At 53.3% G+C, this 141891-nt stretch overlaps 4 protein-coding genes and 2 non-coding genes across 11 annotated transcripts; 2 read left to right on the top strand and 4 right to left on the bottom strand.

The window, feature by feature from the left end:
- The first annotated feature begins 33054 nt into the window (after positions 1–33054).
- On the top strand, positions 33055–55864 carry IDH3B (isocitrate dehydrogenase (NAD(+)) 3 non-catalytic subunit beta). Of its 4 annotated transcripts, none has more exons than XR_010785790.1 (13): positions 33055–33190; positions 35189–35275; positions 35391–35489; positions 36521–36641; positions 37938–37998; positions 38120–38252; positions 38662–38795; positions 39024–39126; positions 42113–42259; positions 42334–42428; positions 42517–42577; positions 52999–54085; positions 54207–55864. XR_010785790.1 is itself a non-coding variant. In XM_066572831.1 (12 exons), exons 1-12 carry the CDS (start codon positions 33155–33157, stop codon positions 53074–53076), a joined length of 1155 nt encoding a protein of 384 aa, XP_066428928.1. In that variant the 5' UTR covers positions 33055–33154; the 3' UTR covers positions 53077–55864. The 4 variants fall into 4 exon arrangements, 2 of the variants coding, with proteins under 2 accessions (XP_066428928.1, XP_066428927.1); XR_010785789.1 differs by having other exon boundaries at positions 52999–54125; XM_066572831.1 differs by having other exon boundaries at positions 52999–55864.
- Positions 55865–58227: 2363 nt separating this feature from the next.
- Positions 58228–62954, bottom strand: NOP56 (NOP56 ribonucleoprotein). Its single transcript, XM_066572829.1, has 11 exons — positions 62846–62954; positions 62478–62682; positions 62141–62299; positions 61226–61424; positions 60700–60887; positions 60475–60626; positions 60201–60301; positions 59841–59989; positions 59380–59501; positions 58721–58858; positions 58228–58637 (listed from the first exon to the last, which is right to left on the bottom strand). Exons 1-11 carry the CDS (start codon positions 62846–62848, stop codon positions 58455–58457), a joined length of 1599 nt encoding a protein of 532 aa, XP_066428926.1. The 5' UTR covers positions 62849–62954; the 3' UTR covers positions 58228–58454.
- On the bottom strand, positions 59274–59340 carry LOC136574199 (small nucleolar RNA SNORD57). Its single transcript, XR_010786288.1, has one exon. It is a non-coding gene; the product is annotated as a small nucleolar RNA SNORD57 (small nucleolar RNA).
- On the bottom strand, positions 60968–61098 carry LOC136573697 (small nucleolar RNA SNORA51). The gene has a single exon (XR_010785919.1). It is a non-coding gene; the product is annotated as a small nucleolar RNA SNORA51 (small nucleolar RNA).
- Positions 62955–75071: 12117 nt separating the features above from the next.
- LOC136572331 (uncharacterized) lies at positions 75072–106922 on the top strand. Of its 3 annotated transcripts, none has more exons than XM_066572826.1 (4): positions 75072–75179; positions 80851–81013; positions 102494–102660; positions 102734–106922. In XM_066572826.1, the coding sequence occupies exons 2-4, from the start codon at positions 80863–80865 to the stop codon at positions 104063–104065; spliced, it is 1650 nt and encodes a 549-aa protein (XP_066428923.1). In that variant the 5' UTR covers positions 75072–75179; positions 80851–80862; the 3' UTR covers positions 104066–106922. The 3 variants fall into 3 exon arrangements, with proteins under 3 accessions (XP_066428923.1, XP_066428924.1, XP_066428922.1); XM_066572827.1 differs by lacking the exon at positions 75072–75179 and adding an exon at positions 77818–78025; XM_066572825.1 differs by lacking the exon at positions 75072–75179 and adding an exon at positions 78058–79118.
- On the bottom strand, positions 104565–139517 carry LOC136572332 (retinol dehydrogenase 12-like). Its single transcript, XM_066572828.1, has 6 exons — positions 139330–139517; positions 134911–135150; positions 123080–123169; positions 109328–109519; positions 108963–109072; positions 104565–104759 (listed from the first exon to the last, which is right to left on the bottom strand). Exons 1-6 carry the CDS (start codon positions 139484–139486, stop codon positions 104565–104567), a joined length of 984 nt encoding a protein of 327 aa, XP_066428925.1. The 5' UTR covers positions 139487–139517.
- Positions 139518–141891: the final 2374 nt, after the last annotated feature.

Here is a 141891-nt window from a genome sequence, read left to right as displayed (position 1 = left end):
CGTTCCACCAGGCCCGCGGCCTGTGGATAGTAGGGCATATGATATGGCATGTGAACCATTGTCTGTCTGGATCTGCAGGGGAGTCCCATAATACTGGGTAATAATTTCCAGAGTACGTAAAGTACTCCATTGTGTTGCTGTTTTACACGGGAATCCCACCATCAGACCTGAGAATGTATCTACTGCTGTACAAATATACTTACATCCTCTGCTCTCAGGGAGGGGCCCCACAAAACCCATCAGCCAAATCTGCGCTGGCAACTGGCCTCTCCCTATGTGTCCCATTACTGTATGAGGCACTTCTCGTTTTTGAACATGTTGACATACTGGACATTGCGCGATTACTTGTTTGATCATGTCCACCGTCAATGGGATACCTCTTTCTTGTGCCCACCTGTAAGTGGCCTTCTCTCCCAAGTGTCCCCTTTTTTGGTGAGCCCAAACAGCTGTACCTTGAAGCCATGCTTCCTTTTCCTTGTCAGGTTCTTGTACGGCAACAGAGGTCGATGCTGCCGCATCTGCTTGAGAATTAAATAAACGTTCCAATGAGTCAAGAGGGACATGAGCATCAACATGAAACACAGTACTTTTGGTACTTCTAATGAATTCCTCTATATCTTGCCAAAGCTCCTTCCCCCCCACAATTCCTTACTATGAATGTTCCAATCGTTCTTCTTCCATCCCATGATCCAAGTGGCCAAACCATTGGCAACTGACCATGAGTCTGTATACAAATGACACTCTTGCCCTTGTTCCTGCTTCAGAGCTAAGAATACCGCACAAAGTTCTGCATATTGACTACTCTTACCCTCCCCCTCCATGACCAACGACTTGTCTAATTTTGGATTAAAGGCTACACTTTTCCATCTACGCCTTCCACTGATATACTTGGCCGAACCATCCGTGAACCAAGCATGCTCTTTTTGGGAGTCTGTCAACTCAGAGTAAGGTATTCCCCACTTTACTGGGGATTCCTCCATTTGTGCTACTGGTGTAACCTGACCATCTGGAGGGATATCAGCTATCTTTTCATGCAGGGCAGCTATCCCCCCTTCACCTTTTTTCGCTCTTTCTGAGATGTACCATTTCCACTTAATGATACTCTGCTCCTGGGCATGTCCTATCCGGTTGGACTTTGGATTAGATAATACCCAGCTCTTGATGGGTATTTGCGGCCTTAGAAGGACTATGTGTCCTGTTGTCAATGTATCCACCAGGGCCCAATAACATGCCAACAGCTGTCGCTCCAGGTGAGTGTATTTTTCTCCTGCATCTGGTAATTTTCGATTCCAGAAGCCCAGTGGCACTCTTTTGCCCCCTTGCTTCTGCCACAATGACCAGTTTGCATACATATGCTGAACTGATACATGAAGTTCTATCTCACCATCTTGTAAAGGCCATAAATCTACAGCCTGTTGTATGGCTTCTTTTACTGCCTCAAATGCAACCTGTTGCTCCTCTCCCCACGTGAACTCGTACTTCTTGCGAGTCACCTTGTAAAGAGGAGCAAGAAGCTGCCCCAGATGCAGAATGTGTTGTCTCCAGAATCCAAACAATCCTATGTAGGATTGTGTTTCCTTCTTGCTTTTCGGGGTGGGAAAATTTAAGATTTTCTGCCTTGCCTTAGGGAGAATCTCCCTATGGCCCTCATTCCATTGAATTCCTAAGAATTTCACCGTCTGAGAGGGGCCTTGCACCTTGCTATCATTTATTTCCCATCCTTTTTCTCGCAGATGATGTAACAATCCGTCCAATTGTTTCTTTACAGATTGTTCATCCGGTCCCTGAATCATTATATCATCGATATAATGTGAAAACTGCATTTCTGATGGTAAATCAAACTCATCCAAATGTTCTGCCACCGTCCGGTGACAGATGGTTGGACTATGTATCCAACCTTGTGGCAATCGAGTGAACGTATATTGACGTCCTTGCCACGTAAAGGCAAACTGATCTTGTGCCTTTTCTTCTATTGGAATTGTGAAGAAGGCTTGTGCGATATCAATCACAGCGTACCATTGTCCACTGTGACTTTGGATCTGCTCCACAATTGTAATGGTGTCTGGGACAGCTGCCGTCAAGGGAGGTGTTTGTTTATTCAACTCCCTGTAATCGACAGTCATCCTCCAAGACCCATCACTCTTCTTCACAGGCCATACCGGATTGTTCCATGCTGTGGTTGCAGGCCTCACAACCCCAGCATCGACCACATCCTTAATGGTTTCTCCTATTTCCTTGTAACCTCCAGGAATTCTGTATTGCTTCATAGCAACCAGTTTTCCTGCAGGAGGGATATGTACGGGTGGCATTTTGACCTTTCCCACCGTAACTGGACAAGCTTTTATCCCTATTTTCCTTACGCCAAAGGCAAACTTACCATCCTCCAGGTGTAGTGTCAATCCTTTCAGAATATCTATGCCAATGATATATTCCAGAATAGGTACTACTAACACCGTGTATTTACGTAAGGGCAAATTGCCCAATTTCAAAGTTACCTGTGTCTGTACTCCTTCGGTAACTTTTCCTCCCAATCCTGAAATATTAACTTTTGGACCTTTAAACTTTTTGGGATTTCCATAAATCCGAGTAGCCTCCGCCCCTGTATCTACTAAAGCTGGGACCCTTTGGACATTACCCCCTTTCCAATGTATGGCTAGCGGGACGTAGGGTCTGTCATCCCGCCTAACCCAGACAGGGGCTTGGCTTGCTACCTATGCGGAATCAGAATCTGATTCCTCCAGGAGCGGAGCAGATGGCTTCAAATGGTCCTGCACTTGGCTAGCTACCATTGCAGCCATCTCCTCCCATGGATAGATCTTTTGAAAGTCCTCCCATTCTAATTTCTTAGGTTCTGAATTAGTGACCTGCTTCTCTTTCTTTTTAGAAGTTTTTGGGGCCACTGAATCTGCTCTTTTATCCACCTTTTTGTTGGCTAATACCTTCTGTTTATAAAGACGCCACAAATCACCTGTATCTTTTCCATCAATGGCGTCCTTGGAGACTCCAGCTTCAGGAGAGCCTGAAACATATCTCTACGAGATACCCTTGGCACTCCTGAATCACCAGTCCCCTGGGAACTAGGATTCCTAGACCTATCACGATCTGTTCGTTTTTCCTCTCTATCCCAGTTTCCCATATCTTGCAATTCCCGCATTCTAGCCACGACCGCAGACATTGGCTCATTAGTCATGGATAGAAGTAGGGTCATCATCACGGCTTTATAAGCCGGAGGTGCAGTCTTAATTAAACGATTTCTAATTCCTGCTGTCAGCCGAGTCTCCAAATAATCTTCCATATGCTCGATGATAATTAATGAGACCCTCATAGCTTCCTCCTTCAACCTTTCAATGTCATCCCTGATAGTGTACCAAGGTTTGTCATTGATTGGAATGTCTGCCTCTGTCGGGAACTTATTAAGAAACCCATTGGTTACTATATTAAACAGGGAAATACTACTTTCTCCTTGATGATTAGGAAAGTATTCTCTAAAATTTCTACTGATTACTGGATCTCTAGTTAGAGTAACAAATCTTATTGCATCTTTTGGATCCAACATTACCCCAGTCGCCCCGTGCTCAAATAGACGGACCAACCATGGTATGTCAGATTCCCCAGGCTTTTGCCTAAATCTACTCAGTATATCATCAACTTCTGACTGAGAAAAATCCTCTAGGGTAAGCCTGGTGTGCCTATGTGGCACCAATTCTTCTTGCACCAACAGTCTCCCATCGGCATCGTACATATAGTTTCCCTGATCGTCATACCTGGGCAACCTTTGCCCATCATGACCTAGGATAGGTTGGGTATCGGGTCCATATTCAGTAGTTTCCTTCCTTCTGCTAATGGGCTGGGCACGTTTTAAAGCGGGTGGATCAATTATTGGATTGGGTGGGTCTTCCCAATCCCCCTTATGCCAGTCCTCCTCCCCCGAAGAAGATGAGGAATCCCATAAGTCTCCATCCCACTTATCTGGGTCCCAGTTCACAGAAGCAGAAGCTATAGCTTTCGATACCTTTCGCTTATCAACTTTACCTTTACGTTTCTTATATTTATTCTGAGCAACTTTTACAACAGCCTTCTCTGCAATATTCTGATAATGTTCTATTTTTTCCTTTATCAGCCTTTGGTTACATTCCAACACCACTCTCTTTCCTTCAGATTCTACTAACTTTTGTTCCGCCTGATTAAGTTTTCTTATTAGTTGGGACTTCTTTTTATGGATATTCCTATAGGCTGAGGCCAATACCCAATTTCTCCTACCCAACTGAACTGCATCACCTGCCTTGGCAGGGGTCTCCTCGAGTACCTTAACAACATCGAGGGGCTCTGAATCTTTTAGCTTACTATCCCATGATTCTGCAAGCCCACTATGCATCAACTCCTGAGCTAATATATCATAGGGACCCTCGGACCAGCCGGGGATGTCTATTTTCTGTTCAGATTTAACCTTTTTGGTTCTTTTTGTAAACATATTGTTGTCTTATTGGCAAAGTGCCAATTGGTGAAAAATTTTTTGCACAAAGGTCCCCCTCACCGCGAGAAACCACCCTGCAAATTGGCACCAATTTCCCAAGTCCTGTCTCAAAGTTACAGAACTCCGAAAGTTTTGGCAACGTGCCAATTTGGTGAAATTTTGCACAGAGGTCCCCCTTACGGCGAGGCACCACCCTGCAAACTGGCACCAATTTCCCAAGTCCTGCTTCAAAGTTACAGAACTTATAAAATTTTGGCAGTATGCCAATGGGTTCAACAGGGACTACTTACTGCGACTATCAATGTGTATTTACTATTGTTACTCTATCACCTATCAAAGCAAAGTTATAACCATTTGAACCCCTTGGCAATGGGCCAAAAATCTAATATGGTGACAGCAGCCCCCCGTGCACTGAGAAGCACTGTCACAATACCAAATTATACAGTAATATAACCTTACCAAAGACAACAATATATATATATATCCTGCCAGACTACGCCAATTTATGTCTTACCTGCTCATTATTTAGCTATTCAATTACCTCATTAGCGTACGAGCTAAGCACAGTCTTAGGTAAAACAAATATAAAACACGAGTTTATTCACTCTTTAGTATATGAATGTAAGTGAAACAGTTAATTAACATATAGGCATTGAGATCACATGGGTAACAAAGATAAGCATCAATACATCACCGGATATTGTAGCATCACTCCGCAATCGGGGGATCTCCAGGTACGATTGTCAAGAGGATCCGGGAGAATGCTGACAGATGTCAGCCACAACACGAGTCCCAAAATCCTTCTGAAGATCACCCTTATTTATACTACTGTTTGGTTATGTAACATATTCGCTTCTGCGCAGTATGATAAAACACGTCATTCTTAGGTAAATAAAGCGGTGCACGTGTTTTGGCAATATATATATACTGCATAGTTTCTCTATGAAGATATCCATATCTGGACAATATTACTGTGAAACATCCCGTAACTATGAGTCACTGTAACTGGTCTTTTACTAGACCATATATATCCAGAGCTTCTGTAGAATACCTCAAGCAAGTTAAAAATAGTATGAAAGCACTCAGCAAGTAGTTATTTGATTACCTTCTACCTACACCTTTATTGATTACCTTCTACCTACACCTTTTGACACAATCTCTCAATCAATCATGTCTCAAACGTATCACACCCCCCCCCCCCCCCCAGGTATTTCCACACACACCCTCGGCGCTCTCCTTAAGGACACCCCTCTTGACCTCCTTCAGACCTTTCATATTTTTCACTGATGCAAGAACTCAGCTCCAAGGTTCATTCCATTCTTGAGGGCATCAAAAGTGGCCATAGATTTATACTCCCAAATACTTCAGTATGATAACTCCCATCTGCTCTATGCCGTGTCCCTGACCACAAAAAGGTTTTGCCACAGGTAATTCTGTCTTTTCCTCTCTATTTGTGTGGTGATGCGATCTCATCCGCGCTCTCAGTTTTGGTCCAATTTCTCCAACATAAAGCCCCCCAACAGGACATTTACTGCACCGGATCAGGTACACAACATCAGACATGGAACATGTGACTGTCCCCGGGATCTTACAGTCCTGCTGTGTGTTGGGGATCTGTATGCTGTCTGCGGTCCGTACATGTCAGCAGGTCTTACAGCTCCTTACATTACAGGGATCTTATAGTCCTGCTGTGTGTTGGGGTTATGTATCCTGTCGGTGGTCTGTATATGTCAGCAGGTCTTACAGCTCCTTACATTACAGGGATCTTATAGTCCTGCTGTGTGTTGGGGTTATGTATCCTGTCGGCGGTCCGTACATGTCAGCAGCTCTTACAGCTCCTTACATTACAGGTATCTTATAGTCCTGCTGTGTGTTGGGGTTATGTATCCTGTCGGTGGTCTGTATATGTCAGCAGGTCTTACAGCTCCTTACATTACAGGGATCTTATAGTCCTGCTGTGTGTTGGGGTTATGTATCCTGTCGGCGGTCCGTACATGTCAGCAGGTCTTACAGCTCCTTACATTACAGGGATCTTATAGTCCTGCTGTGTGTTGGGGTTATGTATCCTGTCCGCGGTCCGTACATGTCAGCAGGTCTTACAGCTCCTTACATTACAGGAATCTTATAGTCCTGCTGTGTGTTGGGGTTATGTATCCTGTCCGTGGTCCGTACATGTCAGCAGGTCTTACAGCGCCTTACATTACAGGGATCTTATTGTCCTGCTGTGTGTTGGGGTTATGTATCCTGTCCGTGGTCCGTACATGTCAGCAGGTCTTACAGCTCCTTACATTACAGGGATCTTATAGTCCTGCTGTGTGTTGGGGTTATGTATCCTGTCGGTGGTCTGTATATGTCAGCAGGTCTTACAGCTCCTTACATTACAGGGATCTTATAGTCCTGCTGTGTGTTGGGGTTATGTATCCTGTCGGCGGTCCGTACATGTCAGCAGCTCTTACAGCTCCTTACATTACAGGTATCTTATAGTCCTGCTGTGTGTTGGGGTTATGTATCCTGTCGGTGGTCTGTATATGTCAGCAGGTCTTACAGCTCCTTACATTACAGGGATCTTATAGTCCTGCTGTGTGTTGGGGTTATGTATCCTGTCGGCGGTCCGTACATGTCAGCAGGTCTTACAGCTCCTTACATTACAGGGATCTTATAGTCCTGCTGTGTGTTGGGGTTATGTATCCTGTCCGCGGTCCGTACATGTCAGCAGGTCTTACAGCTCCTTACATTACAGGAATCTTATAGTCCTGCTGTGTGTTGGGGTTATGTATCCTGTCCGTGGTCCGTACATGTCAGCAGGTCTTACAGCGCCTTACATTACAGGGATCTTATTGTCCTGCTGTGTGTTGTGGATCCGTATCCTGTCCGCGGTCCGTACATGTCAGCAGGTCTTACAGCTCCTTACATTACAGGGATCTTATAGTCCTGCTGTGTGTTGGGGATCTGTATCCTGTCTGCGGTCCGTACATGTCAGCAGGTCTTACAGCTCCTTACATTACAGGGATCTTATAGCCCTGCTGTGTGTTGGGGATCTGTATCCTGTCTGCGGTCCGTACATGTCAGCAGGTCCTACAGCTCCTTACATTACAGGGATGTTATAGTCCTGCTGTGTGTTGGGGTTATGTATCCTGTCCGCGGTCCGTATATGTCAGCAGGTCTTACAGCTCCTTACATTACAGGGATCTTATAGTCCTGCTGTGTGTTGGGGTTATGTATCCTGTCGGTGGTCCATACTTGTCAGCAGGTCTTACAGCTCCTTACATTACAGGGATCTTATAGTCCTGCTGTGTGTTGGGGATCCGTATCCTGTCTGCGGTCCGTACATGTCAGCAGGTCTTACAGCTCCTTACATTACAGGGATCTTATAGTCCTGCTGTGTGGTGGGGTTATGTATCCTGTCGGCGGTCCGTACATGTCAGCAGGTCTTACAGCTCCTTACTAGAGATGAGCGAACGTGCTCAGCCACGCCCCTTTTTCGCCCAAATACCGCAATTTTCGAGTACTTCCGTACTCGGGCGAAAAAATTCGGGGGCCGCCGTGGCGGCACGGGGGGTTGCAGCGGGGAGTGGGGGGGAGAGGGCTCCCCCCTGTTCCCTGCTGCTACCCCCCACGCCGCCACGCCTCTCCCCGCCCCCCGGGGCACCCGAGTACTTTTCACCCGAGTAGTTAAGTACTCGGAAATCGCGGTATTCGGGCGAAAAAGGGGCGTGGCCGAGCACGTTCGCTCATCTCTACTCCTTACATTACAGGGATAAGTTCCTTTCTGTATGTCAAGGACAATGCACTCCTGATTATAAAGTTCCTCAAACTTGGAGGTTGTCTGTAACACAGAAGGGGAGGGTCTGGGAATATGATGGTCAGATGGTCATCCTTGTGTTGGTATGGTGGAGTCACTTTGCAGTTTTCCTTAGTACCTCCAGCTGTGGATTGTAGGTTACTACTAGAGGTACATGACCGTTTCCTTCCTTCTCCGTGTATTGAAGTAGCTGATTTCAGGGTCTCCTGGTGATTTTTTTTAATGGGGTCCTGGTGGCTGTGGTGATTTCTGGAGGTCCTGGTAGCTCTAGTGATTCCTGGGTCTCCTGGTGGCTCTGGTGATTCCTGGGTCTCCTGGTGGCTCTGGTGATTCCTGGGTATCCGGTTGGCTCTGGTGATTCCTGGGTCTCCAGGTGGCTCTGGTGATTCCTGGGTCTCCTGGGGGCTCTGCTGATTCCTGGGTCTCCTGGTGGCTCTGGTGATTCCTGGGTCTCCTGGTGGCTCTGGTGATTCCTGGGTCTCCTGGTGGATCTGGTGATTCCTGGGTCTCCTGGTGGATCTGGTGATTCCTGGGTCTCCTGGTGGCTCTGGTGATTCCTGGGTCTCCTGGTGGCTCTGGTGATTCATGGGTCTCCTGGTGGCTCTGGTGATTCCTGGGTCTCCTGGTGGATCTGGTGATTCCTGGGTCTCCTGGTGGCTCTGGTGATTTCTGGGTATCCTGGTGGCTCTGGTGATTCCTGGGTATCCAGTTGGCTCTGGTGATTCCTGGGTCTCCAGGTGGCTCTGGTGATTCCTGGGTCTCCTGGTGGCTCTGGTGATTCCTGGGTCTCCAGGTGGCTCTGGTGATTCCTGGGTCTCCAGGTGGCTCTGGTGATTCCTGGGTCTCCTGGTGGCTCTGGTGATTCCTGGGTCTCCTGGGGGATCTGGTGATTCCTGGGTCTCCTGGTGGCTCTGGTGATTCCTGGGTCTCCTGGTGGGTCTGGCGATTCCTGGGTCTCCTGGTGGCTCTGGTGATTTGGTCATCGAATGAGGGGAGATGGTCACCCTGATTTATAAATGTCCTTTTAAGATTGTATAGATGTTCCTCTGTCTGCTGGGTTGGAGCAGATCCGGTTGTATCTGATGGCCTGGCTGTAGACGATGAACTTTCTCATGTGTTTTAGGACGGGAACTGTCCCATCTGAGGTGTCGGCCGATCAGCTGGTTTCCGGTATAGGGATGCCTGTACTGAGTTGATATTTTTATGGTGGTGTCCAAAAGTTGATTTGGGTATACGAGTAGCTTAATGTCAGGTTTATGGTGGGGGAATGCACTGAATCTCTCACGGAGTCTAGACTATAGGAATTACTGTCAATATTCAAACTATGTGCAGACACTGCATGATTATATTCGATGTTCCGATGTCTGTTAGCAGCTTAGTATAAATATAGTGACATACCAAATATGTGTTTTTTAATTGAGGAAAGTATTTTTTTTATTTATAGATTTTAATTTTTTTAACTGTTAAAAAAAACTTTATTAAATCTTTTTTACATTTTTATTTAGACCCCACATGGGACTTGAATTTGTAATCATTGATCACTTGTACGCTATACTGCAGTACTTGAGCACTGCAGTATGTAGCCTCAAGTAGGGCTTACAAGACATCTATGTGTGTCAGCCCTACAGTGTCCTGAGCCCACTCCATACACACTTCTGGACCGCAGCCCCGAAATGTGCTACGCCTGAACTTAGACTTCCGTAGAGTTCAGTGCTCGGCTCCCCGCGGATATCTGCAAGTTTATCAGTGTAATTACCAGCTGTACCGAGTTCTCTGGAGCAGTTCCTAAAGCGATAGCAAAGGTCCTCTCCTATGATTATTGTGACCGTGCAGCATGTGGCGGGGGAGTTCATCAGTAGGTGGCAGGTAAGATGGAAGGATTCAGGTTCCATTCCTGTATCAAGTCATTGTGACTTTCTATTTATGTGGTGTCTGCCTGTATAATTATATATCTAGGTAATTGACTCCCGGGTGCATTCCAGTAGTCTCCATAGGGGGGGGGGGGGGGCAGTGTGACAGCTGTGACTGCAGCTCTGCTCTGCCATCTGTAGCTCTGCTCTGCCATCTACTTACACATCAGAGATCATGACACACTGTAGTAGACATGATCATTAGTTAGTATAAAATGTCTATTGATTTGTATAAACCAAATGTATTATGCTACTGTAATGACTTAACTCTGTGGAGGTTAATGGCCACACAATCTCATCATAGTAGTTGCTGGACAATGGCATGGTGAAAGATGTGTGGTATAATGTTAGCTGAATACATAAGTTGCACAAGCAGCCTCTGAGAGTTAAAAGTCCTAGTATTACATGTATACCTGTATTCAATACTGGGTGTTTTTCCAGCCCTTTCCCATCCCCCACACAGAAACTTCTCCAACAAAGAGATACTTTCAGCTTTGACCGCATGTTAAGACAAAGGCTCCTATGTAGACTGGACTTCAGAGAGAGGTGAGGGGAGGGGGAGGCGGGGAATTCTATATAACCCAGCGAATAAGAATACATATATGTTACTGATGTAATCTGTTAAACGCTCATAAAGGGAAGGTATTATGTGTTTCAATAAATGAGGCTGTCTGGGCGTTTCTGTTCAGAGCCATTTTGGACATGAGACTGATACCTTACGTCTAATTTGGCCAGTGTGCGCATACTGTTTTTTTACACAATTAGTAGGCTACAGAATACCCTAAAGCCTGCTGGAGAAAACCATATTTCAGCTCAACACGATAAATCCGATGAAATATTCCCAGTGTCAAAAAGTATCCGAAGTGATTAGATCATTGTGTGTAGTTAGAAGAGGGGTCAGTAGTAGTGATGTCACTGTGTGTAAGTGGAGCAGGGGTCAGTTTGGGTGACATCACTGTGTGCATCAGAAGCTGTGAAGAGTGAAGAATCCCTAGGATTGCTGGGTTTAGCCAAGTCTAGCTGTTTGGAGGACATTGCCAGACCAAGGATTGGGGCTCCATGAAGATAATTTGCTTATCCTGATGCATTCTGGGATGAGTGATGAGTTTTACACTTAGTGACATCTAATAGGTTATATACCATCTTGAGATTTCTTGACTTTTAGAAGGGACATCAACTGACAACATGGAAGGGGGAGGAGCCATCTGGTGAGCTGCAATGTATGCTATATGTTTACAGACTGACCGGAGGAAAAGCTAAACCTCACCTGCCAGAAATGTAAGCTTGAGTCTCTACTGGAGGAAAAGGTGCAAAGTCTTCAGGAGAGAATGGCTACATTGTAACGCATTAATCCCTTAAGGACATGGCCGATTTTGGGCATAAGAACGCAACAATTTGGGGGGGGATTTACATCTCTACTTCTTTAAATTTTTCCATTGACAAGGCCGGATGAAGGCTCGTTTTTTGCGAGGCAAACTGTAGTTTTTATAACTTTTATTGTGGGGTACATGCAGCTTTATTGATCACTTTTTTGGGAGGCAAAATGAAAAAATAAGTACTTTTTTTTTACACTATTTTTATCTTTTTTTTAACATTCTTTATATCCTTGAATGCGACCTGAACAATAGCACCCATGATAAAACATGGCAGGACTTCTGTTCTGCAATGCCTTATCACTTGTAATAGTGGTCATAGGCAATGGCAAAGCAGGATGCCTGCATCTAGCGTCCTGTTGCCATGGAGACCCGTCGGTCCTCCGCAATAACATCGTGGGGATCTGACGACGTCACAGAGGGAGCACGCTAAAAAGGAAAGAGGTACAGCAAAAAATGACTCTACCCACAAAGAGCAGAGGAGAAAGAGGTACAACAAGAAATGACTCTACCCACAAAGAGCAGAGGAGAAAGAGGTACAACAAGAAATGACTCCGCCCACAAACAGAGGAGAAAGAGGTACAGCAAGAAATGACTCTACCCACAAACAACAGAGGAGAAAGAGGTACAGCGAGAAATGACTCTACCCACAAAGAGCAGAGGAGAAAGAGGTACAACAAGAAATGACTCCGCCCACAAACAGAGGAGAAAGAGGTACAACAAGAAATGACTCTACCCACAAAGAGCAGAGGAGAAAGAGGTCCAGCAAGAAATGACTCTACCCACAAAGAGCAGAGGAGAAAGAGGTACAGCAAGAAATGACTCTACCCACAAAGAACAGAGGAGAAAGAGGTACAGCAAGAAATGACTCTACCCACAAAGAACAGAGGAGAAAGAGGTACAGCAAGAAATGACTCTACCCACAAAGAACAGAGCAGAGGAGAAAGAGGTACAGCAAGAAATGACTCTACCTACAAAGAGCAGAGGAGAAAGAGGTACAGCAAGAAAAGACTACCCACAAAGAACAGAGGAGAAAGAGGTGCAGCAAGAAATGACTCTACCCACAAAGAACAGAGGAGAAAGAGGTACAGCAAGAAATGACTCTACCCACAAAGAACAGAGGGGAGGAGAAAGAGGTACAGCGAGAAATGACTCTACCCACAAAGAACAGAGGAGAAAGAGGTACAGCAAGAAATGACTCTACCCACAAAGAACAGAGGAGAGGAGAAAGAGGTACAGCAAGAAATGACTCTACCAACAAAGAGCAGAGGAGAAAGAGGTACAGCAAGAAATGACTCTACCCACAAAGAACAGAGGAGAAAGAGGTACAGCAAGAAATGACTCTACCCACAAAGAACAGAGGAGAAAGAGGTACAGCAAGAAATGACTCTACCCACAAAGAGCAGAGGAGAAAGAGGTACAGCAAGAAATGACTCTACCCACAAAGAGCAGAGGAGAAAGAGGTCCAGCAAGAAATGACTCTACCCACAAAGAGCAGAGGAGAAAGAGGTACAGCAAGAAATGACTCTACCCACAAAGAGGAGAGGAGAAAAAGGTACAGCAAGAAATGACTCTACCCACAAAGAGCAGAGGAGAAAGAGGTACAGCAAGAAATGACTCTACCCACAAAGAACAGAGGAGAAAGAGGTACAACAAGAAATGACTCTACCCACAAAGAACAGAGCAGAGGAGAAAGAGATGCAGCAAGAAATGACTCTACCCACAAAGAACAGAGGAGAAAGAGGTACAGCAAGAAATGACTCTACCCACAAAGAGCAGAGGAGAAAGAGGTACAGCAAGAAATGACTCTACCCACAAAGACCAGAGGAGAAAGAGGTACAGCAAGAAATGACTCTACCCACAAAGAGCAGAGGAGAAAGAGGTACAGCAAGAAAGGACTATACCCACAGAGAACAGAGCAGAGGAGAAAGAGGTACAGCAAGAAATGACTCTACCCACAAAGAGCAGAGGAGAAAGAGGTACAGCAAGAAAGGACTATACCCACAGAGAGCAGAGGAGAAAGAGGTACAGCAAGAAATGACTCTACCCACAAAGAGCAGAGCAGAGGAGAAAGAGATGCAGCAAGAAATGACTCTACCCACAAAGAACAGAGGAGAAAGAGGTACAGCAAGAAATGACTCTACCCACAAAGAACAGAGCAGAGGAGAAAGAGGTGCAGCAAGAAATGACTCTACCCACAAAGAACAGAGGAGAAAGAGGTACAGCAAGAAATGACTCTACCCACAAAGAACAGAGCAGAGGAGAAAGAGGTACAGCAAGAAATGACTCTACCCACAAAGAACAGAGGAGAAAGAGGTACAGCAAGAAATGACTCTACCCACAAAGAACAGAGGAGAAAGAGGTGCAGCAAGAAATGACTCTACCCACAAAGAGCAGAGGAGAAAGAGGTACAGCAAGAAATGACTCTACCCACAAAGAACAGAGGAGAAAGAGGTGCAGCAAGAAATGACTCTACCCACAAAGAACAGAGGAGAAAGAGGTACAGCAAGAAATGACTCTACCCACAAAGAACAGAGGAGAAAGAGGTACAGCAAGAAATGACTCTACCCACAAAGAGCAGAGGAGAAAGAGGTCCAGCAAGAAATGACTCTACCCACAAAGAGCAGAGGAGAAAGAGGTACAGCAAGAAATGACTCTACCCACAAAGAGCAGAGGAGAAAGAGGTACAGCAAGAAATGACTCTACCCACAAAGAGCAGAGGAGAAAGAGGTACAGCAAGAAATGACTCTACCCACAAAGAACAGAGGAGAAAGAGGGACAACAAGAAATGACTCTACCCACAAAGAACAGAGCAGAGGAGAAAGAGGTCCAGCAAGAAATGACTCTACCCACAAAGAGCAGAGGAGAAAGAGGTACAGCAAGAAATGACTCTACCCACAAAGAGCAGAGGAGAAAGAGGGACAACAAGAAATGACTCTACCCACAAAGAACAGAGCAGAGGAGAAAGAGGTCCAGCAAGAAATGACTCTACCCACAAAGAGCAGAGGAGAAAGAGGTCCAGCAAGAAATGATTCTACCCACAAAGAACAGAGGAGAAAGAGGTACAGCAAGAAATGACTCTACCCACAAAGGGCAGAGGAGAAAGAAGTACAGCAAGAAATGACTCTACCCACAAAGAACAGAGCAGAGGAGAAAGAGGTACAACAAGAAATGACTCTACCCACAAAGAACAGAGGAGAAAGAGGTACAGCAAGAAATGACTCTACCCACAAAGAACAGAGGAGAAAGAGGTACAGCAAGAAATGACTCTACCCACAAAGAGCAGAGGAGAAAGAGGTACAGCAAGAAATGACTCTACCCACAAAGAACAGCGCAGAGGAGACAGAGGTACAGCAAGAAATGACTCTACCCACAAAGAGCAGAGCAGAGGAGAAAGAGGTACAGCAAGAAATGACTCTACCTACAAAGAGCAGAGGAGAAGGAGGTACAGCAAGAAATGACTCCACCCACAAAGAGCAGAGGAGCAAGAGGTACAGCAAGAAATGACTCTACCCACAAAGAACAGAGGAGAAAGAGGTACAGCAAGAAATGACTCTACCCACAAAGAACAGAGGAGAAAGAGGTACAGCAAGAAATGACTCTACCCACAAAGAGCAGAGGAGAAAGAGGTCCAGCAAGAAATGACTCTACCCACAAAGAGCAGAGCAGAGGAGAAAGAGGTACAGCAAGAAATGACTCTACCCACAAAGAGCAGAGCAGAGGAGAAAGAGGTACAGCAAGAAATGACTCTACCCACAAAGAACAGAGCAGAGGAGAAAGAGGTACAGCAAGAAATGACTCTACCCACAGAGAACAGAGCAGAGGAGTAAGAGGTACAGCAAGAAATGACTCTACCCACAAAGAACAGAGCAGAGGAGAAAGAGGTACAGCAAGAAATGACTCTACCCACAAAGAACAGAGCAGAGGAGAAAGAGGTACAGCAAGAAATGACTGTACCCACAAAGAGCAGAGGAGAAAGAGGTACAGCAAGAAATGACTGTACCCACAAAGAATAGAGGAGAAAGAGGTACAGCAAGAAATGACTCTACCCACAAAGAGCAGAGGAGAAAGAGGTACAGCAAGAAATGACTCTACCCACAAAGAGCAGAGGAGTAAGAGGTACAACAAGAAATGACTCTACCCACAAAGAATAGAGGAGAAAGAGGTACAGCAAGAAATGACTCTACCCACAAAGAGCAGAGGAGAAAGAGGTACAGCAAGAAATGACTCTACCCACAAAGAGCAGAGGAGTAAGAGGTACAACAAGAAATGACTCTACCCACAAAGAATAGAGGAGAAAGAGGTACAGCAAGAAATGACTCTACCCACAAAGAGCAGAGGAGAAAGAGGTACAGCAAGAAATGACTCTACCCACAAAGAACAGAGGAGAAAGAGGTACAGCAAGAAATGACTCTACCCACAAAGAGCAGAGGAGAAAGAGGTCCAGCAAGAAATGACTCTACCCACAAAGAACAGAGGAGAAAGAGGTACAGCAAGAAATGACTCTACCCACAAAGAGCAGAGGAGAAGGAGGTCGAGCAAGAAATGACTCTACCCACAAAGAGCAGAGCAGATGAGAAAGAGGTACAACAAGAAATGACTCTACCCACAAAGAGCAGAGGAGAAAGAGGTCCAGCAAGAAATGACTCTACCCACAAAGAGCAGAGGAGAAAGAGGTCCAGCAAGAAATGACTCTACCCACAAAGAACAGAGGAGAAAGAGGTACAGCAAGAAATGACTCTACCCACAAAGAGCAGAGGAGAAGGAGGTCGAGCAAGAAATGACTCTACCCACAAAGAGCAGAGCAGAGGAGAAAGAGGTACAGCAAGAAATGACTCTACCCACAAAGAGCAGAGGAGAAGGAGGTACAGCAAGAAATGACTCTACCTACAAAGAGAGGAGAAAGAGGTACAGCAAGAAATGACTCTATACACAAAGAGCAGAGGAGAAAGAGGTACAGCCAGAAATGACTCTACCCACAAAGAGCAGAGGAGAAAGAGGTACAGCAAGAAAGGACTATACCCACAGAGAACAGAGCAGAGGAGAAAGAGGTACAGCAAGAAATGACTCTACCCACAAAGAGCAGAGGAGAAAGAGGTACAGCAAGAAAGGACTATACCCACAAAGAACAGAGGAGAAAGAGGTACAGCAAGAAATGACTCTACCCACAAAGAACAGAGCAGAGGAGAAAGCGGTACAGCAAGAAATGACTCTACCCACAAAGAACAGAGGAGAAAGAGGTACAGCAAGAAATGACTCTACCCACAAAGAACAGAGGAGAAAGAGGTGCAGCAAGAAATGACTCTACCCACAAAGAGCAGAGGAGAAAGAGGTACAGCAAGAAATGACACTACCCACAAAGAACAGAGGAGAAAGAGGTGCAGCAAGAAATGACTCTACCCACAAAGAACAGAGGAGAAAGAGGTACAGCAAGAAATGACTCTACCCACAAAGAACAGAGGAGAAAGAGGTACAGCAAGAAATGACTCTACCCACAAAGAGCAGAGGAGAAAGAGGTCCAGCAAGAAATGACTCTACCCACAAAGAGCAGAGGAGAAAGAGGTACAGCAAGAAATGACTCTACCCACAAAGAGCAGAGGAGAAAGAGGTACAGCAAGAAATGACTCTACCCACAAAGAACAGAGCAGAGGAGAAAGAGGTCCAGCAAGAAATGACTCTACCCACAAAGAGCAGAGGAGAAAGAGGTACAGCAAGAAATGACTCTACCCACAAAGAGCAGAGGAGAAAGAGGGACAACAAGAAATGACTCTACCCACAAAGAACAGAGCAGAGGAGAAAGAGGTCCAGCAAGAAATGACTCTACCCACAAAGAGCAGAGGAGAAAGAGGTCCAGCAAGAAATGATTCTACCCACAAAGAACAGAGGAGAAAGAGGTACAGCAAGAAATGACTCTACCCACAAAGGGCAGAGGAGAAAGAAGTACAGCAAGAAATGACTCTACCCACAAAGAACAGAGCAGAGGAGAAAGAGGTACAACAAGAAATGACTCTACCCACAAAGAACAGAGGAGAAAGAGGTACAGCAAGAAATGACTCTACCCACAAAGAACAGAGGAGAAAGAGGTACAGCAAGAAATGACTCTACCCACAAAGAGCAGAGGAGAAAGAGGTACAGCAAGAAATGACTCTACCCACAAAGAACAGCGCAGAGGAGACAGAGGTACAGCAAGAAATGACTCTACCCACAAAGAGCAGAGCAGAGGAGAAAGAGGTACAGCAAGAAATGACTCTACCTACAAAGAGCAGAGGAGAAGGAGGTACAGCAAGAAATGACTCCACCCACAAAGAGCAGAGGAGCAAGAGGTACAGCAAGAAATGACTGTACCCACAAAGAGCAGAGGAGAAAGAGGTCCAGCAAGAAATGACTCTACCCACAAAGAGCAGAGCAGAGGAGAAAGAGGTACAGCAAGAAATGACTCTACCCACAAAGAACAGAGCAGAGGAGAAAGAGGTACAGCAAGAAATGACTCTACCCACAGAGAACAGAGCAGAGGAGTAAGAGGTACAGCAAGAAATGACTCTACCCACAAAGAGCAGAGGAGAAAGAGGAACAGCAAGAAATGACTCTACCCACAAAGAACAGAGCAGAGGAGAAAGAGGTACAGCAAGAAATGACTCTACCCACAAAGAGCAGAGCAGAGGAGAAAGAGGTACAGCAAGAAATGACTGTACCCACAAAGAGCAGAGGAGAAAGAGGTACAGCAAGAAATGACTCTACCCACAAAGAGCAGAGGAGAAAGAGGTACAGCAAGAAATGACTCTACCCACAAAGAGAAGAGGAGAAAGAGGCACAGCAAGAAATTACTCTACCCACAAACAGAGGAGAAAGAGGTACAGCAAGAAATGACTCTGCCCACAAAGAACAGAGGATAAAGACGTACAGCAAGAAATGACTCTACCCACAAAGAGCAGAGGAGAAAGAGGTACAACAAGAAATGACTCTACCCACAAAGAATAGAGGAGAAAGAGGTACAGCAAGAAATGACTCTACCCACAAAGAGCAGAGGAGAAAGAGGTACAGCAAGAAATGACTCTACCCACAAAGAGCAGAGGAGTAAGAGGTACAACAAGAAATGACTCTACCCACAAAGAATAGAGGAGAAAGAGGTACAGCAAGAAATGACTCTACCCACAAAGAGCAGAGGAGAAAGAGGTACAGCAAGAAATGACTCTACCCACAAAGAACAGAGGAGAAAGAGGTACAGCAAGAAATGACTCTACCCACAAAGAGCAGAGGAGAAAGAGGTCCAGCAAGAAATGACTCTACCCACAAAGAACAGAGGAGAAAGAGGTACAGCAAGAAATGACTCTACCCACAAAGAGCAGAGGAGAAGGAGGTCAAGCAAGAAATGACTCTACCCACAAAGAGCAGAGCAGATGAGAAAGAGGTACAACAAGAAATGACTCTACCCACAAAGAGCAGAGCAGAGGAGAAAGAGGTACAGCAAGAAATGACTCTACCCACAAAGAGCAGAGGAGAAGGAGGTACAGCAAGAAATGACTCTACCTACAAAGAGAGGAGAAAGAGGTACAGCAAGAAATGACTCTATACACAAAGAGCAGAGGAGAAAGAGGTACAGCCAGAAATGCCTCTACCCACAAAGAGCAGAGGAGAAAGAGGTACAGCAAGAAATGACTCTACCCACAAAGAACAGAGGAGAAAGAGGTACAACAAGAAATGACTCTACCCACAAAGAGCAGAGGAGAAAGAGGTACAGCAAAAAATGACTCTACCCACAAAGAACAGAGGAGAAAGAGGTACAACAAGAAATGACTCTACCCACAAAGGGCAGAGGAGAAAGAGGTACAGCAAGAAATGACTACCCACAAAGAGCAGAGGAGAAAGAGGTACAGCAAGAAATGACTACCCACAAAGACCAGAGCAGAGGAGAAAGAGGTACAGCAAGAAATGACTCTATACACAAAGAGCAGAGGAGAAAGAGGTACAGCCAGAAATGACTCTACCCACAAAGAGCAGAGGAGAAAGAGGTACAGCAAGAAATGACTCTACCCACAAAGAGCAAAGGAGAAAGAGGTACAGCAAGAAATGACTCTACCCACAAAGAGCAGAGGATAAAGAGGTACAGCAAGAAATGACTCTACCCACAAACAGAGGAGAAAGAGGTCCAGGAAGAAATGACTCTACCCACAAAGAACAGAGGAGAAAGAGGTACAGCAAGAAATGACTCTACCCACAAAGAGCAGAGGAGAAAGAGGTACAGCCAGAAATGACTCTACCCACAAAGAACAGAGGAGAAAGAGGTAACCCCCCACCCCCACCTCTTCTTCCCCCTGTAATCCCCCCTCTTCTTCCCCCTGTAATCCCCCCTTCTCCCCCCTGTAACCTCCCCCCACCTCTTCTTCCCCCTCTAATCCCCTCCCTCTTCTTCCCCCTCTAATCCCCTCCCTCTTCTTCTCCCTCTAATCCCGCCCTTCTTCTTCCCGCTCTAATCCCCCCCTCTTCTTCCCCCTCTAATCCCCCCCACCTCTTCTTCCCCTCTAATCCCCCCCACCTCTTCTTCCCCCTGTAATCCCTCCCACCTCTTCTTCCCCGTAATCCTCACCACCTCTTCTTCCCCCTGTAATCCCCCTACCACCTCTTCCTCCCCCAGTAATCCCCCCCCCCACTTCTTCAACTGTAATCCCCCACCTCTTTTTCCCCCTGTAATCCCCCCCACTTCTTCCCCCTGTAATCCCCCCCACTTCTTCCCCCTGTAATCCCCCCCTCTTCTTCCCCCTGTAATCCCCCCCACCTCTTCTTCCTCCTGTAATCCCCCCCTCTTCTTCCCCCTGTAATCCCCCCTCTTCTTCCCCCTGTAATCCCCCCCACCTCTTCTTCCTCCTGTAATCCCTCCCATCTCTTCTTCCCCCTGTAATCCCCCCCACCTCTTCTTCCCCCTGTAACCTCCCCCCACACCTTTTCTTCCCCCTGTAATCCCCCCCACTCCTCTTCTTCCCCCTGTAATCCCCCCTCACATCTCTACTTCCCCTGTAATCCCCCCTCTTCTTCCCCTTGTAACCTCCCCCTACCTCTTCTTCCGTCTGTAATCCCTCCCCCATCTCTTCTTCGCCCTGTAATCCCCCCACCTCTTCTTCCCCCTGTAATCCCCCCACCCTCTTCTTCCCCCTGTAATCCCCCCACCCACTTCTTCCCCCTGTAATCCCCCCAACCTCTTCTTCCCCCTGTAATCCCCCCAACCTCTTCTTCCCCCTGTAATCCCCCCCACCTCTTCTTCCCCCTGTAATCCCCCCCTCTTCCCCCTGTAATCCCCCCACCTCTTCTTCCCCCTGTAATCCCCCCCTCTTCTTCCCCCTCTAATCCCCACCACCTCTTCTTCCCCCTGTAATCCCTCCCACCTCTTCTTCCCCTGTAATCCTCGCCACCTCTTCTTCCCCCTGTAATCCCCCCACCATCTCTTCTTCCCCCTGTAATCCTCCCTCACCTCTTCTTCCCCCTGTAATCCCCCCACCACCTCTTCTTCCCCCTGTAATCCCCCCCACTTCTTCCCCCTGTAATCCCCCCCACTTCTTCCCCCTGTAATCCCCCCCACCTCTTCTTCCCCCTGTAATCCCCCCACCTCTTCTTCCCCCTGTAATCCCCCCCCCACTTCTTCCCCCTGTAATCCCCCCCACTTCTTCCCCCTGTAATCCCCCCACCATCTCTTCTTCCCCCTGTAATCCCCCCTCACCTCTTCTTCCCCCTGTAATCCCCCCACCACCTCTTCTTCCCCCTGTAATCCCCCCCCTCTTCTTCCCCCTGTAATCCCCCCACCTCTTCTTCCCCCTCTAATCCCCCCTCCTCTTCTTCCCCCTCTAATCCCCCCCCCCTCTTCTTCCCCCTCTAATCCCCCCTCCTCTTCTTCCCCCTCTAATCCCCCCTCCTCTTCTTCCCCCTCTAATCACCCCCTCCTCTTCTTCCCCCTCTAATCCCCCCTCCATCTTCTTCCCCCTCTAATCCCCCCACCTCTTCTTCCCCCTCTATTCCCGCCTCCTCTTCCCCCTCTAATCCCCCCTCCTCTTCCCTCTCTAAAGCCCCCTCCTCTTTCCCCACTAATCACCCCCTCCTCTTCCTCCCCCTCTAATCCCTCCCCCTGTAATCCCCCCTCCTCTTCTTCCCCCTGTAACACCGCCCTCTTCTTCCCCCTCTAACCCCCCTCTCTTCTTCCCCCTCTAATCCCCCTTCCTCTTCTTCCCCCTCTAATCCCCCCCTCTTCTTCCCCCTCTAATCCCCCTTCCTCTTCTTTCCCTCTAATCCCCCCTCCTCTTCTTTCCCCCTCTAACCCCCCTCTCTTCTTCCCCCTCTAATCCCCCTTCCTCTTCTTTCTTTCTAATCCCCCCTCCTCTTCTTTCCCCCTCTAACCCCCCTCTCTTCTTCCCCCTCTAACCCCCCTCTCTTCTTCCCCCTCTAATCCCCCCTCTCTTCTTCCCCCTCTAATCCCCACTCCTCTTCTTCCCCCTCTAATCCCCCCCCTCTTCTCCCCCCTCCTCTCCCCCTTCCTCTTCCCCCTCTAATCACCCCCCTCCTCTTCTTCCCCCTCTAATCACCCCCCTCCTCTTCTTCCCCCTCTAATCACCCCCTCCTCTTCTCCCCCCTCTATTCTCCCCTCCTCTTCACCCCCCTCTAATCCTCCCTCCTCTTCTCCCCCCTCTAATCCTCCCTCCTCTTCTCCCCCCTCTAATCCCCCCTCCTCTTCTTCCCCTCTAATCACCCCCCTCCTCTTCTTCCCCATCTAATCACCCCCTCCTCTTCTTCCCCATCTAATCACCCCCTCCTCTTCTTCCCCATCTAATCACCCCCTCCTCTTCTTCCCATCTAATCACCCCCTCCTCTTCTTCCCCCTCTAATCACCCCCTCCTCTTCTTCCCCCTCTAATCACCCCCTCCTCTTCCCCCTCTAATCACCCCCTCCTCTTCCCCCCTCTAATCACCCCCTCCTCTTCCCCCTCTAGTTCCCCCTCCTCTTCCCCCTCTAATCCCCCCCCTCCTCTTCCCCCTCTAATCCCCCCTCCTCTTCTTCCCCCTCTAATCCCCCCCTCCTCTTCTTCCCCCTCTAATCCCCCCTCCTCTTCTTCCCCCTCTAATCCCCCCTCCTCTTCCCCCTCCTCTTCTTCCCCCTCTAATCCCCCCTCTTCTTCCCCCTCTAATCCCCCCACCTCTTCTTCCCCCTCTAATCCCCCCCACCTCTTCTTCCCCCTCTAATCCCCCCACCTCTTCTTCCCCCTCTAATCCCCCCACCTCTTCTCCCTCTAATCCCCCCACCTCTTCTTCCCCCTCTAATCCCCCCACCTCTTCTTCCCCCTCTAATCCCCCCCTCCTCTTCTTCCCCCTCTAATCCCCCTCTAATCCCCCCTCCTCTTCTTCCCCCTCTAATCCCCCTCCTCTTCTCCCCCCTCCTCTCCCCCTTCCTCTTCCCCCTCTAATCCCCCCATCCACTTCTTCCCCCTCTAATCCCCCCATCCACTTCTTCCCCCTGTAATCCCCCCTCCTCTTCTCCCCCCTCTAATCCCCCCTCTAATCACCCCCCTCCTCTTCTTCCCCCTCTAATCACTCCCCTCCTCTTCTTCCCCCTCTAATCACTCCCCTCCTCTTCTTCCCCCTCTAATCACTCCCCTCCTCTTCTTCCCCCTCTAATCACTCCCCTCCTCTTCTTCCCCCTCTAATCACTCCCCTCCTCTTCTTCCCCCTCTAATCACCCCCCTCCTCTTCTCCCCCCTCTAATCCCCCCTCCTCTTCTCCCCGCTCTAATCCCCCCTCCTCTTCTTCCCCTCTAATCACCCCCCTCCTCTCCTTCCCCATCTAATCACCCCCCTCCTCTTCTTCCCCATCTAATCACCCCCTCCTCTTCTTCCCCATCTAATCACCCTCTCCTCTTCTTCCCCCTCTAATCACCCCCTCCTCTTCCCACTAATCACCCCCCTCCTTTTCCCCCCTCCAATCACCCCCCTCCTCTTCCCCCTCTAATCCCCCCCTCCTCTTCTTCCCCCTCTAATCCCCCCACCTCTTCCCCCTCTAAACCCCCCTCCTCTTCTTCCCCCTCTAATCCCCCCCTCCTCTTTCCCCTCTAATCCCCCCCACCTCTTCTTCCCCCTCTAACCCCCCCACCTCTTCTTCCCCCTCTAACCCCCCCACCTCTTCTTCCCCCTCTAACCCCCCCCACCTCTTCTTCCCCCTCTAATCCCCGCTCCTCTTCTTCCCCCTCTAATCCCCCACCTCTTCTTCCCCCTCTAATCCCCCACCTCTTCTTCCCCCTCTAACCCCCCACCTCTTCCCCCTCTAATCCCCCCACCTCTTCTTCCCCCTCTAATCCCCCCACCTATTCTTCCCCCTCTAATCCCCCCACCTCTTCTTCCCCCTCTAATCCCTCCACCTCTTCTTCCCCCTCTAATCCCCCACCTCCTCTTCTTCCCCCTCTAATCCCCCCACCTCCTCTTCTTCCCCCTCTAATCCCCCCCACCTCCTCTTCTTCCCCCTCTAATCCCCCCACCTCCTCTTCTTCCCCCTCTAATCCCCCCACGTCCTCTTCTTCCCCCTCTAATCCCCCCACCTCCTCTTCTTCCCCCTCTAATCCTCCCACCTCCTCTTCTTCCCCCTCTAATCCCCCCACCTCTTCTTCCCTCTCTAATCCCCCCTCCTCCTCTTCCCCCTCTAATCCCCCCTCTTCTTCCCCCTGTAATCCCCCCTTCTCCCCCCTGTAACCTCCCCCCACCTCTTCTTCCCCCTCTAATCCCCTCCCTCTTCTTCCCCCTCTAATCCCCTCCCTCTTCTTCTCCCTCTAATCCCGCCCTTCTTCTTCCCGCTCTAATCCCCCCTCTTCTTCCCCCTCTAATCCCCCCACCTCTTCTTCCCCTCTAATCCCCCCCACCTCTTCTTCCCCCTGTAATCCCTCCCACCTCTTCTTCCCCGTAATCCTCACCACCTCTTCTTCCCCCTGTAATCCCCCTACCACCTCTTCCTCCCCCAGTAATCCCCCCCCCACTTCTTCCCCCTGTAATCCCCCACCTCTTCTTCCCCCTGTAATCCCCCCCACTTCTTCCCCCTGCAATCCCCCCCACTTCTTCCCCCTGTAATCCCCCCCCTCTTCTTCCCCCTGTAATCCCCCCCACCTCTTCTTCCTCCTGTAATCCCCCCCCTCTTCTCCCCCCTGTAATCCCCCCCTCTTCTTCCCCCTGTAATCCCCCCCTCTTCTTCCCCCTGTAATCCCCCCCACCTCTTCTTCCCCCTGTAACCTCCCCCCACACCTTTTCTTCCCCCAGTAATACCCCCCACTCCTCTTTTTCCCCCTGTAATCCCCCCTCACATCTCTTCTTCCCCTGTAATCCCCCCTCTTCTTCCCCTTGTAACCTCCCCCTACCTCTTCTTCCGTCTGTAATCCGTCCCCCATCTCTTCTTCGCCCTGTAATCCCCCCACCTCTTCTTCCCCCTGTAATCCCCCCACCCTCTTCTTCCCCCTGTAATCCCCCCACCCACTTCTTCCCCCTGTAATCCCCCCAACCTCTTCTTCCCCCTGTAATCCCCCCAACCTCATCTTCCCCCTGTAATCCCCCCCACCTCTTCTTCCCCCTGTAATCCCCCCCTCTTCCCCCTGTAATCCCCCCACCTCTTCTTCCCCCTGTAATCCCCCCCTCTTCTTCCCCCTCTAATCCCCACCACCTCTTCTTCCCCCTGTAATCCCTCCCACCTCTTCTTCCCCTGTAATCCTCGCCACCTCTTCTTCCCCCTGTAATCCCCCCACCATCTCTTCTTCCCCCTGTAATCCCCCCTCACCTCTTCTTCCCCCTGTAATCCCCCCACCACCTCTTCTTCCCCCTGTAATCCCCCCCCACTTCTTCCCCCTGTAATCCCCCCCACTTCTTCCCCCTGTAATCCCCCCCACCTCTTCTTCCCCCTGTAATCCCCCCTCCTCTTCTTCCCCCTGTAATCCCCTCTTCTTCCCCCTCTAATCCCCCCTCTTCTTCCCCCTGTAATCCCCCCACCTCTTCTTCCCCCTCTAATCCCCCCTCCTCTTCTTCCCCCTCTAATCCCCCCCCCTCTTCCCCTCTAATCCCCCTCTATCCCTCTTCTTCCCCCTCTAATCCCCCCTCCTCTTCTTCCCCCTCTAATCACCCCCTTCCTCTTCTTCCCCCCTCTAATCTCCCCCTCCTCTTCTTCCCCCTCTAATCCCCCCTCCTCTTCCCCCTCTAATCCCCCTCCTCTTCCTCTCTAAGCCCCTCCTCTTTCCCCACTAATCACCCCCTCCTCTTCCTCCCCTCTAATCCCTCCCCCTGTATCCCCCCTCCTCTTCTTCCCCTGTAACACCGCCTCTTCTTCCCCCTCTAACCCTCCTCTCTTCCCCCTCTAATCCCCTTCCTCTTCTTCCCCTTTAATCCCCCCCTCTTCTTCCCCTCTAATCCCCCTTCCTCTTCTTTCCCTCTAATCCCCCTCCTCTTCTTCCCCCTCTATCCCCCTCTTCTTCCCCTCTAAAATCCCCTCCTCTTCTTCCCCTCTAATCCCCCTTCCTCTTCTTTCCTCTAATCCCCCTCCTCTTCTTTCCCCCTCTAACCCCCCTCTCTTCTTCCCCCTCTAATCCCCCCTCTCTTCTTCCCCCTCTAATCCCCCCTCTCTTCTTCCCCCTCTAATCCCCCCTCCTCTTCTTCCCCCTCTAATCCCCCCTCCTCTTCTCCCCCCTCCTCTCCCCCTTCCTCTTCCCCCTCTAATCACCCCCCTCCTCTTCTTCCCCCTCTAATCACCCCCCTCCTCTTCTTCCCCCTCTAATCACCCCCCTCCTCTTCTCCCCCCTCTAATCCTCCCTCCTCTTCTCCCCCCTCTAATCCTCCCTCCTCTTCTCCCCCCTCTAATCCCCCCTCCTCTTCTTCCCCTCTAATCACCCCCTCCTCTTCTTCCCCATCTAATCACCCCCTCCTCTTCTTCCCCATCTAATCACCCCCTCCTCTTCTTCCCCATCTAATCACCCCCTCCTCTTCTTCCCCATCTAATCACCCCCTCCTCTTCTTCCCCCTCTAATCACCCCTCCTCTTCCCCCTCTAATCACCCCCTCCTCTTCCCCCCTCTAATCACCCCCTCCTCTTCCCCCTCTAGTTCCCCCTCCTCTTCCCCCTCTAATCCCCCCCCTCCTCTTCACCCTCTAATCCCCCCTCCTCTTCTTCCCCCTCTAATCCCCCCCTCCTCTTCTTCCCCCTCTAATCCCCCCTCCTCTTCTTCCCCCTCTAATCCCCCCTCCTCTTCTTCCCCCTCTAATCCCCCCTCTTCTTCCCCCTCTAATCCCCCCACCTCTTCTTCCCCCTCTAATCCCCCCCACCTCTTCTTCCCCCTCTAATCCCCCCACCTCTTCTTCCCCCTCTAATCCCCCCACCTCTTCTTCCCCCTCTAATCCCCCCCTCCTCTTCTTCCCCCTCTAATCCCCCTCTAATCCCCCCTCCTCTTCTTCACCCTCTAATCCCCCTCCTCTTCTCCCCCCTCCTCTCCCCCTTCCTCTTCCCCCTCTAATCCCCCCATCCACTTCTTCCCCCTCTAATCCCCCAATCCACTTCTTCCCCCTCTAATACCCCCTCCTCTTCTCCCCCCTCTAATCCCCCCTCTTCTTCTCCCCCCTCTAATCACCCCCCTCCTCTTCTTCCCCCTCTAATCACTCCCCTCCTCTTCTTCCCCCTCTAATCACTCCCCTCCTCTTCTTCCCCCTCTAATCACTCCCCTCCTCTTCTTCCCCCTCTAATCACTCCCCTCCTCTTCTTCCCCCTCTAATCACCCCCCTCCTCTTCTCCCCCCTCTAATCCCCCCTCCTCTTCTCCCCGCTCTAATCCCCCCTCCTCTTCTTCCTCTCTAATCACCCCCCTCCTCTTCTTCCCCATCTAATCACCCCCCTCCTCTTCTTCCCCATCTAATCACCCCCTCCTCTTCTTCCCCATCTAATCACCCTCTCCTCTTCTTCCCCCTCTAATCACCCCCTCCTCTTCCCACTAATCACCCCCCTCCTCTTCCCCCCTCCAATCACCCCCCTCCTCTTCCCCCTCTAATCCCCCCCTCCTCTTCTTCCCCCTCTAATCCCCCCACCTCTTCCCCCTCTAAACCCCCCTCCTCTTCTTCCCCCTCTAATCCCCCCCTCCTCTTTCCCCTCTAATCCCCCCCACCTCTTCTTCCCCCTCTAACCCCCCCACCTCTTCTTCCCCCTCTAACCCCCCCACCTCTTCTTCCCCCTCTAACCCCCCCCCCACCTCTTCTTCCCCCTCTAATGCCCGCTCCTCTTCTTCCCCCTCTAATCCCCCACCTCTTCTTCCCCCTCTAATCCCCCACCTCTTCTTCCCCCTCAAACCCCCCCACCTCTTCCCCCTCTAATCCCCCCACCTCTTCTTCCCCCTCTAATCCCCCCACCTCTTCTTCCCCCTCTAATCCCCCCACCTCTTCTTCCCCCTCTAATCCCCCCTCCTCTTCTTCCCCCTCTAATCGCCCCACCTCCTCTTCTTCCCCCTCTAATCCCCCCACCTCCTCTTCTTCCCCCTCTAATCCCCCCACCTCCTCTTCTTCCCCCTCTAATCCCCCCCACCTCCTCTTCTTCCCCCTCTAATCCCCCCACCTCCTCTTCTTCCCCCTCTAATCCCCCCACCTCCTCTTCTTCCCCCTCTAATCCCCCCACCTCCTCTTCTTCCCCCTCTAATCCCCCCACCTCCTCTTCTTCCCCCTCTAATCCCCCCACCTCCTCTTCTTCCCCCTCTAATCCCCCCACCTCCTCTTCTTCACCCTCTAATCCCCCCACCTCCTCTTCTTCCCCCTCTAATCCCCCCTCCTCTTCTTCCCCCTCTAATCCCCCCCTCCTCTTCTTCCCCCTCTAATCCCCCCACCTCCTCTTCTTCCCCCTCTAGTCCCCCCACCTCCTCTTCTTCCCCCTCTAACCCCCCACCTCTTCTTCCCCCTCTAACCCCCCCCCACCTCTTCTTCCCCCTCTAATCCCCCCACCTCCTCTTCTTCCCCCTCTAATCCCCCCCACCTCCTCTTCTTCCCCCTCTAATCCCCCCACCTTCTCTTCTTCCCCCTCAAATCCCCCCACCTCCTCTTCTTCCCCCTCTAATCCCCCACCTCCTCTTCTTCACCCTCTAATCCCCCCTCCTCTTCTTCCCCCTCTTATCCCCCCTCCTCTTCCCCCTCCTCTTCTTCCCCCTCTAATCCCCCCTCTTCTTCCCCCTCTAATCCCCCCACCTCTTCTTCCCCCTCTAATCCCCCCCACCTCTTCTTCCCCCTCTAATCCCCCCCACCTCTTCTTCCCCCTCTAATCCCCCACCTCTTCTTCCCCCTCTAATCCCCCCATCCTCTTCTTCCCCCTCTAATCCCCCTCTAATCCCCCCTCCTCTTCTTCCCCCTCTAATCCCCCTCCTCTTCTCCCCCCTCCTCTCCCCCTTCCTCTTCCCCCTCTAATCCCCCCATCCACTTCTTCCCCCTCTAATCCCCCAATCCACTTCTTCCCCCTCTAATCCCCCCTCCTCTTCTCCCCCCTCTAATCCCCCCTCTTCTTCTCCCCCCTCTAATCACCCTCCTCCTCTTCTTCCCCCTCTAATCACTCCCCTCCTCTTCTTCCCCCTCTAATCACTCTCCTCCTCTTCTTCCCCCTCTAATCCCCCCCACCTCTTCTTCCCTCTCTAATCCCCCCCACCTCTTCTTCCCCCTCTAATCACTCCCCTCCTCTTCTTCCCCCTCTAATCACCCCCCTCCTCTTCTCCCCCCTCTAATCCCCCCTCCTCTTCTCCCCGCTCTAATCCCCCCTCCTCTTCTTCCCCTCTAATCACCCCCCTCCTCTTCTTCCCCCTCTAATCACCCCCTCCTCTTCCCACTAATCACCCCCCTCCTCTTCCCCCCTCCAATCACCCCCCTCCTCTTCCCCCTCTAATCCCCCCCTCCTCTTCTTCCCCCTCTAATCCCCCCACCTCTTCCCCCTCTAAACCCCCCTCCTCTTCTTCCCCCTCTAATCCCCCCCTCCTCTTTCCCCTCTAATCCCCCCCACCTTTTCTTCCCCCTCTAACCCCCCCACCTCTTCTTCCCCCTCTAACCCCCCCACCTCTTCCTCCCCCTCTAATCCCCGCTCCTCTTCTTCCCCCTCTAATCCCCCACCTCTTCTTCCCCCTCTAATCCCCCACCTCTTCTTCCCCCTCTAACCCCCCACCTCTTCCCCCTCTAATCCCCCCACCTCTTCTTCCCCCTCTAATCCCCCCACCTCTTCTTCCCCCTCTAATCCCCCCACCTCTTCTTCCCCCTCTAATCCCCCCACCTCCTCTGCTTCCCCCTCTAATCCCCCCACCTCCTCTTCTTCCCCCTCTAATCCCCCCCACCTCCTTTTCTTCCCCCTCTAATCCCCCCCACCTCCTCTTCTTCCCCCTCTAATCCCCCCCACCTCCTCTTCTTCCCCCTCTAATCCCCCCACCTCCTCTTCTTCCCCCTCTAATCCCCCCACCTCCTCTTCTTCCCCCTCTAATCCCCCCACCTCCTCTTCTTCCCCCTCTAATCCCCCCACCTCCTCTTCTTCCCCCTCTAATCCCCCCACCTCCTCTTCTTCCCCCTCTAATCCTCCCACCTCCTCTTCTTCCCCCTCTAATCCCCCCACCTCTTCTTCCCTCTCTAATCCCCCCTCCTCCTCTTCCCCCTCTAATCCCTCTCCTCCTCTTCCCCCTCTAATCCCCCCCACCTCTTCTTCCCTCTCTAATCCCCCCCACCTCTTCTTCCCCCTCTAATCCCCCCTCCTCTTCTTCCCTCTCTAATCCCCCCTCCTCCTCTTCCCCCTCTAATCCCCCCACCTCTTCTTCCCTCTCTAATCCCCCTCCTCCTCTTCCCCCTCTAATCCCCCCTCCTCTTCTTCCCTCTCTAATCCCCCCTCCTCCTCTTCCCCCTCTAATCCCCCCACCTCTTCTTCCCTCTCTAATCCCCCCTCCTCCTCTTCCCCCTCTAATCCCCCCCTCCTCTTCTTCCCTCTCTAATCCCCCCCCTCCTCTTCTTCCCTCTCTAATCCCCCCCTCCTATTCCCTCTCTAATCCCCCCCTCCTCTTCTTCCCTCTCTAATCCCCCCTCCTCTTCTTCCCTCTCTAATCCCCCCCTCCTCTTCCCTCTCTAATCCCCCCACCTCTTCTTCCCTCTCTAATCCCCCCACCTCTTCTTCCCCCTCTAATCCCCCCCTCCTCTTCTTCCCTCTCTAATCCCCCCTCCTCTTCTTCCCTCTCTAATCCCCCCTCCTCCTCTTCCCCCTCTAATCCCCCCTCCTCCTCTAATCCCCCCTCTTCCCCCTCTAATCCCCCCCACCTCTTCTTCCCCCTCTAATCCCCCACCTCTTCTTCCCCCTCTAATCCCCCACCTCTTCTTCCCCCTCTAACCCCCCACCTCTTCCCCCTCTAACCCCCCACCTCTTCCCCCTCTAATCCCCCCACCTCTTCTTCCCCCTCTAATCCCACCTCTTCTTCCCCCTCTAATCCCCCCACCTCTTCTTCCCCCTCTAATCCCCCCACCTCTTCTTCCCCCTCTAATCCCCCCACCTCCTCTTCTTCCCCCTCTAATCCCCCCACCTCCTCTTCTTCCCCCTCTAATCCCCCCCACCTCCTCTTCTTCCCCCTCTAATCCCCCCACCTCCTCTTCTTCCCCCTCTAATCCCCCCACCTCCTCTTCTTCCCCCTCTAATCCCCCACCTCCTCTTCTTCCCCCTCTAATCCCCCACCTCCTCTTCTTCCCCCTCTAATCCTCCCACCTCCTCTTCTTCCCCCTCTAATCCCCCCACCTCTTCTTCCCTCTCTAATCCCCCCTCCTCCTCTTCCCCCTCTAATCCCCCCTCCTCCTCTTCCCCCTCTAATCCCCCCCACTTCTTCCCTCTCTAATCCCCCCCACCTCTTCTTCCCCCTCTAATCCCCCCTCCTCTTCTTCCCTCTCTAATCCCCCCTCCTCCTCTTCCCCCTCTAATCCCCCCACCTCTTCTTCCCTCTCTAATCCCCCCTCCTCCTCTTCCCCCTCTAATCCCCCCTCCTCTTCTTCCCTCTCTAATCCCCCCTCCTCCTCTTCCCCCTCTAATCCCCCCACCTCTTCTTCCCTCTCTAATCCCCCCTCCTCCTCTTCCCCCTCTAATCCCCCCTCCTCTTCTTCCCTCTCTAATCCCCCCTCCTCTTCTTCCCTCTCTAATCCCCCCTCCTCTTCTTCCCTCTCTAATCCCCCCTCCTCTTCTTCCCTCTCTAATCCCCCCTCCTCTTCTTCCCTCTCTAATCCCCCCTCCTCTTCCCTCTCTAATCCCCCCCTCCTCTTCCCTCTCTAATCCCCCCACCTCTTCTTCCCTCTCTAATCCCCCCTCCTCTTCCCTCTCTAATCCCCCCCTACTCTTCCCTCTCTACTCCCCCCTCCTCTTCTTCCCTCTCTAATCCCCCCCTCCTCTTCTTCCCTCTCTAATCCCCCCTCCTCCTCTTCCCTCTCTAATCCCCCCTCCTCCTTTTCCCCCTCTAATCCCCCCTCCTCCTCTAATCCCCCCTCTTCCCCCTCTAATCCCCCCACCTCTTCTTCCCTCTCTAATCCCCCCCACCTCTTCTTCCTCCTCTAATCCCCCCCCCTCTTCTTCCCCCTCTAATCCCTCCCTCCTCTTCTTCCCTCTCTAATCCCCCCCCCTCTTCTTCCCTCTCTAATCCCCCCCCCTCTTCTTCCCCCTCTAATCCCCCCCTCCTATTCTTCCCTCTCTAATCCCCCCCCTCCTCTTCTTCCCTCTCTAATCCCCCCTCCTCTTCTTCCCTCTCTAATCCCCCCCCCTCCTTCTCCCAATGTAATATGGCGGGCCCCCGGACCCGTCCGTCACGCCCGCCCCCATCGCCTCTATCGCTCCGCAGGTTCTTGTTTTCAGATGGAACAATTACGGCTCCAAAAATCGTTTATCTTAAATGTGACGGACGGGAAGCGCGGGGGTGTGCCTCATCACCACCGGCCATACAACAGGGGCCCGAGTGCGGAGGAGCTGTGGACGGCGACAACCACAGCCGCGGATGAGGTCACCGGCCCGCACGGACAAAGGAGAAGCAGGAGACTCTGTCCAAAGGGGCCGCAAGAAAACGGCCTCCTCATCGCCAGAACCCCCCGGCCCCACCCCCACGCTGCTCGGTTACGTGTGTCGTGTGTGACGGGTCGCTAGAGGGCGCACTTATTTCCCGCGCGTACCGCATATTTGCACTTTCTGCTTAGGTTAAGCAGCGCTGCTGATTAGAGCCACCTGATTGGCTCTTCGGCACCACGTGACTACACAGCGTGCACGCGCATTGCCTTCAGCAGCCGTGCACTACATACTACTCTTAAGCAGCACGGGGTTAGTGTTTAGGGTTAGGTTTAGGGTTAGTGTTTGGGGTTAGGGTTAGGTAACCCTAACCCCGTGCTGCTTAAGTGTAGTGTGTAGTGCACGGCTGCTGAAGGCAATGCGCGTGCACGCTGTGTAGTCACGTGGTGCCGAAGAGCCAATCAGGTGGCTCTAATCAGCAGCGCTGCTTAACCTAAGCAGAAAGTGCAAATATGCCGCCGGTACTCGGATCAGGTTGTCATGTGACGGGAAGTGACGTCACGACCTCTTCCGGGTCGCAGCAGAGGGCGTCATGGCGGCGCTGCAGCACCTCGTACGCGCGGGGCAGGTGAGCTACGCACACCGCTGAGGCCCGCAGGGGGCGCCGCGTCTCGTACCGCTCAGTGTGACCCGCCCCTGGATGCCTCAGGGCCCATCTACACCCTAAGATAATGGCTCTAAAGGTTATGGGCGATTGTTTAGCATCACCCGCTGGGGAGCACGGATGGCGTCTGCAGCTTCAGCTGCGTGTAAATGAGCCTCCGGAGCTGCGTGCTGGCCTGAACCCTGCCCTCAGCCTCTGTTGTTCTGGAATATGATTTCTCCAGCAGGCTTCAGGGTATTCTGCAGCTTTCCTAATTGTGTGGAAGCAGTATGCGCACACTGACCAAGTCAAACATAAGGTATGAATCTCATGTTAAAAATGGCTCTCCTGGCAGAGACGTCCAGACAGGCCTTTTTATTGAAAAGGATAACACCTGCCCTTTATGGGCGTTTAACAGATTACATCACTAACATATATATATTCTTATTCGCTAGATTATACAGAGTCTCCCGCCTCCCTACCCTCCCGTCCTCACGTCTGCCATAGTATGGACTTTGTATTCTTTAGCATGCAGACAGCCTTAAAGGGGTTGTCCCGCGGCAGCAAGTGGGTCTATACACTTCTGTATGGCCATATTAATGCACTTTGTAATATACATTGTGCATTAATTATGAGCCATACAGAAGTTATAAAAAGTTTTTTACTTACCTGCTCCGTTGCTGGCGTCCTCGTCTCCATGGTGCCGACTAATTTTTGGCCTCCGATGGCCAAATTAGCCGCGCTTGCGCAGTCCGGGTCTTCAGCAGTCTTCTATGGAGCCGCTCGTGCCAGAGAGCGGCTCCGTGTAGCTCCGCCCCGTCACGTGCCGATTCCAGCCAATCAGGAGGCTGGAATCGGCAGTGGACCGCACAGAAGAGCTGCGGTCCACGAAGGCAGAGGATCCCGGCGGCCATCTTCAGCAGGTGAGTATGAAGACGCCGGACCGCCAGGATTCAGGTAAGCGCTGTGCGGGTGGTTTTTTTAACCCCTGCATCGGGGTTGTCTCGCGCCGAACGGGGGGGGGGTTTAAAAAAAAAAAAACCCGTTTCGGCGCGGGACATCTCCTTTAAGGAATTCTGTGTAGTTGACAAATGATTTGTCAACTAGCTTGTGTTTGAAGAGTGGAAGGGGGCTAGGTAAACACACAGTATATACACATAACACTGTAGCCCTTAACTTCTTAGAAACTGGTTGAGCAACTTCGATGTATTTAGCGCAAATACCATGATTAGATTGTGTGTGTCCTTTGAACTCCTCAGAGCTGAAAGTCATTACAATAGCAAAATACATTTGGGTTATATACAAATAGCGATAGACATTTTATACTAAATAATTATCATGTCTATCACACTGTGTGTGTGATTACAATGTAATCAGCAGCGCCGTCCGATGAGTGTTAGGGGGGCTTATATCCCCCCACCCGGACGAACAGCGCGGTGTTACCCGCAGGGGTCAGCTGTCGGCGGGTTAACTCATTATGAGCAATAGTCATTGCATTTAACAGGGGCCTCACTGTGACTGGGGGCCAACGGGGGGCGCCTCACCTCCTCTGTGCCGGCAGGTCCGTAGCGGGTGACGCCATGTAACGGGGTGGAGGGGGGCGGTGACGCCGTGTAACGGGGTGGAGGGGGGCGGTGACGCCGTGTAACGGGGTGGAGGGGGGCGGTGACGCCGTGTAACGGGGTGGAGGGGGGCGGTGACGCCGTGTAACGGGGTGGAGGGGGGCGGTGACGCCGTGTAACGGGGTGGAGGGGGGCGGTGACGCCGTGTAACGGGGTGGAGGGGGGCGGTGACGCCGTGTAACGGGGTGGAGGGGGGCGGTGACGCCGTGTAACGGGGTGGAGGGGGGCGGTGACGCCGTGTAACGGGGTGGAGGGGGGCGGTGACGCCGTGTAACGGGGTGGAGGGGGGCGGTGACGCCGTGTAACGGGGTGGAGGGGGGCGGTGACGCCGTGTAACGATATAACTGACGTCTCCTCTCAGGTACACAGATGTCTCCCCCAATGGGGCGCTCCACTCATCAGATCTGTGACGTCGGCGCCCCCTGTGCTCCGGGCCCTGCACAGCCAGGTGAGGATGAGCCGTGTCCAATCACTGCTGCACCACCTGGCCAGGAGGTGGCGGCATCTACATAATGATGACACTGGAGGCGGGGCCTGTAATCACATGACACTATCCTTTATAGGCGGAGCCTGTGAAGCCAGAGGGGGCCTTCCATGTCACTATGATCCCAGGAGATGGGGTGGGACCGGAACTGATGCACTCCGTGAAGGAAGTGTTCAAGGTGAGCCGACCCTCCCCCTCTGTCCGCAGCCGCACTGTCACCTCCGCCTCCCCCCTTCTCCACCGCCGCATCTCTCTGCAGCTGCGCCGCTGCCTCCAACTCTCTCTCCGTGCCTACGCGCAGCCCCCCTCTTTCCCTCTCTCCGCGCCGCCCCCTCTTTCCCTGCCGTCCACCTCTTTCCCTCTGTCCACCTCTTTCCCTCTGTCCGCGCCGCCCCCCTCTTTCCCTGCCGCCCCCCTCTTTCCCTCTGTCCGCGCCGCCCCACTCTTTCCCTGCCACCCCCTTCTTTCCCTCTCTCCGCGCCGCCGCCTCCCCCTCTTTCCCTCTCTCCGCGCCGCCGCCTCCCCCTCTTTCCCTCTCTCCGCGCCGCCGCCTCCCCCTCTTTCCCTCTCTCCGCGCCGCCGCCTCCCCCTCTTTCCCTCTCTCCGCGCCGCCGCCTCCCCCTCTTTCCCTCTCTCCGCGCCGCCGCCTCCCCCTCTTTCCCTCTCTCCGCGCCGCCGCCTCGCCCTCTTTCCCTCTCTCCGCGCCGCCGCCTCCCCCTCTTTCCCTCTCTCCGCGCCGCCGCCTCCCCCTCTTTCCCTCTCTCCGCGCCGCCGCCTCCCCCTATTTCCCTCTCTCTCTCTCCGCGCCGCCGCCTCCCCCTATTTCCCTCTCTCTCTCTCCGCGCCGCCGCCTCCCCCTATTTCCCTCTCTCTCTCTCCGCGCCGCCGCCTCCCCCTATTTCCCTCTCTCTCTCTCCGCGCCGCCGCCTCCCCCTATTTCCCTCTCTCTCTCCGCGCCGCCGCCTCCCCCTCTTTCCCTCTCTCTCCGCGCCGCCGCCTCCCCCTCTTTCCCTCTCTCTCCGCGCCGCCGCCTCCCCCTCCAACTCTCTCTCTCCGCGCCGCCGCCTCCCCCTCTTTCCCTCTCTCTCTCCGCGCCGCCGCCTCCCCCTCCAACTCTCTCTCTCTCTGCGCCGCCGCCGCCTCCCCCTCTTTCTCTCTCTCTCCGCGCCGCCGCCTCCCCCAGGGTTTACGCTCTTGATGTTATTTCAGGCAGCCGATGTTCCGGTGGAGTTTGACGAGTATCACCTGAGCGAGGTGCAGAACATGGCGTCTGCGGAGAAGCTGGATGAGGTTCTCGCCTCCATGCAGGCAAATAAAGTTGCCATCAAAGGTAATTAGAGCATCTGCCAAGGATTATTCACGACGGGTGCATGCGGCTGGCGCCGGAGGGGGGTGCAGGTGATGCCAGCTATCTATGGCTTGTTTTGGCACACCCCTGTGTGTTTTCTAGGGGGGCATCGGGACATCTATAATTTCTTCTTCTCTGTAGCAGCACTCCTGTGGCCGGCGCGGGGCTGGGTGCGCGGGCGGGCTGGACTGGCGCCGTGCGCTGTATATGTCGCCTACTGCTCCCCCCTCAGGCCCTCCTCCGTCTACGTGTGGTGTTGGCGCTGGCGCCCTCCTCCGTCTACGTGTGGTGTTGGCGCTGGCGCCCCCCTCCGTCTACGTGTGGTGTTGGCGCTGGCGCCCCCCTCCGTCTACGTGTGGTGTTGGCGCTGGCGCCCCCCTCCGGCTACGTGTGGTGTTGGCGCTGGCGGCCCCCTCCGGCTACGTGTGGTGTTGGCGCTGGCGGCCCCCTCCGGCTACGTGTGGTGTTGGCGCTGGCGCCCCCCTCCGGCTACGTGTGGTGTTGGCGCTGGCGCCCCCCTCCGGCTACGTGTGGTGTTGGCGCTGGCGCCCCCCTCCGGCTACGTGTGGTGTTGGCGCTGGCGCCCCCCTCCGGCTACGTGTGGTGTTGGCGCTGGCGCCCCCCTCCGGCTACGTGTGGTGTTGGCGCTGGCGCCCCCCTCCGGCTACGTGTGGTGTTGGCGCTGGCTCCGCCCCCGGGCCCCCCTCCGGCTACGTGTGGTGTTGGCGCTGGCGCCCCCCTCGGGCCCTCCTCCGGCTACGTGTGGTGTTGGCGCTGGCTCCGCCCCCGGGCCCTCCTCCGGCTACGTCTGGTGTTGGCGCTGGCTCCGCCCCCGGGCCCTCCTCCGGCTACGTCTGGTGTTGGCGCTGGCTCCGCCCCCGGGCCCTCCTCCGGCTACGTCTGGTGTTGGCGCTGGCTCCGCCCCCGGGCCCTCCTCCGGCTACGTCTGGTGTTGGCGCTGGCTTCCCCCTCGGGCCCTCCTCCGGCTACGTCTGGTGTTGGCGCTGGCTCCGCCCCCGGGCCCTCCTCCGGCTACGTCTGGTGTTGGCGCTGGCTCCGCCCCCGGGCCCTCCTCCGGCTACGTCTGGTGTTGGCGCTGGCTCCGCCCCCGGGCCCTCCTCCGGCTACGTCTGGTGTTGGCGCTGGCTTCCCCCTCGGGCCCTCCTCCGGCTACGTCTGGTGTTGGCGCTGGCTCCGCCCTCTTGTTCTGACATCAGTAATATCTACAGTATGACCTCCTTTTCTTGTTCCCTCATGCCTGTGTTTTGCCCCCTGCAGGGAAGATCCACACCCCTATGGAGTATAAGGGCGAGCTGGCATCCTATGAGATGAGGCTGAGGTATGTCCGCCTGTTCCCCAAACCTCTGGTCTCTGGTCGGAGCTGTCGTCCATCCTTCCCTCCCCTGCTATGTGGGGGGGGTCATTGCCCGTATAATCGCTCGGCATCTGTTCCACCACAGGAGAAAGCTGGATCTGTTTGCCAACGTGGTCCACGTGAACAGTCTGCCCGGATACAAGACCCGGCACAACAACCTGGACCTGGTGATCATCCGGGAGCAGACGGAGGGCGAGTACAGCTCACTGGAGCACGAGGTAAGTCCTGTGGGGGCGGCGGGCCCAGGGGCGATGTGATCGCTGGAGTACGAGGTAAGTCCTGTGGGGGCGGTGGGCCCAGGGGCGATGTGATCCTTGGAGCACGAGGTAAGTACTATGGGGCGGTGGGCACAGAGCTGATGTGATCGCTGGAGTACGAGGTAAGTCCTGTGGGGGCGGTGGGCCAAGGGGTGATGTGATCCCTGTCACTCCCTGGAGCACATGGTAAGTCCTGTGGGGGCGGCGGGCACAGAGCTGATGTGATCCCTGTCACTCCCTGGAGCACATGGTAAGTCCTGTGGGGGCGGCGGGCCCAGGGGCGATGTGATCGCTGGAGTACGAGGTAAGTCCTGTGGGGGCGGCGGGCCCAGGGGCGATGTGATCATGTGATCCTTGTCCTCCTCTGCAGAGCGTCAGCGGCGTCATCGAGTGTCTGAAGATCATCACCCGTGAGAAGTCCAACAGAATCGCCAAGTTTGCCTTTGACTATGCGACAAAGAAGGGCCGCTCCAAGGTGACCGCCGTCCACAAGGCGAATATCATGTAAGTGGTGCCGAAGGGCCTATAAACACCAGCCGTCCGCCCCTGTACATAGAGGGGAGCCGTGTAGGGACTAGGCACGAGCAGTCGATCGCTGGATGTCGCCTGCATAGTAGGGTATAGACCTGAGTAGGTGATTCCTGTCTGCACAGCAGACCTAAGCAGTTAATGTATGCACACACTCAGGTGACTCTCACAGGTTTAACCCTTGCCTTGTCCTGTGCCATGCAGGAAGTTGGGGGACGGCCTGTTCCTACAATGCTGTAAGGAGGTGGCAGAATTATATCCCAGAATCCAGTTTGAGACGATGATCATCGACAACTGCTGCATGCAGGTGAGGGTGTAACCGAGTGATTCCCGCGGACCACCTGCATGCAGGTGAGGGTGTAACCGAGTGATTCCCGCGGACCACCTGCATGCACTCCGCCATACAGTGGGAGGGGCTGCCTGTATCTGTAGTAAGACGGGATGGGGATGATGGTCTCGCTGGTGGCAGTGTGAGTCGTTCACATTACAGTGAAATAATGGGGTGATGGTGACGGGCCGCCCTCTGCTCCCCCGGCGGGGCCACGGGCCGCCCTCTGCTCCCCCGGCGGGGCCACGGGCCGCCCTCTGCTCCCCCGGCGGGGCCACGGGCCGCCCTCTGCTCCCCCGGAGGCGCCACGGGCCGCCCTCTGCTCCCCCGGAGGCGCCACGGGCCGCCCTCTGCTCCCCCGGCGGCGCCACGGGCCGCCCTCTGCTCCCCCGGCGGCGCCACGGGCCGCCCTCTGCTCCCCCGGCGGCGCCACGGGCCGCCCTCTGCTCCCCCGGCGGCGCCACGGGCCGCCCTCTGCTCCCCCGGCGGCGCCACGGGCCGCCCTCTGCTCCCCCGGCGGCGCCACGGGCCGCCCTCTGCTCCCCCGGCGGCGCCACGGGCCGCCCTCTGCTCCCCCGGCGGCGCCACGGGCCGCCCTCTGCTCCCCCGGCGGCGCCACGGGCCGCCCTCTGCTCCCCCGGCGGCGCCACGGGCCGCCCTCTGCTCCCCCGGCGGCGCCACGGGCCGCCCTCTGCTCCCCCGGCGGCGCCACGGGCCGCCCTCTGCTCCCCCGGCGGCGCCACGGGCCGCCCTCTGCTCCCCCGGCGGCGCCACGGGCCGCCCTCTGCTCCCCCGGCGGCGCCACGGGCCGCCCTCTGCTCCCCCGGCGGCGCCACGGGCCGCCCTCTGCTCCCCCGGCGGCGCCACGGGCCGCCCTCTGCTCCCCCGGCGGCGCCACGGGCCGCCCTCTGCTCCCCCGGCGGCGCCACGGGCCGCCCTCTGCTCCCCCGGCGGCGCCACGGGCCGCCCTCTGCTCCCCCGGCGGCGCCACGGGCCGCCCTCTGCTCCCCCGGCGGCGCCACGGGCCGCCCTCTGCTCCCCCGGCGGCGCCACGGCGTGCCCCAATAAAAGTCCAATAAGACGGGAAAACAGTTGAACTCGCACTTGCCTAGCTCAGGAACTTGTGGCTTCAACATCCACTTGATGGAGGCACAAAACTTTACAATGCAGTCCAATGTCGGCTCTAGAGGGCGCTGGTGAGGTCCTTGCCACCCTGCTGCTCCATGCTGCCTGTTGTAGGTTTTCGCGCTGCGTCCCTGGAGTCTGCAGCTTCCACTATACCCCACTTCTCAAGGACTCGACCCAGGACTGGCTGTGAGGCTGCTGACTTGTTGGCACGACGCTTTCCAGCTAACTCCAGGAACTCTTGTGACTTTTGCTCCTCCCACTTGACTGTAACTGACATGTTGAATCACTGGGCTGTCCTCCGCTCAAGCCACCACCTTCAGGGCCAGACGGTAATAAAGTGCGCCTCGCACTGAGCCTCGCACTGACGGCTTCTTTTGGGCCAGTTTTGGGGGATTTTCATCCCCTGTATCTTTCTGTCCGCAGGGCCACATGAGGCTCGTTTTGGGGCCCCTTTATCTTGGTGCGTTGGTGGTTTGTACCATACACTGTAATGTGTGTGCATTTTCTTTAGGGTTGTGGACACAGCGATACGGAACGTGTTTGTTTACAGTCTGCAGCAGAGGGGTTTTGTTGTTCCTCTTTTTATTGTCTCTGGACGGGACTCGAACCTGCGATGTAATAGCAATCATAGGCCGTGGCAGACCCGGATGCCCATGTCTGGCTTATGGTGCTTATGGCAACACATCGGCCCTCCACATTTACGCGGGGTTCTGCCTCTGTCCACGGGTGAGTTTAAACTGCGTTCCCCGCTGCAATAATCCGCTTACGGGGAACGCAGTGAAAGCTCTATAGTGTCGCTATGGAGAGCGCAGCCGCCCTGTCCACGGGCGGAGAGTCACTGCGATTCTCCACTCTCGGGCGGCAAATCGCAGCATGCTCCGCGGTCACCTCATCTGTCAGGCTGTCCAGCGGAGATCTGTCTGCCGGCTCCTGGGCGGTGGCTCCCGCGGCGGAGATCCACCACCGGATACCGCATGGCCCGTGGACAGGCGGCCTTACATGCACAGTCAACATTGATCGTGGCCTGTAAGAGGTTATCGGTGTACTCGGCGATCCCTGCTGTTGCAGCAGGAGTCCGGCCGTCAGTCACAGCGGCTCCCACTTCTTATAGCATTGGCTTTGCTTCTGAGCCCCTGCCATCCATAGGACGTAAACTTACATCCACTTGCGGGGACTGCTTCCCTACCAGGATGTGAGTTTCTGTCCTGTGGGGGGAGGGGGTTAAAGGCATGCAGCACAGTCCCCCAGTAAGGTCAGTATTATGGAGTCACTACGTATCCTAGGAGCTGTTTGTCACCCAATGGAGGGAGGAGATATAACTCAGTAAAAAATTCCTCCTGCGCTCTTAATCGGGGTTTTTTGCAAACCAAACCCCGATTAAGAGCGCAGGAGGAATTTTTTACTGAGTTATATCTGTTTCTTTCCCCATTTGTGTGGTACAACACCCACTGGGGTTTTTTCTACTGCTGCATCTCCTCTTATGAGGATTTTTGGGGACCTTGCATTAAGAAGAACATCTATAGTTCTACAGGTGACCGGGGATCATTGGTGCAAGCGGGTTTTTCTCCCTGAGGTGGGAATCCCGCTTTGCACCAGGTGAGTAAAAATCCCCTTATTTCTCTATTTCGGATCCCTGTATGGTGGCGCGGATCTACACTTTGAGAATGGAGGGAGGAGTTGATTTCTGGTCACCCTGGACTGGGAGGGGCTTACTTGCTATGTTTTAGCTGTTAGTATCATTTAAGGGGAGGAGCTCACCCATGGAGTGGGCGGAGCTGCTTCTTGCCCGTGTTATCATGTCACTCCCCATTCTGACCGCCATGTCTTTCTCCCACAGCTGGTACAGAACCCTTACCAGTTTGATGTGTTGGTGATGCCAAACTTGTATGGTAACATCATTGACAACCTGGCGGCGGGGCTGGTCGGTGGAGCGGGCGTGGTGCCCGGGGAGAGTTACAGCGCGGAGTACGCCGTGTTTGAGACAGTAAGTGAGAGTGTGGCGAGATCCTGGCATCATGAGATGTCTGTTACAGCGCTGACCATGTCGCTTCCTCGCAGGGCGCCCGGCATCCCTTTGCTCAGGCTGTAGGCAGAAACATTGCCAACCCAACCGCCATGCTGCTGACCGCCACCAACATGTTGCGCCACCTCAAGTAAGTGATCACTGGTCCTGTGACGATGTGGGAACGGCATTGGCCCTGGTGGGCCGGGCAGCTCCTTGTTATGCCTCTTCTCTTCCAGCCTCGAGTATCACTCCAGCCTGATCTCTGACGCTGTGAAGAAGGTGATCAAGCAGGGCAAGGTGAGAAAACTGTAAGACGCAGCCCTACCTTCATATAACCCACTGCACCGACCCGCAGCCCAGCTCCCATAATGCAGTGCATTCCAGGTAGGGAGATCCCTGGACGCACACTGAACCAGCAGGGGGCGCCTGCAAAACTGTAGACTTGGCTGTGGTTGGAGTAGAAGCCAGGATGTAACGCTGGGGCTGGTGGGGGAGCTGCACTCATATAACACAAGCTACTAACCCAGGAGACTCCATTACCCATAATCCCTTGCTGGTGCTGCATAACCGTCTTCTCGTGTCTCTGTATAACCGCTCACTAGCCAGTGTTCATGCCTCTCCTCCTGTCCCTGCCGAAGCTGCATGCTCTGCTCTCACCGCTGTTTTCAGTGACGGCAGCCGTGGCTCAGACTATTATTTTCATCGGACTGGCTCGTCCTCATCGCTGTGTCCCTACTTTCATTATGACGCTTTTTCTAGCGGTTGGAGTTCTGCACTCGGGGTCAGGCAGCTGCTGTACAGGCACCTATAATAATGTAAATGAGCACGGCGAGCGTTACTAATGCCTCGTCTGAGGCCTGCGGTGGGTGTTACTGTTATACCACAATGGGGTTATTATATATCGCAGCGGTTGGGCATCCTAAGGCCTGTCCTGTGCGTCGTCCTATCGGCCCGGGTAAGGTAGGTGTGAACCGCGGCCACAGTGACAGTCGTATTCCTATATGATAGCCCAGCGGGGGATGGGATTGGACCCACCAGTCACGTGACTGTGTCCTTGCCATATCCCGGCCCGGCGGTGCATGTAGGCTCACTGTATAAGTGCGCAGTGTCCTCGCTCCCCGCCCGCTCTCTGCTTCGCTTCCGTCCTTCATGAGGTTTTGTTTTTCATTTGCTGTTTCTTCTTTCTTTGCCGCCGCCTCGTCTTCTAGGTCCGAACCCGAGACATGGGAGGCTACTCCACCACCACCGACTTCATCAAGGCCATCATTGACCACTTGCATGCTCGCTATGCGTACTAGCCCCGGCCGTGTCCTCCGCCGGCCGTCCGTCGCACTCCATGCTGGGGGGTCCATACAATGTGCCTATTTTTCTACCCAGATGAATGAAGAGGGTGTTGATTGGATGACGCCGTCGGTCCGCTCCGTCCTCCAGTATTACACGGACAGCGGGTCTTCGTACTCCGCACTGTACAGTCCGCCATCTTCTGCTGTGGCGCAATTACCGCAATTTGCAGAGTTGTGTGTTTTCTGCACTGATGTGCCAAAAGTCCTGGGATAGCGATGTAACTTGGCTACGAGGTGGCGTTACCTCGGCCGGCTCGGTGTTGTCCTGCGAGTGAGGTTGAACAGCGTACTTATGGCGAAGCGCGTGAGTTATGGGAGTGGGAACGAGCCCTGCGGGGGGCGTCAGACGGACCGGGCATTGATTGTTCCTTGCTCCAGTGCCATGTACTGGGACTGCCATAGAAGGCATTGTCCTCTGTGGACAGCGCAGTGACCGCCCGGGCCTTACCGATCTCACCGGCGGCGTTGGCCTAGAACTGTCCATGCGAACAGACGAGCGGCCAACAGAACTCACATGCAGTGCAGGCAGCCGCAGACGTCTCTCCCGCGGGTCCGCGCCGCGCTCTTCAGCTTCAGTAAGACCCACGCTGTCCGGAACTGGTTGGAGGAGCATTCTGGAAGGTTCCTATGATGGGTGCGGCCGGCTCGATCCAGCGGTATGAGACGTGGTGGAACCGTTCACCCCCGAACTACAGCCGCAGATACCGCAGGAGCATCCAGGCGGCTTCCATCCACTTCAATGCCACGCGAGTAGCTGCACTCCACCTGATCAGAGGGGTCCTACATGATAGTGGCTCCTCTCCCATGATTTTTGGCACGTGCGTGTACATAGACCTATGCAGTCCGTGTTCTGTAGTATGTGGCTGGCGTGTTCTGTAGTATGTGGCCGGCGTGTTCTGCCTGTCCTCATGACTCATAAAGTTGCACAGACTTCTACAACCATGTGTTGACCATGTATTCGCACCCGCTGCTGTTACACTGAGTTGATCTTGAGATGTTTCTAGAACTTTGTTGTTGCTCACCTCTCGTACATTCATCGGGCCCCAGGCTGTTGTGATGTTCGGGGCCACCAGGCCTCCTCTTACTGCTGGAAATCTGAGAAGAGCCTCATCAGGAGATTATGGCGCCCCAGAAGCTGCCAGCACAGGGCATAGATGGCAGATCCTGGGGTCCGAGTGCTGGGACTCATGCTCACTGCTCCCACGTCCTTCATGAGAATGGAGCAACGATGTGCGTGTGTGACCACTGCTCCACGTCTAGATCTGCTCAGCCATCCCCCTCACCCCGGTGATGTGACTGGAGCAGTGTGATGTGCGTGCGTGGCCACTGCTCCACGTCTAGATCTGCTCAGCCATCCCCCTCACCCCGGTGATGTGACTGGAGCAGTGTGATGTGTGTGCGTGATCCCTTCTCCACAGTTAGATCTGCTCGCCTGTCCCGCTCCATACTGGAGCAGTGATGTGCATGCCTGACCACTGCTCCACTTCTAGAAGTTCTCGCCTGTCCCCCTCATCCCCCTGAAGTGAGGGGAGCAATGTGATATGTGTGCGTGGCCACTGCTCCACGTTTAGATTTGCTCGCCTGTCCCCCGTCATCCCGTTGCTGAGTGGAGCAGTGATGGGCGTATGTGTCCACTGCTCCATGTCTAGATCTGCTAGACCGTCCCCCTCCATCCCGGTGATGTGAGTGGAGCAGTAATGTGCGTACGTGACCACTGCTCCATGTCTAAAAGTGCTCGCCTGTCCCCATCATCCCGCTGAAGTGAGGGGAGCAGTGTGATGTGCATACGTGGCCACTGCTCCACATTTAGAGCTGCTCGCCTGTCCCCCTCCATCCCGGTGACGTGAGTGGAGCAGTGATGTGCATGCGTGGCCACTGCTCCACGTGTAGATCTGCTCAGCTGTCCCCCTCCATCATGGTTCAGTGAGTGGAGCAGTGATGTATGTACGTGACCACTGCTCCATGTCTAGATCTGCTCGGCTGTCCCCCTCCATCCCGGTGACGTGAACAGAGCAGTGATGTGCATGCATAGCCACTGCTCCACATCTAGATCTGCTCACCTGTCCACCTCCATCCCGGTGCTGTGAGTGGAGCAGTGATGTGCGTACGTGGCCACTGCTCCACGTCTAGATCTGCTCACCTGTCCTCCTCCATCCTGGTTCAGTGAGTGGAGCAGTGATGTGCGTACGTAGCCACTGCTCCACATCTAGATCTGCTCACCTGTCTCCCTACATCCCGCTGAAGTGAGTGGAGCAGTTGTGATTCGGATCTTAGGATCACTGAGGGTCCCGGTGGTCAGACCTCCAGCCATCTGACATCCCTTGTCCTGGGGGTGGTACATACATGTCATCACTGGACGGACCCCCATTCAGTAGAGCAGCTCCTCAGCCCTTGGAATGTGCCAGACGACTCCAAGACCACCAACCGAAGAGTCTGATCACACTGGGCATGGAAGCCAAATATCAGTTTCATGGCTGGAGGAATTCAGGCACCGCTGATCACCGGGCCATACCAGACCGATGGTGGCAGCAGCTGCAGGAACTGGAAGAAGACGTCATGGGGCCGAGAAGGGATGGAGAGTAAAGTGCTGAAAGCCGTGGGGAAGGGGGGGGCGGGGGGTGAGATACGGCAGCAGAACATGAAGAACACGGCCAAGACCAGCTGTAAGTGGCATCTGTGCCAGCCCAGTAGGTCCGGACCCACTCAGACTCCAGCATCACTGCTGCTCATCCAGCCTGAGGGAAACGGTGGGGAGGGGCGGTCAAACACAGGACAACGGGGTAGTGTCACAGCAGAGCTGCAATCCTCCGGAAGGGGGGAGGGGGGTGTCGGCACTGATGTAGATGGGAGGTTTCAATGTGCGAAGACTGAATACAGCTCTGGAGTATAATACAGGATAAGTAATGTATGAACACAGTGACTCCACCAGCAGAATAGTGAGTGCAGCTCTGGAGTATAATACAGGATGTAACTCAGGATCAGTACAGGATAAGTAATGTATGTACACAGTGACTCCACCAGCAGAATAGTGAGTGCAGCGCTGGAGTATAATACAGGATGTAACTCAGGAGCAGTACAGGATAAGTAATGTATGTACACAGTGACTCCACCAGCAGAATAGTGAGTGCAGCTCTGCAGTATAATACAGGATGTAACTCAGGGTCAGTACAGGATAAGTAATGTATGTACACAGTGACTCCACCAGCAGAATAGTGAGTGCAGCTCTGGAGTATAATACAGGATGTAACTCAGGGTCAGTACAGGATAAGTAATGTATGTACACAGTGACTCCACCAGCAGAATAGTGAGTGCAGCTCTGGAGTATAATACAGGATGTAACTCAGGAGCAGTACAGGATAAGTAATGTATGCACAAAGTGACTCCCCCAGCAGAATAGTGAGTGCAGCTCTGGAGTATAATACAGGATGTAACTCAGGGTCAGTACAGGATAAGTAATGTATGTACACAGTGACTCCACCAGCAGAATAGTGAGTGCAGCTCTGGAGTATAATACAGGATGTAACTCAGGGTCAGTACAGGATAAGTAATGTATGTACACAGTGACTCCACCAGCAGAATAGGGAGTGCAGCTCTGGAGTATAATACAGGATGTAACTCAGGATCAGTACAGGATAGGTAATGTATGTACACAGTGACTCCGCCAGCAGAATAGTGAGTGCAGCTCTGGAGTATAATACAGGATGTAACTCAGGAGCAGTACAGGATAAGTAATGTATGTATACAGTGACTCCACCAGCAGAATAGAGAGTACAGCTCTGGAGGATAATACAGGATATAACTCAGGATCAGTACAGGATAAGTAATGTATGTACATAGTGACTCCACCAGCAGAATAGTGAGTGCAGCTCTGCAGTATAATACAAGATGTAACTCAGGATCAGTACAGGATAAGTAATGTATGTACACAGTGACTCCACCAGCAGAATAGTGAGTGCAGCTCTGGAGTATAATACAGGATGTAACTCAGGGTCAGTACAGGATAAGTAATGTATGTACACAGTGACTCCGCCAGCAGAATAGTGAGTGCAGCTCTGCAGTATAATACATGATATAACTCAGGGTCAGTACAGGATCAGTAATGTATGTACACAGTGACTCCACCAGCAGAATAGTGAGTGCAGCTCTGGAGTATAATACAGGATGTAACTCAGGGTCAGTACAGGATAAGTAATGTATGTACACAGTGACTCCAGCAGAATAGTGAGTGCAGCTCTGGAGTATAATACAGGATGTAACTCAGGATCAGTACAGGATAGGTAATGTATGTACACAGTGACTCCGCCAGCAGAATAGTGAGTGCAGCTCTGGAGTATAATACAGGATGTAACTCAGGAGCAGTACAGGATAAGTAATGTATGTATACAGTGACTCCACCAGCAGAATAGAGAGTGCAGCTCTGGAGGATAATACAGGATATAACTCAGGATCAGTACAGGATAAGTAATGTATGTACATAGTGACTCCACCAGCAGAATAGTGAGTGCAGCTCTGCAGTATAATACAAGATGTAACTCAGGATCAGTACAGGATAAGTAATGTATGTACACAGTGACTCCACCAGCAGAATAGTGAGTGCAGCTCTGGAGTATAATACAGGATGTAACTCAGGATCAGTACAGGATGAGAAATGTATGTACACAGTGACTCCACCAGCAGAATAGTGAGTGCAGCTCTGGAGTATAATGCAGGATGTAACTCAGGAGCAGTACAGGATAAGTAATGTATGTACACAGTGACTCCACCAGCAGAATAGTGAGTGCAGCTCTGGAGTATAATACAGGATGTAACTCAGGAGCAGTACAGGATAAGTAATGTATGTACACAGTGACTCCACCAGCAGAATGGTGAGTGCAGCTCTGGAGTATAATACAGGATGTAACTCAGGATCAGTACAGGATAAGTAATGTATGTACACAGTGACTCCACCAGCAGAATGGTGAGTGCAGCTCTGGAGTATAATACAGGATGTAACTCAGGATCAGTACAGGATAAGAAATGTATGTACACAGTGACTCCACCAGCAGAATAGTGAGTGCAGCTCTGGGGTATAATACAGGATGTAACTCAGGATCAGTACAGGATAAGTAATGTATGTACACAGTGACTCCACCAGCAGAATAGTGAGTGCAGCTCTGGGGTATAATACATGATGTAACTCAGCATCAGTACAGGATAAGTAATGTATGTACACAGTGACTCCAGCAGAATAGTGAGTGCAGCTCTGCAGTATAATACAGGATAAGTAATGTATGTACACAGTGACTCCACCAGCAGAATAGTGAGTGCAGCTCTGGGGTATAATACATGATGTAACTCAGCATCAGTACAGGATAAGTAATGTATGTACACAGTGACTCCAGCAGAATAGTGAGTGCAGCTCTGCAGTATAATACAGGATAAGTAATGTATGTACACAGTGACTCCAGCAGAATAGTGAGTGTAGCTCTGCAGTATAATACAGGATAAGTAATGTATGTACACAGTGACTCCACCAGCAGAATAGTGAGTGCAGCCCTGAAGTATAATATAGGATAAGTAATGTATGTACACAGTGACTCCACCAGCAGAATAGTGAGTGCAGCTCTTAAGTATAATACAGGATGTAACTCAGGATCAGTACAGGATAAGTAATGTATGTACACAGTGACTCCACCAGCAGAATGGTGAGTGCAGCTCTGGAGTATAATACAGGATGTAACTCAGGATCAGTACTGGATAAGTAATGTATGTACATAGTGACTCCACCAGCGGAATAGTGAGTGCAGCTCTGGAGTATAATACAGGATATAACTCAGGATCAGTACAGGATAAGTAATGTATGTACACAGTGACTCCAGCAGCAGAATAGTGGGTGCAGCTCTGGGGTATAATACAGGATGTAACTCAGGAGCAGTACAGGATAAGTAATGTATGTACACAGTGACTCCACCAGCAGAATAGTGAGTGCAGCTCTGCAGTATAATACAGGATGTAACTCAGGAGCAGTACAGGATAAGTAATGTGTGTACACAGTGACTCCACCAGCAGAATAGTGAGTGCAGCTCTGGAGTATAATACAGGATGTAACTCAGTAGCAGTACAGGATAAGTAATGTATGTACACAGTGACTCCACCAGCAGAATAGTGAGTGCAGCTCTGGAGTATAATACAGGATGTAACTCAGGAGCAGTACAGGATAAGTAATGTATGTACACAGTGACTCCACCAGCAGAATGGTGAGTGCAGCTCTGGAGTATAATACAGGATGTAACTCAGGATCAGTACAGGATAAGAAATGTATGTACACAGTGACTCCACCAGCAGAATAGTGAGTGCAGCTCTGGGGTATAATACAGGATGTAACTCAGGATCAGTACAGGATAAGTAATGTATGTACACAGTGACTCCACCAGCAGAATAGTGAGTGCAGCTCTGGGGTATAATACATGATGTAACTCAGCATCAGTACAGGATAAGTAATGTATGTACACAGTGACTCCAGCAGAATAGTGAGTGCAGCTCTGCAGTATAATACAGGATAAGTAATGTATGTACACAGTGACTCCACCAGCAGAATAGTGAGTGCAGCTCTGGGGTATAATACATGATGTAACTCAGCATCAGTACAGGATAAGTAATGTATGTACACAGTGACTCCAGCAGAATAGTGAGTGCAGCTCTGCAGTATAATACAGGATAAGTAATGTATGTACACAGTGACTCCAGCAGAATAGTGAGTGTAGCTCTGCAGTATAATACAGGATAAGTAATGTATGTACACAGTGACTCCACCAGCAGAATAGTGAGTGCAGCTCTGGAGTATAATACAGGATGTAACTCAGGAGCAGTACAGGATAAGTAATGTATGTATACAGTGACTCCACCAGCAGAATAGTGAGTGCAGCTCTGCAGTATAATACAAGATGTAACTCAGGAGCAGTACAGGATAAGTAATGTATGTACACAGTGACTCCACCAGCAGAATAGTGAGTGCAGCTCTGCAGTATAATACAGGATGTAACTCAGGATCAGTATAGTATAAGTAATGTATGTATACAGTGACTCTACCAGCAGAATAGTGAGTGCAGCTCTGGAGTATAATGCAGGATGTAACTCAGGATCAGTACAGGATAAGTAATGTATGTACACAGTGACTCCACCAGCAGAATAGTGAGTGCAGCCCTGAAGTATAATATAGGATAAGTAATGTATGTACACAGTGACTCCACCAGCAGAATAGTGAGTGCAGCTCTTAAGTATAATACAGGATGTAACTCAGGAGCAGTACAGGATAAGTAATGTATGTACACAGTGACTCCACCAGCAGAATAGTGAGTGTAGCTCTGGGGTATAATACAGGATGTAACTCAGGATCAGTACAGGATAAGTAATGTATGTACACAGTGACTCCACCAGCAGAATGGTGAGTGCAGCTCTGGAGTATAATACAGGATGTAACTCAGGATCAGTACTGGATAAGTAATGTATGTACATAGTGACTCCACCAGCGGAATAGTGAGTGCAGCTCTGGAGTATAATACAGGATATAACTCAGGATCAGTACAGGATAAGTAATGTATGTACACAGTGACTCCAGCAGCAGAATAGTGGGTGCAGCTCTGGGGTATAATACAGGATGTAACTCAGGAGCAGTACAGGATAAGTAATGTATGTACACAGTGACTCCACCAGCAGAATAGTGAGTGCAGCTCTGCAGTATAATACAGGATGTAACTCAGGAGCAGTACAGGATAAGTAATGTGTGTACACAGTGACTCCACCAGCAGAATAGTGAGTGCAGCTCTGGAGTATAATACAGGATGTAACTCAGTAGCAGTACAGGATAAGTAATGTATGTACACAGTGACTCCACCAGCAGAATAGTGAGTGCAGCTCTGGAGTATAATACAGGATGTAACTCAGGAGCAGTACAGGATAAGTAATGTATGTACACAGTGACTCCAGCAGCAGAATAGTGGGTGCAGCTCTGGAGTATAATACAGGATGTAACTCAGGAGCAGTACAGGATAAGTAATGTATGTACACAGTGACTTCCCCAGCAGAATAGTGAGTGCAGCTCTGGAGTATAATACAGGATGTAACTCAGTAGCAGTACAGGATAAGTAATGTATGTACACAGTGACTCCACCAGCAGAATAGTGAGTGCAGCTCTGGAGTATAATACAGGATGTAACTCAGGAGCAGTACAGGATAAGTAATGTATGTACACAGTGACTCCAGCAGCAGAATAGTGGGTGCAGCTCTGGGGTATAATACAGGATGTAACTCAGGAGCAGTACAGGATAAGTAATGTATGTACACAGTGACTCCAGCAGCAGAATAGAGAGTGCAGCTCTGAAGTATAATACTGGATAAGTGATAGTTGTTTAGCCCATGCGGGCAGCACTGTTTTCCTTGTACGCACTGGCACGCCTGACATATAGAATTGATGAAATCCTACATTTAAAACATTTTTACATCCGACGCTTCAGTTTGACAACCTCAGTGGATTGAAGTGCCCTTTCTAGTGTACTGCAAACTCGATAGCCCAGGTGGTGGCGCTCCAGGCACCGCTGATCTGTGGTGTAATCCCCACACAATGCCCTCTACTGGTCCAAAGGAGAATTCACGTAGAGCGGGAAGGCCAACTGGATCTGAGATTAATACAAAACCAGCAGTGACTGCAGAACAGGGTGACCAGCTACTCCTCTTTCCATAGGCTGCATGGACTGATGCCTTTAAGATTGGAGGAGGACATATCCATGTAGGGTCAGAATAACAGTTGAGCATGTGAGCTGACACTCTAGATCTGCAGTTCCGGGCAATAGGCAATGATTTTAGGACTTCCTATGGAGAGAACATGATGATAAGGACATCCCCTGTGTAATACAGAGGAAAGCCTGGCCTGTTGGAAGAAGCACTTACTGATATAGGGCCCAGCCATGTCCAGCATTTGATATTGGGTTTTGTGGCCTTTGGGGATCACAATCTAAATTCACCTATTAGCATATTTTTGGTGTGGGGGAACTACAAAAAACACTGGGGTAACCTGCTGTCCTTGGTTGGAATTGGACCCAGGACCACAATGCTGCACAGCAAGTGTTAACCTCTGAGCCACAGTGTTGATTGTGTATGGCATCACTAGTCCCCTCCAGACAACCTCTATGATGTCACTAGTCTCCCTCAAACAACCCGTGATGTCACTAGTCCCCTCTAAACAAGCCCTCTAGACCGCTCCAGATATTCGTGACAGCTGCCTATCTTGGCTCAGACAACACAGTAGAGCTGTAACCCTCCTCCATCTTCACTCGGAGTCAGTATGAGGACATTCTAGGATATATGATGCTCCTCTGTGATGATGTTTATTGCTTGCAGGTGCGCACAACAGACATGGGAGGATACGCCACATCTCTGGACTACACACAGGCCGTGATCGCCAACCTGAACTCATAGCGTCACCCTGATGGATTGCTACGACTTCCTGCGCCGTATTCTGCTGCTGTGTGTTATGTATCACATACACATCATTGATGATCACTGCTCCCCGCTTCTCAATTGCTGTTATGGTGTGCATGTCCTTCAAATTAATTTACGTGAACTGCTATGGGCACGGGATATCAAAAATATTGAATGTAATGCAATGTAATTCTGTAGAGGTACCGCTATGGGCACGGGATACACGTAGAATGCACTGAAGTACCGTCATGGGCACGGGATACACATAAAATGCACTGAAGTACCGCTATGCGCACGGGATACACATAGAATGCACTGAAGGTACCGCTATGGGCACGGGATACACGTAGAATGCACTGAAGCACCGCTATGGGCACGGGATACACATAGAATGCACTGAAGGTACCGCTATGGGCACGGGATACACGTAGAATGCACTGAAGCACCGCTATGGGCACGGGATACACATAGAATGCACTGCAGGTACCGCTATGGGCACGGGATACACGTAGAATGCACTGAAGCACCGCTATGGGCACGGGATACACGTAGAATGCACTGAAGCACCGCTATGGGCACGGGATACACATAGAATGCACTGAAGGTACCGCTATGGGCACGGGATACACGTAGAATGCACTGAAGTACCGCTATGGGCACGGGATACACATGGAATGCACTGAAGGTACCGCTATGGGCACGGGATACATGTAGAATGCACTGAAGGTACTTCTATGGGCACGGGATACACATAAAATGCACTGAAGTACCGCTATGGGCACGGGATACACATAGAATGCACTGAAGTACCGCCATGGGCACGGGATACACATGGAATGCACTGAAGTACCGCTATGGGCACGGGATACACGTAGAATGCACTGAAGTACCACTATGGGCACGGGATACACGTAGAATGCACTGAAGTACCGCTATGGGCATGGGATACACGTAGAATGCACTGAAGTACCGCTATGGGCACGGGATACACGTAGAATGCACTGAAGTACCACTATGGGCACGGGATACACGTAGAATGCACTGAAGTACCGCTATGGGCATGGGATACACGTAGAATGCACTGAAGTACTGCCATGGGCACAGGATACACGTAGAATGCACTGAAGGTATCGCCATGGGCACAAGCTACCTGCAATATTTAAAGTATTTTTCCTGTGGCTTAAAGGGAGCCTGTCATTGATTCTGAGGTAACGAGGCCGCCTGCACCTGTACAACACGGCCGCCTGCACCTGTACAACACGGCCGCCTGCATCCTGTACAACACGGCAGTATCGCTCACTCTCAAACTTATTTTCTTAAAAATAGTAATTCATACTGGAAAAATCAATTTTAAACCTTTCCCATAACATCGCCACTCACTGCCCGCGTGACGTGGATGATGTACCAGACATCAGCCATAGGGCTATTGAATTCCTGCATGCACTTGGAGATTGCGGTCCGGCATATGCGCAGTTCATTAGGCCCTTTTGTGGGCAGATTCAATGTTCTATTATAGCCCCTCATGCCAACAGTGAGTGTTGGCATTATGGATACTGCCGTGTGGTACAGGTGTAGGCGGCACCATCACCTCAGAATTGATGACAGCCACCTATACTTCCTGGTTGCTGCCGATCACTGGGGATAAAAGGTCACTGCTCTGGTTAATGATTGGCTGCAGCAGTCACATGTCCTGATCAACAGCAGCCAGGAAGTATAAGTGGCTGTGAAGCAATTTTAAGATGTAGGAAAACCCCTCTACGGGCGGACTCATGCGGGCAGATTTGTATTGCAGATTGTGTGATCACCATTTGCGGGATATCTGGGATAAAACACGGGCTTTGACAGGCGTGCATTTTCGTTCACACTCGCAGATATGCGTCATGTATTCCGTAAGTGGAAGACAAATCGTTGCATGCTCTATTTAGTAGATTCTGCGCCAACAGCCCCCCCTGAAGTCAACAGATGCAAAGTGTTAACATTGCGTATTAGCGGGGGAAATATTCGCAACTTTAAAGGAAAATATAGAAAATGACAGGTGGAGGGGGCAGATCTGCGTGGGCGATACGCTGTGCATAGTGTACATCCGCGCAGAAAACCGTATCTGCGATCATTTGCCATTACTTTCCATAAATGCTTGCTGGTCTTGCATGTCTTTCCGCTGCGGAAATCTACATGCAAAATATGGCCCGTTCCTGTGAGCCTGGCCTAAGGAACAGCTGTGGGCACTGGATATGTAGAATGCATTGGAGGTACCGTAATGGGCATGGACTGCAGGCGGTATATTTAAGGAACAGCAATGGGCACAGGCTGCGTAGAATACATTGGAGGTACCGTAATGGGCACGCACTGCAGGCAGTATATTTTAGGAACAGCTATGGGCACAGGCTGTTTAGACTGCACTGGAGGTACTGTAATGGGCACGGACTGCAGGCGGTATATTTAAGGAACGGCTATGGGCACAGGCTGTGTAGAATATATTGGAGGTACCGCAATGGGCACGCACTGCAGGCAGTATATTTTAGGAACAGCTATGGGTACTGGATATGTAGAATGCATTGGAGGTACCGTAATGGGCACGGACTGCAGGCGGTATATTTTAGGAACAGCTATGGGCACTGGATATGTAGAATGCATTGGAGGTACCGTAATGGGCACGCACTGCAGGCAGTATATTTAAGGAACAGCTATGCGCACAGGCTGTGTAGACGGCACTGCGAGTGCAGAATTTCATAAGGTTTATCTGATGTGTAGTTCTCTCTGCTTGAATAAAGTGTTGTGTGTCAGATGTGAATGTGCAGTAGATATGGGGGCCTCCATCACTGTCCCTGCAGCAGGAGCTGTGGGGCTCACTCTGAAGTATTTCCTTCCTCTCACCAAAGACACTGCTGTTGTCCCCCCCGCAAATTATTTAAAGGAGAAATCAACTCTTTTGACAGGAAGTTCCTGGATGGGACTTTAGTTTCCTGTTGCATTGTTTTTAAATCTGCAGCCCTGATTCTTAATAATGTGGCCACTTTGCTCCAGCTCCCTGCTGATCCTTGGATTGCATCTGGCAGAGCAGAGCAGCTCCATCCAAGTGACAAGCAGACAGTGCGCATCGTCCAGCGGTCATGAAGCGTGTTTGGAGCGGGCTCAAGCACATAGCCGCTGGCTATGGCGCAGAGTAGCAGCAGTTTGACAGCTCTGATCACGGGCGTTAACTGTTTAGATGCCACGGTCAAAGGAAAGCAGGCGTCTAAACAGTCAGCAGGAGAGGGCCCCTTCCCATGCCCCGTTGTCACCCCTCACAGCACAGTTAGGCAACCACAGAACTCTGTACCCTGCAATACCAATGTATTATATAGTGTAAGTGATCGAATAACTGCAAAATCACAGAAAAAAGATACAGAAAAAAATGCCAGAAAGCGGCCCTGTGCTTACCGACACAAGAGGGCACTATAAACACCACATCGTTCACAATGCAGGCAGCCAAACAGCCTGAGGGGTGGGGCAGGCAAAGGAAGGGGCGGGGCAGGCACAGGAAGAGGCCTGAGGGGCGGGGCAGAGGTAGTAAGTCCTCATCAGTAAGAGGCTGGGCAGTGCGGTGGCATTTGGAGGATGGCACCTGGAGAAGGTGGAGAGAAATAATCCTCTGATCATGCGGGACAAGCAGAGCTGTCTTCCCCAGCAGTTCAGACCCACTGAGGGCATGCAGCGCAGCATGCCACCAACTATAGTGGCGCTTGGACTAAGGAAAGCCTTTGGCTGCCCCAGCAGGACGGCACCTCTCTGATCCTTATCCAGACTGCTTCTGGGGCCGAGAACATTGTGCTGGGGAGGAAAGGGTTAGCAGAGCGCCAGCCGGATAGTGCCAGGATGCTGGACTAGAGCCGAGGATAGACGAGTACCGGCTCTGTATCCCCTCAGACCCCCAGTATAACCAACGCAGTCATCCCGGGGCCCCACAAGGCCTGATGGAGTCACCCGGCGCTGCACCGCTGGCCCAATAGCAACAGCTCACTTATTCACATAGGAGACCCGTTTCAGCCTGCGCTGCGGGTTCCTTCACTGGCGGATGATAGAGATCACACGGATACAGCCAGCTTACTGCACAACTGACCCCTGTATGATGTACACAATGGAGATGCCCAACTGTAAGCCCTTTATGACCACTGCAGAATAGGTCAGCACTAGTTGCCCGCTGGGGCCGTGTGCCCATGCAGAGATTTATACAGGAAGCAGACAACTCTGTTCAAGTTTCCATTTGTTTCACTTGGAACTTGGTCTGCAATACCAAGCCTGGCCACTGCAGAGAACAGCGCTGTTTGCTACCTGCAGACATCAGCTCAGTGCATGAGCATACAGCTGATCCGCAGGGGTCCCTGGTGACACATCCATAATAATCTATTGATGCCCGAGATCAGACCAGTGGTAGTTTACAGCCACTCTAAGGCTGCCTGCACACATGGGCTCCCCGGGCTCCTCAGCAGAGTCCAGCCCTCTGCCCAGCTGGCATCCGCACATCCCTGTCATTTTCCCTTTGCATCTGTACTGCGGCGCGCCCCCAGCCACACACAGGACTTGGCTTTATTTAAAGGTCTTCTCCCTGTGCCGTCGCTAGGCGATGACACGGAAACCACAACCTGCCTGCAATGTGGAAGCCGTCCGTGTGGGCCGTGCCTGAAGATACAACATCTGAGATCAGTCCTCCGCGCACGGAGACCACAGATGGATTCCGCTCGTGTGCAGGAAGAGCAGATCCCCAGAATAGAAGGTAGTTGCTGCGGATCCGCAGAGCAGGAGCCCGGGCGCTGGCTGGAGGGCGCCCTCATGTGGCCGAGAGGTTAAACCATGACTGCAGAGTCAAGCAGGTCAGCTCTGCACTGAGCAAGGCAGCCGATGGGTACAGCGGGCACCATCTCCCATGTCACTCCCTACAATCTAGGACGATGCATTGAAGAGCGAGGAAGCTCCTTTATAGCAGCCCCCACCTCCCATCCCCCTGCCCCCTTCAGCAGCCAACACCTCCCGTTACCCCGACCGGAGGATGCTGGTCAGACTCGAAGCCTGCACTGCAGCAGTGATTCCTAAGTGACGACCCCCTCCCACCAATGGTTAACAGCGCTCCAGTTGCTGCGCCGAGGGCGGGGCTTTATGACTGAGAACGGCTCAGATTTTATATAAACTTTAATGTGGTTCCTCTGAACGGACATGACGGCCCGACCGCGAGCCGCCGACAATCATACTGTACAGAAAACAAAAAAAAGTGCAAAGGCACAACGCTCCGCCCCTAGCAATCCAGCCAGAGGCCACGCCCCACAGCTGGAGGGAACACCTCCCTCCCTCCACAGCCAGAGGCCACACCCCCCTCAGTCCACAGCCATAGGCCACGCCCCTCAGCTTTCATCCTCTTCCTGCTGAACTTTGGCTTTCTTCCTCTTGCGCTCCGAGGTCGGCGCCTCCTGGGGGGCGGAGTGTCTCTTCTTCTTCTTGGCCGCCGCAGGCTCCTCCTCTATCCCGTTCTCAGAGGCGTCGCCCTCAGACTTTCGTTTCTTTTTCTTCTTGCTTGATGCCTCACCCTGGAAGACAGGAAGTGTAAGCGCTACCCTCAGGAGTACCAGTCCCCCCCCCCCCCCCCAGCCCTTCATCAGGCCGGACATACCTCTTCCTCTTGGGGTGCAGCCTCCTCATTTTCCCCCTCAGCAGCCGCCAGAGCCTCCAGCCGCCGCTTCTCCCGTTTCTTCCTCTTACGCTCTTTCTTATCGAGTTTCCTCTTGATCTCAGACACCACTTCAGAGGCCTGGAAGAAACCAGCGTGGTGAGCCCCACCATACCACCCCTCATGTAGCCCCTCCCCCACCATACCACCCCTCATGTAGCCCCTCCCCCACCATACCACCCCTCATGTAGCCCCTCCCCCACCATACCACCCCTCATGTAGCCCCTCCCCCACCATACCACCCCTCATGTAGCCCCTCCCCCACCATACCACCCCTCATGTAGCCCCTCCCCCACCATACCACCCCTCATGTAGCCCCTCCCCCACCATACCACCCCTCATGTAGCCCCTCCCCCACCATACCACCCCTCATGTAGCCCCTCCCCCACCATACCACCCCTCATGTAGCCCCTCCCCCACCATACCACCCCTCATGTAGCCCCTCCCCCACCATACCACCCCTCATGTAGCCCCTCCCCCACAGATGGCACCAGTCGGATCAGGCTCATTAAATCAGTTTCTGCCTCCAGCAGTTGTCAGGTCAAGAAGCCTCATCATCTCCGGCCATCTGGGCCCCTCGTGGGGTGTCCGAATATACTGACCTCCAGCTGCGCCTCCTTCATCACCTCCAGGTTTTTGCGTGGAGCCTCACCGGTCTCGTAGAAGGTCAGCCGCTCCTCCACCTGCTCCCGCAGCTTATCTCCAAACACCGCCGTTGGGATTTCTGAAACAAGACAGGGCACTTCAACGCAGGAAGCCAAGACATCCTGAGCACTCGCTACAGCTTATACTCTAGTCACATCCAGAGCTGCACCAACAACCCTCAGCCGCGCTCTAATCCTGCACCCAAGTCAGATGTAGGGTAACACTAGAGACAGAGCATCCCAAGCCAACACTGCAGCATTATATGTGCAGCTTTAGATGTGACTGGAGGACACGACTTGAACTTTGCTCAGAGAGGAGTTGTCAACATACACTGTGGTGATATCCTGTTGACGAAAAATGTAAAACATCACTGCAAAGGCGAGTGGCATCCTGCCCGGCGGGGGGCGCGGGGTCTCACCTGAGAAGCAGTCTATTCGGGAGGCGATGGTGCACTTGTTGGCCAGGTAGCGGGAGATGCGCCCCTTGTTTTTAGCAGCCGCTCGCCCGATGAACGTGGAGTGGAAGATGAGGCCGTACTTGGGAGTGTTTCCTCTCGTCTTCAGCGCCCTAGAATAGGAGTACTGGGACTTGGTAACTGAGGGAGAACTACAACTCCCAGCATCACTGTAGTCTAGGAGTGCCACCCCCACCCCTTAGAGCTGACCTGAGGAATACACGGGGGTTGCTCAGACTCTGGGCTGGCAGTCGTCACTCACTGCTGCGTGTCAGATGCCAACACCCAGGCACTGCCATCACCACAACCGCCCCGCAGCTGTACCTGAAGAGGGCCTTCTCTGCGCCCAGGATCTGCACGGTAGACGCCGGGTACTTGGCCAGGTTCGTCAGGCTTCCTGCGTGGGAGATCAGACGGGCACCGACCTGAGGAGGAGAAGATGGGCGTGAGTGGGCGAGGGCCGGAGGAGAAGAGAGGGGTGAGCAGGAGAGGGCACGGATCAGCAGTGTAGAGTGTCAGCAGCAGTCTCAGTGGATTGACAGATTTCACCAACATCATGTCCGTGGTGAGGGCGGCACCAACCTTGAGGGACACTTACCACTTCTCCGATGAGGGCCGACAAGCTGGGGGCCACCTGGTTCATCTTGGATCGCAGATACTCCTGCAGGCCCTTGCGATACTCAGACAGGGAGATGACACGGCTGGAGAAGCTCTCGATGTTAATCAGGTCGATGGGGGAGATGTCCATGCCTGGAGAGAGTCACCCCGTTACTGCCCCCTGTTGAAAGCTCCCACACCCCCTCCCCCACAACGTGGCACCTACCCATGGAGGAGCGTGAGGCCTCCAGGATGGCCTGAGCCTTAGCGCTGTCCATGACGATCTCCTCCAAGGCCTCCAGCGCCTCCTCGCTCAGCTCCTTGCGGTTGCCGATAAACTTAGCGGTGCGGCAGTAGGTGTAGTTGTCGGACACAATCTTGATGAGCTCCGGGAAGTGATAGCCGTACCATTCCCTAGACAGCAAGCAGAGTTATGGCATCAGTACAGGCACTAGACAACGCTCCCCGCAGCTCCGACTGACTAGAGTTGCCGTGTCTGTACCCCCGATAACATGACAGCTCCGCACACAGCGGCCCTGTGGTGTAGACGGAGAAGATGCTCTTCCTCCTATTTCTATACAGACAGTGGGAGGTCAGCACTGCCTGTGGTAAGCACCAGGAGGTACCCGCACCCACCCAACAGGCACCAGGAGGTACCCGCACCCACCCACCAAGCACCAGGAGGTACCCGCACCCACCCACCAAGCACCAGGAGGTACCCGCACCCACCCAGCACCTGCCCTCATCCTTACCTGACCCTCATGGAAAAGGTGTTGATGTCCTTGTCCAGCTGGTCCAGCAGACTGATGGACTGGATGATCATGTTGTCCACACGGTTGACATTGAACTTGACCTTGGCCCTGGAGTAGCTGTGCCCGAGGCCGAGCTGAGCCTTGGAGGCCGACTGGGCAGTCAGACCCTTCACCAGGGAGTGGAAGTGCAGACGGATCCCTACAGCAAAAGATTAGAGACATGCTGGGTCATACCACCTCATGATAGGGTGGGGAGGGGGCGCGAGAGGTCAACTAATGGTACAGATGAGCCATACCACTGCATGATGGGGAGAAAAGCCCAAACTGTCAACCAGAGGAAGTTACGGGCCGTACCACCTAATGTAAGGGGCGAGAGAAACCAACTAATGGTAACCATGTACTTACCCCTGTCATGAGATGGTATGGCCCAAGAGCAGGAAGTCTCACTTCATGACATGAGCTCTAGTAGTGCTGAGGGGCTCAGAAGAGCATCTAACAGCAATGATGGCCCTACTCTTGCCAGGAGGTGGTACGGCCCAAGAGCAACAGCCTATACCACTGCACAGCGGAGGGGGGAGCCTGGTAGTGGTTTATAACCCCTCATGACAGCGGGTCAGCCATACTAGCGATGGGCCATACCACCGCATGGACGGGGGAGAAGAGCCTAGAGGGGATGGGCCATACCACCGCATGGATGGGGGAGAAGAGCCTAGAGGGGATGGGTCATACTGTGACTCAGAAGGCCAGCTTGGGGCAACAACGGGTCATACCACCGTATGATGGGGTCTCCGCAGGGTCATACCACATTGTGATAGAATATACCACTGCACACTGGGTAGGGGTGTCAGTGAGGAGTGCTGTAGTGGGTCACACCACCTTGTGAGCGGGGGTGGTCATGGTTAGTCTGCGCCTCACCTCGGATGATCTCGGCCACCACGCCGCCGGTGTTGCAGGTGATCTTCAGCTCCTCCTGGATGGCGGCTCCGATCTTGGGGTCCCCCACCCCCAGCAGCGCCTTCTTCTTGCTCCGCATGTTGGTTTCCAGCAGCAGTTTAAGGTCCTCGTGGAGAACGCCTGCGGGGAGGTCACATGACATCACATACAGTGCGGGGCCCATTGTGGGCGGAGCCAGCAGAGCAGACAGCACCCCCTGCAGGACGAGCTCAGTGACCTCATGGTGACATCACACATCTCAGTGGATTGACAGATAGTGACATCATCGCTCGCCCCACAGCCCCGCCTCCTGCGTTACCTTCAGAGATGGCGTTGATGTTCTCCAGGGCGCTCTGCGCCGACTTGAAGGGCGAGAACGCCGCCAGCTTCACGATGGAGCTGAACTTGCCGACCGTCATCAGAGACTCCTCCACCTGCGGCAGCAGCATGCCGACCTCCTCCACCTCCGTCACCGCGAACAGCGCGTAGCCCGCCGCATGCTCGAACAGCACGTGCAGCAGGACCTGCAGGGAGACGAAGGGCCATCAGTGAGTGGGGGCAGCACAGGGCGCCGCCACACTACATTCACTGCCAGCAAGCAGAGGTACTGCAGGCACACATGAGCAACCCGGACTAGAACAACCCCCGCCACGTGGTGGACAAGGCCAGCCGGCCACCCGCTCTCACCATGTTGACTCCCCTCCGCCCTCGGCGTCGCTCCGGAACAGACTGAGCTGTGGCGCCTGCACGCCCGGACCACACGTCCCGTTACCCCGCCCCTCGCTGAGCAGCCAATCAGGGCGCCGAGATTGTACTGAGCGATCCAGGGCTCAGCCAATCACATTGTGGAAGTTGCCCGTGCTCGCGCTGAACAGGAAGTACGTGGCTAGAAGGGACGGGCTGTGTGGCCGCGGGCTGGAGCTCTATGGTGGTGTGGAGGACCGCAGTCTGGCGCACGTGGTGGCTCGCTGAGGGGCTCTCGTGCTGCATTGTGGGACAAATCCCCCAAGTGTCAGGAAGCGGGAATTACAGTTCATTTAACCCCTTGTGGACGTCAGGTTTTCCCTTATTTCTCGCTCGCCGCCTGCGGTTCTCTGTACCGGATGATGGCCTGAAAAACCCTCTGCGGTTGTAAGTGGAGTCACATGGGCAAAAGCTGAATGCGGCCATTGTTGTGCGCCTTGGTTCTACGGCGCACTGACCGCAGCGCGCCTGATCACGGTATTCCGCCGCCGCCGCTGCAAGTTATGGAGGTTTTACTGCATAAAAATAAAATACATTGTAAACGGACACGATCTCTTCTGACCGCCATAACGTGCGTCGCCATAACGTGCGTCGCCATAACGTGCGTCGCCATAACGTGCGTCGCCACGGCTGCGCCGGCCTGTGGATCCCACCGATATTTTGGGGGACATATTACTCTTTGATCGCTTTTTATTAAACGTTTTTCTTGAAAACGGGGCGAACAGAAAGGCGCAATTCTGGCATCGTGTGACTTACCTGCCGACGGGCGCCGGGCGAGATAGAGGATGCGTCCGGTAATAGAGCCGACTTTATACCAGATAACGCCCGTCGCAGCGCGGTCAGATGACACATCCGCCTTCTGGCTGCCTGCAAAGGCCAATCATAAGGCTGTATAGTGAGGGGCGGGCTCACATGAGGGGGCGGGTTCACATGAGGGGGCGGGTTCACATGAGGGGGCGGGTTCACGTGAGGGGGCGGGTTCACGTGAGGGGGTGGGCTCACATGAGGGGGCGGGCTCACGTGAGAGGGGGGGTTCACGTGAGGGGGCGGGTTCACGTGAGGGGGCGGGTTCACGTGAGGGGGCGGGCTCACGTGAGGGGGCGGGTTCACGTGAGGGGGTGGGCTCACGTGAGGGGGCGGGTTCACATGAGGGGCGGGTTCACGTGAGGGGGCGGGTTCACGTGAGGGGCGGGTTCACGTGAGGGGGCGGGTTCACGTGAGGGGGCGGGCTCACATGAGGGGGCGGGCTCACGTAATACGCAGTGAATAGAATCCCGGGATTTCAGTCGGCTCCTTCACATAAGCCGATATTTTCACATGATGCTCGATCGCGTGCCGACATACGCGGCAGGACCTGCTTTGGCGCACGTTCTTCACTGCAGTAGGCCATGTAGGTGAGCGGGCGGCTCGAGTCCGCGGTGTTTGCGCTCCTCTACAGCGAGCCTTCTTATACGCTGGGTATTTGTGCAGATAAACAAGCGGCTGATAAATGCGAGCAGAAGCGACTTGGTCAGACAAATACGCAGCAGTTTGATGACCGAAGTGCCCTTCAGCCCGTGTGAACCCGCCCTAATAGTGGCCCCCAAATAGTCCCAGGGCTGCTGCCCAGCCAATACCAGCCCCCTACTGGCCTGCGGCCGGGCAGCGTCCCTGCGGCCTTTACACTCCCCGCCGGCAGCACCAGTCCGGCGGCGGCTGAGTCTGTGACCGCTGCAGTCTCACATCGGTCAGCGGTCCCAGACTGGGCTGCGCACAAGGGGTTAGCAGAAGGCTTTTATCGGGGTTATTCAGGCGGCGCCCGCTGGGATGCATCGGGGTCAGAGGTCAAGCGCTGTTTCCAATCCTGTGTAGCCGCTGGCGCCTGTAACTGCAGGAGCAGAGCTTCTTGTAATCGGTGGGATCCTGGTTTGAAATTACAAGTGCCGCCACTACACAGGAGTCAAAGCAGCGCTTCACCTCCGACCCCGGTGTATCCCGGTGCCCCTGGATTCTGATTCGGCCCACGGGCCTTGTGTTTGATATATGTGTCCTAGAAGAAGCTGCAAACCCCGTCCTGCGGCTCCATCTCAGGCAGATCTGTAAATGATGAGAGTTGTGGTGATCAGATGGACGGTCACCGGAGACCCTAAAAGTGGTTCCCCCTATAAGAGGCTTTCGGAGGCTCCTTGTGTGTAGTGGCATCTTCTTCCACTTGTGTAGAGCGTGTTGGCCACCAGACTGTTAGGAGGTGTTGGGACCAATAGATGGGGGCACACAAGGTGACCGGGCTCAGGACGCCCCCTACAGACCACCAGTAGAGAGGAGCGTCTGACCAGATTGTTAGGAGGTGTTGGGACCAGTGGATGGGGGCACACAAGGTGACCGGGCTCAGGACGCCCCCTACAGACCACCAGTATAGAGGAGAGTCTGATCAGACTGTTAGGGGGTGTTGGGACCAGTGGATCTGTCAGGGCACACAAGGTGACTGGGCTCAGGATGCCCCCTACAGACCACCAGAAGAGGGGAGCATCTGACCAGACTGTTAGGAGGTGTTGGTACCAGTGGATGTGTGAGGGCACACAAGGTGACCGGGCTCAGGACGCCCCTACAGACCACCAGTAGAGAGGAGAGTCTGATCAGACTGTTAGGGGGTGTTGGGACCAGTGGATCTGTGAGGGCACACAAGGTGACCGGGCTCAGGACGCCCTCTACAGACCACCAGTAGAGAGGAGCATCTGACCAGACTGTTAGGAGGTGTTGGGACCAGTGGATGGGGGCACACAAGGTGACTGGGCTCAGGAAGCCCCTACAGACCACCAGTAGAGAGAAGCGTCTGACCAGACTGTTAGGAGGTGTTGGGACCAGTGGATGGGGGGCACACAAGGTGACCGGGCTCAGGACGCCCCCTACAGACCACCAGTAGAGAGGAGCGTCTGACCAGATTGTTAGGAGGTGTTGGGACCAGTGGATGGGGGCACACAAGGTGACCGGGCTCAGGACGCCCCCTACAGACCACCAGTATAGAGGAGAGTCTGATCAGACTGTTAGGGGGTGTTGGGACCAGTGGATGTGTGAGAACACACAAGGTGACCGGGCTCAGGACGCCCCTACAGACCACCAGTAGAAGGGAGTGTTTGATCAGACTGTAAGGAGGTGTTGGGACCAGTGGATGGGGGCACACAAGGTGACCGGGCTCAGGATGCCCCCTACAGACCACCAGTAGAAGGGAGCGTCTGACCAGACTGTTAGGAGGTGTTGGGACCAGTGGATGGGGGCACACAAGGTGACCGGGCTCAGGATGCCCCCTACAGACCACCAGTAGAGACGAGCTTCTAAACAGTCTGTTAGGAGGTGTTGGGACCAGTGCATGCGGGCACACAAGGTGACCGGGCTCAGGACGTCCCCCTACAGACCAGCAGTAAAGAGGAGCCTCTGACCAGACTGTTAGGGGGGTGTTGGGACCAGTGGATATGTGAGGACACTGACAATGAGTGTGTGTGTGTGTGTGTGTGTGTGTGTGTGTGTGTATGTATGTGTGTGTATATATATATATATATATATATATATATATATATATATATATATATACACACACACACACACACACACACACACACACATACATACATACATACATACATACACACACACACGGCATGTTTCTCCAAAAATAGGTCCTACCCCAATAGTAAGACCTATTGGGTTTTCGGGGAGGCTTGAAATATAAGGCCTCCCGTGAAGATAGGGCCTACCTGAGGTGCTCCCCCCCAAAAAAAACTCCCTGCAGCGTATCTGTGGTGACATCAGCTGCAGGATAGGCAGACGGAGTAGGGATCGCTGTAAGGAAGCGAGGATGCTGACCATATACGCAAAAGAATGGAGATACCCCAGTGGAAGAATAAGTACAGATGTTTAGTGCAAACTCTGCCAACGGCGGGAACTCTGCCCACTGATGAGCCTTGTCACCAGCAAACAACCGTAAATATTGCACTAAATCCTGGCTCTTCCGCTCAGTCTGACCATTAGTCTGCGGATAGAATGCTGACGAGAAGGAAAGCAACGTTCCCAGGTATCTACAGAAGGCTCACCAAAACTGCGCAACAAACTGAGCCCCGCGATCAGATACAATGTTCTCGGGAACCCCATGTAGGCGAACGATTTCTTTTACAAACATTTTGGAAAATTCTATCATATAAGGAAGCTTCTTTAACGCCACGAAATGTGACATCTTTGAGAAACGGTCTACAACAACTAGGATGGTGGTGAACTTCTGAGACTCAGGTAGATCAGTGATAAAATCTACTGATAAATGCGACCACGGATGAGACGGCACCGGTAACGGTCTCAAAGGCCCCTCCGGACGACAACTTTTACTGTGTGCACAGACAGAGCATCCCTTAACAAAAGTCGTGGATCTCCTGAGACATGCCTGGCCACCAGTAGTGTCTAGTACAAAGATCCAGAGTCCCCTGAGCACCCGGATGGCCTGCGAGAACAGATGAGTGAGACTCTTCAATGACTCTGAGACGTAAGGTCTCTGGCACAAACCATCTGCCCTCCGGCACCCCCGAGGGAGCGTCCTGCTGACAGTTCTGTAGTTGAGGGATGAGGTTAGTTTCTACAGCTGCCACCACCACCCCGGTGCCAAGATATTCTCAGGAGTAACTTTCTCACTTTCCAGTGACCCGAAACTCCGTGAGCGGGCGTCCGCCTTCACGTTCTTTTCTCCGGGAATATAAATCACGACGAAATTAAACCTGGCAAAAAACAACGCCCACCTGGCCTGACGAGCCGTGAGTCTCTTAGCGTTGGCGAGATATACCAAATTTTTGTGATCAGTATACAGGGTAATGGGATGGCTTGTCTCCTCAAGATGGTGACGCCACTCTTCAAGGGCCCACTTGATCGCCAATAACTCACGGTTACCCACGTCATAGTTACATTCTGCCGAGCTAAACGTCTGTGAAAAGAACGCACATGGGCAATACCCGGATCTCCCACTGTAAGACAACACCGCTCCTGCTCCTACCTCAGACGCATCGACCTCAATGAAAAAAAATAGCCGCCGCGCATTCGGCTGTACTAACACCGGGGCAGGAGTAAATGCTCTTTTTAGCCGACTAAAAGCCTCTAAGGCCTCTGGCGACCATCTCACCAAGTCGGCACCCTTCTTGATTAGATCGGTCAGGGGTTGGGCAATAACAGAATAATTCTTAAAGGGGTTCTGACACTAAAAAGAAAAATGCTATACTTATCTATTCCTCCCCCATCAGTCTACTTACCAGATCTTCACCTCCCTTATCTTCTCCTGTCTCCTGCAGTCCGGGGCTCACTTCAGCTCCAGCTGCCTGATTCTACTCCTTCCTCTGAGGTTATGTACATTTGGTTGGCAGTCTTCCAATGTACATTACGTCACAGCTCACAGGCCAGCAGGGGGACTGCCTATCTTCTTCAGAGATTGCTCATGCGAGCTGTCTCTGAAATAGATTACAATTCCTTCCTAGGCAGTGAAGCTATAGCACAGGGATGTGACCTTCACTGACCCAGCAGGAAGGAGTTTGTGATAAAGCAGCCTTCATAACAAGCTGGGCCTAGCCTGCAGTAAGCTGACCTGGGGCACTGGAGAAGCTCAACCAGGAGAAAATGTGATTAGGAGACAGGCAGGGAAGGAATAGGTAAGTTTAGATAATTTTTCTTTTAATGACAAAACCCCTTTATTGAACTTTTGGTAAAAATTTGCGAAACCCAAAAACCGCTGGAGAGCTTTCAGGTTATCTGGTCTGCCCCATTGGGAGATTGCTGCCCCTTTATCAGACTCCATCTGAATCTCCGTGGGTGAAATCACAGAACCAAGGAAAGACACTTGTTTAGTACCAAAAATGCATTTCTCCAACTTGACAAACAGTTGGTACTCACGCAAACGGGTCAGAACCAGCCTCAGGTGCCGCACATGTGAATCCCAGTCTGGGGAATACACCAGAATGTCATTGTTAAAGCCGTGGAAGACCGCGTTCATAAACCCCTGGAACACAGCGGGGGCATTACAAAGTCCGAAGGGCATGACCAGACATTCAAAATGTCCGAATGAGGTGTTAAACGCGGTCTTCCACTCATCTCCCTTTCAGATGCAAATTAAATTGTAAGCCCAATTTGGAAAACCAGTGGGCCCCTACCAGCTGACTCAATAAATCAGGAATAATCCACACAAGGCCTCAATGTCCCATCCTTTTTCTCTACAAAGAAGAGACCTGCCCCGACAGGGGACCTGGACGGCCGGATATGTCGTCTGGCCAGAGACTCCGAGATATAGGACTTAAGGGCTTTCTGCTCACGCCCCGACAAATTGAAAATGGCTCCCTCAGGGATGGGATTGTCGGGGATCAAATCAATACCACAGTCCCACTCCCTATGGAAAGTTTCTTGGAAAATACGTCATGAAAATCAGACAAATACTCCGGGATAAGTATGGCATCTGCTGAGCACATGGATATAGTAGCTAAGTGACTATGACAGGACAACCCCCAATGTGTCAATTCCCGAGTGGACCAATTAAATCAGGGATTGTGCAGTGCCAACCAGGCCATACCAAGCACCACATCAACAGACATCCTTTCCATAATCAGGAAGGACAGATTCTCAGAATGGAGAACACCCAGAGTGAGCTGTAACATGGGAGTCCTCCATTGTACAACCCCTGCAGACAGAGGGATAGAATCAATACTAGTGAAGCGTATGGGAATCTTTAACGCCGAGAATTCAGTCATCAGAGGGCTGACAAAACCTAAACTAATCAAATTGGCGGCAGCCCCCGAATCAATAAAGGCCTGATCGGACTGAGTGAAATTCCGGAAGCCAATCTGACAAGGCACCAACAACTTAGGGAGTACCTGTGATCCTAGGCGATCCTCCCGACAATCGCCTAGGATCTGAAGTTTTCCGCCGGTTCAGACTGATGTTGCCGGTGCTTCCGTGGACCGGTTGCTACCTGATGTCTGGCTTCCCCACAGTAGAGACAAAGACGGTGAGTCATCCAGAACCGTCGCCGATCCCCGGGACTTAGCTGGTCGACTTCCATAGGCTCGGCACCAGAAGTTGGCATGGGAGAAGTAGGAGCGGGTCTGCCGGGCTCCCTAGTTTTACGGGCCTGACGCTCCTCTTTTCTAGATCTCAGCCTCCTGCCAGCTTTGACCGCTAATTCCATCGCATCATTGAATGTCACGGGAGCGAGATGAGAAATAAGTAGATCCTTGACAGCGTCAGAAAGACCCAACAAAAACACATCTTTAACCCCTTAATGACACGGCCTATTTTGGCGTTGAGGACCAAGCGATTTTTTTTGGTATTTTTCCATCTCCATTTTTCAAAAGCCATAACTTTTTTATTTTTCCGTGGACGCGGCCGTATAAGGGCTTGTTTTTTGCGTGGCGATCTGTAGTTTTTATCGGTGCCACTTTTGGGTATATAGACAATATCGTAAAATTTTTTTTTTTTTTTTAATGATAACAGGGAGAGAAAACGCATCAATTCTGCCATAGATTTTTTTTTTTTTTTTTACAGCGTTAATCATGCAGCATAAATGACACACTAAATTTTTTCTGCTGGTCGGTACGGTAACAACGATACCAAAATTGTTATATTTTTTTAGGTTTTTACACTTTTTTGCAATAAAACCCCCTTTTTTTTTGGAAATCTTTTTTTTTTCTCTATAGCTGCATTCAAAGTCATGTAACTTTTTTATTTTTCTATGTACGGAGTTCTTTAAGGGCTTATTTTTTGCGAGACGAGCTGTAGTTTTTATTGGTACCATTTTGGGAAATGTACGGCTTTTTTGATCATTTTTATTGCATTTTTTGTGAGGCAAAATGCTAAAAATTAGCATTTTGCCTCTGTTTTTTAGCGTTTTTTTTTACGCTTTTTGTCGTACAAAATAAAAAGCATGTTCAACTTTTTGTACACGTCGTTACGGACGCGTCAATATCCAATATGTGGGGTTTTAGTTTTTTTTCCCTTTTTTTATGCTAATATTAGAAAAAGCATAAAAAAGGGGTTTTTTTACATTTTTTTTTTACACTTTTCTTTTCTTTTCTTATACTATTTGAGTCCCTCTGGGGGACTCTGACCACTGCCCTGATGATCGCTGTCATAAGGCATGGCAGAGCTACTGCTCTGCCATGCCTTATCGCTTGTACAGCGATTATAGGCACAGGCAATACAGGACGCCAGTGTCTGGCGTCCTGTTGCTATGGTGACAGGCCGGGCTCTCGCGATGACATCGCGAGAGCCGGCCGGAGACACACAGGGATCGCGATCCCTCTGTGAACTCTTTCCCTGCCGCGATCTAAGTAGATCGCGGCAGGGAAAGAGTTCACAGAGGGATCGCGAAGGGGTTAACAGCGGCGGGCGCATCTCCGATGACCCCCCGCTGTTGGAGCGGGACGCCGGCTGTGACTGACAGCCGGCTCCTGCTATGGGATAGCGCGGGATCTTATGTGATCCCGTGCTATCTCCAGGACGTACCGGTACGTCCTTTTGCGGGAAGTACCAGGCTCCCGGGACGTAACGGTACGTCCTGGAGCGGGAAGGGGTTAAGGGTGCTATCATTCCAAGAGGTTTCACCGGCATACTGTCTAAACTTAGAGCAATAGTCTTCAGCGCACTGCTGCCCCTGACGTAGAGACATGAGGTGAGATACTGCTAACCCCGCCCGGTCTGGCTCGTCAAAAATACCTCCTAGTTCCCGAAAAAACAAATCAACTGACAGCAGGCAAGCCGAACTCTTGGGCAAGGAGTAGGCCCATGTCTGGGGAGGACCTCACAGTAGGGACATAATCAATCCCACCTTCTGGGACTCAGAGCCGGAGGATCCAGGCCGCATCTGGAAATACAGTCTGCATGCCCGCTGAAAACCCAAAAACTTAGGGCTCACACCCAGTGGCGTTTTTTTCTCCACTGCGCTGCGAGAGTAAAGGAAAAGTCTCGCAGCGCAGTGCGAGAAAGAAACGGCATCACGCCGGGATATCGCCAGTCTTTTCAATGGGGCCAGTGGCAGCAGCGCTAGCCCAATTGAAAAGAAATGGAGAATGACGCGGACTTCTGCCACAGCTGTGGCAGACGTCCGCGGCATGCTATCCCATTGCTTTCTGGCAAGCCCCGCAGTATGATTATCGGGGAAGGGCTTGAAATATAAGCCCTTCCCCAATAATCATCAATAAGTGGTAAAAAAAAAAAAAATTACTCACCTCTCCGGCGCTCAGACGCGTCCTCCGGCTGGCTCCACTGCACTGCTGTAAAGCTCTCTCAGCAGGCGGGGATTTAAAAATCCCAGCCTCCTGAAAGGGCTGTGCTGGTTGGCTGAGGGCTCAGTCAATAACTAAGCACTAGCTGCTATTGGCTGAGCCCTCAGCCAATCAGCACAGCCCTTTCAGGAGGCAGGGATTTTTAAATCCCCGCCTGCTGAGACACCTTACTGCAGTGCAGTGGAGCCAGCCAGAGGACGCGTCTGAGCGCCGGAGAAGGGAGTATTTTTTTTTTTTACCACTTATTGATGATTATCGGGGAAGGGCTTATATTTCAAGCCCTTCCCCGATAATCATACTGTGGGGCTTGCCAGAAAGCAATGGGATAGCATGCACAGCTGTGGCAGAAGTCCGCGGCATTCTCCATTTCTTTTCAATAGGGCTAGTGCTGCTGCCGCTGGCCCCATTGAAAGACTGGCGATATCCCGGCGTGATGCCGTTTTTTTCTCGCACTGCGCTGCGAGACCTTTCCTTTACTCTCGAAGCGCAGTGGAGAAAAAAAAACGGCACTGGGTGTGAGCCCTTACTTCTCTCCCTGGAAAACACCTCAGGGAGAGAACACTTAGGCCCAGGGCTGGGAGGTTTGGCCGAAACATGCACATACTGCCGCTGCTCATGGGCCACCATACGACCGGACAGGTCTTGGACCATGTCCGCACAACCCTGCAACTGACTTGTGAGGGTACTCACAGCCGCCATTGGAGAGCAAAAAAAAAAAAAACCCACTGGGCAATTTTAAGGGCCAGTTATTATGTTACAGTAATCCACCCTTAATACACCAGCCCGGGAACCCTAAATCTCACCCACAACCCCTGTGCCTGCCTACTTGCCTCCAATCCTGGTTAACCCCAGGCGGGTAACTGGGCGGCAGTCCCTACGCTATCTAGGGACCGAGAAGGAGCGCTGGCGTACCTGGATGAAGTGAGTAGACTACTGACAGGACAGGCAGATGGAAAAAAACAACACGAACCAATACTGATAGTACAGAGGCAGATGGAACAACCTGGCAGATGGTGACAGAATAGCAGACAAGCTGACAGAGGCAGGAGACCTACAGATGCAGACTAGCTAGCAACCTGAGGGAAACCAATAACTGGCAGTGAATGCACCTCACTGCCAGCCTTATAAACAGAAGCCTCCGCCCAGGGGCGGAGAGAGGGAGGCGCTACCTCCCAGGAGGCTCCAGTATACAGGAGCTGATGCACGGATCCGCAATCACAGGCACACGCGCGGCGCCACCCGGAACCACGCGCACTGCGCCAGCCAGCCACCTGCGCCCCCAACAGCCAGACAACAAGCCGTGGGGGACACGCCCCGACCGCGGGACCCAGCCACTGCCGCATGGCAACACCCAGCTTGAAATCACTTTGCAGCTCCCCGGCTCCCCTGACATCCCCTCTTTAGTTCCGCAAGAGGAGAAGGGAGGAGGTGCTGCTGCGGGTGTACACACACTTTCTCTCGCAGCAGCGCCGAGATAAGGAGGAGCAGCAGCGCTCTGAAGACCAGGAAGAAAGTAACTTTCATGTGTTTTATCGGTGTGGGGGGGTCACTATTATTACTAAGGGCCACTGTGGGGGTCACTATTACTACTAAGGGCCACTGTGGGGGTTACTATTACTATTAAGGGCCACTGTGGGGGTTACTATTACTATTAAGGGCCACTGTCGGGGTCACTATTACTATTGAGGGCCACTGTGGGGGGGTCACTATTGCTACTGAGGGTCTCTGTGGGGGTCACTATTACTACTAAGGACCCCTGTAGGGGTAAATATTACTACTGAAGGCCACTGTGGGGGGTCACTATTACTACTGAGGGTCTCTGTGGGTGTCACTATTACTATTAAGGGCCCCTGTGGGGACACTATTACTACTGAGGCTTGGTTATGAGCTTGGTTCTGCTGCCGTATTTATGTACTGAGCTGTTCCGGTGTGGATATGCTGCTGCTTCCTTATGCACAAGTGCAATATATATTGTTCTTTTCTTACAATGGGGGTATCAAAAAACATTCCATGTAACCTGAGGCTGGTGCCGTACATATAGCATATCCGCCTATATGATATCATACGCATATCATGGAGGATAATTGGAAACTGCAGCAGTGGATTTCTAGGTATTGCAGTTGTGGGGGCATTCCATCGCCTGCACACGTGATGTGGTCACACAGGTGATAATGTATGCGGTACCATGTGACGCGCGTCATGTGGTAATAATGCAGCCAATCAGCTGCGAAGAAGGTTCCGATTTACACATTGTCGCACTCGGAGCCTCCATGGGAGAACATGTCCTCGGCGCAGACCTACAGGGTGACGCCGCCATATTCAGTCTCTGTGTGATACAGATGCTATGTATCCGCCCGTGTACGGGATTGGGGGGGAGGGGTTCCCAACACATATTACTGTAAGCTTCTCTTCACATTTGCGCCGGAGCCTCCATCTCACATTCCAGAAAAAAGTTGGGAAAAGTGGCGCAGCGTGCAAAGCTCCTTCATCCTATAATTGATGGACACCCGTTGGATCCCATCACAGCCTGTGGCGTCCGCGCGGTTTATGTCCGGCGGGACGTTTCCTCTCCGGCTGACGTTCCATCTTTCTATTCCACTTGTTTTCCGCTCTTCGTTCCGTCTCAGTGTGACGCGGTGGCGCTCGGTCATTTCCTGCACGGATAACTGTCTGCCGAGGCGGTCCGGGGTCCCATGCAAGACCCTCAATGTTCATGGGGACCCCTGAATCCCGCCGCGTCCCCCAATGTCTCCAGATCGCTGAATGATTTCCCGGCTCATGGGCAAGAACGTATAAATGGCGCTGCAGCGAGCCGCCTGATGGTAGTACGGAAATACCTGCCGGGGATTTAAAGGGTTAAAGGGCTTTGAGACATCCCACAAGCAGATCAGAGTGTCCCAAAGTAAGAACCGGAGGAAGAAATGTGAGGCGGAGCCGGTGACTCAGCAGGAAGCGAGAGCGCCCGGAAATCAGGGGAGTGCAGGAGAGAAAAGAGACACCCAGTGAGTGCAGACCACAGAAACAGAGACCACAGGGGAGCGCTGACTGACGAAGAGACGTACAGGAGAGCGCTGACTGACGAAGAGACGTTCAGGAGAGCGCTGACTGACGAAGAGACGTTCAGGAGAGCGCTGACTGACGAAGAGACGTACAGGAGAGCGCTGACTGCCAGAGAGACGTACAGGAGAGCGCTGACTGCCAGGGAGACGTACAGGAGAGCGCTGACTGCCAGGGAGACGTACAGGAGAGCGCTGACTGTCAGAGAGACGTACAGGAGAGCGCTGACTGACGAAGAGACGTACAGGAGAGCGCTGACTGCCAGAGAGACGTACAGGAGAGCGCTGACTGCCAGGGAGACGTACAGGAGAGCGCTGACTGCCAGGGAGACGTACAGGAGAGCGCTGACTGACGAAGAGACGTTCAGGAGAGCGCTGACTGTCACAGAGACGTACAGGAGAGCGCTGACTGACGGAGAGACGTACAGGAGAGCGCTGACTGTCAGGGAAACGTAGAGGAGAGCGCTGACTGACAGAGAGACGTACAGGAGAGCGCTGACTGTCAGGGAAAGACTACAGTAGAGCGCTGACTGCCAGAGAGACGTACAGGAGAGCGCTGACTGACGAAGAGACGTACAGGAGAGCGCTGACTGCCAGAGAGACGTACAGGAGAGCGCTGACTGCCAGGGAGACGTACAGGAGAGCGCTGACTGCCAGGGAGACGTACAGGAGAGCGCTGACTGTCAGAGACGTACAGGAGAGCGCTGACTGACGAAGAGACGTACAGGAGAGCGCTGACTGCCAGAGAGACGTACAGGAGAGCGCTGACTGCCAGGGAGACGTACAGGAGAGCGCTGACTGCCAGGGAGACGTACAGGAGAGCGCTGACTGACGAAGAGACGTTCAGGAGAGCGCTGACTGTCACAGAGACGTACAGGAGAGCGCTGACTGACGGAGAGACGTACAGGAGAGCGCTGACTGTCAGGGAAACGTAGAGGAGAGCGCTGACTGACAGAGAGACGTACAGGAGAGCGCTGACTGTCAGGGAAAGACTACAGTAGAGCGCTGACTGCCAGAGAGACGTACAGGAGAGCGGTGAATGACGGAGAGACGTACAGGAGAGCGCTGACTGCCAGAGAGACGTACAGGAGAGCGCTGACTGATGAAGAGACGTACAGGAGAGCGCTGACTGCCAGAGAGACGTACAGGAGAGCGCTGACTGACGGAGAGATGTACAGGAGAGCGCTGACTGACTGAGAGACGTACAGGAGAGCGCTGACTGCCAGAGAGACGTACAGGAGAGCGCTGACTGACGGAGAGACATACAGGGGAACGCTAACTGTCAGGGAGACATACAGGAGAGCGATGACTGAGGAAAAGACTACAGGAGAGCGCTGACTGTCAGAGAGACGTACAGGAGAGTGCTGACTGACTGAGAGACTACAGGAGAGCACTGACTGACTGAGAGACGTACAGGAGACCACAGACTGACTGAGAGACGTACAGGAGAGTGCTGACTGCCAGAGAGATGTACAGGAGAGTGCTGACTCACTAAGAGACATACAGGAGAGTGCTGACTGTCAGAGAGACGTGCAGGAGAGCGCTGACTGTGAGAGAAGCGTACAGGAGAGCGCTGACTGTCAGAGAGATGTGGAGGAGAGCGCTGACTGTCAGAGAGACATACAGGAGAGCGCTGACTGTCAGAGAGACATACAGGAGAGCGCTGACTGTCAGAAAGACGTACAGGAGAGCGCTGACTGTCAGAGAGACGTACAGGAGAGCGCTGACTGTCAGAGAGACGTACAGGAGAGCGCTGAATGACAGAGAGACGTACAGGAGAGCGCTGACTGACGGAGAGACCACAGGAGAGCGCTGACTGAGGAAGAGACTACAGGAGAGCGCTGACTGACTGAGAGACATACAGGAGAGCGCTGACAGTCAAAGACACATACAGGAGAGCGCTGACTGACTGAGAGACATACAGGAGAGCGCTGACTCTCAGAGAGACGTACAGGAGAGTGCTGACTGTCAGAGAGATGTGGAGGAGAGCCTTGACTGTCAGAAAGACGTACAGGAGAGCGCTGACTGTCAGAGAGATGTACAGGAGAGCGCTGACTGTCAGAGAGATGTACAGGAGAGCGCAGACTGACGGAGATACGTACAGGAGAGCACTGACTGTCAAAGAGACGTACAGTAGAGCGCAGACTGACTGAGAGACATACAGGAGATCGCTGACTGACTGAGAGACGTACAGGAGAGCGCTGACTGCCAGAGAGACGTACAGGAGAGCGCTGACTGACTGAGAGACTACAGGAGAGCGTTGACTGTCAGAGAGACGTACAGGAGAGCGCTGACTGACTGAGAGACATACAGGAGATCGCTGACTGACTGAGAGACATACAGGAGAGCGTTGACTGTCAGAGAGACGTACAGGAGAGCGCTGACTGACTGAGAGACTACAGGAGAGCGTTGACTGTCAGAGAGACGTACAGGAGAGCGCTGACTGACTGAGAGACATACAGGAGATCGCTGACTGACTGAGAGACATACAGGAGATCGCTGACTGACTGAGAGACGTACAGGAGAGCGCTGACTGACTGAGAGACGTACAGGAGAGCGCTGACTGACTGAGAGACGTACAGGAGATCGCTGACTGACTGAGAGACGTACAGGAGAGCGCTGACTGACTGAGAGACGTACAGGAGAGCGCTGACTGACTGAGAGACGTACAGGAGAGCGCTGACTGACTGAGAGACGTACAGGAGAGCGCTGACTGACTGAGAGACGTACAGGAGAGCGCTGACTGACTGAGAGACGTACAGGAGAGCGCTGACTGTCAGAGAGACGTACAGGTGAGTGCTGACTGACTGAGAGACATACAGGAGAGCGCTGACTGATGAAGAGACCACAGGAGAGCGCTGACTGACGGAGAGACATACAGGAGAGCGCTGACTGCCAGAGACACGTACAGGAGAGCGCTAACTGCCAGAGAGATGTACAGGAAAGCGCTGACTGCCAGAGAGACGTACAGGAAAGCACTGACTGACTGATAGACGTACAGGAGAGCGCTGACTGATGGAAAGACATACAGGGGAACGCAGAATTTCAGAGGGACGTACAGGAGAACGCTGACTGCCGAAGAGATGTACAGGAGAGCGCTGACTGACTGAGAGACATACAGGAAAGCGCTGACTGACTGAGAGACATACAGGAAAGCGCTGACTGTCAGAGAGACGTACTGGAGAGCGCTGACAGCCGAAGAGACGTACAGGAGAGCGCTGACTGATGGAGAGACATACAGGGGAACGCTGAATTTCAGAGGGACGTACAGGAGAGTGCTGACTGTCAGAGAGACGTAAAGTAGAGCGATGACTGCCGAAGAGACGTACAGGAGAGCACTGACTGACTGAGAGACATACAGGAAAGCGCTGACTGTCATAGTGACGTACAGGAGAGCGCTGACAACCGAAGAGACGTACAGGAGAGCGCTGACTGACTGAGAGACATACAGGAAAGCGCTGACTGTCATAGTGACGTACAGGAGAGCGCTGACAGCCGAAGAGACGTACAGGAGAGCGCTGACTGACTGAGAGACGTACAGGAGAGCGCTGACTGTCAGAGAGACGTACAGGAGAGCGCTGACTGTCAGAGAGACGTACAGGAGAGCGCTGACTGTCAGAAAGACGTACAGGAGAGCGCTGACTGTCAGAAAGACGTACAGGAGAGCGCTGTCTGATGGAGAAAGTACAGGAGAGTGCTGACTGTCAGAGAGACGTACAGGAGAGCCCTGACTGACTGAGAGACATACAGGAGAGTGCTGATTGATGGAGAGATATACAGGAGAACGCTGACTGTCGGGGAGACATACAGGAGAGCACTGACTGATGAAGAGACATACAGGAGAGCGCTGACTGTTGGGGAGACGTCGAGGAGAATCCTAGAATGGTAGAGTTGGAAGGGCCTCCAGAGGGGACTTCGATGCCACCAGGTCCCCCTGGATTAGCAGGTTGAAAGGGACCTCTGGGGTCATCGGGTCCTTTGGGGTCATCTGGTCCAGCCCCCTGCTCAGTGCAGGATCACTAAATCATCCCAGACAGATATTTGTCCAGCCTTTGTTTGAACACTTCAATTGTAGGAGAACTCCCCACCTCCCATGGCAACCTGTTCCACTCATTGATCCCCCTCACTGTCTAATATCTAATCTGTATCTCCTCCCTTTCAGTTTCATCCCATTGCTTCTAGTCTTTCCTTGTGCAGATGAGAATAGGGCTGATCCCTCTGCACTGTGACAGCCCTTCAGATATTTGTAGACGGCTATTAAGTCTCCTCTCAGCCTTCTCTTCTGCTAAACATTCCCAGAGCCTCTAACCGTTCCTCATAGGACATGATTTGCAGACCGCTCACCATCTTGGTAGCTCTTCTCTGATCTTGCTCCAGTTTGTCTATGTCTTAAAAGTGGGGTGCCCAGAACTGGACCCAGTATTCCAGATGAGGTCTGACTAAGGAAGAGTAGAGGGGGATAATGACCTCACGTGATCTAGACTCTATGCTTCTCTTAATACATCCCAGAATTGTGTTTGCCTTTTTGGCTGCTGCATCACATTGTTGACTCATGTTCAGTCTATGATCTATTAGTATACCCAAGTCTTTTTCACATGTGCTGCTGCTTAGCCCAATTCCTCCCATTCTGTATGTGCTTTCTTCATTTTTCTTGCCCAGATGTAGGACTTTGCATTTCTCCTTCTTGAATACCATTCTGTTAGTCGCCGACCACTGTGCAAGCTTTTCTAGATCTTTTTGAATCCTCTCTCTTCTCCAGTGTTAGCTATCCCTCCTAGCTTTGTGTCATCAGCACATTTGATCAGTTTCCCACAATTCCATCCTCCAGATCATTTATAACAATGTTGGCCAACACTGGGCCCAGGACAGAGCCTTGTGGTCCCCACTTGATACATTCTCCCACTTGGATGTGCAGCCATTTATGACCCCTCTTTGAGTACGATCACTCAGCCAGTTGTGAATCCACCTAACAGTTGCCTTGTCAATCCCAGATTTGGTCATTTTTCCAATAAGTATGGTATGAGATACTTTGTCAAATGCTTTACTGAAGTCACGATATACCATATCCACCGAATTTCCCTTATCGACCCAATTGGTGATTCTGTCATAGAAGGAAATTAGATTCGTCTGGCATGACTTGTTTGTTACAAACCCATGCTGGCTCCATTCTCATCCAAGTACTTGCATACATACTGTTTAATACCCGGTACAGAAGACAGGCTCACAGGCCGGTAGTTTCCTGGATCCACCTTCTTCCCTTTTTTGAAGATAGGGACAACATTTTCCCCATCAATGTACAAGAGAGTGCTGACTGACTGTCACAGAGACGTACAAGAGAGCTGACTGTCAGGGAGACCTACCGAACATTGGCGGTATGAGAGACGGCTGGACTCAAGTGAGACAGCCTCTGACAGTCTTCTTATGTTAGCCGCCATGTTTCCACAGTTGGTTGCTGTGACCTCACCTATGGCTTATGTGACAGCTGCCTGACGCTGTGCTCACCCTGCCCCACCTGAACGCTGGCAGTAACCCGGGTGCCCCATACCAGGGTGCACACTGTGTGGCCCCTTACTGGTGCAATGCCCAGGGCCCGCATATGATCTCTCTGTCCTTGCAGGGCGGCGGCAGGATGTCACCAAGCAGAGATGTGGCGACTCTCACCAGCCTGTGCCTGCAGAGCATCGCAAACAACATGCAGAGTGTCTGGATGGTGGACTACACGGACAAGAACATGGAAGAGTACAACTTCATGTACATCGAGGGGCCCTTCAACCAGCTGGGTGAGTACGGTGCTGAGGGCGCCCCCCACTGGCCTCAAGCACCACAACTGTCTTTGTTGCCCATAACAACCAGCTTTCATTTCTTAACTAAGGTGACCAGATTTTCCCAGGGTCAGAGTGTGACAGAGGGGTGTGGTCAGGGGCGGTCTTATCACATTGTATGATTTTACCTCTGTCCTTATAAAATGTACAGGGTCGGTTCAGGGGGCCAAATAAAAGACAGGTAGCAAATACCGCAGCATTTCTGGGGAAGAGTTTGTTAGAGCCACCCTGACAAGTGCCATCTCCCCCCCCCCCCCCCCCCCGCCATCTCCTTAGTGTGGGCCTCGTGTCTCACTAGTAATAGTGACCCATATATCAACCCCAGTAGTACTAGTGACCTCAGTAATAATAGTAACCCCTACAGTGGCCCCAGTAGTAATAGTGACCTCAGTAATAACAGTAACCCCTACAGTGGCCTCAGTAGTAATAGTGACCCCCACAGTGACCCTCAGTAGCAATACTGACCACCACAGTGGCCCTACTAGTAATATTGACCCTCACAGTGACCTCAGTTGTAATAGTGACCCCTACAGTAGCCTCATTAGTAACAGTGACCCCCCACAGTAGCCCCAGTAGTAATGCTGACCTCCACAGTGGCCTCAGTAATTATGCTAACCCCCCACAGTTGCCTCAGTAGTAATAGTGACCTCAGTAATAACAGTAACCCCTACAGTGGCCTCAGTAGTAATAGTGACCCCCACAGTGACCCTCAGTAGCAATACTGACCACCACAGTGGCCCTACTAGTAATATTGACCCTCACAGTGACCTCAGTTGTAATAGTGACCCCTACAGTAGCCTCATTAGTAACAGTGACCCCCACAGTGGTCACAGTAGTAATGGTGTCCTCTATATCAACCCCAGTAGTAATAGTGATGTCAATAGTAATAGTGACCCCCACAGTGGCCCCAGTATTATTAGTGACCCCCACAGTGGCCCCAGTATTATTAGTGACCACCACAGTGGCCCCAGTATTATTAGTGACCACCACAGTGGCCCTACTAGTAATATTGACCCTCACAGTGACCTCAGTTGTAATAGTGACCCCTACAGTAGCCTCATTAGTAACAGTGACCCCCACAGTAGCCCCTGTAGTAAAAGTGACCCCCACAGTGGCCCTTTGTAGTAATACTGATCCACAGAGTGGCCTCAGTAGTAATAGCGACCCCCACAGTGGCCCTAGTCCTAATAGTGACCCCCCCCACAGTAGCCCCAGTAGTAATGCTGACCTCCACAGTGGCCTCAGTAATTATGCTAACCCCCCACAGTTGCCTCAGTAGTAATAGTGATCCCCACAGTGGCCTTCGGTAGTAATAGTGACCCCGACAGGGGCCTAAGTAGTAATAGTGAACTGTATAATATCTGGAAAGAATTCTAAAAATTGGGCAGCAATTGAAAAAAATTGCAATTGCGCCATTTTTAATGAGTTTAGTTTTTATTATTACCATATTGGGGTGCAGATATCTCGTGATCACTTTTTATTTCAATTTTTTGGGAAGTGGAATTTAAAAAAGAATCACAATTTCACAATTCCCCCATTTTAATTTTTTTACTCTTCATTTTTAGTTTTTTTAACTGTTAAAGAAAAACGTCATTAAATCTTTTTTTGCACTTATCTACTCCCCTTGGGGACGAGAACTTGTAGTCATATGATCGCTTGTATTAAATACTGCAGTACTTCAGTATTGCAGTGTACAGTGATTTTTGAAGGGTTTTGTAGACATCTGGGAGTCTTCAGTAGGCTCCGTGCTGCCATGGCAGCCCATCAGCTCCCTCCAATCACAGTGCAGTCCGATGTCCAGCTTTGACCACAGAACCTAAACAGTCAACTGGCGTGATCAGGGTGAACTCTGGTGGGTACCAGCAGCTCTCAGGCGTCATACACAGCTGGTAGCCACCGGCCGCGGCGCCTCAGCCCACTCCGTACACCCTCCAGGACCACTGGACGTTTATAGGAGTTTGGAGGTACTGAAGCGGTCAAGCTGCTGTGGAAATCACATCTGTTTTGTGATTGGCTGCTACAGGCCACAGGGGCGGTCTTAGACGGTATTTACACGGGCGAGATAAACTTGTGAGTTCTGATTGGGTCGCATGATCTTGCACGTTTAATAGCCCATTATTTCCAATGATTTAATTACACGGCACCGACAGTGCGAGAAGGAGAAGCTGAAGCAGCGAGTCTGGCACAGGAGTAGGATCTGCAATTGGCGGCGTCCCACACAGATGCCCGTGTGCCGTGCAGTGCAAGCTGTGCCCGTGTAAATACCACCCTGCTGAGAGACCACTTCGTTAAACGAGTGTGTTAGATACGCTCATTGACGCTCCGTATACATTGAGAGGCTCTTCACCAGGACAAGGGGGCTGGCCTTTAGATAATTCCCCCCATATTGCCAGTGCCCAGCAGGGTTAGATACACTGGATTAGATACTCCGTCCGTGCCTTGTGCTAATATAATGCTTCTACTGTATGTATAAGCATATATAAAAGAAGTATAAAGTATGGGACGTCCCCGGCGCTGTTACGGGGATAGCTGTCCGAACCCCAGAGTCCCGGCCCAGTTACAGGGATAGCTGCCCGCACCCCAGAGTCCCGGCCCAGTTACAGGGATAGCTGCCCGCACCCCAGAGTCCCGGCCCAGTTACAGGGATAGCTGCCCGCACCCCAGAGTCCCGGCCCTGTTACAGGGATAGCTGCCCGCACCCCAGAGTCCCGGCCCTGTTACGGGGATAGCTGCCCGCACCCCACAGTCCCGGCCCTGTTACGGGGATAGCTGCCCGCACCCCAGAGTCCCGGCCCTGTTACAGGGATAGCTACCCGCACCCCAGAGCCCCGGCCCTGTTACAGGGATAGCTGCCCGCACCCCAGAGTCCCGGCCCTGTTACGGGGATAGCTGCCCGCACCCCAGAGTCCCGGCCCTGTTACAGGGATAGCTGCCCGCACCCCAGAGTCCCGGCCCTGTTACAGGGATAGCTGCCCGCACCCCAGAGTCCCGGCCCTGTTACAGGGATAGCTGCCCGCACCCCAGAGTCACGGCCCTGTTACGGGAATAGCTGCCCGCACCCCAGAGTCCCGGCCCTGTTACAAGGATAGCTGCCCGCACCCCAGAGTCCCGGCCCTGTTACAGGGATAGCTGCCCACACCCCAGAGTCCCGGCCCTGTTACAGGGATAGCTGCCCACACCCCAGAGTCCCGGCCCTGTTACAGGGATAGCTGCCCACACCCCAGAGTCCCGGCCCAGTTACAGGGATAGCTGCCCACACCCCAGAGCCCCGGCGCTGTTACAGGGATAGCTGCCCGCACCCCAGAGTCCCGGCCCTGTTACAAGGTTAACTGCCCGCACCCCAGAGTCCCGGCCCTGTTACAGGGATAGCTGCCCGCACCCCAGAGTCCCGACCCTGTTACAGGGATAGCTGCCCGCACCCCAGAGTCCCGGCCCTGTTACAGGGATAGCTGCCCGCACCCCAGAGTCCCGGCCCTGTTACAGGGATAGCTGCCCGCACCCCAGAGTCCCGACCCTGTTACAGGGATAGCTGCCCGCACCCCAGAGTCCCGGCCCTGTTACAGGGATAGCTGCCCGCACCCCAGAGTCCCGGCCCTGTTACAGGGATAGCTGCCCGCACTCCGGAGTCCCGGCCCTGTTACAAGGATAGCTGCCCGCACCCCAGAGTCCAGGCGCTGTTACAGGGATAGCTGTCCCCGCCCCAGAGCCCCGGCCCTGTTACAGGGATAGCTGCCCGCACCCCAGAGTCCCGACCCTGTTACAGGGATAGCTGCCCGCACCCCAGAGTCCCGGCCCTGTTACAGGGATAGCTGCCCGCACCTCGGAGTCCCGGCCCTGTTACAGGCATAGCTGCCCGCACCCCAGAGTCCCGGCCCTGTTACAGGGATAGCAGCCCGCACCCCAGAGTCCCGGCCCTGTTACAGGGATAGCTGCCCGCACCTCGGAGTCCCGGCCCTGTTACAGGGATAGCTGCCCGCACCCCAGAGTCCCGGCCCTGTTACAGCGATAGCTGCCCGCACCCCAGAGTCCCAGCCCTGTTACAGCGATAGCTGCCCACACCCCAGAGTCCCGGCCCTGTTACAGCGATAGCTGCCCGCACCCCAGAGTCCCAGCCCTGTTACAGCGATAGCTGCCCACACCCCAGAGTCCCGGCCCTGTTAGAGGGATAGCTGCCCACACCCCAGAGTCCCGGCCCTGTTACAGGGATAGCTGCTCGCACCCCAGATTCCCGGCCCTGTTAGAGGGATAGCTGCCCACACCCCAGAGTCCCGGCCCTGTTAGAGGGATAGCTGCCCACACCCCAGAGTCCCGGCCCTGTTAGAGGGATAGCTGCCCACACCCCAGAGTCCCGGCCCTGTTAGAGGGATAGCTGCCCGCACCCCAGAGTCCCGGCCCTGTTACAGGGATAGCTGCTCGCACCCCAGATTCCCGGCCCAGTTACAGGGATAGCTGCCCACACCCCAGAGCCCCGGCGCTGTTACAGGAATAGCTGCCCGCACCCCAGAGTCCCGGCCCTGTTACAGGGATAGCTGCCCGCACCCCAGAGTCCTGGCGCTGTTACAGGGATAGCTGCCGCACCCCAGAGTCCCGGCCCTTTTACAGGGATAGCTGCCCGCACCCCAGAGTCCCGGCCCTGTTACAGGGATAGCTGCCCGCACCCCGGAGTTCCGGCCCTGTTACAAGGGTAGCTGCCCGCACCCCACATTCCCGGCCCAGTTACAGGGATAGCTGCCCGCACCCCAAAGTCCCGGCCCTGTTACAGGGACAGCTGCCCGCACCCCAGAGTCCCAGCCCTGTTACAGGGATAGCTGCCCGCACCCCAGAGTCCTGGCCCTGTTACAGGGATAGCTGCCCGCACCCCAGAGTCCTGGCCCTGTTACAAGGATAGCTGCCCGCACCCCAGATTCCCGGACCAGTTACAGGGATAGCTGCCCGCACCCCAAAGTCCCGGCCCTGTTACAGGGATAGCTGCCCGCACCCCAGAGTCCCGGCCCTGTTACAGGGATAGCTGCCCGCACCCCAGAGTCCTGGCCCTGTTACAAGGATAGCTGCCCGCACCCCAGATTCCCGGACCAGTTACAGGGATAGATGCCCGCACCTTGGAGTCCCGGCCCTGTTACGGGGATAGCTGCCCGCACCCCAGACTCCCGGCCCTGTTACAGGGATAGCAGCCCGCACCCCAGAGTCCCGGCCCTGTTACAGGGATAGCAGCCCACACCCCAGAGTCCCGGCCCTGTTACAGGGATAGCTGCTCGCACCTCGGAGTCCCGGCCCTGTTACAAGGATAGCTGCCCGCACCCCAGAGTCCTGGCCCTGTTACAGGGATAGCTGCCCGCACCCCAGAGTCCCGGCCCTGTTACAAGGATAGCTGCCCGCACCCCAGAGTCCTGGCCCTGTTACAGAGATAGCTGCCCGCACCCCAGAGTCCCGGCCCTGTTACAGGGATAGCTGCTCGCACCCCAGAGTCCCGGCCCTGTTACAGGGATAGCTGTCCCCACCCCAGAGTCCCGGCCCTGTTACAGGGATAGCTGTCCCCACCCCAGAGTCCCGGCCCTGTTACAGGGATAGCTGCCCGCACCCCAGAGTCCCGGCCCTGTTACAGGGATAGCTGCCCGCACCCCAGAGTCCCGACCCTGTTACAGGGATAACTTCCTGCACCCCAGAGTCCCGGCCCTGTTACAGGGATAGCTGCCCGCACCCCAGAGTCCCGGCCCTGTTACAGGGATAGCTGCTCGCACCTCGGAGTCCCGGCCCTGTTACAGGGATAGCTGCCCGCACCCCGGAGTCCCGGCCCTGTTACAAGGATAGCTGCCCGCACCCCAGAGTCCAGGCGCTGTTACAGGGATAGCTGTCCCCGCCCCAGAGCCCCGGCCCTGTTACAGGGATAGCTGCCCGCACCCCAGAGCCCCGGCCCTGTTACAAGGATAGCAGCCCGCACCCCGGAGTCCCGGCCCTGTTACAAGGATAGCTGCCCGCACCCCAGAGCCCCGGCCCTGTTACAGGGATAGCTGCCCGCACCCCAGAGCCCCGGCCCTGTTACAAGGATAGCAGCCCGCACCCCAGAGTCCCGACCCTGTTACAGGGATAGCTGCCCGCACCCCAGAGCCCCGGCCCTGTTACAGGGATAGCTGCCCGCACCCCAGAGCCCCGGCCCTGTTACAAGGATAGCAGCCCGCACCCCAGAGTCCCGACCCTGTTACAGGGATAGCTGCCCGCACCCCAGAGTCCCGGCCCTGTTACAGGGATAGCTGCCTGCACCCCAGAGTCCCGGCCCTGTTACAGGGATAGCTGCCCGCACCTCGGAGTCCCGGCCCTGTTACAGGGATAGCTGCCCGCACCCCAGAGTCCCGGCCCTGTTACAGGGATAGCTGGCCGCACCCCAGAGTTGCGGCCCTGTTACGGGGATAGCAGCCCGCACCCCAGAGTCCCGGCCCTGTTACAGGGATAGCTGCCCGCACCCCAGAGTCCCGGCCCTGTTACAGGGATAGCTGCCCGCACCTCGGAGTCCCGGCCCTGTTACAGGGATAGCTGCCCGCACCCCAGAGTCCCGGCCCTGTTAGAGGGGTAGCTGCCCGCACCCCAGAGTCCCGGCCCTGTTACAGGGATAGCTGCCCACACTCCAGAGTCCCGGCCCTGTTAGAGGGATAGCTGCCCACACCCCAGAGTCCCGGCCCTGTTACAGGGATAGCTGCTCGCACCCCAGATTCCCGGCCCAGTTACAGGGATAGCTGCCCACACCCCAGAGCCCCGGCGCTGTTACAGGGATAGGTGCCCGCACCCCAGAGTCCCGGCCCTGTTACAAGGTTAACTGCCTGCACCCCAGAGTCCCGGCCCTGTTACAGGGATAGCTGCCCGCACCCCAGAGTCCCGGCCCTGTTACAGGGATAGCAGCCCACACCCCAGAGTCCCGACCCTGTTACGGGGATAGCTGCCCGCACTCCAGAGCCCCGGCCCTGTTACAGGGATAGCCGCCCGCATCCCAGAGTCCCGGCCCTGTTACAGGGATAGCCGCCCGCACCCCAGAGTCCCGGCCCTGTAACAGGGATAGCTGCCCGCACCCCAGAGTCCCGGCCCTGTTAAAGGGATAGCTGCCCGCACCCCAGAGTCCCGGCACTGTTACAGGGATAGCCGCCCGCTCCCCAGAGTCCCGGCCCTGTTACAGGGATAGCTGCCCGCACCCCAGAGTCCCGAAGCTGTTACGGGGATAGCTTCCCGCACCCCAGAGTCCCGGCCCTGTTACAAGGATAGCTGCCCGCACCCCAGAGTCCCAGCCCTGTTACAGCGATAGCTGCCCGCACCCCAGAGTCCCGGCCCTGTTACAGGGATAGCAGCCCGCATCCCAGAGTCCCGGCCCTGTTACAGGGATAGCAGCCCGCACCCCAGAGTCCCGGCCCTGTTACAGGGATAGCTGCCCGCACCCCAGAGTCCCGGCCCTGTTACGGGGATAGCTGCCCGCACCCCAGAGTCCCGGCCCTGTTACAGCGATAGCTGCCCGCACCCCAGAGTCCCAGCCCTGTTACAGCGATAGCTGCCCGCACCCCAGAGTCCCGGCCCTGTTACAGGGATAGCTGCCCGCACCCCAGATTCCCGGCCCAGTTACAGGGATAGCTGCCCACACCCCAGAGTCCCGGCCCTGTTAGAGGGATAGCTGCCCACACCCCAGAGTCCCGGCCCTGTTACAGGGATAGCTGCCCGCACCCCAGAGTCCCGGCCCTGTTACAGGGATAGCTGCCCGCACCCCAGATTCCCGGCGCTGTTACAGGGATAGCTGCCGCACCCCAGAGTCCCGGCCCTTTTACAGGGATAGCAGCCCACACCCCAGAGTCCCGACCCTGTTACGGAATATAGCTGCCCGCACCCCGGAGTTCCGGCCCTGTTACAAGGGTAGCTGCCCGCACCCCACATTCCCGGCCCAGTTACAGGGATAGCTGCCCGCACCCCAAAGTCCCGGCCCTGTTACAGGGACAGCTGCCCGCACCCCAGAGTCCCGGCCCTGTTACAGGGATAGCTGCCCGCACCCCAGAGTCCTGGCCCTGTCACAGGGATAGCTGCCCGCACCCCAGAGTCCTGGCCCTGTTACAGGGATAGCTGCCCGCACCCCAGATTCCCGGACCAGTTACAGGGATAGCTGCCCGCACCCCAAAGTCCCGGCCCTGTTACAGGGATAGCTGCCCGCACCCCAGAGTCCCGGCCCTGTTACAGGGATAGCTGCCCGCACCCCAGAGTCCTGGCCCTGTTACAAGGATAGCTGCCCGCACCCCAGATTCCCCGACCAGTTACAGGGATAGATGCCCGCACCTTGGAGTCCCGGCCCTGTTACGGGGATAGCTGCCCGCACCCCAGACTCCCGGCCCTGTTACAGGGATAGCAGCCCGCACCCCAGAGTCCCGGCCCTGTTACAGGGATAGCAGCCCACACCCCAGAGTCCCGGCCCTGTTGCAGGGATAGCTGCCCGCACCTCAGAGTCCCGGCCCTGTTACAGGGATAGCAGCCCGCACCCCAGAGTCCCGGCCCTGTTACAGGGATAGCTGCCCGCACCCCAGAGTCCCGACCCTGTTACAAGGATAGCTGCCTGCACCCCAGAGCCCCGGTCCTGTTACAGGGATAGCTGCCCGCACCCCGGAGTTCCGGCCCTGTTACAAGGGTAGCTGCCCGCACCCACATTCCCGGCCCAGTTACAGGGATAGCTGCCCGCACCCCAGAGTCCCGGCCCTGTTACAGGGATAGCTGCCCGCACCCCAGAGTCCCGGCCCTGTTACAGGGATAGCTGCCCGCACCCAGAGTCCCGGCCCTGTTACAGGGATAGCTGCCCGCACCCAGAGTCCCGGCCCTGTTACAGAGATAGCTGCCCGCACCCAGAGTCCCGGCCCTGTTACAGAGATAGCTGCCCGCACCCCAGAGTCCTGGCCCTGTTACAAGGATAGCTGCCCGCACCCCAGATTCCCGGCCCAGTTGCAGGGATAGATGCCCGCACCTTGGAGTCCCGGCCCTGTTACGGGGATAGCTGCCCGCACCCCAGAGTCCCGGCCCTGTTACAGGGATAGCTGCCCGCACCCCAGAGTCCCGGCCCTGTTACGGGGATAGCTGCCCGCACCCCAGAGTCCCGGCCCTGTTACAGGGATAGCTGCCCGCACCCCAGAGTCCCGACCCTGTTACGGGGATAGCTGCCCGCACCCCAGAGTCCCGGCCCTGTTTCAGGGATAGCTGCCCGCACCCCAGAGTCCCGGCCCTGTTTCAGGGATAGCTGCCCGCACCCCAGAGTCCCGGCCCTGTTACAGGGATAGCTGCCTGCACCCCAGAGTCCCGGCCCTGTTACAGGGATAGCTGCCCGCACCCCAGAGTCCCGGCCCTGTTACAGGGATAGCTACCCGCACCCCAGAGTCCTGGCCCTGTTACAGGGATAGCTGCCCGCACCCCAGAGTCCTGGCCCTGTTACAAGGATAGCTGCCCGCACCCCAGATTCCCGGACCAGTTACAGGGATAGCTGCCCGCACCCCAAAGTCCCGGCCCTGTTACAGGGATAGCTGCCCGCACCCCAGAGTCCCGGCCCTGTTACAGGGATAGCTGCCCGCACCCCAGAGTCCTGGCCCTGTTACAAGGATAGCTGCCCGCACCCCAGATTCCCGGACCAGTTACAGGGATAGATGCCCGCACCTTGGAGTCCCGGCCCTGTTACAGGGATAGCTGCCCACACCCCAGAGTCCCGGCCCTGTTACAGGGATAGCTGCCCGCACCCCAGAGTCCTGGCGCTGTTACAGGGATAGCTGCCCGCACCCCAGAGTCCCGGCCCTGTTACAAGGGTAGCTGCCCGCACCCACATTCCCGGCCCAGTTACAGGGATAGCTGCCCGCACCCCAGAGTCCCGGCCCTGTTACAGGGATAGCTGCCCGCACCCAGAGTCCCGGCCCTGTTACAGAGATAGCTGCCCGCACCCCAGAGTCCCGGCCCTGATACAGGGATAGCTGCCCGCACCCCAGAGTCCTGGCCCTGTTACAAGGATAGCTGCCCGCACCCCAGATTCCCGGCCCAGTTACAGGGATAGATGCCCGCACCTTGGAGTCACGGCCCTGTTACGGGGATAGCTGCCCGCACCCCAGAGTCCCGGCCCTGTTACGGGGATAGCTGCCCGCACCCCGGAGTCCCGGCCCTGTTACAGGGATAGCAGCCCACACCCCAGAGTCCCGGCCCTGTTACAGGGATAGCTGCCCGTACCCCAGAGTCCCGGCCCTGTTACAGGGATAGCAGCCCACACCCCAGAGTCCCGGCCCTGTTACAGGGATAGCAGCCCACACCCCAGAGCCCCGGCCCTGTTACAGGGATAGCAGCTCACACCCCAGAGCCCCGGCCCTGTTACAGGGATAGCTGCCCGCACCCCAGAGTCCCGGCCCTGTTACAGGGATAGCTGCCCGCACCTCGGAGTCCCGGCCCTGTTACAGGGATAGCAGCTCACACCCCAGAGCCCCGGCCCTGTTACAGGGATAGCAGCTCACACCCCAGAGCCCCGGTTCTGTTACAAGGATAGCTGCCCGCACCCCAGAGTCCCGACCCTGTTACAAGGATAGCTGCCCGCACCCCAGAGTCCCGGCCCTGTTACAAGGATAGCTGCCCGCACCCCAGAGTCCCGGCCCTGTTACAAGGATAGCTGCCCGCACCCCAGAGTCCCGGCCCTGTTACAAGGATAGCTGCCCGCACCCCAGAGTTCCGGCCCTGTTACGGGGATAGCTGCCCACACCCCAGAGCCCCAGCGCTGTTACAGGGATAGCTGCCCGCACCCCAGAGTCCCGGCCCTGTTATGGGGATAGCTGCCCGCACCCCAGAGTCCCGGCCCTGTTACAGGGATAGCTGCCCGCACCCCAGAGTCCCGGCCCTGTTACAGGGATAGCTGCCCGCACCTCAGAGTCCCGGCCCTGTTACAGGGATAGCTGCCCGCACCCCAGAGTCCCGGCCCTGTTACATGGATAGCTGCCCGCACCCCAGAGTCCCGGCCCTGTTACAGGGATAGCTGCCCGCACCCCAGAGTCCCGGCGCTGTTACAGGGATAGCAGCCCGCATCCCAGAGTCCCGGCCCTGTTACAGGGATAGCTGCCCGCACCCCAGAGTCCCGGCCCTGTTACAGGGATAGCTGCCGGCACCCCAGAGTCCCGGCACTGTTACAAGGATAGCTGCCCGCACCTCAGAGTCCCGGCCCTGTTACGGGGATAGCTGCCCGCACCCCAGAGTCCCGGCCCTGTTATAGGGATAGCTGCCTGCACCCCAGAGTCCCGGCGCTGATACAAGGATAGCTGCCCGCACCCCAGAGTCCCGGCCCTGTTACGGGGATAGCTGCCCGCACCCTAGAGTCCCGGCCCTGTTACAGGGATAGCAGCCCGCACCCCAGAGTCCTGGCCCTGTTACAGGGATAGCTGCCCGCACCCCAGAGTCCCGACCCTGTTACAAGGATAGCTGCCTGCACCCCAGAGCCCCGGTCCTGTTACAGGGATAGCTGCCCGCACCCCGGAGTTCCGGCCCTGTTACAAGGGTAGCTGCCCGCACCCACATTCCCGGCCCAGTTACAGGGATAGCTGCCTACACCCCAGACTCCCGGCCCTGTTACAAGGATAGCTGCCCGCACCCTGGAGTCCCGGCCTGTTACAGGGATAGCTGCCCACACCCCAGAGTCCCGGCGCTGTTACAAGGATAGCTGCCCGCACCCCAGAGTCCCGGCCCTGTTACAAGGATAGCTGCCCGCACTCTGGAGTCCCGGGCCTGTTACAGGGATAGCTGCCCACACCCCAGAGTCCCGGCCCTGTTATGAGGATAGCTGCCCGCACCCCATAGTCCCGGCCCTGTTACAGGGATAGCAGCCCGCACCTCAGACTCCCGGCCCTGTTACAAGGATAGCTGCCCGCACCCCAGAGTCCCGGCGCTGTTACAAGGATAGCTGCCCGCACCCCAGAGTCCCGGCCCTGTTACAGGGATAGCTGCCCACACCCCAGAGTCCCGGCGCTGTTACAAGGATAGCTGCCCGCACCCCAGAGTCCCGGCCCTGTTACAGGGATAGCTGCCCGCACCCCAGAGTCCCGGCGCTGTTACAGGGATAGCTGCCCGCACCCCAGAGTCCCGGCCCTGTTACAGAGATAGCTGCCCGCACCCCAGACTCCCGGCCCTGTTACAGGGATAGATGCCCGCACCTTGGAGTCCCGGCCCTGTTACAGGGATAGCTGCCCGCACCCCAGACTCCCGGCCCTGTTACGGGGACAGCTGCCAGCACCCCAGAGTCCCGGCCCTGTTACAGGGATAGCTGCCCGCACCCCAGAGTCCCGGCCCTGTTACAGGGATAGCTGCCCGCACCCCAGAGTCCCGGCACTGTTACAGGGATAGCTGCCCGCACCTGAGAGTCCCGGCCCTGTTACAGGGATAGCTGCCGGCACCCCAGAGTCCCGGCACTGTTACAAGGATAGCTGCCCGCACCTCAGAGTCCCGGCCCTGTTACGGGGATAGCTGCCCGCACCCCAGAGTCCCAGCCCTGTTACAGGGATAGCTGCCCGCACCCCAGAGTCCCGGCGCTGATACAAGGATAGCTGCCCGCACCCCAGAGTCCCGGCCCTGTTACGGGGATAGCTGCCCGCACCCTAGAGTCCCGGCCCTGTTACAGGGATAGCAGCCCGCACCCCAGAGTCCTGGCCCTGTTACAGGGATAGCTGCCCGCACCCCAGAGTCCCGACCCTGTTACAAGGATAGCTGCCTGCACCCCAGAGCCCCGGTCCTGTTACAGGGATAGCTGCCCGCACCCCGGAGTTCCGGCCCTGTTACAAGGGTAGCTGCCCGCACCCACATTCCCGGCCCAGTTACAGGGATAGCTGCCCACACCCCAGAGTCCCGGCCCTGTTACAGGGATAGCTGCCCGCACCCAGAGTCCCGGCCCTGTTACAGAGATAGCTGCCCGCACCCCAGAGTCCCGGCCCTGATACAGGGATAGCTGCCCGCACCCCAGAGTCCTGGCCCTGTTACAAGGATAGCTGCCCGCACCCCAGATTCCCGGCCCAGTTACAGGGATAGATGCCCGCACCTTGGAGTCACGGCCCTGTTACGGGGATAGCTGCCCGCACCCCAGAGTCCCGGCCCTGTTACGGGGATAGCTGCCCGCACCCCGGAGTCCCGGCCCTGTTACAGGGATAGCAGCCCACACCCCAGAGTCCCGGCCCTGTTACAAGGATAGCTGCCCGCACCCTGGAGTCCCGGCCTGTTACAGGGATAGCTGCCCACACCCCAGAGTCCCGGCGCTGTTACAAGGATAGCTGCCCGCACCCCAGAGTCCCGGCCCTGTTACAAGGATAGCTGCCCGCACCCTGGAGTCCCGGGCCTGTTACAGGGATAGCTGCCCACACCCCAGAGTCCCGGCCCTGTTATGAGGATAGCTGCCCGCACCCCATAGTCCCGGCCCTGTTACAGGGATAGCAGCCCGCACCTCAGACTCCCGGCCCTGTTACAAGGATAGCTGCCCGCACCCCAGAGTCCCGGCGCTGTTACAAGGATAGCTGCCCGCACCCCAGAGTCCCGGCCCTGTTACAGGGATAGCTGCCCACACCCCAGAGTCCCGGCGCTGTTACAAGGATAGCTGCCCGCACCCCAGAGTCCCGGCCCTGTTACAGGGATAGCTGCCCGCACCCCAGAGTCCCGGCGCTGTTACAGGGATAGCTGCCCGCACCCCAGAGTCCCGGCCCTGTTACAGAGATAGCTGCCCGCACCCCAGACTCCCGGCCCTGTTACAGGGATAGATGCCCGCACCTTGGAGTCCCGGCCCTGTTACAGGGATAGCTGCCCGCACCCCAGACTCCCGGCCCTGTTACGGGGACAGCTGCCAGCACCCCAGAGTCCCGGCCCTGTTACAGGGATAGCTGCCCGCACCCCAGAGTCCCGGCCCTGTTACAGGGATAGCTGCCCGCACCCCAGAGTCCCGGCCCTGTTACAGGGATAGCTGCCCGCACCTGAGAGTCCCGGCCCTGTTACAGGGATAGCTGCCGGCACCCCAGAGTCCCGGCACTGTTACAAGGATAGCTGCCCGCACCTCAGAGTCCCGGCCCTGTTACGGGGATAGCTGCCCGCACCCCAGAGTCCCAGCCCTGTTACAGGGATAGCTGCCCGCACCCCAGAGTCCCGGCGCTGATACAAGGATAGCTGCCCGCACCCCAGAGTCCCGGCCCTGTTACGGGGATAGCTGCCCGCACCCTAGAGTCCCGGCCCTGTTACAGGGATAGCAGCCCGCACCCCAGAGTCCTGGCCCTGTTACAGGGATAGCTGCCCGCACCCCAGAGTCCCGACCCTGTTACAAGGATAGCTGCCTGCACCCCAGAGCCCCGGTCCTGTTACAGGGATAGCTGCCCGCACCCCGGAGTTCCGGCCCTGTTACAAGGGTAGCTGCCCGCACCCACATTCCCGGCCCAGTTACAGGGATAGCTGCCCACACCCCAGAGTCCCGGCCCTGTTACAGGGATAGCTGCCCGCACCCAGAGTCCCGGCCCTGTTACAGAGATAGCTGCCCGCACCCCAGAGTCCCGGCCCTGATACAGGGATAGCTGCCCGCACCCCAGAGTCCTGGCCCTGTTACAAGGATAGCTGCCCGCACCCCAGATTCCCGGCCCAGTTACAGGGATAGATGCCCGCACCTTGGAGTCACGGCCCTGTTACGGGGATAGCTGCCCGCACCCCAGAGTCCCGGCCCTGTTACGGGGATAGCTGCCCGCACCCCGGAGTCCCGGCCCTGTTACAGGGATAGCAGCCCACACCCCAGAGTCCCGGCCCTGTTACAGGGATAGCTGCCCGTACCCCAGAGTCCCGGCCCTGTTACAGGGATAGCAGCCCACACCCCAGAGTCCCGGCGCTGTTACAAGGATAGCTGCCCGCACCCCAGAGTCCCGGCCCTGTTACAGGGATAGCAGCTCACACCCCAGAGCCCCGGCCCTGTTACAGGGATAGCTGCCCGCACCCCAGAGTCCCGGCCCTGTTACAGGGATAGCTGCCGGCACCCCAGAGTCCCGGCACTGTTACAAGGATAGCTGCCGGCACCCCAGAGTCCCGGCACTGTTACAAGGATAGCTGCCCGCACCTCAGAGTCCCGGCCCTGTTACGGGGATAGCTGCCCGCACCCCAGAGTCCCGGCCCTGTTATAGGGATAGCTGCCTGCACCCCAGAGTCCCGGCGCTGATACAAGGATAGCTGCCCGCACCCCAGAGTCCCGGCCCTGTTACGGGGATAGCTGCCCGCACCCTAGAGTCCCGGCCCTGTTACAGGGATAGCAGCCCGCACCCCAGAGTCCTGGCCCTGTTACAGGGATAGCTGCCCGCACCCCAGAGTCCCGACCCTGTTACAAGGATAGCTGCCTGCACCCCAGAGCCCCGGTCCTGTTACAGGGATAGCTGCCCGCACCCCGGAGTTCCGGCCCTGTTACAAGGGTAGCTGCCCGCACCCACATTCCCGGCCCAGTTACAGGGATAGCTGCCTACACCCCAGACTCCCGGCCCTGTTACAAGGATAGCTGCCCGCACCCTGGAGTCCCGGCCTGTTACAGGGATAGCTGCCCACACCCCAGAGTCCCGGCGCTGTTACAAGGATAGCTGCCCGCACCCCAGAGTCCCGGCCCTGTTACAAGGATAGCTGCCCGCACCCTGGAGTCCCGGGCCTGTTACAGGGATAGCTGCCCACACCCCAGAGTCCCGGCCCTGTTATGAGGATAGCTGCCCGCACCCCATAGTCCCGGCCCTGTTACAGGGATAGCAGCCCGCACCTCAGACTCCCGGCCCTGTTACAAGGATAGCTGCCCGCACCCCAGAGTCCCGGCGCTGTTACAAGGATAGCTGCCCGCACCCCAGAGTCCCGGCCCTGTTACAGGGATAGCTGCCCACACCCCAGAGTCCCGGCGCTGTTACAAGGATAGCTGCCCGCACCCCAGAGTCCCGGCCCTGTTACAGGGATAGCTGCCCGCACCCCAGAGTCCCGGCGCTGTTACAGGGATAGCTGCCCGCACCCCAGAGTCCCGGCCCTGTTACAGAGATAGCTGCCCGCACCCCAGACTCCCGGCCCTGTTACAGGGATAGATGCCCGCACCTTGGAGTCCCGGCCCTGTTACAGGGATAGCTGCCCGCACCCCAGACTCCCGGCCCTGTTACGGGGACAGCTGCCAGCACCCCAGAGTCCCGGCCCTGTTACAGGGATAGCTGCCCGCACCCCAGAGTCCCGGCCCTGTTACAGGGATAGCTGCCCGCACCCCAGAGTCCCGGCCCTGTTACAGGGATAGCTGCCCGCACCTGAGAGTCCCGGCCCTGTTACAGGGATAGCTGCCGGCACCCCAGAGTCCCGGCACTGTTACAAGGATAGCTGCCCGCACCTCAGAGTCCCGGCCCTGTTACGGGGATAGCTGCCCGCACCCCAGAGTCCCAGCCCTGTTACAGGGATAGCTGCCCGCACCCCAGAGTCCCGGCGCTGATACAAGGATAGCTGCCCGCACCCCAGAGTCCCGGCCCTGTTACGGGGATAGCTGCCCGCACCCTAGAGTCCCGGCCCTGTTACAGGGATAGCAGCCCGCACCCCAGAGTCCTGGCCCTGTTACAGGGATAGCTGCCCGCACCCCAGAGTCCCGACCCTGTTACAAGGATAGCTGCCTGCACCCCAGAGCCCCGGTCCTGTTACAGGGATAGCTGCCCGCACCCCGGAGTTCCGGCCCTGTTACAAGGGTAGCTGCCCGCACCCACATTCCCGGCCCAGTTACAGGGATAGCTGCCCACACCCCAGAGTCCCGGCCCTGTTACAGGGATAGCTGCCCGCACCCAGAGTCCCGGCCCTGTTACAGAGATAGCTGCCCGCACCCCAGAGTCCCGGCCCTGATACAGGGATAGCTGCCCGCACCCCAGAGTCCTGGCCCTGTTACAAGGATAGCTGCCCGCACCCCAGATTCCCGGCCCAGTTACAGGGATAGATGCCCGCACCTTGGAGTCACGGCCCTGTTACGGGGATAGCTGCCCGCACCCCAGAGTCCCGGCCCTGTTACGGGGATAGCTGCCCGCACCCCGGAGTCCCGGCCCTGTTACAGGGATAGCAGCCCACACCCCAGAGTCCCGGCCCTGTTACAGGGATAGCTGCCCGTACCCCAGAGTCCCGGCCCTGTTACAGGGATAGCAGCCCACACCCCAGAGTCCCGGCGCTGTTACAAGGATAGCTGCCCGCACCCCAGAGTCCCGGCCCTGTTACAGGGATAGCAGCTCACACCCCAGAGCCCCGGCCCTGTTACAGGGATAGCTGCCCGCACCCCAGAGTCCCGGCCCTGTTACAGGGATAGCTGCCCGCACCTCGGAGTCCCGGCCCTGTTACAGGGATAGCTGCCCGCACCCCAGAGTCCCGACCCTGTTACAAGGATAGCTGCCCGCACCCCAGAGTCCCGGCCCTGTTACAAGGATAGCTGCCCGCACCCCAGAGTCCCGGCCCTGTTACAAGGATAGCTGCCCGCACCCCAGAGTCCCGGCCCTGTTACAAGGATAGCTGCCCGCACCCCAGAGTTCCGGCCCTGTTACGGGGATAGCTGCCCACACCCCAGAGCCCCAGCGCTGTTACAGGGATAGCTGCCCGCACCCCAGAGTCCCGGCCCTGTTATGGGGATAGCTGCCCGCACCCCAGAGTCCCGGCCCTGTTACAGGGATAGCTGCCCGCACCACAGAGTCCTGGCCCTGTTACAGGGATAGCTGCCCGCACCTCAGAGTCCCGGCCCTGTTACAGGGATAGCTGCCCGCACCCCAGAGTCCCGGCCCTGTTACATGGATAGCTGCCCGCACCCCAGAGTCCCGGCCCTGTTACAGGGATAGCTGCCCGCACCCCAGAGTCCCGGCCCTGTTACATGGATAGCTGTCCGCACCCCAGAGTCCCGGCCCTGTTACAGGGATAGCTGCCCGCACCCCAGAGTCCCGGCGCTGTTACAGGGATAGCAGCCCGCATCCCAGAGTCCCGGCCCTGTTACAGGGATAGCTGCCCGCACCCCAGAGTCCCGGCCCTGTTACAGGGATAGCTGCCCGCACCCCAGAGTCCCGGCCCTGTTACAAGGATAGCTGCCCGCACCCCAGAGTCCCGGCCCTGTTATGAGGATAGCTGCCCGCACCCCATAGTCCCGGCCCTGTTACAGGGATAGCAGCCCGCACCCCAGAGTCCCGGCCCTGTTACGGGGATAGCTGCCCGCACCCCAGAGTCCCGGCCCTGTTACAGGGATAGCTGCCCGCACCTCAGACTCCCGGCCCTGTTACAAGGATAGCTGCCCGAACCCTGGAGTCCCGGCCTGTTACAGGGATAGCTGCCCACACCCCAGAGTCCCGGCGCTGTTACAAGGATAGCTGCCCGCACCCCAGAGTCCCGGCCCTGTTACAGGGATAGCTGCCCGCACCCCAGAGTCCCGGCCCTGTTACAGGGATAGCTGCCCGCACCCCAGAGTCCCGGCCCTGTTACAGGGATAGCTGCCCGCACCCCAGAGTCCCGGCCCTGTTACAGGGATAGCTGCCCGCACCCCAGAGTCCCGGCCCTGTTACAGGGATAGCTGCCCGCACCCCAGAGTCCCGGCCCTGTTACAGGGATACTGATGAAACATCCGGAGTGCTGAAATATCATCAGTCAAAAAACGGTATTTTACCTAAATAATATCAGGAACCGGAAACATTGTTAATAAAAGTATTAAAATATTAATTGGTATTCTTCACCTTTCATGATGAATTCATAAAATCTATACGGCTGCAATGTGAGAATCCGGGTAATATGAGTGAGATCGGGGGGGGGGGGGGGGGGGGGGCATTAAGACGGCCAAACTGGTAGAACAGAACTAACCGGGTTTTGTCTGAACCAGGAATGATAATAATCTTTATCTGTATAGCGCCGACATATTCCGCAGCGCTGATTCCTGTCTTGATGGAATCAATGAGATGACCCGTGATGCTGATTATGTCATGTATGTACTAGAACGCCCGTGTGGCTGGCGCTATGTAGGAAGGACAAAGAATCTATTAAGAACACGTATATAATAGCATTGTTTTAATACTAAAACCGGATACACCTGTAGTGGCCCAGAACCCCATCCCGGCCCCCTCCAGAAATGTCATACATGTTTGTCCTATGTAGATGCACTGTGCATGCCTGTCTTGTTATATCCAGTGTGCGTGTTGCACAGCTGCAGCGTCTGAGAGGTTAATAAAATCACTGCCTACATGTAAATGTATCAGCTTGTCTTGTCCTGTGGTATGAGTGAGGTTATAAATAGGAGTGATTGAGAGCGGGAAGAGGTCTTTCATCTGGTCTACCTGAGAGCGCTAACACAGAGCCACATGGGAGCAACTTCAGATTTCATGTAGGTGAAGATGGAGGAAGAGGAGTGACATCCCATAGCGTTTGGAGTGTGGATGTGAGAGGAGTGAGTCCCAGCAACAGAGAGAGAGCAATTCAAATAGTTCTGTATAGAGGAACCCACCATACAGGTACCAAATCACACTACAGGCTTTTCCTGTGCAGCCGTCCAGAGTCAGGATCCCCGCACAGAGGTACACCACTGAGTTACACCCACGCGCCTGCCATGTGGCGTGTTTATTGTCTAAGCTTTCCTCTCAATAATTGTCTGCCGGAGTGTCTGTGACTGACCTCTACCCCCTTCCTCCTCTGGAGTGCTCCCAGTTTATTGGCATTCCCTATCCTAGGGGTGTTGAAGCTGGCCTGCGATCCTGCTCTGGCCTTGGCTGTGTGTCATCCGCCCGGGACGAGAGCCTGGTAAGTGCCACCATGATAAGCCAGCACTTATCCCTCCCAGCTCTGCACAGTAGCCAGGTGCCCGGGGTCACCCCTCTGGGGTGTTGCACACAAGCATAGCATTTCACAACATTTTTCTATGACACATAACTGTGATTATTCCCATCTTTGGGTGACTCCCCTCCCCCCACATACACACACCCCACACCCCTTGAATATATCGATTCACGCTCATTTTTGGACCTCAACAAAAAGGAAATGTTCTGGATTTTTCGACTGAACAGCTTGACCCCCAATGGGTTAAATGAAGTGCTGGAAAAAATGTAATAATCCTAAATCCATTAGACTTCGCACATCCAATGCCTCGGGATCATCACATTGTAGAAGTGTTCCAGGTAGCCATCATCAGTATAATCCCACGCCGAGGGTCCGGGGACGTGGAGACATATTGTATCTCATCGTAATATTAATCCTAGATCTACGCTCTCCATGATTTAGAATATGCTTTAGTATTAGAGATCGTTTACTTCTAAGAGGTTTTATATGTATTTATACAACAACCGGTTAGTTCTGTCCTATCAGTTTGGCCGTCTTAATGCCCCCCTCCCCCGATGAAGGAGGTTCTCCACGTAGACTCACTCATATTACCAGGATTCTCACATTGTAGAAGTGTCGTCCCCCCCCCTCCCCCCCCCCATGAAGGAGGTTCTCCATGTAGACTCACTCATATTACCAGGATCCTCACATTGTAGAAGTGTCCCCCCCCCCCCCCGATGAAGGAGGTTCTCCACATAGACTCACTCATATTACCAGGATTCTCACATTGTAGAAGTGTCCCCCCCCCCCACCCCCCCATGAAGGAGGTTCTCCACGTAGACTCACTCATATTACCAGGATTCTCACATTGTAGAAGTGTCGTCCTCCCCCCCCCATGAAGGAGGTTCTCCATGTAGACTCACTCATATTACCAGGATCCTCACATTGTAGAAGTGTCCCCCCCCCCCCGATGAAGGAGGTTCTCCACATAGACTCACTCATATTACCAGGATTCTCACATTGTAGAAGTGTCCCCCCCCCCCCCCCCCGATGAAGGAGGTTCTCCATGTAGACTCACTCATATTACCAGGATTCTCACATTGTAGAAGTGTCCCCCCCCCCCCCCCCCGATGAAGGAGGATCTCCATGTAGACTCACTCATATTACCAGGATCCTCACATTGTAGAAGTGTCCCCCCCCCCCCCCCGATGAAGGAGGTTCTCCACATAGACTCACTCATATTACCAGGATTCTCACATTGTAGAAGTGTCCCCCCCCCCCCCCATGAAGGAGGTTCTCCACGTAGACTCACTCATATTACCAGGATTCTCACATTGTAGAAGTGTCGTCCCCCCCCCCCCCCCCCCCGATGAAGGAGGTCCTCCACGTAGACTCACTCATATTACCCGGATTCTCACATTGCAGCCGTATAGATTTTATGAATTCATCATGAAAGCTCAAGAATACCAATTCATATTTTAATGCTTTCATTAACAATGTTTCCGGTTCCTGATATTATTTAGGTAAAATACCGTTTTAATCTAATTAGCAGAGTGGTGGCGCTGTCCTGACCCCACCGAGCTGGTTTATTGTTTTTGGGAACCTATTCTTCACATTTCCATGAATTGCGGGCTCCTGCTCATTCTGCATCCTCCACAGCCGGAGCCTTGGTCCAGCAGCTCATCAGGATCCTCGGAGACGCTCACAAGTTGACTAAGGCCGGACTCCACCTGCTGCTCCAGCCTCACCTGACGGAGCTGAGCCTTCGCTCCTGTGCCGGACTGGTCAATAAAGCGATGGCTGATCTGGTGACGGTGCGCTGTAAGGTGAGAGTACTACCCCCCCTCCACCCATGACCTCCTCCATGCATGCTTACTGACATCCTCCGTTCCTCCACAGCTGCTGACATCTCTGGACCTGCACTCCTGTAACCGAGTCCCTGCCACCTCCTTGGCCTTACTGGTGGAGCGTTTGCCTCGTCTCCTAAAGCTCTGCCTCTCCGATACCCAGACTGATTCGCTCGTGTTGGCCACAGTCGGGACAACTTGTCATAGACTGCGGGAGCTGGATGTTTCCCACTGTAAGAAAGTGTCCCCATCTGCCCTTTTGTCCTTGGTGTATAATGTCAGAAGTGGTCAGTTCTGCTGCCCGTCTCTGCGAGTGCTGCTCTTGCAGGAAGTGAAGCCACAGGGTGACCTGGAGCACTGGGTGCATGCCTTATGTTATGTATTATTGGCCCTTCCTAGCCTGGAGCAGCTCGCCAACCCATTTCTGGCTGACGCAATGCGCCTCCTATACCTCAGGAACTTGAGCCCATCCGGGTTCCCCCCTGAAAACTTTCCCTCTTTGGTTGAGGTTGCAAGAATCAGGGCCAAGAGGGAGGATAAGTCCAATGGACCGGTCAGGATGGAAGACGCGAGGACTGCTGCACAAGACTTCACGCTACGTCTGAAGAAACTGGAAGACTTTGATGAGGAGGACGTGTCTACTCTGGGATCTCTGTGCCGAGGGGTGGAGGAGGTCATCATCTCCCTCAGGAACCAAACCAAACATTCCTGGAGTCTTGTCCAATGGCTGAACCTCACCCGCCTGACCCTGCACTGCCCCGAACATCCCCCGAGGAGCCTGGAGGACATCCTGGCCAGCGTCCACCCCATCAGTAAGAGCCTGCACTTCCTGTCACTGCAGAACCTGCTCTGGGGCCATGAAGACTCCTTGTCCACCGTGTTAACCTGGTGTCCCAATCTACAGAGCTTTCAGAGTCACTTTACGGTGCAGCAGCATAGCGATTCACATGATGCAGCGGAGCTTCCTGCCTGGCCAGGCGAGCCTCTGCCGCTGCATCGCCTGCACACCTTCACCTTACTCCTGGAGGCAGAAGAAGCCTTGCAACCCATTTTTCAGCATAAACTTGAGGGGTTATTGGTATCCCTTCTAAAGGGGTGTCCTAAGCTGGAGTGTCTGTCACTTTATGGGATCCCCACGCTGCTGGATAGAGTGTTTGAGGTAGTTTATGGGTCACCGCAGCTCCAGCCTCTACAGAGTCTGCGGGAGGTGTCTCTGTGCAGCAGTAACATCACCCAGTGGGGGGTGTCCCTGATACTGAGGGCCAAGAACGACCTGAAGACTCTGGACTTGTCTCACTGCAAGGACGTGACATGCAGAGACTACCACAAGCTGCAGGAGAGGGCCAGAAAGGACAGGCGCAGCATTAGCATCACGTGGCAGTGACAGCGGGCGCTGTGGACCCTGCACTCAGCTCTGCTTCTCCTACTGGAGTCGCCATGTGCGGCCCTCTGCTCTCAGTAGACTGAGGGATAGGTGACATCATAAGAATTGTGACATCATCACTGAAATTGTATGCAGCCTGCACTACTCTGCAGTCCCCACCATGACATCACTGGTGTCCTGTAGGCCATGTCTACTTGGTGTGCTGCTATCTAGATTGTAAGCTCTGATGTCAGGTCTTCTCTATGATGTCCATTGTGTGGAGTGTAAGCTCTTGTGATCAGCTTCCCATGTTATGTGACAGTATGACATCTGAAAGCACTTTATACATTACACACAGTGTTATTTATTGTACAGCCTATTCATTGATCGGTGACTTCATGATATTTCCTACAGTTCTTGCCCCATTTTTTGATTTCAGTGGAGGAACCAAGGACCTCCGGCCTCATGGAGACTCCGTCTTCTGTCATCACTTCAGTCCGCGAGCTCTGGGAGGCTTTGGTCATTTTCTCCAATGAGTATGGAGATTAGTCGCTGACTCGCAGGCCTCCCATAGTTTCTGGTTAATGGCCGGATCCTGGGCCTTCTCTGGGGGCAGGATGGTGGTGCAGTCACTGTCTATGTACTTTCCGGTCATCCCCTCAGCCTCCTCAGATATCGAGCAGTAAATGGTGCTGGCGGCCCCCTCCTGAGCGCTCTAAGGGCGAGATGGCAAAACAATGAGTGCCGGAAGAGGGAAGCGGCGCGGAGAACAGTTGGGGCAATGATGGTGGAAATGGGACATGGCAGGAAGGAAGAGGCAAGGACACAAAGAAGGGAAGTAAGAACATGGGAGGGGCAGAACATAAGGAGGAATGAGTAATGTAAAGGGGAGCAGGCAGGAGGAAATAAGGACATGGAGGGGCAGGACATAAGGGGGCAGGGGTAGTGTAATAAAGAGGAACAGGGAGGAGGCAGTACATGGCTGGCCTCCTGTGGTCCCTGGCAGGAAGGAGGGGTGCAACACTGGGCACAATCTCTTTACTCGCTGTCAGATTCACGACTGTCGCTCTCTCTGCACAGCATCAGCTTCTCCCTGCTGTGGCACACTGTGAGAGGGGAGGAGGGAGGAACTGATGCTGTGCAGAGGGCGACAGTCCTGAATCTGACAGCCAGTAAAGAGATTGTCCAGCAGGAGTGGGGCCACAAAAGGAAGCACCATTACCATGTGGGGTCCACAAAAGGGAGCACCATTACCATGTGGGGTCCACAAAAGGGAGCACCATTACCACGTGGGGTCCACAGAAGGGAGCACCATTACCACGTGGGGTCCACAGAAGGGAGCGCCATTACCACGTGGGGTCCACAGAAGGGAGCGCCCTTACCACGTGGGGGCCACAGAAGGGAGCGCCCTTACCACGTGGGGGCCACAGAAGGGAGCGCCCTTACCACGTGGGGGCCACAGAAGGGAGCGCCCTTACCACGTGGGGGCCACAGAAGGGAGCGCCCTTACCACGTGGGGGCCACAGAAGGGAGCGCCCTTACCACGTGGGGGCCACAGAAGGGAGCGCCCTTACCACGTGGGGGCCACAGAAGGGAGCGCCCTTACCACGTGGGGGCCACAGAAGGGAGCGCCCTTACCACGTGGGGGCCACAGAAGGGAGCGCCCTTACCACGTGGGGGCCACAGAAGGGAGCGCCCTTACCACGTGGGGGCCACAGAAGGGAGCGCCCTTACCACGTGGGGGCCACAGTAGGGAGCGCCATTACCACGTGGGGGCCACAGAAGGGAGCGCCATTACCACGTATGGGCCACAGAAGGGAGCGCCATTACCATGTGGGGGCCACAGAAAGGAGCACTATTACTATGTGGGGGCCACAGGGGGGAGTACTATTACTATGTGGGGGCCACAGAAGGGAGCACGCTTAATATGTAGGAGCCACAGAGGGGAGTGCTATTACTATGTGGGGGCACAGAAGGGAGCACTATTACTATGTGCTGGCTATAAAAGAAAGCACTATTACTATCTGGGGGCCACAGAGGGGAGCGCTGGTGCTATGTGGGAGCCACAGAGGGTAGCATTATTATTATGTGGGGGCCTCAGAGGTGAACACTGGTACTATGTGAGGACCACAGAGGGTAGTGCTATTACTATGTATGGGGCCACAAAGGGGAGGACTGGTACTATGTTGGGGCCACAGAGGTTAGCACTTTTACTATGTTGGGGCCACAGCAGGGAGCGCTGGTACTATTACTATGTGGAGGCTACAGTGGGGAACGCTATTACAATGTGGGGGCCACAGAGGGAAGCACTGGTACTATGTTGTGGGTCGCAGAGGGGAGCGGTATTACTATGTGGGGGCCACAGAGGGGAGCACTGGTACTACGCTGGGGGCTACAGAGGGGAGCGCTATTACTATGTCCGGGCCACAGAGGGGAGCTTTTGCATGCAGTGTTTTGTCATAATGTGCCAGTAACCGCTGGATACTATGGAGAGATTAATTAGTATTAATATGCCGTCAGGACACGCCCCCTATTTATTAACCCCTTCATGGCTTGGAGGACATAGAAAATTTAAAAAAATTGCCATCACTGTTTTCTTTGAGCCATAACGACTTCATGCATCCGTCGCCGTGTGAAGGCTTGTCGTTTCTTGCAGGACCGGTTGGTTTTTTTGGACTTTTTGGAGTACATATAATGAATTGAAAACATATTTGTTTTGTTGTGGGGGCAGAAGGCGCCGCAGTCCGACAATTGTTGGGATTGTATTTGGGTTTTGTGTTTGCGGTGTGAACGACGCCTTACTTTTATTCATGATATAATCCAGACACATTTATTATGTTTTACTACTTTTGCTGAATAAAAACACTTAAAAATCTAATTAGTTTTTATGTTGTCATATTCTGAGCCGCGACATTTTATATTTCATTGCTGAAACTATATAGAGGTGCAGTCTTTATTGGCATCCCTTTGGGCTACATACGACCTTCTGATCACATTTTATTCCATTTTTTGTGGATTGTGGGTGTCACAGATAGGAGCGGGGAGACACCCGGGGACCCCGCTCGATCCCACCTTTATCACCATTTGTCACAGATCGACTACTCTGAGCACTCTCAGAGCCTTGATCATTTACTCTAGCAGAATTGTGTCGTTAGAATACAGGCGGTATTTATACCCAGCTTTCCCAGGCTTCTGCAGGACCGGAAGCTCCAATCGCCCCCTGATTCAATCTAATGCCTCCAGCACTCTACAATACCCGCACACACTCGCTGCCACCACCAGCTTTTGTTTCCCAATTAACCTGGAACCCAGACAAGGAATTATTAACACAATCTTCAGAGTTTAGATTAATTTTAAAACCGACAAGGTTTGACTAATAAATAGCAGATTTATTCTAAGAAAAACGAGCAGTGCTAAATATTTATTATATATATATACACACACATACATATATATACATACATACATACATACATATATACACACACATACACACACACAGAAAAAGATGTTGCAGTGGAGATGAGGTTTACAGGTTATACACAACAGTCAGTACTTAAAATAAACAAGGGGAAAATAAAGAAAGATACCAGATTTGGGTTGTCAAGTCCAAGGTCCTGATTGTGCAGAGTCACTGGAAGCAACAGGGAAAGTCCTTACGATGTGGCGTAACTCCAAAGGTCTGACAACCCGGTCTCTCTGACCTCCTAGTTTGTAACGTTTCCATAGAACACACCTCCCTCTGCCCCCTCTGAGATCATTCAGAAACGGGAGGGGTAGATGCATATGTAAATGTGATCCTCCGATCAGTAATACATGTCTGGCAAACTATAACCAGTTACGCGGATACACAATTTGGGGTGTTCTGGGGCCCACACCTCAATGACTTTAGATGCATTTTATTCAGCTGGCCCGCCCGATTTTGAAAATATCATCCATATTGGTTTATGACCTTCACACAACCAATAAGCCTTATTAAAAGATGTTTCCCTAATTTGAATCTTGGAGCCAGAGTGTGTCTGGGATTTTCCTTAGACTTCATTAACAAGTAAATGGTCACACAATTTGCTATCCTCATGCTAATTTTAACCCACGGGGACCGGTCCAGGGTCAAGGGAGACCAGTTGCCTTTCTAAATGCAAATATTCAAAAGGCAATTTTATTAGTGGTGTCATCACACCTAGAGTGTTATTACTGGACAGATGGTTTCAAGATGGCGGTTTTTAAAATCTTTGCCATGTTAGACACCGCCCTTCCCAGATTTGACCCCTTCCCCTTAGCATCATCTCACACAGGATGGCGTTCCCAACCATTATTTTCCATTTATTCAGGTGTCTCCATACCTTGTAGATGAGTGCACATGCCTGACCGCAAGCCTCCTGACCGAACTACAAGCGCCATAGAGTACTATGTGAACAGAGGCTGAAAGAGGAAGAGGAGGATGGATGTGGGGGCAGTACAGGGGAAGGACATAAAACATGGATGAACACGTGGTGAAGAGGAAGCAATGGGAGAAGTCATCGGAAGTGATAAGATAATCAGGATGGAAAACACAAGGACGGGGAGACACAGGTGAGAGCGGGCGAGGGAAGAAGTGGTGAGGGGAGGTGAAGGACACGTGACAAGGCAGAGAAGGGGGCGGTGGGCAAGTGGTGAGGGCAGACTGGAGGGGCAGCAACCATAGGAAAATGGCTGTGGAAGAGGGTGGCAGAGCAGGAAAGATGGAAATGATTGGCGGCAGGACAGCGAGGTGTGAAGGACATCAATGAGACCTGATGGAAGGACAGATGAGGTAGAAGCAGTGACCGAGGGAAGAGTGAAGGATTATGGGAAGTGGATGAAGGATTACTCATGGGCTGGGGGTAATAGGATGGAAGGTGGGTGCACCATTTAACGGGTCATGTGACCACATTCTCACCTTAAAGAAGAAGAAGCCAACAATGTTGAAGATGAGTCGAAACAGGAAGTTGTAGTTCCTCATGGCCTCAGTCTTGACGATCCCGGGGTTCACAATGTTCACAGTCACTCCTGAGGTGATATAGTGATATATCAACTGTTGTGCCTTTTATGCTCCCCATTACATGGTCCCCCTAATCGCCATATGGTGCCCTATTCTGCACAGCCGTCATGTATGATATGGCACTCTGTGTGGGAGCCACATGCACTCTACTCTTGGGGATCGAGGAACAGACATATGTATAACTCGGCTGCAGTGCCATGTTTAGTCAATAGAGGTCCCTATGGATGGCTCAGTCCCACCCGCCTCCGTGTGCCCACGCTTACCTGTTCCTTGCAGTCTCTTAGCCAGCTCTTTGGCACAAATGGTGTTCATTAACTTGGTGTCGTTATACGAGTCGTTCATCTTCTTCTTCTCCATATTCTTCCCCCACAGGTTGCTGGTGTCGATGTTACCCAGTCCTTGCATGAACGAGGACAAGAAGACAATGCGGCTCGGAGCCGTTCGCTTCAGGAGGTCTGATGGGCGATATAGAGAGTTACATGTAGACATATTTATGCAGCGCCCAATGACACACCCTTAGGCCGCCTGCACACAAGCGGAAATCCCGCCGCGGGATTTCCGCCGTTGAAAGCCTGCATAGCAGTGCATTAAAATACGCACTCCTATGCAGACGGCCGGGGTTTGGCCGCGCGAAATCTCGCGCGGCAAACAAACCGCGGCATGTTCTAATTTTCTGCGGGGCACGCACTCACCCGGCCGCCGGCTCTGGTCTGCGCATGCGCCGACTGCGCGGCAGCCGGCACATGAAAGAGCCGGGGCCGCCAGGCGCGGGTGAGTACGCGCTCGTCCCTGCAGGCGCTCGGGTCGGATCGCGCGGCGAGAATTCTCGCTGCCGGATCCGACCCGCTCGTCTGCAGGCGGCCTTAACTAAGCAGCACAGTTGCTCAGTGATCAGCTCTGCTGCACCAGGGTCCCGGGCTTGAGCTCAAGCAGGGGCCACATTTATGATTTGGTTTTCTCCATGGCAGAAAGGAAGGAAGAGTTAGAGCTAGTTCACATGGGCGCATGCGTAAAACGTCGCAGCATTGCAATTGCATATCCCTTCAATATTTCCTGTGTATGCGTGTGTTTTTGCTTGCATATGTACTGCATATGTTACATGCGCAAAAAAAACACAGGCAGGAAAAAAAGCCTAGAATGAGGTTCCTCCTGTTTTTTCTTTCATTCATTAGCATGTGTCCTCAGCATCAACACACGTGGAAAAGGCAAGTGCTCCGCTAGTGCTTACATTGGCATTGCGTATCATATGCACCCATAGAGAACACTTGGGCTCTTATACGTGTAATACTCGATAAAATAGAGCATGCTGTAATTTTTGTTACTCATGTAAAATATGCAATTGTTATACACAAGTGTGAATGGATGAATGAAAATCCATTTACTTTTGGAACGGCCGAGCTGAGTGCCCCAAAGTGGGTGAGACCACAGGGATTGTAAGATGGTTGTCACAGGTGGCTCTGTAATCCCTCCCAACAGTGGCAATAATGGTGCTCTGCTCAACGGTTGCACAGTGTCAAGGTTAACGTATACGGATACGTCTACAATAAACAGTTGTTTTGTCACGGGTGACGCCAGTACTCCAACCTGAACTCCCAAGTCTAATGGAATAACTTGAGACCAGTCCAGTAGCTTGTTTTAGTAAACTGGGAGCACACAGGTTTACTGAAGGTTTTGGATGATAATTAGTAATACATAAACTTTGCAGCAGTAAAGACAGCAGAGCCAACAGGGATGCAGGAATTGAACACGTTGAACACAGTGGATTTGTACTTGAAAACAATTCCTTCAACGCTCTCTCTCTATTCCCCTAGGGTTTACTGGAAGTGTAAGATGCAGGTATTGGATGGAAGTTAAAGATGGCCGCTGACTAATCCTGGCTTTGAATTCACTGGGTAGTCACACTCACTGTTTTGTGGAATGTTGGCATCCAACTTGGATCTCCTCATTGCAGCATAGACAAGGGAGCGGAAAGGGACCTCGCTACCCTTGCTAGACTTGTAGGAAACACTGCAGCCACAACTGGCTTGCTAGCACTCCTTCTCTCCGACCACGACTTTCTGCACACTTCTTTCTCCTCTGACTCCTAGCTCCTCTCCTCCCCCTTCTTTTTCTCTCAGTTCCCACACTTTTCTTCTCTTCTCCCACTCTGCATAGGGGCTCTGTGGCGACCGAGACATGAGGCACATGCTGAGGAGATGGCAGGGGTAGAGATGGCACTTGTTACGGTGGCTCTACCAAACTCCTCCCCAGAGGGACGTGCACAGTCTGAGTCAAGGCACCGCTAGGCCTCTTCCAGGTTGAGGGTACCCCATAATATATGAAGTAAGGATATCTCAGTGTACTAATCCAGTTCACCTCTAGGAACACTGCGCAGTCTCGGAATGTGCAAGGCAAAACCTATAAACACAGCTCCTACCCTCCGGTTATTTATACAGAAAATTAACAGATTCCAGTGTTCTGAGACCACCGGAGAATCTCAATTTCTTAGTAAGGCACTATATTATGACAGAGTATGAAATGGTTTTGGCTAAAAGCATGAGAGAAGCTCTGCTAGGCTGAACTGAATTCAGAATACACTAGCATAGCTATGGGACATGTACATAACTCTTCTCCCCAAAGACGTGAGGCAAGTGGAATGAACATCACTTCCTCTGAAAAGAGAGAATACAACACTAGTGCGGTACTAGAGAATAGAGGAGGGAGACTCGCAGGAAAAACAAGAGACAAATCACTTTCTCTGAAAAAAGGGAACACCGTGACGAGTCTATCCAGGACTAGAGAATGAGGTGAAAAGGATGCCCTGCCTACTGGGACAGTTAGGATGGTGGACGGACACTGGCACAAAAGACGCACTGTGGGGAACAAAACCTCCATACACACATTTAAGCATTCACGCCATTCGCACGGTCGCGTTCAAACAGGAGCTTTTAGCATAAGAAGATTACTTTACTCTTACTTAACAGCTTAAACTTTACGTTACGATAACTAGAGATGAGCGAGCACCAAAATGCTCGGGTGCTCGTTACTCGAGACGAAATTTTCGCGATGCTCGAGGGCTCGTTTCGAGTAACGAACCCCATTGAAGTCAATGGGCGACCCGAGCATTTTTGTATATCGCCGATGCTCGCTAAGGTTTTCATTTGTGAAAATCGGGGCAATTCAAGAAAGTGATGGGAACGACACAGCAACGGATAGGGCAGGCGAGGGGCTACATGTTGGGCTGCATCTCAAGTTCACAGGTCCCACTATTAAGCCACAATAGCAGCAAGAGTGCCCCCCCCAACAACTTTTACTTCTGAAAAGCCCTCATTAGCAATGCATACCTTACCTAAGCACCACACTACCTCCAACAAAGCACAATCACTGCCTGCATGACACTCCGCTGCCACTTCTCCTGGGTTACATGCTGCCAAATCCCCCCCCCACGACCCAGTGTCCACAGCGCACACCAAACTGTCCCTGCCCAGCCTTCAGCTGCCCTCATGCCACGCCACCCTCATGTCTATTTATAAGTGCGTCTGCCATGAGGAGGAACCGCAGGCACACACTGCAGAGGGTTGGCACGGCCAGGCAGTGACCCTCTTTAAAAGTGGCGGGGCGATAGCCCACAATGCTGTACAGAAGCAATGAGAAATCCAATCCTGTGCCACCTCCATCTGGAGCTGCACACGTGGGCATAGCAATGGGGAACCTATGTGCCACACACTATTCATTCTGTCAAGGTGTCTGCATGCCCCAGTCAGACCGCGTTTTTTTATATATAGTCACAGGCAGGTACAACTCCGCAATGGGAATTCCGTGTGCACCCACAGCATGGGTGGCTCCCTGGAACCCACCAGCGGTAAAAATATCCCATTGCAGTGCCCAACACAGCTGAGGTAGTAATGTCATGTTTAATGCAGGTGGGCTTCGGCCCACACTGCATGCCCCAGTCAGACTGGGGTTCTTTAGAAGTGGAAACAGATGCATTTACAACTCCCTGTGGACCCACAGCATGGGTGGGTGCCAGGAAGCCACCGGCGGTACATAAATATATCCCATTGCATTGCCCAACACAGCGGATGTAACGTCAGCTGTAATGCAGGTGGGCTAAAAATTAATTGGATTACACTGTAGGCGAGGGCCCCCAAAAATTGGTGTACCAACAGTACTAATGTACCTCAGAAAAATTGCCCATGCCCAACCAAGAGGGCAGGTGAAACCCATTAATCGCTTTGGTTAATGTGGCTTAATTTGTAACCAGGCCTGGAGGCAGCCCAGTTAAAATAAAAATTGGTTCAGGTGCAAGTTTCAGCGCTTTAATGAGCATTGAAACGTATAAAAATTGTTTACAAAAATTATATGACTGAGCCTTGTGGGCCTAAGAAAAATTGCCCGTTCGGCGTGATTACGTGAGGTTTCAGGAGGAGGAGCAGGAGGAGGAGGAGGAATATTATACACAGATTGATGAAGCGAAAAGGTCCCCGTTTTTGATGGTGATAGAGAACGATGCTTCCATCCGCGGGTGCAGCCTACGTATTGCTTAGGTATCGCTGCTGTCCGCTGGTGGAGAAGAGAAGTCTGGGGAAATCCAGCCTTTGTTCATCTTGATGAGTGTTAGCCTGTCGGCACTGTCGGTTGACAGGCGGGTACGCTTATCCGTGATGATTCCCCCAGCCACACTAAACACCCTCTCCGACAAGACGCTAGCCGCAGGACAAGCAAGCACCTCCAGGGCATACAGCGCGAGTTCAGGCCACGTGTCCAGCTTCGACACCCAGTAGTTGTAGGGGGCAGAGGCGTCACCGAGGATGGTCGTGCGATCGGCTACGTACTCCCTCACCATTCTTTTACAGTGCTCCCGCCAACTCAGCCGTGACTGGGGAGCAGTGACACAGTCTTGCTGGGGAGCCATAAAGCTGTCAAAGGCCTTAGAGAGTGTTCCCCTGCCTGCGCTGTACATGCTACCTGATCTCTGCGCCTCCCCTGCTACCTGGGCCGTGGAACTGCACCTTCTGCCACTAGCGCTGTCGGATGGGAAGTTTACCATCAGTTTGTCCACCAGCGCCCTGTGGTATAGCATCATTCTCGAACCCCTTTCCTCTTCAGGAATGAGAGTGCAAAGGCTCTCCTTATACCGTGGGTCGAGCAGTGTGTACACCCAGTAATCCGTAGTGGCCAGAATGCGTGTAACGCGAGGGTCACGAGAAAGGCATCCTAACATGAAGTCAGCCATGTGTGCCAGGGTACCTGTACGCAACACATGGCTGTCCTCACTCGGAAGATCACTTTCAGGATCCTCCTCCTCCTCCTCCTCCTCCTCTGGCCATACACGCTGAAAGGATGACAGGCAAGCTGCATCTGTACCCTCAGCAGTGGGCCAAGCTGTCTCTTCCCCCTCCTCCTCATGCTCCTCCCCCTCCTCCTCAACGCACTGAGATATAGACATGAGGGTGCTCTGACTATCCAGCGACATACTGTCTTCCCCCGCCTCCGTTTCCGATTGCAAAGCGTCTGCCTTTATGCTTTGCAGGGAACTTCTCAAGATGCATAGCAGAGGAATGGTGACGCTAATGATTGCAGCATCCCCGCTCACCATCTGGGTAGACTGCTCAAAGTTTCCAAGGACCTGGCAGATGTCTGCCAACCAGGGCCACTCTTCTGTAAATAATTGAGGAGGCTGACTCCCACTGCGCCGCCCATGTTGGAGTTGGTATTCCACTATAGCTCTACGCTGCTCATAGAGCCTGGCCAACATGTGGAGCGTAGAGTTCCACCGTGTGGGCACGTCGCACAGCAGTCGGTGCACTGGCAGATTAAACCGATGTTGCAGGGTCCGCAGGGTGGCAGCGTGCGTGTGGGATTTGCGGAAATGTGCGCTGACCCGGCGCACCTTTCCGAGCAGGTATGACAAGTGGGGGTAGCTTTTCAGAAAGCGCTGAACCACCAAATTAAAGACGTGGGCCAGGCATGGCACATGCGTGAGGCTGCCGAGCTGCAGAGCCGCCACCAGGTTACGGCTGTTGTCACACACGACCATGCCCGGTTGGAGGCTCAGCGGCGCAAGCCAGCGGTCGGTCTGCTCTGTCAGACCCTGCAGCAGTTCGTGGGCCGTGTGCCTCCTATCTCCTAAGCTGAGTAGTTTCAGCACGGCCTGCTGACGCTTGCCCACCGCTGTGCTGCCACACCGCGTGACACCGACTGCTGGCGACATGCTGCTGCTAACACATCTTGATTGCGAGACAGAGGTTGCGTAGGAGGAGGAGGAGGAGGAGGAGGAGGAGGGTGCTTTAGTGGAGGAAGCATACACCGCCGCAGATACCACCACCGAGCTGTGGCCCGCAATTCTGGGGGTGGGTAGGACGTGAGCGGTCCCTGGCTCTGACTCTGTCCCAGCCTCCACTAAATTCACCCAATGTGCCGTCAGGGAGATGTAGTGGCCCTGCCCGCCTGTGCTTGTCCACGTGTCCGTAGTTAAGTGGACCGTGGCAGTAACCGCGTTGGTGAGGGCGCGTACAATGCTGCGGGAGACGTGGTCGTGCAGGCCTGGGACGGCACATCGGGAAAAGTAGTGGCGACTGGGAACCGAGTAGCGCGGGGCCGCCGCCGCCATCATGCTTTTGAAAGCCTCCGTTTCCACAAGCCTATACGGCAGCATCTCTAGGCTGATCAATTTGGCAATGTGCACGTTTAACGCTTGAGCGTGCGGGTGCGTGGCGGCGTACTTGCGCTCAAACAGTGGCGCTAGCGTCGTCTGGACGCTGCGCTGAGAGACATTGCTGGATGGGGCCGAGGACAGCGGAGGTGAGGGTGTGGGTGCAGGCCGGTAGGCACTCGTGCCTGTGTCCTCAGAGGGGGGGGTTGGATCTCAGTGGCAGGTTGGGGCACAGGGGGAGAGGCAGCGGTGCAAACCGGAGGCGGTGAACGGCCTTTGTCCCACCTTGTGGGGTGCTTGGCCATCATATGCCTGCGCATGCTGGTGGTGGTGCCTCCCCAGCTGATCTTGGCGCGACAAAGGCTGCACACCACTGTTCGTCGGTCGTCAGGCGTCTCTGTGAAAAACTGCGACACCGTAGAGCACCTTGACCTCTGCAGGGTGGCATGGCGCGAGGGGGCGCTTTGGGAACCAGTTGGTGGATTATTCGGTCTGGCCCTGCCTCTACCCCTGGCCACTGCACCGGCTCGGCCTGTGCCCACACCCTGACTTGGGCCTCCGCGTCCTCACCCGCGTCCACGTCCTATAGGCCTACCCCTACCCCTCAGCATGCTGTATTACCAGTAGTGCAGAAACAGAACGCTGTAATTAAATGTGCCGCTTATTGGCCTGTGGTTGGAGGCTGACTTCGTTTACGGAACCCCAGGAAATAATTAGGCACAAGCCTGCTGTAACACTTAGCTGCCTGCGTATTTATTTGTAGAACTACTACACCCAGCACAGACCCAGAACACTGAGCACAGTGACAGGCAGCCCAGATAGATTTTTTCCAAATATTTTTTTCCAAAGGATCACTGCGTATATTCAATCTATAATATATGTCTTCTGGCCCTGCCTACACAATTCTGGCCCTGGAGTATTACTGCAGGGCGCAATGCTCTGCACGGCCGATATACCAAAAAAAAAAAAGTGCAACACTGCTAACAGCAGCCTCCACAGTACTGCACACGGTTAGATGTGGCCCTAAGAAGGACCGTTGGGGTTCTTGAAGCCTACACTAACTCCTAACACTCTCCCTATAGCAGCTCCGGCACCAACAGCACTGTCCTCTTATGCTGCGAACCGTGGTAGGGAAACAGCATGGGACTAGGGACAGGCAGGGTAAGGGTTAAATGTAGCGAACGCAGCAGGGGGTGGGGGGGAGGAGCTAAGGCAGGAAAAGCAGAGGGAGGGGGAGCGGAAGAAGAAGAAGACCAGAAGACGGGAGACACGTGGAGAGGAAAGAAGTCTGGAGCAGAAAAGAAGCCCACCCACCCTCCCGGAAGGCCTGGGCAAGGGAGGAGAAAGAACAGTATTAGGAGTTAGTTGAGTACACCTTTTTAATTTTAATTTTTCTTTTTAGTTTTTCTTTCCGGAAGTTGTCACAGCTAGTGGTTGGCCCGGAATTATCCATGCTGGTTAGGGATGATTGAGGAGGGTTTGCAAGCCAGAGGATCGTGGGCTTACGAACGTCCTCTGGGACGGTTTATGGACTGAAAAAGTTAAACTGCATACAGCATGGATAGGTTTCGTGAAAGTTCAGGATTAACGTTACTAACAGGTTATTTAATAAAGCTGTGGCCTACCCCACATTTGTTCAGCAAGAAGTAGTCGGAGTATGTTATTTACTAGGTAAGTGAGCTGTTAAGAATTAAGTTATTGTCCCTAGTCCTCAGCTATCTCACAACGCTTCTGTGGCGAGCCGCGGGAGGGGCCGATTTTTATACTCGGGTGACATCAGATCTCCCCAGCCACTCACAGCAGGGGGGTGGTATAGGGCTTGAACGTCACAGGGGGAAGTTGTAATGCCTTCCCTGTCTTTCTATTGGCCAGAAAAGCGCGCTAACGTCTCAGAGATGAAAGTGAAAGTAACCGGAACATCGCGTGGTACTCGTTACGATTAACGAGCATCCCGAACACGCTAATACTCAAACGAGTAACAAGCTCGGACGAGTATGCTCGCTCATCTCTAACGATAACCTTTCAGTACGTGGCAGCATAATGCACGGCATAGACAACTGGCATAATAAGACTATGTATAGGGAAAATATAACCCTTTATGGGCTTAATAACAGAGACAAAGAGTCCATGACCATTAATACCTGAAACAATTTGTAGGCCTTAACACCAAGAAATGTGGTTCTTCACTCTCCGAATCCGCCATGAAACTGGTTGGCGTAGGGTTACTTCCTCCCGAACTAATTTTAATGATAGAACTCTCAGAAAGGCTAGTTTGAGAGAGACTTCGCAGCTCCTCATCCCACTCATCCACAGAATCTGGTTGGGCATGGTGAGCAGGGGAGTGCAAAACAGCTAGTAATTCCTCTAACGAAGAAGTGTCCCTAATTATGATAGAGACAAGGCAAGTCTGCTGTGCAGCTATCTCAGCGGAGGAGAAGGTAAAACACAAAGTTCAGGTCCCCATAGGCCACCTGCAGACGGCCAGGTCAGATCCGGCTGCAAGGACTCTCACAGCGGGACCCGTCCCACGCCCCTGCAGGGACCAGCGCGTACTCACCTGCTCCCGCGGCCCCGGCTGTTTGATGTGCCGGCAACGCAATCCTATGGCAGCTTCCACGGGCGGAAATGCCGCAGGAAATCCCGCCGCAGAATTTCCGCCCATCTGCGGGCGGCCATACTCACATATGAATTGCTTTAACAACTCCGGGAGAGAGTCCTTCACCGCCAAGTTGTTTCGGTGTATCAAGATCCATGGCGGGTGATCCACTTATACAACCACCTCCGGCACTTTAGACATGTACATTGGGCGAGCAGCTGCGCCAGTTCTTGATTCCTCCGTACGCTCCTCCAGGTACTCCTCTGGTGGAGGGGAGGTCAGCGAGTCCCTAGGACACAGCAGCAGTAATTGTGGGTCCTCTCCCCACTACCGCGTTTCCCCAAAAGTAAGACACTGTCTTATATTAATTTTTGCCCCAAAAGAGGCATAGTGTCTTCTTTTCGAGGCGGGGTTAACTCACCTGGTCCGTGGCGTCACAATGGTCGATGCCAATCACAGCCGGCGCTCGATAAGCCAATCACACCCATTCAGGGATGTCATTCACTGAATGATCGAGCCCGGCTGTTATTGGCTCGATCCAATCACAGTGCTCGCTTTGCTGGAGGTGGGGTATTCAAAGCCCCGTCACCAGAAAGAAGCTGAGATGTCAGTGCTGAGGACACTGCAGCTTGCTGCAGCGCCTCCGGAGACCAATGCGAGGCATTGGCACGCCGCGGACCAGGTGAGTATGCAGGTTAGCTAGGGCTTATTTTGGAGGGAGGGCTTACATTTCAAGCCTCCCCCAAAAACTGGGGTAGGGCTTATTAGCGGAGTAGGTCTTATTATCTGGGAAACATGGTAGTATTGTGGTTGCCGCAGATGAAATCGGGTGGGTGCTCCTTGCACTGGGCGCAGCCTGAGATCTCTGTGCGGGGGAAGCATCTTCTTGCAAGACTTGTTAAATGCATTGTGAGCGGAGAGGTCCAACGGCTCCTCTACAGCATAGGGCTCCACCTTTTGGGAGCAGTCCTGATTTTTGCGCCACAGTTCCTCAATGGGGGTCGTTTTCCTTCCTACTTTTTCTACAGCCAAGGCGGAAACTTCTTGGAGCTTGTAGCAAAGCTCATCAATTGCACACGGTCCAGCAGTATAAGAACATCTCTCATAGTAGAATACATTTTTGACACTGTAGCTTGAGAGGAATTTTCCTGTTTGATTGTTGACTCTAATATGAGACTCAGTCCCGACTCTTCAGAGTTCTCTTGAGTACTGGATAAAGACATGGCAGACACTTGACTCGGAGATCTGAATTCTCTCTTAACCCTTTCCGATCCACTGTCTGACGTCTAAAGACATTATGCATTAAGGCTGTACAGCTCTGATGTTGAAAGACATCCATCGGGGTTCTCTTACTGTATATTGCCAGCCACTCTGCTGTCGGAGCCTATCCAACGTGTCACCTCATGCAGTACTGGCTTTAGCCAGCAGATAGCGCTGTTGTATAACGGCAGAAAAAGAGTAAGCCCCCTAGGAAAACTAGGATACAAATTGGATTGGAAAGGGTTAATATACCAGAAAGAAAAACTCAAATTCTTGCAGTAAGTCATCCATGTAGTTGCGGTACAAAGGAGTTTTTTACTGTGCGTGAGACACAAAAAGAAGAGGGTTAGTCCTGTGGCGAACGAGACACGAAGGCCCACGCTGAGGAGATGGCGGGGTAGAGATGGCACTTGTCACGGTGGCTCTACCAAACTCCTCCCCTGAGGTAGGCACACTAGCCCTCTTCCAGGCAACACTGGGATAGCAGTTACCTGTATATGTGTGGTGGACTTGAGAAGTTGTCACTCGTGACGCCACCATTCCTTCACACCGTTAGTTGTCTGGCCGGAAAATAATAGAGTCCATACAGTTATGTTTGAATACCTCAATCACTGGGAACGGACAGGACTGGAACTTTACTTCTCCAATGCAAACTTCACACAGCAGTGCAGGAAGAACAGTTCAGAAAAGGTCAGGGAGGAGAACACAGGATGAAACCGAGCCTACACTCTAGGTTATCTGTATGACTCCGCTCCTGGGCACACACACTCCAGGACACAGGATGACACCGGGCTTACAGTCTAGGTTATCTGTATGACTTCGCTCCTGGACACACACACTCCAGGACACAGGATGACACCGGCCTACAGTCCTAGTTATCTGTAGGACTCCACTCCTGGACACACACACTCCGGGACACAGGATGACACCGGGCTTACAGTCTAGGTTATCTGTATGACTTCGCTCCTGGACACACACACTCCAGGACACAGGATGACACCGGGCTTACAGTCTAGGTTATCTGTATGACTTCGCTCCTGGACACACACACTCCAGGACACAGGATGACACCGGCCTACAGTCCTAGTTATCTGTATGACTTCGCTCCTGGACACATACACTCCAGGACACAGGATGACACTGGGCTTACAGTCTAGGTTATCTGTATGACTTCGCTCCTGGACACACACACTCCAGGACACTGGATGACACCGGGCCTAGGCCTACAGTCCTAGTTATCTGTATGACTCTGCTCCTGGACACACACACTCCGGGACACAGGATGACACCAAGCCTATAGTCCTAGTTATCTGTATGACTCCGCTCCTGGACACACATACTCCGGGACACAGGATGACACCTGGCCTACTTTCTTAGTTATTGGTAAGACTCTGCTCCTGGACACACACCCCGGAGGAAGACACAACACTCCACTGACACTCACTTGCGCTTAGTAGCTTGAACACTGCACGGCGGGCTCCTTACTACCACTCACTCTAGATAGGGGTCCTGAGATGGGGACATCAGGATAGCTCTCCTCAGCCTCCATTCTTCACCACACGAGGGTTGAAGGTACCCCCATGTGGCTGGCACTCTGCCTCCACACACTACCATTGAAGCAATGGAATCTCGAACTCTCTACAACTCCCTACTACTCCCCTCTCTGCTCTTGCAATCACATATATATCATATGATATCACATAACATGACAATTGGTTACAATTTCCAGACATATCCCAGACATTAACCTCTTACATGCTGCAGCTGTGCAATACACATAACTAAAGACAAGACAATCTGCACAGTGCACCCACATAGATGACATGTATAACAGTTAGAGGGGCCAGATATATAGACTTTGGGCCCCTACAGCTCTCTTTGAATTCTTCCCACCCTGGACTCTGCTCCAATCACTGTGAACTTGACAATTAGCCAATAGGCAACCAGCTGTTGCCAGAACCAAGCTCCAGGCTTAGAAGAGGGGTAGAAACAGGGTTTCTCCGACGTATGGCGCCTTGTATGCCCAGGGCAGGCGTATAGACAGGTGAGACAGGACAGGTGTTGATGTGACTGCTCTGGAGGACCCACCGGGACGCTACAGTTTCATTGACTCTATTCACTGCATATCTTGCGCTTGACATTTGCATGCGTACTATGCCATGTAAATACTCCCGTGTGAATGAGCGCTTAGCTCAGCTGGTCCGGTGCGATACGAGGAGCAGAGCTTGAGCCGGGATCAGAATAGAGAGGAGTGAGGAGCAACCAAGGGGCCAAGGGGGAAAAGGCCACAGGAACCCAGCGGGGCGGTGAGCTGATCCACCCACAGCGTGGGGCGCCGCGCTGGCTGGTGCTCTACAGCAGAGCTCAGAAACACCGTGAAGTCGATGTGAGATCCGCGCAGCACTGCGCAAATGTTTAAGGCAAGGGGGGAAAAATGCTGCACAGTGAGGGCTCCTCCATGAAATACGTGAGAATACAACCCATTGACTTCAGTGGGTTTGTTCACACTTCCATATTTCACACGCACATTTCGGTTGCGCAAAAAAAAAGCAGAATGCTACCAAAAGTCCCCATAGAAGTCAATGGGGGGCAAATGCACGCAGAATACGCAAGGAGATGCGTAATACGGAAATCCAATGGAAAAAGACGACATCTGGAACTCATTAAACCAAATGGCCGTTTTAAGTGGTTCGTCTTGGTTTGTCGTAGGCAAATTAATTTGCTCTGCGGGCGGAAAAAGGACAGTAAAATTTGCCGATAAGTTTATAAACAAGCAGTTTGTTGTGAAGATTCGCTGCGCTGAGACGCTCGTCTGGAGGAGCCCTGAGAATGCTTTCAGTATTAGAAGATACAGGACAACCACCCCCAACATCTAACATGTCATTAAAGGGGTTGCCTGCCCGCTCCTCCACCAATGACCGACCCTGCAGACCGGCCATCAGTGGTTGATGGATGGAGTTCGGCACTCGGGATCCCCATCCATCGGCTGATTGCCCACTACAGCAGGCTAGACGTTATCCTCGTGGACGGGGAGGCAGCGGGGGGCGCCGCACTGCTCCTCTACTTCCTGTCCCTCTCCCAGTCAGGACGTGACATCCAGTCTTCACCAGGAGGGAAGCAGGAAGTGGAGTAGCAGAGGCGCTGCCAAGGATGTCAATGGGACAGCGAGACGGACGGTTGTCGGATGGCGGGCCACCAGCTAAGGACTTCTGAAGCCCCCTTTAGTGTTCGAGCATTCACTGAAGGCGTTTGCAGTCACTGCACAGGCCCGCGCAGACCTGTCGCCCGTGACGCATTGTGATTATCACTACTTCCTGCCGATAGTCCTCATCCTCCGAGTCTTATAGTCATATTTGTGTGTTTTTGGTGGTCACCATGGGGCCTCATACCGCATCCATATGTGCCACCAAGGGTGGTGCTCACGCGTATCCGCTCCGCATGGGCGTACTGTCACATTCACTGATTGGTCTGCTCCGTACGGACAGGATATGGCATGCACGTCTTATATAGCCAGGGTGTACTTACCCAGCAGCAGGTTGGTGAGCAGGAAAGCGCCCAGATGGTTTGTGGCAAACGTGATTTCTAGTCCCTCAGCACTGATGGCGTACGGCAGTCCTGAAACACAACTTCCATTATGGCGCCACTTATTAATCACAATATAGCTATTTATTTATATTATATATCACAAGAGCGCCGTGTATACAACGGTGGAGCGCCTGAGTGCCGGGTATACCACCGTGGAGCGCCTGAGTGCCGTGTATACCACTGTGGAGCGCCTGAGTGCCGGGTATACCACCGTGGAGCGCCTGAGTGCCGTGTATACCACTGTGGAGCGCCCGAGTGCCGGATATACCACCGTGGAGCGCCTGAGTGCCGTGTATACCACTGTGGAGCGCCCGAGCGCCGTGTATACCACGGTGGAGTGCCTGAGCGGCGTGTATACCATGGTGGAGCTTCTGAGCGCCGTGTATACCACGGTGGAGCGCCTGAGGGCTTTGTATACCACGGTGGAGCGCCTGAGGGCCTTGTATACGACGGTGGAGCGCCTGAGGGCCTTGTATACCACGGTGGAGCGCCTGAGGGCCTTGTATATCATGGTGGAGCGCCAAGGGCCGTGTATATCACGCTGGAGCGCCTAGGGGCCGTGTATACCGTGGTGGAGCACCTGAGGGCCTTGTATACCATGCTGGAGCACCTAAGGGCCGTGTATACCACTGTGGAGCACCCGAGTGCCGTGTATACCACTTTGGAGGGCCCGAGTGCTGTGTATACCACGGTGGAGCGCCTGAGGGCCTTGTATGCCACGGTGGAGCGCCTGAGCGGCGTGTATACCATGGTGGAGCTTCTGAGCGCCATGTATACCACGGTGGAGCGCCTGAGGGCTTTGTATACCACGGTGGAGCGCCTGAGGGCCTTGTATACAACGGTGGAGCGCCTGAGGGCCTTGTATACCACGCTGGAGCGCCTAAGGGCCATGTATACCATGCTGGAGCGCCTAAGGGCCGTGTGTACCACTGTGGAGCACCCGAGTGCTGTGTATACCATGGTGGAGCGCTTGAGGGCCTTGTATACCATGGTGGAGCACCTGAGGGCCTTGTATACCATGGTGGAGCGCCTGAGCACCATGTATACCACCGTGGAGCACCTGAGCACTGTGTATACCCCGGTGAAGCGCCAGAGGACTGTGTCTAGATGTTCAATAGAAGAGAAGGGTGGAGTGACTCCTATTAAGCATGTGATACTAGTATTCAGAATAGATCTTTGTAGAATGGTTAGTCGGGCGCTGCCAGTCCAGTCACCATCACCACCGGTAACGGGCATAGAAACAATTGTAAGAAGGAGATAATGATGGAGCGCGGGTGCAGGCCTCGTAATGTAAAGCACATTAACACCAGGGGAATTGTGCTGGATTACGGTTTTCTCCAGCAGGCTTTGGGGTATTTTGTCGCTTTCCTAATTGTGTGGAAGCAGTATGCGCACACTGACCAAGTCAAACACAAGGTATGAATCTCATGTTAAAAATGGCTCTCCGTCCAGAAACAGCCAGACAGGGCCTTTTATTGTACAGACACACAATGGGCGTGCAACAGGTTACATCAGTAACATATAGGATTCTCATTTGTCGGATCATACAGAATCCCCCACCTCTCTGCCCACCTCTCTGCCCACCCTCTCTCACGTCCGCCATAGTATGGACTTTGTATTCTTTAGCATGCAGACAACCTTAAGGAATTCTGTGTAGTTGACAAGATGTGTTTAACTAGCTTGTGTTTGAAGAGTGGAAGGGGGCCTAGGTAAACACACAGGATATACACGACACTATGGCCCTTTAACTTCTTAGAAACTGGTTGAGCAACTTCGATGTATTTAGAGCAAATACATCACCCATCCATTGGCTAGCAAATACCATGATTAGATTGTGTGTGTCCTTTGAACTCCTCAGAGCTGAAAGTCATTACAACATCAATAGACATTTTATATTAAATAATTATCATGTCTATCACAATCCCCCCTTAAAATGTCTATCCTCTAATTTTCAGAGTTCTCTGCGCATGAGCCTATAACTGGAGCGCGTTGAAGGTTCGTTTTAGGGTCTTCAAGGGGGTGTAGGACTTGTCCACTCCTTCTGGGGATGCATCCAGCAAACTCATGGTGGGAGCGGCTTTTCCAGCATCAGTTTCACAGGTCTCTCTGACACAGGGGATAACACAGCAGACTAGAACAGAAAAGGTAATCATCAGTTCACATACAACAGCGACGCCCGTCTATGCCAGGATCCTTTACCACCCGCTCATCCATGGCGAGTGCTGGTCCCAAAAGTTAGCTCTTTTTAGTCAGTGTGGTCAGCTTCTTAATGGCAACTGCGTCTTTACCCGCGGGTCACGTGTCGTCTAGGATGTAGGTACAACAAGTCTCCCCTATCATCTTTCAGACACTCCCCTTTTTAGCTAAAGTCGTCTCTAAGGCCATTCTATTCTGAAAAGTCATAGTCGAGATAGGTCCTATTGGTCGACTAGTCCCTATAAGGCGTCTCCAGTATAATTTATAAACCACTGCTAATTATAATAAACATAATTAATCCAGTCAACGTTTATTTACCATAATGATCAGGAAAATGGACTCGAATCTAGTTTTAACTTGGTCTCTAATTTTTAAAACTTGTCAGGTACCCCCCTTGGCTATCCTATGACGTCAATGTACACGTGTAGATCAAAACTACCACCAGGGGTCTCTCTTCTCGCTCTAGCATAATGTTACAATACTAGTAGCGTACACAGGTACGCACGGCGTGGGACTCCCTAATCTTCACCCACACCAATGTCCCTCCTGGAGATAGTCCTAATGGTGAACACGTCCAAGTCGCCTCACCCTTGCGTCAGGGCTTTCCCACTGCCCGTAAGTCCCTACTCCTAGGAGGGGGGGGGATCCCTACCTCACCTCAGAGGGAGGCCATGGATTCCCTGGGCTCATTTCCGGGCATCCATACCCTCTATCTGTACAAGTTAACACCCCACAGGGTGTGCCCTCGCCGGAACCTAAGGTCTTCTGCACTATCCCTAGGCAAATGGGAATTCCACTGACAATCCATCTTAGGAGATCGGGGCAGGCGCAGTACTAGTACATTTCTCCTTTTCTTTGGTAGCGTACGTGGTTGGCATTATCGGAACTGGCTCTTCATCTTTTTCAAACAAGGGAAACGTTGGTGTCTGACAGGATGTGGAGGAGCATAAGGGCTTTACTAAGGCACACTCCCCTGTCCAATTACCCTCCAGGCGGGTCCTCTACCTCATGTCTCCACAAAGCCAGTAAACGTCTCCTAAGGACTGGACCTGATTCTGCATCTATTCCCCTCCTATCATACTGTAGGAGGAGCAATACCCGTTGGTGAGTTCCCCAAAAATCTCCCTCCACCCTGCCTATTTGCCCAGCAGGTGTAGTTTCCAGGGTAGTCAGTAATACTCTCTCCGGTGCAAAACACTTAAGTAGTTATAGAGTATTCCTTCTTCCATTTCTCACGGACAGTGTAATTAGCGGAAATGTTCGTGAAGAGACTAATAAACCACTCTTCAGCATCTACAGGGAGATTTAGGGGGACCATCCCCGAGTGTGGTCGGGCACTACCGCACACGCAACAGTTAGACTTGTTGCTCCTGTTAGCATTGTACCTCATCAACTCCAACCAGAGATTCTGGTCAGAGTAGCCAGTCGCTACTGTCAAGGTGTCCTCAAAAGGTAGGGTCGGCTATGATCATCATGTTCGTCAAGGTCTTTATCTTACGGCGGAGGGGGTTAATTATGGGCACGGGACTAAGTGAAGGCTTCCATTCGGCTGCATCTACCATACCCCTTATTTTAAACTTCCCTAAGGGATCTATCCTCCCGTACCGGTATGTCCCCAGACTATAAGTCTCCCCGTCCCCCGGGCTTGGATCTCCCATGGTTAATGTAACAACTGCATTAAAACCAAGCAGCATACTAAGTTCAGCCTTCCAATACCTGCTGTCCTTATTACTCTCAAGGAGGGTTATACGACTAATTAGGGATTTCCCGCTCTTATCTTTCTTATTTAAGGCACTTCGCGGTTTATAGGACTAGTTTGTTCCTGCGTTCCATCCCACTAATCCCCAATAACGGCAGTCTTCTCCCCAGACGTTATCAGTGGCGCAAACATATTGTATTCCCCGGGTATATAAGTCATATAACCAGCTGGACTGAGCTAAATCTGGCCTGCGGTGGGATCTTGCGCCTAGACACGGGACCACAGTACAATAGTCGAAGGAGTATGCGGCTACTTGAGCATTGGACGAGTTATACTAGAAGGTAACCATACCCTCATATTCTTCCGACTAAGGATTCCAGTTGCCACCCTCCTCTCTCACTAGCCCTAACCAGAGTAATGTCTTTGGCACAACTTAAGACTGGTCTCCCGGATCTGAAGCTTTCTTACAGTATGAAGCATGGATCCATGTAAGTCTTTCGGCTAGTTTCACAGCTGTGGCAGTAGTCAGAAGCACCTGGTAGGGGCCATCAAATCGGGGCTCAGCAGGGTGCTTCCTGGGGAACTTCTTGAAGCACACCCAATCCCCAGGCTGCAAGATATGTGTCCCAGTGTCTGCCTCTGAGTCTGGAAGAGAACACCTGTGCATAGGCTTTGGTTAGTTCTTTAACAACGGAAATCACATACTCAGTCAACACATCAGATTGTAATTGTAACCACTGAGGATAGTAACGACCTAGCCTTGGGGCTAGCCCAAACAATCTCGTAGGGAGATAATGTATAATCCCCCCTGGGTTCATATCTAACACTGTATAAGGCTATTGGATGACAGTCTTTCCAAAGTGGCGTCATTTTTAAGTATCTTACTTTTTAGCGTGCCACTACGTCTCTCCACCTTTCCACTACACTAAAGGTGGTACAATATGTAAAAGGCCTGGGATACACCCAGAGCAGACATGACATGTTACATTCACCTGCGAAGTTTATACCTCTGTCTGACTCTGAATCACTTCTGGTACCCCATATTCACAGTTTACCTCGTTCATGAGCTTCTTTGCGGTTACCTACTTGTTTGCCTTGGTGACAGGGTCGGCCTCCAACCTGCAAAGACATCAACAACAACAAGCACGTAGTCATACTTCCCAACAAGTGGGAGCTGAACGTAGTCAATTTGCAATCCCTGAAATGGGTAGAGTGGTCCCGGCAAGTGTGATGTGGCAAATTTACTTCTGCCCTGACTTACCCATGGCATAGATCATGCTAAACCGGACAAATGATGCAGCAGCTACAGAGAACCTAGAAGTCGCCCAACCTCTTTCAAGCGTCGTCGTCATTACTGCTTTACTAGGTGGGTCTTTGCGTCCATCAGCTGGGCCATCATGGGATACAGGAACTGTGGTGGGCAAGTGCTGTTGACTGTTCACCACACGCTGTCCTGTTTCTGCTGCTCCCATATTAGTCCATTTATTCTTTCCTTCCTTGCTGGCTGGTAACTGTAAAAGTCTTTAGCATATCAAAGTCCAAATTTTTGTCAATGTCCAAAGTTTTTTGCCACTGACTCATGCTGTCAGTATCTTTCTTCTTTCTTCCACGGCTTGAGGGCCGCTGCCTTTGCTGCGCTGTCAGCGAGTGTGTCGTCTCTCGCCTCTCCAGTGTAGGAATCGGTGCGAACTCTCAACTTTGTCAGGTAGAAGTAGGGCCTCCATGCGACTCTGTACCGTTGCACCATTCTCAATTGGTTGTCCTGCTAAGGTAAAAAACTGTCTGGCCTTCCATATTGGGCCGTAATCATGAGCTATGCCAAATGCATACCAGGAGTCAGTGTAAAGGATTGCCGGTCTTACCTCTCGCCACTCTACACGCCTCAGTGAGGGCCTTCCATTCCGCTTATTGTACTGTGACATGCGGAGGCAGAGCTTCTGCTTCTAGGACATCTTGTTGTGTGACCACTGCATATCCGATGTGGAGTCATCAATCCTCACCCTGGTACCATCTGCAAAAAGCTCAACATATGCATTATCAACAGAGGTTCTGATAACTGTTTGCATATCTGCAGTTTCTTACTGTATTAGTACTAAATAATCGTTCTGATGTTCTATTTCACATGGCTCGGAATCTTGTAGCACAAAATCATTTATTTTTTTTCCAAACCCAATAGCTGATCTACAACACCTAGATCATCTATGACCCAGATCACCTATGCCTCCCCCCTTTTGAACCGCAATACTCAATGGAAAAAGAGTCATTGCGTTCAAACTAGTAAACCAAGAGGCACAAAAACAAGCACTTTGTAGGTCAAGGTGACATTGTATGCAGCGAAGTCTGAGCGAAAATCTCCTTTAGATTTTTTTTTTTTTCCCGGTTGCAGTTAGCATTTTTTAACACAAGGGGGCGCAACACAAGTAAAATTTTACGTCACCCAGTGTAATAGTATTTCAGGGTATGGCCAGCGTTTAGCTTTTACTCTCCTGTCGGAATATAATTATAGCTTCAGTGTAGACTGACACTAGAATATACAAAAGACTTAAAGAAAAACTAAAGAATACGGATGAATTAACATCCTACTCTGGGCAATTCAGTCCCTCTTTCTTCACATAAAAAGTAAAATTACTTCACCAAATTGCATGAAAAAGTTTGCTGGGTGACTATAGTGAAATTATTCCATCTGTAGGAGCCTTCCATAACATCATCTGTCTGAGTATCCATTGGAGAAGCGGGCAGTGGAAAACAGAGCCCCTGGGAACATGAGAGAGCGTCCCCTGTCATGTATTCCTGGTCTCTGCCCCCCATGCATCAACTCCAATCTTCCATGCACTATAAACCAGCTTAGTCATCTACTATGTCCCAAGCTGCGTCTCCACAAAGGTTTGTTTCCCTGAACTTATCACACATCCAAAGTGGCCACATCTTGGAGCGTAACAAAGTCTGGTCAAACAAAACCTTACTTCAGACAATCATGATGTCAGCACTGGATACAGTGGCATTGGGAAATATAGGCTTCCCAAATGCAGCAAAATGGCCGCCAGAGGCAGAAAGGGGCGGGGCTACAAATCTCCCAAGTGAGGCAAAATGGCTGCCGGAGGAACGGGCGGGGCCAGGGGCAGCAGCACTTCCAGGTGAGGCAAGATGGCTGCTGGAGGAGGAAGGGGCGGGGCCAGGTCCTGTCCCGGATGGGGAGGGACCGGAAGTAACATCACACACCCTGAAAGTGAGCACATGGGGGGAAGTAACTTCAGGGTGGGGGCAGGCCTCACTACATTTACTGCAGAGTCACACTATGTTGGATTGTAAACATTGCAAGCACGGCCGCCATTACAGGGAGGGGCCGCAGTCAACACAAAGACATTACATTGTTCATAAGCAATACACATACCCCCCCTACATGCTTTCCCCTCTTCAATCTCTCAACTACATTATACCTCCTTCTAGCAATCTAAAAACACCTTTCTTTCTGCTAGGCTTCCTGCTCATCTTCTGAAAACTTTCTACAGCCTATCTTATCTGTCCATGACCTAACATTTCTTTCTGCAACTTTTCCTGATCCTTTCCCATTGTTCAGTAACCAAATCACAAGCTCTATGACCTTTGTCCTTGCTCACTTTGCTCAACTCTATGCTACCTGCTTATTCTATTCTATTCAAAGTTTCTGCACACAGTACTGTTTCTTTTGTAAAATCTGCTTTCTTCAAATCCTTCCCATATAACCCTTCTTTCCCACTCAGATTACAATACGCATTAATTCTATAAAACACAGGGAAAGACAAAGTAAACAGAAAGGGTTAATTGAGAAGTGCTCTTAGTGGCTTAACTTCAGTCCACTCTCTTACCAGCACCCCTCCCCCAATAATCAACACTGCACATTCTTTCTATAATAGCAGACAGACGGGATTACTGGAGAATACCCACAACGGCTCAAGGTATATATATATATCCACCTTTATATCAACCCAAGGTATATATCTCATCTACCTTTATATCAACCCACCGTCTAGTAATCCCCAAGAGCACTTCTTGTACACGATCTAGACAGGACATTTAGCTATACACAGAGACTGACGATTATTTTCAATGACCAAAACCTCAACAATATTCTGGAGCTTCAGCCGTCACAAAGCACGGCTATATTCACCCGTAAATACCTTTTCACATATGAGAACATAACACGCTCAATCATATGGTAAGTATACGTATCATAAATCTTCCTAACCTCACACTAGTTTTACCTAGGAGCACGTGTCACTGGCGTGTTCCCTCAGACTTAAACAGCCGAGTCCGCCCTCCCGACACATTAACCCTCACAGAATTTGTCTCTTGGTCTTGCATACACAATTTTTAACCGTCTCAGACATAACAGCATACACAGCGTACAAAATACCCCTAGACAGGTAACGTGGTGATTTTCCCGAGTGGACAGAACTAGAGTTATTACCTGTCTTTCAGTGAAGGTCCAGTCTGGCTCAGGAACAGGCAGAAAAGCAGTCAGAACCCAGCTTTGACACAGGTAGATAAAGCAATCTTACCGTGTTCTGTAGATTTTCGGGCCCCTGAGTTCTGCGTGCCATCTGCCGATCTCTGTACGTTCCAGGCTGTGACCTCACAGATCCACTCGCCCACCGAGGGACGCCAATTGTGCTGGATTACGGTTTTCTCCAGCAGGCTTTGGGGTATTTTGTCGCTTTCCTAATTGTGTGGAAGCAGTATGCGCACACTGACCAAGTCAAACACAAGGTATGAATCTCATGTTAAAAATGGCTCTCCGTCCAGAAACAGCCAGACAGGGCCTTTTATTGTACAGACACACAATGGGCGTGCAACAGGTTACATCAGTAACATATAGGATTCTCATTTGTCGGATCATACAGAATCCCCCACCTCTCTGCCCACCTCTCTGCCCACCCTCTCTCACGTCCGCCATAGTATGGACTTTGTATTCTTTAGCATGCAGACAACCTTAAGGAATTCTGTGTAGTTGACAAGATGTGTTTAACTAGCTTGTGTTTGAAGAGTGGAAGGGGGCCTAGGTAAACACACAGGATATACACGACACTATGGCCCTTTAACTTCTTAGAAACTGGTTGAGCAACTTCGATGTATTTAGAGCAAATACATCACCCATCCATTGGCTAGCAAATACCATGATTAGATTGTGTGTGTCCTTTGAACTCCTCAGAGCTGAAAGTCATTACAACATCAATAGACATTTTATATTAAATAATTATCATGTCTATCACAGATTAACCCAAATTCTTCTTTATTAACTAGATTATAGCCGGCACAAATAACGCGTTTCGGGGACGCCGCCCCTTCTTCAGAAATGACCGGAGCGAAACATAAAAAATGGAGATTAGAAGGAAAGGAGAACAAGAGACAAAAGGAAAGCCAATCAGAGCAGCCGGGAATTAGTAGATTGTAACCCCTGGAATAACGCTATGAATGGTCTCAGCATTGGTTTAGGCGCTGGTCCTATCCCACAGGGATATCTGCGCCTGAGCCGGGTCGGGTTTAGCTGCCGGGTAGGACTGGTTAGCAGCGGGGGAGGGCATGTATACGGCTATATTCATTAGTCACCCCCCCCCCCCCTCGGCATTTTCCTCTTTATTTTACGTCCGCCCCCCTCGGCCCCGACGCCCTCCACTTCTATGATGCCGTGTTTGCGGTCACTCCGTTCTGTATGGGCATTCTAGTATTCTAGCAGCCGCCCCTGACTATATTGTGTCCCAGATATTTCTTACCAATACAGAAGGCATTATACATAAATATCGCTTATTTTCCCCGGATATTAACTCTTCCCTCACCGGCCGGCCCGGCGGCAGAGCGGCGAGTCTTTCTATCACTATAATATTTTATTTTAATTACTAATTTACAGATTTATTCTTCTGTTTTGTTTCTTTATTTCATGAAGTTTTTGTACTCGGAGGGTTAAACAAGATGTAATTCTCTAATGCTCCTACTCACTGATGTCATTTTTGTCTCTTCTTTCTTTGACTTTCCATTTGTTTTATCAGTATTTCCATTCGGCCATTTCTGAAGAAGGGGCGGCGTCCCCGAAAGGCGTCAATTGTGCCGGCTATACTCTAATTAGTAAGGAAGAATTTGGGTTACAAGGGTTGCGCCCGCGGTCCATCATTAGCTCCTATTTACAATTAAGCGTGTCTATGTGTTGGCATGCAGCACCATGTGTGCCAGCGGGGAGCACCTGGGCGCCATGTGTGCCTGCGGGGAGCACCTGGGCGCCATGTGTGCCTGCGGGAAGCACCTGGGCGCCATGTGTGCCTGCGGGGAGCACCTGGGCGCCATGTGTGCCTGCGGGGAGCACCTGGGCACCATGTGTGCCTGCGGGGAGCACCTGGGCACCATGTGTGCCTGCGGGGAGCACCTGGGCACCATGTATACCAGCGGGGAGCACCTGGGCACCATGTATACCAGCGGGGAGCACCTGGGCACCATGTATACCAGCGGGGAGCACCTGGGCACCATGTATACCAGCGTGGAACACCTGGGCACCAAGTATACCAGCGTGGAACACCTGGGCACCAAGTATACCAGCGTGGAACACCTGGGCACCAAGTATACCAGCGTGGAACACCTGGGCACCATGTATACCAGCGTGGAACACCTGGGCACCAAGTATACCAGCGTGGAACACCTGGGCACCAAGTATACCAGCGTGGAACACCTGGGCACCAAGTATACCAGCGTGGAACACCTGGGCACCATGTATACCAGCGTGGAACACCTGGGCACCATGTATACCAGCGTGGAACACCTGGGCACCATGTATACCAGCAGGGAGCCCCTGGGCATTGTTGGAGCTTGTCGGTCACGACAACATCGTGGCATGGTGATTTCAACACAGGCAAAGACCTTTTGCCTTGTTATGCAGGTCAAGGGTTAATGCACCTTGTGCAGAATCTGCTAGTGCTGTGTGTCTTTGCTGCATGGATGCATGCTGGATTAGCCATGCCTGGGAGTAGGCTGGAGGTGCGGTTTTCTAGACACTCTGCCAGTGTTCAGGTGCAGAGGGACTATATATTCTCACCACTCCTGGTGATCAGTGCTGCTTATTCCATTCTCTAGAGGATAGGCTGGAGTCTGGTGTTCCTCTAGGCCGGGTGAATTGCTACAGATTTAGATAAGTGCTGTTTGCTTGTCATCAGTTGTATTTTGGTTTCCATTATTATTGTTGCTTTGGGGTGTCGGTTCATCTCTCCAGGGGTTCCTATAGGGACTATCAGGGCCCAGAAAGACCACCGGGCCGCCTTTTATAGAGGTGATGACCCTGATTTAGGCAGCGACCTGTCACCTCCCTGTTAGGTTAGGGCCAGGCTTCCTTTCCCCCTGGAGTGGTGCTACTGATCTGCATAGTGCTGCCCTGCGCCGTGCTTTTGTGCCACACGGGCTTTACACACTGGATTCAGGTTTCTGGTGTGGCACGCACTGTTCTACAGTGCAGAGTGTTACAACTGCAGTAGTGTGAGCATCACCCTGCATACGTGCTGAGCGTGGTGCTCATGTGCCACACAGACGTGACAGGCACCATGTATGCCAGCGGGGCGCACCTGGGCACCATGTATACCAGCGAGGAACATCTGCGCACCATGTATACCAGCGGGGAGCACCTGGGCACCATGCACTCCAGCACAAAGTACCTGGGCACCATGCACTCCAGCGGGGAGCACCTGGGCACCATGCACGCCAGCGGGGAGCACCTGGGCACCATGCACGCCAGCGGGAGCACCTGGGCACCATGTATGCCAGCGGGGAGCACCTGGGCACCATGTATACCAGGGGGGAACACCTGGGCACCATGTATACCAGCGGGGAGCACGTGGGCACCATGCACTCCAGCACAAAGTACCTGAGACCCCAGCATTGTTGACCAGGACATCCAGTCTCTTCTCTTCACTTAGGATGCGTTCGGCGAATGCTCGGACAGACGCCATGCTGCTGGTGTCTAGGATACTGAGGATGACCTTCTTGTTTCCGGTCTCCTTCTTGATCTCTTCCACCGCTTTCTGCCCTCGCTCACGGCTACGACATGCCAAGATCACACGGGCATTCCTTCTGGCAAAGTCCAAGGCCACCTGTTTTCCGATGCCTGTTGGAGAGCGGGAGGAACGGCGGACAATCAGTTAGTAACGTCTCATTGTCCCCCCATGCAGGTTATTATAATAAGGGGCTGTCGGACGCCTCTGGCACCACTTATGGGAGACAAGACTATCGGATAAGTAAAGATTGTGTGGCCATGAACGCTCATTTGTCCTCTGTATGTCGGCGCACGGATTGTTTCACAGTTGCTCGGTCGTCACCTCCTTCCATCTAATGTATTTGGTGCCTTGATGGCAGTTCTGCAACTTTCTAGCACAATTTGTACTAATCGCTCCTGGTTGGCGGGGAAGGAAGACATTCTTAAGGCCCCCTGCACACGGGCGGAAATTCCGCTGCAGGATTTCCCGCAGAATTTCCATCCGTGCCCATCACCAAAGGGACAAAAGGTTTCAATAAAGACTGATGAAAGACCCTGTGAACCCTCCATGTAGCTGATATGTCCAGTTTATAGGCAGAGGATTCACTACACGAGTGACAACAAAGGGCCCCACATAACGCGGCGCCAGCTTCAAGGACGGGACCTTTAACCCTTTCCAATCCAATGTCGGGCCTGCCCTGACATCACCTTTCCCTCCACAGCTCCGATGTCGGGACAGGCCCGACACTGCAGTGCAGGAGTGCATCTGCACCTGATCATCAGACACATCGATCGTCAGACACATTGGGTTCAGATGCACTCCTGCACTGATCCTCATCGAGGACCCCCGAGGAGAAGGCAGAAAGGGTTTTTAACCCTTTCTGCCTTCTCCTTTACACATTACATAGCGCTCAATTAGCGCTATGTAATGCAGAGAGATTCCGGCCGGCGATCATGTGAACGCCGGTGTTACCTGACCCCCAGCGATCACATAAACGCTGGGAGCCTGCACCGTGGGGGGACCTGTTTACCTGTCCGGCGTCTTCCGCATTCTCCCTTCTGCCTCCCGTCCCAGCGATCATGTGACCGCCGGGTGCCACCTGACCCCAGCGGTCACAGGATCGCCGAGCCGGGAGGCAGAAGGGAGAATGCGGAGGACGCTGGACAGGTAAGCAGGTCCCCCCACAGTGCATCTTGTGGGAGATGATGGAGATGGTCACCATTTTGTATGTGTATTATCTGTTGTTCAGCTGTGTATCTGTAAGATGGAGACCCTCTTGTGTAACACCCCCCCCCCCATCCCATATGAATCAGCAGAAGATACCAGCAGAGAAGCGTATCATGCTGCCACAAAGCGCTATGGTGAGCGCTAATTTTATTATTCTTTGTGGCGGGCAATTAATTGTGATTTGTTTTGTTCGGACGCCGGTTGTCGTTGTGATTGGTGAGGTGTGGAATAATACACGGAGCCAGAGATTTTGTAAAACCGGTATTATTAAATAAGGCGGTGAGACGAGGGGTTTACTTCATCCCATTCAGTGCATGATGACTGATACACAAATTGCAACAATGTAGCCCCTGTGTCTAACTCCTCATACACCGGCAGCTTACTCTGGATGTCTTCTCTCTGTCCTTCTTTGTATTTATATCTCTTTGTTTCTTTGTCTCCCTCTGGCCTCCTGCACACAGAAATAACCTGGTGGGCTGTCCTGTAGAATTGCCGCCCGCTGCCATGGCATTGCATTAGATAATGCAATCCTATGCAGACGCCCGTGATTTGACCGCATGAAAAATCGCGCGGTAAACAAATCGCTGCATGTCCTATTTCTGTGCGAGCCTCGCGGGGGCCCGCAGAGAGAATTCACGGCTGACATGCCAGCTGGGCTGGGTATGTGCCAGCTAGGCGGCAGCCGGCACATAGAGCGAAGAAGACGCCGGGAGGAGGTGAGCCGCGGTGGTCACTGCAGGGGCATGGCTCACATCTTGTGCAGATAACGTCCTAACTGGTTGCTAGGCTACCTGCATCCCTTGTGTAAACTGACTCAGATTAAACCCTAGGGCTGGTTATTATATCATTGGTCCCCATAACTAAACAGTGCTATGTAGAGCCTATTTCCAGGCCACTACAGGTGTGAAATAGAAGAACACACAGACTGGCATTACATTAGTTCAATCAGCAGATCCGACCACAGCAGGCAACAGAAATGATCATTCTTTGCAGTTTAAAAGAAAAACAATTTGAACCAATTGCTAATTGTGCCATGTGGCAAAATCTTTGCTGAGCATGTCTGCTAATCTCCTCACCCTCTTCTGGCTAAAATGTTACATCATAACCCCTCCCCCTGAAAATGACCTATCAGCACAGAATCTGTAATAATGTATCTGAATGTCACACCTTCCTTTGTTTCAATGACAATATAAATCCTTTCCCATCAAAATAAAGGCAGATGTCCTGTGGTTCCCACTCTATAATGCATGCCTCCCATTGGGGTCTCCGAGCTCATATCATTCATATCTAATATGGCACCCACAGTATATCGAACAGCGCAATTGCGCTAACAACCTCATTAGGTTAATAGCCTTTAAATCCACATAAAGTATGTGTCGCACACGCATGTGAACTGGCCCTGCGTGTGCAAAAAGTACAGGACTGTGCTCAGACACGTGTGCAAATGTACATCATCTAACTTCATTCGTGCACAAATGCTTTAAGCATTTTTTAAACGCCTCACCCCGACTACTGTGTTTATCCTGGTCCTAACCTGCATAATCAACGTATCACTGATATCTTGCCGCATCCTATGAAATATGCAACCATCTATTTCCCTATTGATCTATTTCTCTCCCGCATCTCTTCTGGTCTTCTTCCCCATTAATCCCCTTCTGTCCTGTGCCTTCTCTGGTTTACTTCCCCTTTGATCCCCTTCCCTCCCATGCCTCTTCTGGTTCTCTTTCCGTTTGATCCCCTCCTGTCCTGCACCTTCTATGCTCCTCTTCCCGTTTGATCCTGTTTTCTCCTGTGCCTTCTACGGTCCCCTTCCCTCCTGTACCTCCTCTGGTCCTCTTTCCCTTTGAACCCCTACCCTCCTGCACCTCCTCTGGTCCTCTTTCCCTTTGAACCCCTACTCTCCTGCACCTCCTCTGGTCCTCTTTCCCTTTGATCCCCTTCCCTCCTGCACCTCCTCTGGTCCTCTTTCCCTTTGATCCCCTTCCCTCCTGCACCTCCTCTGGTCCTCTTTCCCTTTGATCCCCTTTCCTCCTGCACCTCCTCTGGTCCTCTTTCCCTTTGATCCCCTTTCCTCCTACATCTCCTCTTTCCCTTTGATCCCCTTCCCTCCTGCACCTCCTTTGGTCCTTTTCCCCCTTTGATCCCCTTTTCTCATGTACCGCCTCTGCTCCACTTCCCTAATGATCCCCTTCCCTCCTGCACCTCCTTTGGTCCTTTTCCCCCTTTGATCCCCTTTTCTCATGTACTGCCTCTGCTCCACTTCCCTATTGGTTCCCATCCCTCCTGCACCTCCTCTGGTCCTCTTTCCCTTTGATCCCCATCCCTCCTGCACCTCCTCTGGTCCTCTTTCCCTTTGATCCCCTTCCCTCCTGCACCTCCTCTGGTCCTCTTTCCCTTTGATTCCCTTTTCTACTGTATCTCCTAGGGTCCACTTCCCAATTGGTCCCTCTTTTTTCTAAATATTTGCATTTCCCACACTGTCGCTAGCCGATGGCACGGGTACCAGCGTCCCATCCACAATGTTAATCACAAATGGGCTGCAGGTCGGAAGACCTCCATTGATTTCTATGGAGGACGTCAATGAGGAATCCGCAGCAAAGTAGAGCATGCTGCAGTTTTTCCTCCACTTGCGGAAATTGCAATTCATATCCTTGAGTGTGAAGGAAAAAGTGAAAGCACATACCTTCCAGTGCGTGCAACGTGCTGCGGATCCTGCGTGCGGACACTGACCATGGATTCCGCAATAGGAATCCAGTGGTGTGAACCCAGCCTTAGATGACTCTCTCCTTGACCCCTTACAGTCTGGTTTCACCCTTTAGAGTCTACAAAAACCGCTCTTACTAAAGCGTTAAACGATCTTCTGATGGATAGATCGAACGGCGACCGCCCTCTACTGATCCTCTGCGGCATTTGACACTGTAGCTCACCAACTTCTCCTCAATATGGTCTGCAGTATTGGCCTTCAGGAGTAAGTATAGTCCATGCGTAGAAACATTTTGTGGAATCCTCATCAGTAATCATCATGTTTATAGCACCACCATATCCCGCAGCGCTGTATGATGAATGGAAGCTCTACTACTCACCAGTGTTGGCTCCAGTTACTATGGTGGTCTTCCCAGTTAGATCAGTGCGGCACTTGCGGGCCTCCCAACTTCCCTTCCGCTGCAGGCGTAGAACCAAGGCCAGGACCACCGAGCAGAGGAACCAGGCAGGGTGGCTGAGGAAGGATGGGAGCTCCATGACAGCCGAGTGCAGGGAATAGTGCACTGTGCCTCACTACTCGGCTCACCTCTGCTGCTCTGCTAGATCCCACAGTCTGACGGTTACATATTAACAAACTGTGAGCTGAGCCAAAGGTCTACAGGTACAGATACCACAGAAGGTGAGGCGGACAATGACAGCACGACATGATAATCGTTGGAATGACAAATGTCTGCTTGTGCAACCACAGATGAAGAGTTCTGCAGCTTTGTAATAGACCTTGTTTCAATTCTCCACCATTTTCAGGATCTCTGCTTGTGGTCAGCGCATAGGAACAGCCTTGTTTTCATTCAGAGGCAGTAACTTTGTACATGCCTAGCTCTGTTCTCAGTGGTGACTACAGTTGTATCCAGTCTAGACAATGCTCTGTGAGCTCAACAGCACGGAGTCCAGACTGATACACTGTACATATCTAGAGCTGCTTGTCACGTTGCGAGGGGAAAGCCTAGATTGTGGAGTGACTGATGCTCAACTTTCCAGGACTCTGCACGTCAACCAGACAAGCAACCATCACCTTCTGCCACAACTCTACAGCAATCTGCTTAGCCCTGTGCCCAATATAGCTGAGATTGCAAGCTTGAAGTCGTTAGAATACCAGCTGATTTGTATCCAGCTTTCCCAGGCTTCTGCACGCATGCGAAGCGGAAGCTCAAATCATCCACCTGCCGGTTCTAGTGCACTCCAGAGCGCTACAATGCTCACACAATACACGCTGCCATCACAAACATTGCCGGGTGTCGACCCGAATGCTAATTACCCACAATTATGTCTTTAGAGATATGGCTTCCTGTTAACACTGACGAGGTTCACTAATTAATTGGAAGTTTAATTCTGAAAAGAGCAGAGCTTATTTACAGAAAAACACAAAAATGATGTTACAAGACAATCAGCCAGAGACGTACATGTGATATCACACACAGCAAGATAACAGGGATTAAAGGGCGTTACCATTCTTTTGCATGAGTTACCACTGGGCAGTCCTCACGTATCGTGACCTCCAAGGGGCTGACCATTTGGGGCCAGTGGGCTCCCACATTTTAAAGGATCCATCGGTACAGACTGGGAACACTCACAATCCTTTACCCGCTCACTTATCTACTAAATAACCAATACTTACAACTTCTTGTTTCTGCCAATTGTGGGGTAGGCCACAGCTTTTATTTATTAACGAATATCAAAAAACTTTATTGAAAAACTTTATAGAAAAAACCGTCCATGCTGTCCGTATGCTAAAACTTTAAAGTCCATAAACAGTCCACTGAGGACGTTTGTAAGCCCCGTTCCTTCGGCTTGCAAACCCTCCTCTACTTCCTCACAGCATGGACAAAAAATCCGGGCCAAAAACAGCTGTGACAACTTCCAACGATAGTCCTTCATAACCATCCCACCTCTCCCCTATCCCTCCAGGGCGGGTGGGCGGGTGTCTCTTCTCCAGTCTTCTCCCGTCTCTTCCTGTCTCACGACTGAGCTCCTTCCGCTCCCCCCCACCCTTTCTCTTCCTGTCTAAACTCCACCCCCCTTTTGCTCGCTCTACTTAACCCCTGCTGTACCTGTTCCCAGTCATGTGCCGCATCCTTAGTTAGCTCGCGGCATTCAAGACTGGGAACACTCACAATCCTTTACCCGCTCACTTATCTACTAAATAACCAATACTTACAACTTCTTGTTTCTGCCAATTGTGGGGTAGGCCACAGCTTTTATTTATTAACGAATATCAAAAAACTTTATTGAAAAACTTTATAGAAAAAACCGTCCATGCTGTCCGTATGCTAAAACTTTAAAGTCCATAAACAGTCCACTGAGGACGTTTGTAAGCCCCGTTCCTTCGGCTTGCAAACCCTCCTCTACTTCCTCACAGCATGGACAAAAAATCCGGGCCACACGGGATGTGCCGCGTTACTACGGCTCATTCCGTCCCCACCCCACCAACCCGAGCTAAAGCTTTCTCGACCCCATCCTGCAAGCCGGATAGGAACGTATCCAACCCTACCTCATTGAGGTGAACACCGTCCCTCCTCAATGCCCCCTTTTCCTTCTCTTCCAGCTCCCAATGGCGCACCGCCACCCCTCCGATAGAGTGAACAAACTGCGACATCCGCATGTTGATCAGCCTCCTGGCTCTGTCCACCGCTTCCAGGCTCCTTGCTCCATTCCAGAGCCTCCTCGCGACAATGTCAGACCACACGATGATGCATCCATTAAAACATTCCCGAAAACGCAGTAAGTCCTGTTTCATGATGACCAGCAGGTCTCGTGTCTTTGCTTTCCCGAGATCATTCCCCCCGGCGTGAACCACCAACACCACTTTCCGGGGGGTACTTCTGGCTATGTCCACCACAAGCTTCCACATGTCGGGCCATCTTAGCCCCCGGACTCCGTGCCAG

The sequence above is a fragment of the Eleutherodactylus coqui genome, chromosome 7, assembly GCF_035609145.1.
Source record: "Eleutherodactylus coqui strain aEleCoq1 chromosome 7, aEleCoq1.hap1, whole genome shotgun sequence".
NCBI classification, from domain to species: domain Eukaryota; kingdom Metazoa; phylum Chordata; class Amphibia; order Anura; family Eleutherodactylidae; genus Eleutherodactylus; species Eleutherodactylus coqui.
This window is presented reverse-complemented; position numbering and strand designations above follow the sequence as displayed.

What these genes read in the sequence shown, in the direction of transcription:
- NOP56 (XM_066572829.1), bottom strand. An exon ending in CATCAACGCCATCTCTGAAG is followed by an intron (nt 62,300 to 62,477) that starts GTAACGCAGGAG and finishes ACCTCCCCGCAG; the next exon opens with GCGTTCTCCACGAGGACCTT. An exon ending in CTGCACCCCAAGAGGAAGAG is followed by an intron (nt 58,638 to 58,720) that starts GTATGTCCGGCC and finishes CCTGTCTTCCAG; the next exon opens with GGTGAGGCATCAAGCAAGAA.
- LOC136572331 (XM_066572825.1), top strand. An exon ending in GGGGCCCTTCAACCAGCTGG is followed by an intron (nt 81,014 to 102,493) that starts GTGAGTACGGTG and finishes CATCCTCCACAG; the next exon opens with CCGGAGCCTTGGTCCAGCAG. An exon ending in TGGTGACGGTGCGCTGTAAG is followed by an intron (nt 102,661 to 102,733) that starts GTGAGAGTACTA and finishes GTTCCTCCACAG; the next exon opens with CTGCTGACATCTCTGGACCT.
- LOC136572332 (XM_066572828.1), bottom strand. Translation starts at nt 139,486, where the DNA reads ATGGAGCTCCCATCCTTCCTCAGCCACCCTGCCTGGTTCCTCTGCTCG. An exon ending in CAACAATGCTGGGGTCTCAG is followed by an intron (nt 123,170 to 134,910) that starts GTACTTTGTGCT and finishes GTTGTGTTTCAG; the next exon opens with GACTGCCGTACGCCATCAGT. An exon ending in GCTCACCAACCTGCTGCTGG is followed by an intron (nt 109,520 to 123,079) that starts GTAAGTACACCC and finishes ATCGCCCATCAG; the next exon opens with ACCTCCTGAAGCGAACGGCT.
- IDH3B (XM_066572830.1), top strand. Translation starts at nt 33,155, where the DNA reads ATGGCGGCGCTGCAGCACCTCGTACGCGCGGGGCAG. An exon ending in CCGTGAAGGAAGTGTTCAAG is followed by an intron (nt 35,490 to 36,520) that starts GTGAGCCGACCC and finishes ATGTTATTTCAG; the next exon opens with GCAGCCGATGTTCCGGTGGA. An exon ending in ACAGCTCACTGGAGCACGAG is followed by an intron (nt 38,253 to 38,661) that starts GTAAGTCCTGTG and finishes CCTCCTCTGCAG; the next exon opens with AGCGTCAGCGGCGTCATCGA.